Genomic DNA, 144179 nt, shown 5'->3' with positions numbered 1-144179 from the left:
TAAACAGCTTCTACCCAGTTCATTGGTGTTCCATAAAACTTTGAACTTTTGGGCATGGTTTGAAAGTCCCAAAGCAATAAAAGCCCTACAATGTTTGTTCAGGTGAAGCTACCTGCGAGTGAAGTGTAACTGGAAGATCCACAATGGCGAGGTAATATCTGTTACTATATTTTGTCGTTCGATACTGTGTTGGAGGAGTGAACTGGATGCCTGTGTGAGAGTTACGGACTAAAGGATATCTAGAATACTTTTGATTTTAAGATTTGTGTGGGTTCTGGGTTACTGAGACCAGATACCAATTGCCAACACAAACTCACAGGGTGACTGTTCACCTGGATGGGTGTGGAACAGGACTACGGCTCTTGTCCACATTAATGTTTCTGCTTTAACTTTGCAGAGAGCTTTCCAGTCGTACACTGTCAGCTCTTTGTGTGGCTTTATGGGGCGGCACCATAGTGAAGATGTTACCATAACACTATTACTGTGCCAGCGAGACGGGCTCAATTCCCACCACTGTAAGGAGTTTGTACATTCTTCCCATGACCAAATGGGTTTCCTCCAGATGCTCTGGTTTCCTCCTATATTCCAAAGATGTATGAGTTTGCAGGTTATAGAACATAGAACGTAGAACACTACAGCACAGTATAAGCACTTTGGCCCACAATGTTGTGCAAATCTTATAATCCACTTTAAGATCAATCTAACCCTTTCCACCTACATAACCTTCCATTCTTCTTTCATCAATGTGCCTATCTAAGAGTTTCTTAAAATTCCTCAGTGAACCTGCCTCTATCACCATCTCTGGTAAGGTGTTCCATGCACCCAGCACTTCCATGTATAAAAAACTTACCTCCAACATCCCCCCATACTATCCTCCAATCATCTTGTGCCCCATCGTATTAGCCATTTCCACCTTGGAAATAATTGGTCACGTGGTGTAATTGGTCCGCGCAGGCTCATTGGGCAGTGCAGGGTCATTGGGCAGTGCAAAGTCATTGGTCCGCGCGGGGTCATTGGGCAACGTGGGATCATTGGTCAGCACAGGGTCATTGGGCAACGCAGGATCATTGGACAACATGGGGTCATTGGGCAACGCAGGGTCATTGGTCCATGCGGGGTCATTGGGCAACGCAGGGTCATTGGGCAGCACGGGGTCATTGGTCAGCACAGGGTCATTGGTCCATGCGGGGTTATTGGGCAGCATGGGGTCATTGGGCAACGCAGGGTCATTGGTCCATGCGGGGTCATTGGGCAGCACGGGGTCATTGGTCAGCACAGGGTCATTGGTCAGCACAGGGTCATTGGGCAGCACGGGGTCATTGGTCAGCACAGGGTCATTGGGCTGGAAGGACCTGTTGCGGTGCTGTATCCTTAAATAAAATAAGTAATATCACCAAGGTAGCAAACAAGAGAAATCTGGAGATGCTGGAAATCCAAGCGACACACACAAAATCCTGGAGGAACTCAGCAGGTCAAGCAACATCTATGAAAAAGAGTACACTGTTGATGTTTCGGGGAGAAACCCTTCATCACAGCCATGGTAACAGTCTGTGCTGTGTTCTGGGAGAGTTCATGGTGTTCCGTTTGTATGATTGTGTATGATGGAGCTGAGGATGAACCAGCAGGTTTACAAGTAGATGATGGGTGTAACATGAATGTAAAGGAGGACAAGCCAATGATTGGGTACAAATGCAGACAGAGCAAAGAATTAAATTGTACCACAGAGGCAAAATTCAAAAGGGTAAAGAATGCGGGACTGAAGATGCTGTATTTAAATGCATGTAGCATTAGGAACAAGGTGAACAAACTCATGGCACAATTAGAGATTGGTCTGTATGGCATTCTGGGCAGCAGTGAGTCATGGCTGAAAGAAGGCCATAATTGGGAGTTTAATATCAAAGGATATACTTTGTACCAAAAGGACAGGCAGGAAGGCATAGGTGGTGGTGTGACTCTGTTGGTAAGAGATGGAATTACATCTTTAGAAAGAGGTGACATAGGGTCAGAGAATGTTGAATCTTTGTGGTTGGAGTTAAGACCAGACAGACAGACAGACATACTTTATTGATCCCGAGGGAAATTGGGTTTCGTTACAGTCGCACCAACCAAGAATAGTGTAGAAATATAGCAATATAAAACCATAAATAATTAAATAATAAGTAAATAATGCCAGGTGGAAATAAGTCCAGGACCAGCCTATTGGCTCAGGGTGTCTGACACTCCAGGGAGGAGTTGTAAAGTTTGATGGCCACAGGCAGGAATGACTTCCTAAGACGCTCAGTGTTACATCTTGGTGGAATGAGTCTCTCGCTGAATGTACTCCTGTGCCTAACCAGTACATTATGGAGTGGATGGGAGACATTGTCCAAGATGGCATGCAACTTGGACAGCATCCTCTTTTCAGACACCACCGTCAGAGAGTCCAGTTCCACCCCCACAACATCACTGGCCTTATGAATGAGTCTGTTGATTCTGTTGGTGTCTGCTACCCTCAGCCTGCTGCCCCAGCACACAACAGCAAACATGATAGCACTGGCCACAACAGATTCGTAGAACATCCTCAGCATCGTCCGGCAGATGTTAAAGGACCTCAGTCTCCTCAGGAAGTAGAGACGGCTCTGACCCTTCTTGTAGACAGCCTCAGTGTTCTTTGACCAGTCCAGTTTATTGTCAATTCGTATCCCCAGGTATTTGTAATCCTCCACCATGTCCACACTGACCCCTTGGATGGAAACAGGGGTCACCGGTGCCTTAGCCCTCCTCAGGTCCACCACCAGCTCCTTAGTCTTTTTCACATTAAGCTGCAGATGATTCTGCTCACACCATGTGACAAAGTTTCCCACCATAGCCCTGTACTCAGCCTCATCTCCTTTGCTGATGCACCCAACTATGGCAGAGTCATCAGAAAACTTCTGAAGATGGCAAGACTCTGTGCAGTTGAAGTCCGAGGTGTAGATGGTGAAGAGAAAGGGAGACAGGACAGTCCCCTGTGGAGCCCCAGTGCTGCTGACCACTCTGGCTGACACACAGTGTTGCAAGCACACGTACTGTGGTCTGCCAGTTAGGTAGTCAATAATCCATGACACCAGGGAAGCATCCACCTGCATCACTGTCAGCTTCTCACCCAGCAGAGTAGGGTGGATGGTGTTGAACGCACTGGAGAAGTCAAAAAACATGAAACTACAAGGGTAAAAACAAACCATCATGGGAATCATATATAGGCCTCCAAATAGCAGCAAAGATGTGGGGTTGAGATTGCAAAGGGAGCTGGAAAGGGCATGTAATAAGGGTAATGTCACAAATGTAATGGGGGACTTCAATATGTAAGGGGATTGGGAAAATCAGGTTGGTGTTGGATCACAAGAGAGGGAATTTGTTGAATAACAATGAGATGGCCTTTTAGAGCAATTTGTGCTTGAGCCTATTCAGGGAAAGGCTATCTTGGTTTGGGTGTTGTGTAATAACCCAGATCTTATTAGGGAGCTTAACGTAAAGGAACCCTTAGGAGGCAATGATCATATGATTGAGTTCATACTGCAATTTGAGGGAGAAGCATAAATCACATGCTCAGTATCACAAAGGAATAAAGGGAATTACAGAGGCATGAGAGAGGAGCTTGCCCAGGTGGATTGGAGGAGGATATTGTCGGCAGCGTAGTCATCTGGCTGTAGCTCACCATGCTCAGAATAGATTTGTCCCAAAGAAGTTTTCAAATGGCAGGTGTAGGCAACCATGACAGACAAGGGAAGCTAAGGACTGCATAATAGCCAAGGAAAGGGCATATATGGTAGCAAAATTGAGTGGAAATTTGGATGATTGGGAAGCTTTTGCCCAACAAAAGGCAACTGAAAAAGCTATAAGAAAGGAAAAGATGAAATATGAAGGTGAACTAGCCAATAATATAAAGCAGGAATCTAAAATTTGTTAAATAAAAACTAAAAGGGAGATGAGAGTTGATAGTGGACCACTGAAAAATGAAGCTACTGAGGTAGTGATGGGGATAAGGAATTGGCAGATGAACTTAAATGGGTACTTTGCATCTGACTTCACTGTGAAAGACACAAATATTGGGCCAGATGTCCATGAGTGTCAGCAAGCAGGAGTGAGTGCCATTGCTATTACAAAAGAAAAAGTGCTAGGCAAGCTCAAAGGTGTTAAAGTGGATAAGTCACCTGGACCAGATGGACTACATCCCAGAGTCCTGAGAGAGGTTGCTGAAGAGATAATGGATGCATGATCTTTCAAGAATCACTTCATTCTGGCATGGTCCCAGAGGACTGAAAGATTATAAATGTCACTCCACTCTTTAAGAAGGGAGGAAGGCAAAAGAAAGGAGATTATAGGCCGATTAGCCTAACCTCAGTGGTTGGGAAAGTGTTGGAGTCTATTATTAAGGATGAGGTTTTGGGGTATTTGGAGACTAATGATAAAATAAATCAAAGTCAGCATGGTTTCTGTAAAGGGAAATCTTGCCTGACAAATCTGTTAGAGTTCTTTGAGGAAGTAACAAGCAGGGAGGACAAAGGACAGGCAGTGGATGTCACTTACTTGGATTTTCAGAAGGCATTTATTAAAGTGCCACACATTAGGCTGCTTAGCAAGGTAAAACCCATGACATTATAGGAAAGGTACTGGCATGAATAGAGGAATGGCTGACAGGCAAAAGGCAGTGAGTGGGAATAAAGGGGTCTTTTCTGGTTGGCTGCCAGTGATTAGTGGTGTTCCTCAGGGATCAGTATTGGGACCACTACTATTCACATTGTTTGTCAGTGATTTAGATCGTGGAATTGATGGCTTTGTGGCAAAGTTTGCAGCCGATACAAAGATAGGTGGAGGGGTAGGTAGTGCTGAGGAAGCAATGCAATTTCAGCAAGTCAGACAAATTGAAAGAATGGGCTAAAAATGGCAGATGGAATATAGTGTTGGGAAATGTGTGATCATGCATTTTGGTTAAAGGAACAATAGTGCAGATGATTATTTAAATGGGGAGAAGTTTCAACCATCAGAGGAGCAGAGTAACTTAGGGTTCCTCATGCAAGACTCCCAGAAGGTTAATTTAAAGATTTCCTGTGATAAAGAAGGCAAATGCAATGTTAATATATGAAGAGTGTTTGGCAGCTTTGGGCCTGTACTCACTGGAATTTAGAAGAATGTAGGGGGATCTCACTGAAACCTACCGGATGTTGAAAGGACTAAACAGAGTGGAAGTGGAGAGGATGTTTCCTGTGGTGGAGGTATCCAGAGCTAGAGGGCACAGCCTTAAAATTAAGGAGCAATCTTTTAGAACAGAGGTAAGGAGGAATTTTTTTAGCCAGAGGATAGTGAATCTGTGGAATGTTCTGCCACAGACTGCCATGGAGGCCAAGTCCATGCATATATTTAAGTTGATAGTTTCCTGGTTGGTCTGGGCATCAAAGGATATGGTAAGAAGGCAGGTGTATGGGGTTGAGTTGGATCCAAGATCAGCAATGATGGAACGGTGGAGCAGACTTGATGGGCTGAATGGCCTAATTCTGCTCTTATATTTTATGGTCTTATGGTCTTCAGGAAGACCCACGTCCTTCAGCAGATCACATGCAGGAGAAATGTTGACCATTAGATCATAAGACTGTAAGACATAGGGACAGAATTAGGCCATTCGGTCCATGAAGTCTACTCTACGATTCTATCATGGCTGATTTATTATCCCTCTCAATCCAGTTCTCCTGCCTCCCCTCGTAACCTTTGACCCCGTCGACTAATCAAGAACCTATCAACCTCTGGTTTAAATATACCCAATGACTTGGCCTCCACAGCCGACTGTGGCCACAAATTCCACAGACTCACCACTCTTTGGTTTTGAAAATTCCTCCTCATTTCTGTTTTAAAGGTATGTCCCTCTAGTCTGATGCTGTGCCTTCTGGTTCCAGACTCACTCACTATGGAATTCTCTGCCACAGGGAACAGTTGAGGCCGGTTCATTGGCTATATTTAAGAGGAAGTTAGATATGGCCCTTGTGGCTAAAGGGATCAGGGGGTATGGAGAGAAAGCAGGTACAGGGTTCTGAGTTGGATGATCAGCCATGATCATACTGAATGGCGGTGCAGGCTCGAAGGGCCGAATGGCCTACTCCTGCACCTATTTTCTATGTTTCTATGTTTCTATAGAAAGCAACATCCTCACGTCCACTGTATCTAGGCCATTCAATATTTGATACGTTATGGTAATGCCCATCCATAAAACCAATAATTTGTTTTTACAGATAAATGCATTGATTCTACATTTTTTGTTCTATATCAGACACAGTGTTAAGTAACAAGGATGGTCACAGCAGCTGAGTTCATCTCTGGGAAAGAATTTTCTTGTGAAGAGCAGTCGTTGCGGATTTACAGAAGGTCTGATCCCTTCAGGACTAATGAGCTGTCACTGTCATCTATGCAGCCTGTCTATAAAATCATGCTCACTTTTTGCCCGCAGTTGCCCTTTTACACAAATCTGACTAAAGCCATAAAGCTTGCTTGTGTATCATGAAAAGATATGTCCCAAAGCACTTTACAGACAGGAAAACACTCTTTGAAGTGTAGCCGTGTTGTAACGTAGCAACAGCAACCACAATCTCGCTGTGCAAAGGAAGATCCCACAAAACATAACATCACCGGTGAAGTTGATTGAGGGGATAATCTTGTCCCAGCAAACTGAGGGGAATTCTCATCCCCTTCTTTGAATAATGCTTTAGGACCTTTTGCAGGTCAGCTGGGAGAGTGATAGGGCCCCAGTTTAAACTACCGTATAATACCTTTGACAGTACAGCACTCTTTGTCAATGGCTCTGATATGAGTATGTCCACTAAGCCACAGTTAACTCCCAACAAGTCTCTGATTAACGTATATTGTATCTGTACTAGCCGTGGCTTAGTACTTGACATTTGTAAATCTCTTTCTCTACATTGGACTTCACTGACATTCATGCACTGAGTTAAGTTACTTGGAATGGAGCTGAACTAATAGGAGACTTAGAACATAGAACAGTACAGCACAGGAACAGGGCATTCAGCCCATTATCTCTGTGCCAAGCCAAGCACGATGCCATATTTACCTAATCTCATATCCCTTCATTTTCATGTGTCTATCCAAAATCCTCTTAAATGTCACAATCGTGTCTGGTTTCAGTACTGCTTCAGGCAGCACACTGAAGACAGCTACGACTCTCTATGTAAAAATAATTAGCCTCACATATCCCCTGTAAATGTTCCCCCTTTCACCTTAAAGCTATGTCCTCTAGTATTTGACATATTTTATCCTGGTTGAAAAATACAGAGCTCCTTCCTCAATCAGAGCTAATTGAACCCAAATGGGACTCGGGGCATTCCAGAGTTCAGAGTTCAGTTCCAGAGCCAGTACATTCTCCCCATGAACCACATGGGTTTCCTCCAGGTGCTCTGGTCTGCTCCCACAGTCCAAAGTTGTACCAGTCAGTAGGTTAATTGGTTATTGTAAACTTCCTGCTATTTAGGCCAGGGTTAAAAGGTCTGTTACTGGGTGACACAGCTCATTGGGATAGAAGGGCCTATTCTGTGCAGTACCTCGAAATAAAATTTAAAAGTTAAAAATAACGTGGGTGCTCTGGGAGCACTGTGTGGATTTGCTGCATTCTCCAACAAGTAGTGCTGACCTATCAGCTCAAGAGTCACCAGGGTATCCACTGATACATGTGAACAAGTGATCGATACTGACCTTCTGTCGAGGAATGAGGCATCAGTCAAATGCCACCCAGCTTATCATTAACAAACAAAACCACTGTCTTGTGGCTTTGAATTTAATATTACGTGGACCTTAAAAGACATTATGTTAATGCTGACATTAAATTATCTAAACACTTTAGACAAATACCTCCATTAAAATAGAGGGCACAGGAACATAGTGCAAAGTTATTATCTGCCTTTGCTGGTATTAGTAGTGTGTAGGTTCAAGGCATTAAAAATAACAATGAATTTGTGACCCTTTCACTTGCCTCCCAACACTGCACTTTCTCTGTAACTGTAACATGACTGTATATTCTGCATTCTGACTCAGAGACAGATCCAAGATCAATCACTCAGTAGAAACATCACATGAAATAGAAACATCCCCATCAGCAGTAGCTGTTATTGTGACCATCTGCACCACTACTGTTAACAAGAAGGTGTGAGTACTGCAATCTCTGACAGGAAATTAGAACGAATGTTTATGCAGGAAAGGGGAAACGGGCTAGAAATCATACTCTGCTAATTCCACCTGATAAAGATATCACTAAAGATCAGATTTACATTTAACATCGCTGGCATATGTCATAGAATTTATTGTTTTATGGCAGCAGTACAGTGCAATATGTACATAATGATTAATAACTATAAAGTAACAATGCAACGTGAGAAAATATGCAGACGCTGGAAATCTGAGCAACACATACAAAATGTATGATGAACTCAGCAGGCCAAGCAGCATCTATGGAAAAGAGTACAGTCAGTATTTCGAGCCAAGACCCTTCATCAGGGCCGATGAAATAACAATAAGAACAATATATAAAAAATTAAATTATGCAAGTATTGCATAAAGAGAGTGGATAAATAGTGAGGTAGTGATCATGGGTTCAATGTCCATTCACAAATTTGATGGCAGAAGGGAAGAAGCTGTTCCTGAGTGAGTGTGTCTTCAGGCTCCTTGATGTTAGCAATTAATCTACCAGATCAACAAATCTACAGAAAAGTAACACTGCTCTGAAATGGACAGAATAACATTACAGTGTGCAAAGATCTAGAGGTGCTGGAGCATTTGAGAGAGATGCTGCCAGAATGATTGCATCATAACCTCAGAGTACAAACATTGTACATGGGCATTTTGGTGTCATAACTGGTTTGGCCAAGATTGATTCGACCCTGACCCTGGTTTCAAGAGTTCTGTCTCTAGATATAAACTGGAAGCAAGTTTCGTGGACAAGAACTATCCTTAAATTGTTAGAACAGTAACAGCGCTCTTAAAGCAAGTCAAGAAAGGCTCTCTGAAGCCCAAGGTTTTGTGTAAGACACTCTAGTTAGACAAAACCAATTGTGTGGAAAGAATTTAATGCTTATATTACAGATACGGCAGCAGAAGAAATATTTACATTGACTATTTACTCTTGTCCGTAGATGCTGCCTGGCTTACTAAGTTCCTCCAGCACTTTTGTGTGTTGCTTCCATTTATTTAATTTGAAATTGTGGAATGTATTTAACTACCAGCCTTGACTGTGATTCTGTGTGCTGATAGTGTATAGTTATAAATAATATAGATAATATGGAGAGTCCAGAGGAGGTTCACAGGAATAATCCCAGGAATTAAAGGGTTATGTATGAGGACTGATGGCTCAAGGCTTGTATTTGCTGGAGTTTAAAAGGATGAAAGAGGATCTTACTGTAACCTATTGAATATTGAAAGGCCTAGATGGATTGGATGTGAAGAGGATGTTTCCTATAGTGGCTGAGTCTAGGAGCAGAGGGCACAGCTTCAGTATACAAGGACATCCCCTTTGAACAGAGATGAGAAAGAATTTTTTTAGCTGGAGGATGGTGAATCTATGGAACTAATTGCCACAGATGGCTATAGAGGCCAAGGGATTGGGTATATTTAACATGGAGGTTGATAGGTTCTGTTAAGGGACAAGGCAGGGAAATAGGGCTGTGAGGTATTGTGAATGAGGGTTGTAAATCAGCCTCGATGCAGCAGACTTGATGGGCTGAACAGCCTAATTATGCTCCTATGCCTTATGGTCTTATATCACTTCCCTGAGAAACAGCCTTAGTGGCTATGGGAGTGACTCTAGTGAGGAAAATGTGAAAAGCAAATTGATTTAGTTTGAGAGGGTGGAATATTCAAATACTCTTTACTCAACTCTCAGACAAATGACCTTCAAACTCAGAGGTTAACGCAGTGTGAACATCAGTAAAATGGACAGCATCGCCCCTGGCCCTCGGCATCCTGGAACATTGGCCCCCACCTCAGCACTTGACTGTTCCAGGTCCCGGCTGTGCTGCCAGTGTCCTGCACTGGGAGCTGACACTGGCCACTGTGGGGCTGGAGAACAATAAGTAGTCGATGTTTCTGACCGAAATCTTTGTTTATTCCCCTCCATAGATGCTGACCAGCCTGCTGAGTTCCTCCAGCATTTTGGCTTTCCAGCATCTGCAGAATCTTTTGTGTTTTGGGTAAAGCCGCAAATGCTTTGGAAAAACATGCGCTTTTTTCATTTCCTGTGTATCATTTTTTACGTAAGGTTTTTTTGTGATAACAACAAGCCCACTGAGCATTCCCATTGGGTTATATTCACCCGGGATGTGCATTACACGTGTCCTGTTATCAGCTTAGTGGACAAGTCCCCCAGCCTCAACGTTGGGAACTTGGCCTGTTGAAGGGTCTTGCCCAAAACATTGAGTTCCTCAGCATAGATGCTGCCTGACCTGCTGAGTTCCTCCGGCATTGTGTGTGTGTGTTGCTCTGGATCTGCAGAATGTGTTGTGTTTAGTGTGGGGACCCATTAGCTCGGGGCCCAGCGGAGCTGCGAGTCCGCTGGCCAAGCAGTGGAATGCGACTGTAACACCAAGTAGCCGGAGAAGCCGAGACGTTTTTATTCAGATGTGCTTACCCGTCAACATATCCCGTTTGAACTCCCTTTATAAGTGACAAAGGATACAAGTCCAATATTGATCGGGATGTCGCAAAATATCTTTCTAGTCCAGCTTTTATTTTTTAACACAAGATCCTGGATATTTTTATTTACGAGCGCAAAATGAAATTGCTTCATCAGTTTGTCTTGAAAGTATTTAATGACACGCCCAGGGGCATAAATGGATTCACTTTAATTACCGAGAAGCCTTCTCTTCCGTTAGTGAAACCACTCGTCCTCAGCTACAAGTCGGTGTTGTGACGTTCAGATTAATTTTAAATCTTCCATGCGCACCGAGCTGTTTTGTCAAGACAAACAAGGCTATGAACACGAGAAGGAAGCTGTAATTCGCATTCGGATCACACTCTGAGCTGAGAGCTGTGTCCTCACACCACTCTCGCTTTTCATAACAGACCACTGCCATCTAAAATTGGTTGTGAAGCGACAGTACTCATAACTACAGCAAAGATCGTTAATTATAGTCTGCAGACAGAAACAGTAAGGCAGTGCTTTCCATTTTAGCTTGCCTGACGCAGACTGTTTAATGATATCACTGTGATAACAAATACTCCATGCACTCTTCTACATCTTTTGTCCCAATACTTATGAGAGGACTTTAGGGCTTTTCTCTTCGGAGGAAGGAGGATGAGAGGTGACTTGATAGAGGTGTACAAGATCATAAGATATAGGAGCAGAATTAGGCCATTTGTCCAGTCAAGGTGCTCCGCCATTTCATCATGGCTGATCCAATCTCCTTCCTGCCCTGCTCCTGCCATCTCCCCTTACCCCTTCATGTGGTGACAAATCAAGAATCTATCAACCTCTGACTTAAATATACCCAATGATTTGGCCTCTACAGCCACCTGTGACATCAAATTCCACAGATTTATCACTCCGGCTGAAGAAATGTTTCCTCATCTCTGTTCTAAAAGGACATTCCTCAATTTTGAGACTGTGTCCTCTGGTCTTAGACTCCCCCATCATAGGAAACTTTCTCTCCATGTCCTCTCTGTCAAGGCCTTGCAACGTTCAATTAGGGAATCCTGTACAAGGACTCCTAAGTCCCTTTGTACCTCTGATTTTTGAATTTTCTCTCTGTTTAGAAAGTAGTCTATGCTTTCATTTCTTCTACCAAAGTGCATGATCATACACTTCCCAACACTGTATTCCACCTGCCACTTCTTTGCCCATTCTCCTAATCTGTCTGAGTCCTTCTGCCAGCGTCTGTGCTTCCTCAATGTCAACTGCCCCTCCACCTATCTTCATATCGTCCACAAGCTTGGTCAGAAAGCCATCAATTTCATCATCCAATCATTGACACATATTGTAAAAAGAAGCGGTCCCAATATTGACCCCTGTGTAACACCACTAGTCACCAGCAGCCAACCAGAAAGGGCTCCCTGTATTCCAACTTTTTGTCCCCTGGCAAACAGCCATGCTAGAATCTTTCCTGTGGATACCACGGGCCTATAGCTTGTTAACATAGAACATATAGAACATAGAATAGTACAGCACATTACAGGCCCTTCGGCCCACAATGTTGTGCTGACCCTCAAACCCTGCCTCCCATATAACCCCCCACCTTAAATTCCTCCATATACCTGTCTAGTAGTCTCTTAAACTTCACTAGTGTATCTGCCTCCACCACTGACTCAGGCAGTACAATAGAACAGCCTCATGTGCGGCATCTTATCAAAGGCCTTCTGAAAATCCAAGTACACAACATCAACCAATTCTGCTTGATATTTCTTCAAAGAATTCCAACAGGTTTGTCAAGAAGACTTTCCCTTGCGGAAACCATGCTGACTATGGCCTATTTTATCATGTGCCTCCAAGTACCCTGAAACCACATCCTTAACAATTGACTCCAACATCTTCCCAACCACTGAGGTCAGACAAACAGGCCTATAATATCCTTTCTTCTGCCTCTCTCCCTCTTGAAGAATGGAGTGACATTTGCAAATTTCCTGTCGTCCAGAATCATGCCAGAATCTTCTTACTAATGCCTCCACAATCTCTTCACCCAGCTCTTTCAGAACCCTGGGGTGTACACCATCTGGTCCAGGTGACTTATCTACCTTCAGACCTGTCAGTTTCCCACAAACCTTCTCCCTAGTAATGGCAACTTCACACACTTCTGTCCCCTAACACTTTTGAACTTCCGGCATACTGCTAGTGTCTTCCACAGTGAAGACTGATGCAAAATACTTATTCATTTTATCTGCTATTTCCTTGTCCCCTATTACTTCCTCTCCAGCATTGTTTTCCAGCAGTCCAGTATCCACTCTCACCTCTCTTTTACACTTTACGTATCTGAAGAAACTTTTGGTATCTTCTTTAATATTATGGCTAGCTTACTTTTGTATTCCATCTTTTTCCTCTTCATGACTGTTTTAATTGCCTTCTGTTGGTTTTTAAAAGTTTCCCAGTCCTCTAATTTCCCATTAATGTTTGCTCTATTATTTGCCCTCTCTTTGGCTATGATGTTGGCTTTGGCTTCCCTTGTCAACACTCTAGCACCACACTGCCTTTAGAATACTTCCCACAAACAAGAAAATCTGCAGATACTAGAAATCCAAGTAACACACACAGAACACTGGAGGAAATGAGGCTGCTGAAGGGTGTCAGCCAGAAACGTCGATTCTTTACCCTTTTCCATAGATGCTGCCTGGCCTGTTATGTTCCTCCAGCATTTTGTCTGTGTTATTTAAAAAACTTCTTCTTTGGGATGGATTTATCCTGCACCTTCCAAATTGCCCCCAGAAACTCCTATGATAAGAGGTAGAGATAGAATAGACAGCCAGAGATTTTTTCCAAGGGCAGAAATGAATTATACAAGGGGACATAATTTTAACATGATTGGAGGGAAGTGTAAGGGGATGTCAGGGGTAAGTTTTTCACTTAGAGAGTGGTGGGTGCATGGAATGTGCTGCCACAATGGTGGTAGAGGCAATACATTAGGGACATTTAAAATACTTAGATAGGCACATGGATGATAGAAAATTGGTGAGCTATTTCAAAGGGAAAGTTCAGATTGACCTTAGAGCACGTCAGCACAATGTCATGGACCAAAGGGCCTGTAATGATCTAAACCTAAACTGGTGTTGACATCACTGCAAGCCTTAAGAAGCTCTCATTCTGACGGTAACAGGGAGACAGCAATGGGGTTCACTGAGCATATACAGATGCCCCGGGGTGTGATCAGAATTCAGATCAGCAATTTCCTTGTACCTGTTGCTAAGATGAGATAGAGAATCCTAACAGCCTTTCACCCTGTGTTTCAGGTGAGGCCTCACAGCTTGAACTTGCCCTGTGTGTCAGACCCTGACCAGGTGAGATCTCACAGCTCGATACCAGCCCTGTGTGTCAGACCCTGACCAGGTGAGGTATCACAGCTCGATACCAGCCCTGTGTGTCAGACCCTGACCAGGTGAGATCTCACAGCTCGATACCAGCCCTGTGTGTCAGACCCTGACCAGGTGAGGTATCACAGCTCGATACCAGCCCTGTGTGTCAGACCCTGACCAGGTGAGGCATCGCAGCTCGATACCAGCCCTGTGTGTCAGACCCTGACCAGGTGAGGTATCACAGCTCGATACCAGCCCTGTGTGTCAGACCCTGACCAGGTGAGATCTCACAGCTCGATACCAGCCCTGTGTGTCAAACCCTGACCAGGTGAGGCATCGCAGCTCGATACCAGCCCTGTGTGTCAAACCCTGACCAGGTGAGGTATCACAGCTCGATACCAGCCCTGTGTGTCAAACCCTGACCAGGTGAGGTATCACAGCTCGATACCAGCCCTCTGTGTCAAACTCTAACCAGGTGAGGTATCACAGCTCGATCCCAGCTCTTCTCCTGTCTGTCAGACCCTGACCAGGTGAGGCATCGCAGCTCGATACCAGCCCTGTCTGTCAGACCCTGTGCAGGTGAGGTCTCAAAGCTCAGCACCAAATCTTCACCCTGTGTATCTTGATAGTGATAATTAGGTACAATCTGCATCGGGTTAGTAACTGTGAGATAAAAATAAGTAGCTAGCATGAGGAAGCTACGATCTCTCATTGCAGTTCCAATGTAGTTACTGTTCTGGTTTTAATGTATTCTGTTGAATTTTAGGATCTTTATTCCTGTGATTGGATTGGTCTTCCTTCTCCAAGCTGTCAGTGCCTTGCCCGTGGTGAGTAATATTGAAAATAGCAGATTTCTTTAAGGGATTTGCATGCATTTATTCTAATGGAATGAAATATCTTGTATATTTAGAGTTATAGAGTTATTCATCAGGAAAACAGGCCATCAGATAGGCTATCTGATGGGCCCATCCTGTCCATGCCAACCAAGTTGACATAGCCCAACCAACTTGTCCTTGCCGTCCAAATTGTCTACTGAGCTATTCCTGTTTCCCTGCATTGGGTCCATACCCTCTTAATCTTTCACCTGTTCAAGTACCAGTCTAAATGTCCTATACACATTATAATTGTAGAAAGATAGATACTTTATTGATCCAAAGGAAAATTATAGTGGCAGAGTAGCATTCCAAGTGCACAGCTTTACAATAATTAGAAGAGAAGTAAGAAAGAATAAAAATAAGTTACCTTAAAAATAAAATGTACAAGATTTACAAGTTAAAGATTACAAGATCACTTCCCCGGCTGTAGGTTGACTCATTACAGAACCTAATGGCCGAGGGTAAAATGACCTCATATAGCGCTCCTTGGATCAACACTGTTGTCTTAGTCTATTACTAAAATGCTCCTTTGTTCAGCCAAGGTGGCATTCAGAGGGTGAGAAACATTGTCCAGAATTGCCCGGATTTTCTGTAGGGCCTTTTGTTCTACCACAGCCTCCAAAATGTCTAGTTTGACTCCTGTAACAGGGCCAGCCTTTCCAATCAGTTTATTGAGCTTATTCGCATCACCCGTGTTGATGCCATTGCCCCAGCACACCACCACATAGAAGTTTGTACTGACAACAATAGACTGGTAGAAAATGTGAAGGAGAGGCCTGCATACTTCAAAGGTTAAGTCTCCTCAGGAAGTAGAGGTGACTCTGGCCCTTCTTGTACACAGCCTCTGTGTTGATGCTCCACTCAAGTCTGTCGTCCAGGTGTTTCCCCAGGTACTTGTAGGTCCTCACCACATCCTCATCCTCACCATCAATAGTAACAGGGAGCAGTGCAGGCTTAGTCTTCCTAAAGTGCATCATCATCTTCTTTGTTTTACTGATGATGAGCTACAGATGATTCAGCTTGCACCATTCGGCAAAATCTTCCACCAGGGGGCCCTGTATTCATCCTCCTGTCCCACCTTTACCACTTCCTCTTTCACATCCCTTTTTAGAAGACATTCATAGTTTCAGAATCAAATCGGAATCAGGTTTATTATCATTAGTATATCTCGTGGGATCTATTGTTTTGCAGCAAAAGTACTAAATGACAATAAAAGTATATATAGAAAAGAAAATTAAATTAAGTAAGTAGTGCAAAAAGAGAGGAAAAGTAGTGAGGTAGTGTTCATGGGTTCATTATCCATTCATAAATCTGATGGTAGAGGGGAAGAATCTGTTCCTAAATCATTGGTGTGTGTCTTTAAGCTACTGTACCTCCTCCTTGATGGTAGCAATGAGAAGTGGAGCATGTCCTGGGTGATGAAGACCCTTAAAGAAGGATGCCACCTTTTGTGGAATCGCCTTTTGAAGTTTTCCTCGATGATAGGGAGGCTAGTGCCCATGATGGAATGGGTTCTTTACAACTTTCTGCCACTTTTTTTCTGATCCTGTGCAGTGGCCTCTCCATACCAGACAGTGATGCAACCAGTTGGAATGCTCTCTTTCTGCACTATTCTTGGTTGGTGCGACTGTAATGAAACCCAATTTCCCTCAGGATCAATAAAGTATGTCTGTCTGTCTGTCTGTCTGTCAATGTAGAAATCCGTAGAAATTTGTGAGACAATTTGGTGACGTATCAATTCTCCTCAAACTTCTAATGAAATACAGCCACTGTCTTGCCTTCTTTATAATTGCATTGTTATGTTGGGCCCTGGATACATATAGATCTCAGAGACGTTGACACCCAGAAGCTTGAAACTGCTCACACTTTTCACTTCTGATCCCTTAACTTTCCCTTCCAGAAGTCCACAATCAATTCCTTGGTCTTAAGAGCAAGATTGTTGCTGTGACTCCATCAACCAGCTGATCTATCTGGCTTCACATAGTTCTTTACACATTGGTATAAAATAAAAGTGCATAGAATTTGAATTACCATTTTGTGTCAACAAAAACATCAATAAGCACAAACTCAATCAGATACTCCATCACCAGAGCACACCACAGCCCTTCTTGAAACTCAAGCCCAGAGATGAGGTGCAAAGAATTCCTCTTGACCTTGAAGATCGTGAGGCATGAGTCAGTACCCAGAAGCCCTCCAAAAGCTGAACTACTAGGGCACATAAGGGAGTGTTTCCAATACCTAATGCAAGGATAAAGTTGTCTGTGACACTGTGAATGAATTTTGTGAACTTGGACATCACCGGTAAAGCCAGCATTTACCAACCAGTGAGACATCTCCTGGAGTAATGCGTGCAATCTGCCTGTACTTGCCATAGTGAGAGGGCCGAAACAGATATTCCTGAGATGGCAGGTCTGTCATACAAGAAGAGATTGAGTGCACTTCAAGGGGTGTTCTCTGGAGTTTAAAAGAATGGAAGCTGACCACAATGAGACATGTAAAGTAACGTTAGAAAGCTACATAAGAACATGAGAAGAAGGAGCAGGGATAGGCCATCTGGCCTGTTGAGCCTGTCCGGCACTCAGTAAGATCATGGCACCATCTCCACCTACCTGCCTTTTCCCCATAACCTTTCATTCCTCTATGATGCAAGAATTCTGCTACTGTCCAAAATACTGGGGGAAGATGTTTCTCCTTAAGGTCTAGGACAAGCATCAGAGTTTTAATATAAAGGGTAGGCCAAATAGAACTGAAATGGAGTGAAATGTCTTCACTCCGAGAGTGGTGGTTTGTGGAACACTCTAACTCATGGCTTACTCGACGCTCTGTCATTGCACTCAAAACAGAAAGTTGCTAGATTTCCAGATACATGAGGAAGCAAGAGATTTGAGGATGTGGAAGGAAAATGATTCTTGCGGTAGATCAGGCATGATATTTTGTAAGGTCACTTGGCTTTTTTTCTGCTTTGAATGTCTAAGGTTGGGTTTTTGTGTACATGGAAAACGTGATTAAAAAATCCACCATGCTCTACAGCATTTTATTTCATGTTAATGGCCAAGTGTTCATACAACATATCCAGCATCTCCAGCATATTGCAGGACACTTGACTGAAAATCCTCCCAGCAGCAATGTTGCATTCCAGTGACCGCCTGAAGGTGGGTGCAAAGCTGCAGTAGGTTCACGTCAAACTAGAAGGTGAGACCATTGCATGGGCATAAATAGACCTTATTCCAGATCACTGCCCTGAGTGTTCTGAGTTGGAACATAGGATATAGAACACAACAGCACAGCACAGGCCCTTTGGCCCACAATGTTGGACCAATCTTTCAGCTATTCAAATATCAAACTAACCCTTACCTCCATTTTTCTATCTAAGATATAGGGACATTTAAATGTCCCTATTATATCTGCCTCTACCGCCACCCCTTGCAGGGTGTTCCACACACCCAACATTCTCTATGTAAAAGATTTGCTTTTGACATCCCCCCTATACTTTCCTCCAATCACCTTAAAAGTATGCTCCCTCATAGTAGTCATTTCTGCCCTGTGAAAAAGTCTCTGGCTCAGTCTATGCCTCTTATCATCTTGTACCACTCTATTGAGTTACCTCTCATCCTCTTTTGCTCCAAAGAGAAAAGCCCTCGCCCTAGCTCGCTCAACCTATCCTCATAAGGCATGTCCTCCAATCTGGCAGCATCCTGATAAATTAACTGTGCACCCTCTAAGTCTTCCACATCCTTCTTATAATGACCAGGACTGAACACAGTATTCCAAGTGTGGTCTAACTAGGGTTTTATAGAGCTACGTTACCTCACAGTTCCTAATCCCAACGCCAATATGAACGAAGGTCAACACACCACATGCCTTATCAACTTACATGGCAACTCTGAGGGATCTACAGACACGGACTCCAAGGTCCCTCTGATCTTCAACACTGCTAATAACCATGCCACTAACCCTGTATCTGCCTTCAAATTCGTCCTTCCCAAGTGAATTGCCTTATAATTTTCTGGGTTGAATTCTATCTGCCACTTCTCAGTCCAACTCATATCCAATCAATGTTATCCCTGACAACCTTCAACACTATCCACAACACCACCAGAGATCATAGGCACCAACCTTCTAAAATTAACAAGGAAGGTGAGATGCCTGCTTCACTTTCATTTAAATCTGGTAAAGGTCACGGCTGTAGGAACTGGAGTTATCATTAAGTTCCAAGAAGTAAAATTAATTGTTACAACATGCCAAAGAAATGTAAGAACCCTTGTCGATAGCTAGAGAAGTCTGTGACCATCTGCTGAATCATCATTGCTCTAGCTCAGATTTCCTTCTTGGACTGACCGGCACCAAGTCAGTTAAGTGGGATTAAACACAGACATTCCAAAGTCGACAACATCCAAACTTCCTCTTCCTTGCTGTTATTTGTCAATTTACTATTGGAAATATTTTATTATTAATCATATCTGAGTTTTACAGTTATTGGTTCCAGGTATGGGCCTCAAATTGTTTAGTCCCCCTGTGATCTATGTTTTGTTTGACAGTTTGTATATTAATCAGCCATATGATAGCAACAGGGGTGAAATCAGAGCCATTTCCCACATCCCTAGCAAAGTCTGCCATGAATTATTTTATTTAGTACAGAATGGGCTCTTCTGACCCAATGAGCCTACAGCCCAGCAACCCACCTACTGAACCCTAGTCCAATCACAAGACAATTTACAGTGACTAATTAACCAACCTGGTACAGCTTTGGGCAGTGGAGGAAACCAGAAAACCCAGTGAAAACCCACGCTTTTCCACAGGGATCCTGACAGAGGGTGATGAGATTGAACTCCGATACCAACACTCCAACTGCTACACCAGCGCAGCACCCAATTATGACCCGAGAACGTGCCCATTTAAATTAAAGATTAAACCAAGGATACTTATCTTTACTTTTCTACCTCAACCAATCGTAAAGTATGTAGAATTTATAATTCTGATAAGTTAAGGTCAATGTGTGGTAATGCCATCATTAAAATTAAATTTTTGGCTATGTGATGATGACTGTGATTTTTCTGCAATCTCTGTTCCATGTTTTCCTGTTCAGGGTACACTGAGTGCAAATTAGCACCAACAGTCAGTGGCCACTTTATTAGGTACACCTGTGCATAGGGTCATTAATGCAAACATCTAATCAGCCAATCATGTGGCAGCAACAATGCATAAAACATGCAGACATGGTCAAGAAGTTCAGTTGTGGTACAGACCAAACATAAAAATGGGGAAGAAATGTGATCTAATCGAGTTTGTCTGTGGAATGATTGTTGGTGCCAGATGGGGTGGTTTGAGTATCTCAGAAACTGCTGATCTCCTGGAATATTCACCCACAACAGACTCTAGAGTTTACAAATAAGGGTCTGAAAAACTAAAAGAAATCTAATGAGTGGCAGTTCTGTGGGCAAAAATGCCTTTTTAAGGTGAGAGGTCAGAGGAGAATGACCAGACTGGTTCAAACTGACAGAAAAGTGACAGTAACTCAAATAACCACATGTTACAACAGTGGTGTGCAGAAGAACATCTCTGAATGCACAACACATCGAACTTTGAAGTGGATGGGCTACAGGAGCAGAAGACCATGAACATACACTCAGTGGCCACTTAATTAGGTACAGGAGGTAGCTAATAATGTGGCTGCTGAGTGTATAATCTATTGATATTATTCAGCTAATAAAGATAATTATTTTATAAGTGGACAAGGTATTCATGTTTCTATAGTCAATATTTACCTAACTGAATGAAGGTTTATAATCTGGGGAGTAAGTTCATACACTAATTATTAACACTGGATGATCCCATGCCTGTCATGAGCACAAGACCATCTAACCTGCCACAAGGATATTTTACAAACACCTACTCAGAACAGGACAACCTGTTCCATTACTGTGACATTTTAACTTCATGTTGCTTTGTGTCCTTTGGAATACTATTCTGATTTTAACTCCAATCTGTGTCAAGTGTGTTAGAATTAAACTGACTTTGAACCATAAAGTTGGCATTTCCTCAGAATTCCTACAACCTGCAGAGAAATAGGAATGCAATTGTCAGCTGGATATTCAAGATCCATGTTGAGGAATAATGTGCTAGCTCGCAGTGACATCTAGCCCCTCATTTACATTACATTTCCATATCCTTTTGTTCCCATGCTGCAGAAATCCCACTCAGAGGATGTCCCATCTCCCGATCAGTTGAAGGATCAGAACTGGATCTATCCTAGAGTCCCAGATAATCCTCAACACCAACTCCAGCCTGAGGATCTGCGTGAGAGTCCAATGAACGAGCCGGAGGAAGATCGCGATATGATACATCATGGTTCAGATTTTCCTCAACAGGACCTTCTGCTGAGGATGAACCAACTAGCTGAAGCTTTAAGCCTTCAGGAACATCGCTTGCCGGTAGTCTTACCTTATGAGCCAATGAATGAGCCAGAGGAGGATCGGGATATGATCCATCATGGGTTCTGATGGCCCTACCATGCTTTAATAGCCCAAGCTGAAGATCCTGTTCACCTTGGTGACATCTTCACAGAAAGCGATCAGGCAAAACCGTCAGATTGATCTTGTCTAAAACATGAAAAATATGGGTGTAATAATCACAGTTTCTGAATGCTTCAACAATGATCAACAGAGAAATAAATGAACAATTCTTTATTAAATCATCATGTTGTCAACCCAAACTGAAAATATTTTACTTGCAATAGAACTACTCAGAATCAGAATCAGGTTTAAAATCACTGGCATATGCTGTGAAATTTGCTCTGTTATGCGACAGAAGTACATTACAATACATAATAATAAAAAACTGTCGATGACAGTAAGGAGTGTGTGTGTATATATGTATATATATATATATATATATACTGAAAAAGAGAAAAAAAGTAGCAAACACAAGGAAATCTGCAGATACTGGAAATTCAAACAACACACACAAAATGCTGGTGGAACACAGCAGGCCAGGCAGCATCTATAGGGAGAATCTCCCTATAGATGTTGTTTAAAAAAGTAGCGAGTTAGAAGAGATCATGGGTTCAAAGTCCATTCAGAAATTGTATGGCAGAGAGGAAGAAGCTGTTCCTGAATCACTGAGTGTGTGCCTTCGGGCTTCTGTACCTCCTCCCTGATGGTAACAGTGAGAAGAGGGCAGGCCCTGGCGATGGGAGTCCTCAATGATGGACGCGCCTTTCTGAGGCATCACTCTTTGAAGATGTCCTGGATGCTGGGGAGGCTATTACCCATGATGGAGCTGACTGAATTTACAACTTTCTGCAGTTTATTTTGATCCAGTTCCGTGCCCCGCCCCCCACACCAGACGGTGATGCAGCCAGTTAGAATGCCCTCGATGGTACGTCTGTAGAAATCTGGAAGTGTCTTTGGTGACATTCCAAATGTCCTCAAAGTCTGAATGAAATATAGCTGTATTGATAATGAAATTATTTCTGATTTTGCACAATGCACTCAGATATTATCAACTAGATAGCAATATCAGTCAATGCAGAACATCTTCAACATTTAACTCAATGAAGACAACATCTTGGGCTTGAAATTATCCCGTGGGATAACAGTGGAAATTCCCTCAGAGATGCTGAAACTGCACAGGAGGGAAACCATTGGATCACAGCTAGGAGCATGAATTCCCAGCAGTTTCTGCTTTCATTATAGGAAGGGCCCTTTGAGTACAGCCTGTCGCTCCATATGATCAGGTCTGAGGCTCTTCAACAAAGCATTTCAAAGAAGGATTTTACACAGGGTGTGATGGGTGTATGAAACACACTGCCTGGGAGGGTGGTGGAAACATATATATTAATGACTTTGAAGAGATGTTTAGATAGGCACATAAATGTGACGGAAATAGGATATGGGCATGGTGTCAGCAGAGGGTATTAATTCAATTGATGCAACACAATTTTGTGGGCTGAAGGGCCTATTCCTGTGCTGTACTCTTCTATGAGAAGGGGGAAAGGAAGGTGGCCAAGGCTGCAGAGAAGTGAACAATCTCTCTTTCAATCTTTTTATTAATATTTAGAATATTATGAATGAGATACAATTCAAATAATGGTAAGGGATTACAAATATATAGACTCCCATTATACATAAAGTAATACATAAACAATGAATAGAGCATAAGTAAGTTTCCCAAAACATAAACCATATAGTATATATATGAACAAGGTAAGTTTAGATATTTCATAATATATAGTGTAAAAAAGAGAAAAAAAAATCTATCTAAGAAAGTTAGCTAATCTACTAATCTAGTATCAAGAAAAAGGAAAAAAAACAAAGAAGAAAAAAAAAATAAAAAAAACTTTTAAAAAGAGAAAAAAAAAAGGGCTGTTCATAGTATCTCACGAGTATACATAAACATCAATGACGTCAACTCCGATCCTCTCAACATACATACGATTAAAGCTGAAAAAAAAACAATAAGCCCGGCACAGGGCCATTACATCATATGAAAATATTGAATAAATGGTCTCCATATCTTTTCAAATTTAATAGAAGTATCAAATACAGCACTTCTAATTTTTTCTAAATTTAGACATAACATAGTTTGAGAAAGCCAATGAAATACCATGGGAGGATTAATTTCCTTCCAATTCAACAAAATAGATCTTCTAGCCATCAAAGTGAGAAAAGCAATCATTCGACAGGCGGAAGGAGATAAGTGAAGTAAGTCCATCATCGGTAAACCAAAAATTGCGGTAATAGGATGGGGTTGTAAATCAATGTTCAATACTGCCGAAATAATATCAAAAATATCTTTCCAATATTTTCTCAAAAGTGGACATGACCAAAACATATGAGTTAAAGAAGCGATTTCTAAATGACATCTGTCAAGAAGTGAACAATCTGCTGTGACATTCTACGGGTTAAGCAGCATCGGTGGGGGAGAAGGAATTGTCAAACTTCTGTATTCATACCCTGCATTATGACTGACAAGACAAATTAAAGGAGAAGAGAGAGATGGCAGGTCCAGATACAAACAAAAACACAGATAAACTATCTAAACAACAACACACACAAAATGCTGGTAGAACACAGCAGGCTAGGCAGCATCTATAGGGAGAAGCGATGTCGACGTTTCGGGCCGAGACCCTTCGTCAGGACTATCTAAACTATCTAAAGATAGTGGGTTCACTATCGATTACTACAGTCTACAATGCCCCCAGATAAAAGTTGGGGACTTGTTCCATGAGCTTGAGTTGACCTTGTTGCAGCAATGATAGAGGCGACACACACAGAGGGTCGGAGTGGGAGTAGAACAGAGAATTAGATTGGAACGGGACTAGAACTCAGGGTCACGCTTATGGGCTGAGTGCAGGTGCTCTTTTCAAAGTGATCACCAAGTTTCAAAGTTCGAAGTAAATTTATTGTCAAAATTCATATGTGCCACCACATACTGCCTTGAGATTTATTTCCTTGTGAGCATTTGCAGGAAAATGAAGAAATTCAATAGAATTGATGGAAAACCACACATAGACAAAGATTGACAAGCAACCAATGTGCAAAAGGAGAAAAATTGTGTAAAAATAGATAGATAGATTAGCTATACAGACAGACAAATAATACTGACATCATGAGTTGTAGGGACGTGAAAGTGAGCCTGTAGTTTCAGATAAGTGAAGTTATCCAGGCCAGTTCAGGAGCCTGGTGGGAGTAATTGTTCCTGAACCTGGTGGCGTTGGACCAATGGTTCTTGTACCTCCTTCCCGATGGCAGCAGCGAGAAGAGAGCATGGCCTGGATGGTGGGGGTCCTTGATGATTGTTGCAATGCTCCATATAGATGTGTTCAATAATGGGGAGGGCTTTCCTGTGATGGACTGGGTTGTATCCAGCAATTTATGAATACTCCTCCATTCCTGGGTATTGGTATTTCCATACCAGTCAGGATACTCTCCAGTGTGCATCTGTAGAGGTCTGACAAAGATTAAGTTGACTTATTTTTAGCCTGTTGCCAAGTTTGCAGGTGATATGAAGATTGGCGGAGGGGCAGGTAGTTTTGAAGAAACAGGTAGGATGTGGCAGGACTTAGACAGATTAGGAGAATGGGCAAGAGAGTGGCAAATTAAATACAATGTTGGAAAATGCACGTTCGTGCACTTCGGTAGTAGAAATAAATGTGTAGACTATTTTCTAAATGGGGAGAAAATCCAAAAATCTGAGATGCAGAGGGACTTGGGAGTCCTTGTGCAGGCACCCTAAATGTTGAGTGGGCAGGTAGAGTCAGTGGTGAGGAAGGCAAATGCAATGTTAGCATTCACTTCAAGAGGTCTTGAATACAAGAGCAGGAATGTGATGCTGAGGCTTTATAAGGCACTGGTGAGGCCTCAGCTTGAGTATTGTGAACAGTTTTGGGCTCCTCATCTAAGAAAAGATGTGCTGGCATTGGAGAGGGTCCAGAGGAGGTTCACTAGGATGATTCCAAGAATGAAGGGGTTAACATACGAGGAACATTTGATGGCTCTGGGTCTGTACTCGCTGAAATTTAGAAGGGTGCTGGGGGATCTCATTGAAACCTTTCGAATGATGAAAGGCACAGACAGAGTAGATGTAGAAAGGATGTTTCCCATGGTGGGGGAGTCTAGGACAAGAGGGCACAACCACAGGAAAGAGGGGTGTCCATTTAAAACAGAGAATTTCTTTAGCCATAAGGTGATGAATCTGTGGAATTTCTTTCGGCAGGCAGCTGAGGAGGCCAAGTCATTGGGTGTATTTATAGCTTGATAGGTTCTTGATTGGACATGGCATCAAAGGTTACAGGGAGAAAGCCAGGGATTGGAGCTGAGGAGGAGAAAAAAAAGATCAGCCATGATTGAATGGTGGAGCAGACTTGATGGGCCAAATGGCCTAATTCTGCTCCTGTGTCTTATGGAAATACTGAATCTGCATAGATTATGAACGCAAAGGCCTGTGTCATGCCTTCTTTGTGAATCTGGGTTTGCGTGAGCACTGAATACAGTTGGGCTGTAGGTCCCGTTTCTGTTCTGTATGGCTCTCTATCTCTACGTTGTGTGAGAGGGAGAACAGTACACTGTACTGGGAACCGTACACTGCTGAAGAGCATTGCTAATCTCACATCACACTGGCTGTTCAAACCCTGCAATTAACAATTCTGGATATGAGCAACTTTTTTTAGCATGCATTTCCTCTCTTTTAAAATATTAAAGTGTTAATATTTTACAACAAAGTGGGTGACTGCAACAATTGCCCTGAGATTTAATGACTTGCCCATATTTGCATTTTATATGACATGTTTGGGGTTTGAATTTAATCTAATTTTGATTGAGGGGGCAATCCCCAATGCCAATGCAGGATGCGGAATCACTGGAGTTCAGTGGATGAAGTTGGCCACTGTCTCCCTGGTCCCAGTCAGTCAGGGTCAAACCCACAGACGGTTGGGAAATGTTTACCATAGACCAACTCTCTGTGCCGTTTGCTGCCATTCTCTGCAAGCCTTGGCCAATTGTGCATTTGAATGTAATTTTGGATGACCTTTCTAAGCATATTTTGAAATACCTATGCGCATATTTTTGGTTTAATATACATGTGGCATGGTAACATAGTGGCTAGCATAATGCTTAACAGCACCAGTGATCTGGGTTCAATTGCTGCTGCAGTCTGTAAGGAGTTGTATATTCCCCCTGGGTGAGTTCTGTGCTTCCCCCACATCCAAAGGATGTACAGGTTAGGGTTAGTGAGTTGCGGGCGTGCTGGTGCTGGGAGCATGGTGACAGTGGCAGGCTGCCCCCCAGCACATCTTCGGAACGCGATGGTCTTTTGACACATTTCACAAAACGTTGTGATGTTTCAAGGCACAAGTGACAAATAAAGCTAATCTTTATCATTAAAAAATTAATTCTGTCATACATTTTAAACGCAAAAGATTTTGCAGATGTTGGAAATCCAGAGCAACACACACAAAATGCTGGAGGAACTCAGCAAGTCAGGCAGTATCTATGGAGAGGAATAAACAGTCGACATTTCAGACTGAGACCCTTCATCGGGACTCTGTTGTACATTTTGCTCTGTTAGGTCCATCTGGGCTCAATACATTGCAGCTCAGAGTAATGTATCCTGCAGAATAATTCTTTGCTGATTCAGATGTGACTGATCTGTATGCTAGCTTTGAAATATTACCTTTCAAATTGCATATCCCTAATCTGGTTGTATGATTTGAAAAGGAAATGCAGAGTGAAATCAATAGGCAGCTGGGTGTCATTCCCAAAACCAAAAGATTAAGACCAGATTGAGTAGATAGCCAACACCCACAACAAGGCATTGCTGGTCCTCAAAGACAAGATGAGTGAACAAAGCTGCAATTGATGGTCAGAATCTTGCTGTCCCTGGTCTTAATTACCTCTTCAACAATAATTACCATCTGAAACTCAGCCACATCTCTAACATTTCGTTCAAATTCCAATTACTTGTCCACGACTGGGGAGAGCACCATCAATTTGGCTGTCATTCGGAACCTTACAGTTTGGACAAGGGACCCATTTACCTAGTGGTATTTAGCAATGTAACCTGGTACCAGCACTGGTTAGTGTGGTGTATGGTACACTCAGTGGTTTCAGAGGGAGCTCTCCTGATTGCAGACTACTTCAGCTGAACGGCAGGGATGGTGAGCGCGATGAAGAGTCATGCAAAGACTTGGAAAAGGGAAATGTGCTGCGTCATTTTTAACAAAACCTGCTGACAGCGTAGATTTTGACTCTTATGTGTAAGGGTCGTGATGCACTGTCAATAACTCCAAAAGACTGGAAGTAGAGTAAATACTGAAAGGCTTTTATTAGCAGTAAAATGGAGCACATCCATGCTGGACGACTGTGGGAGGAGCAGAGACACAATCACCTTTATCCAGGGGTCTGTGGGAGGAGCCACAGGAGCAGTCAGCAGAGGGGCGTGTCCAGACAGATATACATGGTTTACCACATTCACCCCTCCTTTTTAAAAAGAGAATTCCACGGGGTGAAGTGACTGACAATATTTAAAACAAGTATATTTACAGGTCAAGTCTATCAGGCGGTCGAGTCCATCGCTACGATCTACGTAGCACCGGTGGTGATTGCACCAGCGACAGTGGTTGTGCTGGCTCCAGCCTGACTTGAGGTGCCAGCCCATTAGACGTCAGTAATCCCTCGTGCGTGTGCGTCACGCCCGGTATGGGATTGTCGTGAGGTGTCCATGTAGGGCTTGGAGTGCGCAGCATCTCGTGGGTATATATATTGGTGGGTACGGGGTTCATAGTCACCATGGAGTGTTCAGGGTAGGGGTCGGGTGCTCCTGCAGGCGCCAGACCACGGACGGAGACCGTGTCCTCCCACCCATCAGGTAAGACCACGTAGGCATACTGGGGGTTCGCATGAAGTAGGTGAACCCTCTCGACCATCGGGGAGTATTTATTGCTCCTCGCATGTTTCCGGAGCCGCACTGGCCCTGGGGACGTCAGCCAAGCCGGTAGGGAGGTCCCAGTGACAGACTTCCTGGGAAAAGAAAAGAGTCGCTCATGAGGGGTGGCATTGGTGGACGTGCATAACGGAGCGGATGGAGTGGAGTGCCTCGGGGAGGACCTCCTGCCAGCGAGAGACCGGCAATCCCTTTGACTTAAGGGCTAAGAATGTGGCCTTCCACTCAGTGGCATTCTCCCTCTCCACCTGTCCATTCCCCTGGGGATTATAGCTCGTGGTCCTACCAGTTGCAATACCCCTAGCCAACAGGTACTGGCGCAGCTCGTCACTCATAAAGGAGGACCCTCTATCACTGTGGATATAGCAGGGATATCCGAACAGAGTGAAGAGCTGGCGCAGGGCCTTTATGACTGACGTGGCAGTGGTATCGGGGCAGGTGATGGCAAAGGGGAACTGCGAGTACTCGTCAATTACGTTAAGAAAGTACACATTGCGGTCGGTGGAGGGACGGGGGCCCTTAAAGTCGACACTCAGTTGCTCAAAAGGGGCGGGTGGCCTTGATTAGTTGTGCCTTTTTGGGTCTGTAGAAATGCGGTTTGCACTCTGCGCAGACTTGACAGTCCCTGGTCATCGCCCGGATCTCCTCAAGGGAGTAAGGCAGGTTCCAGGCTTTCATGAAGTTGAAAAGCCAGGTTACCCCCAGGTGGCAAAGATTTGCATGTAGGGCGTATAGCTGGTTGAGCTGCGCGCTGGCATATGCTCCCCGGGATAGGGCATCAGGGGGCTCATTGAGCCTTCCAGGCCGGTACAGGATATCATAGTTGTAGGTGGAGAGTTCAATTCTCCACCTCAAAATTTTATCATTTTTGATTTTGCCCCGCTGTTGGTTGCTAAACATGAATGCAACTGAGCGTTGGTCGGTCAGCAAGGTGAACCTTTTGCCGGCGAGATGGTGCCTCCAGTGCCTAATAGCTTCCACTATGGCCTGGGCTCCTTTCTCCACCGTGGAGTGCCGAATTTCAGGGCTTGAAGGGTATGAGAGAAGAATGCTACCGGCCTTCCTGCCTGATTGAGGGTAGCAGCCAGCGCGAAGTCGGAGGCGTCACTCTCTACTTGGAAGGGAATGGTCTCATCCACCACATGCATTGCTGCTTTGGCAATGACCCCTTTAATGCGGCTGAAGGCCACATGGGCCTCGGGTGAGAGGTGAAATGTTGTGGACTTGACTAGGGGGCGGGCTTTGTCTGCGTAGTTAGGGACCCATTGGGCGTAATAGGAAAAGAAGCTCAGGCACTGTTTGAGGGCTCTGAGGGTGGTGGGAAAAGGGAGTTCCAACAGGGGGCGCATACGGTCGGGGTCAGGGCCAATGACTCCGTTCTCCACGACACACCCAAGGATAGCAAGTCGGGTGGTTCTGAACACATACTTGTCCCTGTTAAAGGTAAGATTAAAAGCTTTGGCCGCTTGGAAAAATTTTTGGAGTTTGTTGTCGTGATCCTGCCGGTCGTGACCGCAGATGGTGATGTTATCCAGATATGGGAACGTGGCCTTCAGTTGGCACTGGTCCACCAACCGGTCCATTTCCCTCTGGAAGACAGATACACCATTCGTGACACCAAAGGGGTTGCGCAGGAAGTGATAAAGCCTGCTGTCCACCTCGAAGGCGGTGTAGGGGCAGTCCTCTGGTGGATGGGAAGCTGATGGTAAGCGGATTTTAGGTCTATGATCGAGTATACCTTGTACTGAACTATCTGATTGACCATACCTGCGACGCAGGGTAGGGGTTACGCGTCAAGCTGTGTGAACCTATTGATGGTCTGGCTATAGTCCACGACCATCCTATTTTTCTCCCCGTTCTGAACAACGACCACCTGGGCCCTCCAAGGACTTGTGCTTGGCTCAATGAACCCCTCCCTGAGTAGCCGCTGCACCTCCGACTTAATGAAGGCCCTGTCCCCCACGCTGTGCCTCCTGCTTTTAGTTGCCACAGGTTTACAGTCAGGGTCAGGTTGGCAAACAGAGGTGGGGGAGGGATCTTGACGGTGGAGAGGCCGCAAGTGGTGTCCGTAGTGCGGCTGTTGGCATGGTGTCGGGTGGGACGTGCGGGTCGGTGTGTGTGTATGGTCAGTAGTGGGGTATGTGATGAATTCCCACAGAACTGGGGATTTCTGACAGCGATTGGTGGGAGGGGCCCGTCATACTCCATTGTCATGCTTTTCAGGTGGCTCTGGAAGTCGAGCCCCAATAGCACAGGAGCACACAGTTGAGGCATGACCAGTAATGTAAAGTCTCGATATTCTGTGCCCTGCACCACTAGTGTCACTACACAGCCCCCCCCCCACCCGGATGTCTGTGGAATGCGACCCAGAAGCCATGGCGACCCTATGGCTTACCGGCCGTGTGACAAGTCCGCAACGCTGCACCATGCCCGGGTGGATAAAACTCTCCATGCTGCCCATATCAAACAGGCAGCTTGTCCTGCACCCCTCCACCAGGATGTCCATCATTGACCTTGCGGGGAGCGCTTTGATCGAGGGGCATGGAGGCCAGAGTTGAATCACTGTCTTGGTCCGGCGTGGTGGGGTGCCCGGTAAGCACCCGTGGGTCATAGGCAGTGCGAGGAGGTGCCGACCAAGATGACCACCCCCATGCCTCGCACGCAGCGGGCAGGCATGATGGCGACGACCAAGATAGCCACCCCCATGTCTCGCACGCAGCGGGCAGACATGATGGCGACGACCAAGATGGCCACCCCCATGTCTCGCACGCAGTGGGCAGGCATGATGGCGACGATCAAGATGGCCACCCCCATGTCTCGCACGCAGCGGGCAGACATGATGGCGACGACCAAGATGGCCACCCCCATGCCTCGCACGCAGCGGGCAGGCATGATGGCGACGACCAAGATGGCCACCCCCATGCCTCGCACGCAGCGGGCAGGCATGATGGCGACGACCAAGATGGCCACCCCCATGCCTCGCATGTGGCGCTGCTCGATCCCGCTCGCAGTTTGGACTTACAGGCCTTGGTGAAGTGGCCCTTCTTTCTGCAGCTGGAGCAGGTAGCTTCTCGGGCCAGGAGGTGTTTTCGGGGGTGCTTCTCGAGTCCGCAGAAGTAACACTTCATGGACTCGCAACTGGCAGCAGCCGTGGTCAATTTGCCAATGGGTTGCGGGGTCTGCGGCGTCCATGAGGCTGTCGGGAGATCGTGTGCCTGGAGAGAGTCAGAGTTGTGCAGAGCGGTCTCCAACGTGTCGGCCAGCTCAATCGCCGAATGTAAGGTAAGATCAGCATGTTCCAGCAGCCGCTGGCGCACCTACACTGACCTGATCCCAGTGACGAAGGCGTCTCTTACTAGCAGCTTCGCATGCTGTTGCATCGTCAGCCCGCCGCAATCGCAGGCCCGCACGAGTGTCTGTAGGGCCCGGACAAACTCGGCGCTCGACTCTCCAGGCCGCTGCTGCCGTGTCGCTAAGCGATGTCTTGCATAGACAGTATTTCCCGGCTGCAGGTATTGTCTTCTGAGGGCACTCATCGCGCTGTCGTAACTCAAATGGTCTCTAATCATCGCATAGACCCGTGGACTGACCCTGGAGAGGAGAACTCTGCGCTTTGCGGCAGACTCGGTCACTTCAATCTCCTCCAGGTATGATTCGAAGCAGGCTAGCCAGAGTTCGAAAGCATTGCCAGCCTCAGGTGTTTGCGGGTTGATGTCCAATTTGTGGGGTCTCAAAACGTGTTCCATGCTTTAAAATTACTGCTAATAAAATTGATGGACTATCAATAACTCCAAAAGACTGGAAGTAGAGTAAATACTGAAAGGCTTTTATTAGCAGTAAAACGGAGCACATCCATGCTGGATGACTGTGGGAGGAGCAGAGACACAATCACGTTTATCCAGGGGTCTGTGGGAGGAGCCACAGGAGCAGTCAGCAGAAGGGCGTGTCCCGACAGATATACATGGTTTACCACAGGTCGTTACGACACGCACCCATCCGTGCCAGCCTCCGGGGCTGAGACGCTCTAACTCCCCGGAGTAGGGCTAGCTGGCGCAGTCTCTTTAAAGATTCAGGACAGTCCCACTAATTCGCTATCATGTTTCAGGCACCAAGAATTCAGCACTTAAGGAGCACCTGAATTGAGGTTCACTGCTCGATCATTAGCCTACTCGTGATTTCATCTAGTGTTTGTTTTGTGTTCCGAGTCTCGATCTTTGCCTCGGATACTTCAGCATTTGGATCCAAGACATCCTCGTTAAAGACGCTCGTCACAACAGTTTTCGCACATTAAGGTTTACGTCTGTGAAGTAAACTTAATAGGAAACTCTTCCTTTTGGACTGCCAAGGTCAAAGAAAATGTTTTATCAGGACACGTATCTGTTACCCATATTCATTTTCTTGCAGGAATGCACGGGGAAAATAAAGAAATACAATACAAAGTATTTTTTTTTAAACTATAAACGACAAAGACTGACAAGCAACCAATGTGGAAAGACAAATTGAGCAAATAATTTAAAAAATAAATAACCCTGATGTGAGTTGTAAAAAGTCCTTGAAAGTGAGTCAATAGGTTGTGGAACTAGTTGAGGTGAGTAAAGTTATACACGCTGATTCAGGAGCCTGATGGTTGAGCGGTAATAACTGTTCCTGAACCTGGTGATGTGGGTCCTGAGGCTTCTGCCCAGGTAGAGTAGCAAGGAGAGAGCATGACCCGGTTGGTGGGAGTACTCCACTACTGCTGCAAAAAACCAAATCAAATATCACTCCACTATTTGGGTATTGAGACCAGAATGTGTGATGTAACAGAGTGGATAGCTGCAAATCTCCTAGCAGCAGAGTTCACTCACGTGCTCCAAGTAATCACATCCCTTCTTCCATAGATGCTGCCTGGCCTGCTAATTTCTGCCAACACTTTGTATGTATTGCATTTTATCCAACACTCAGCCTGGTTTACCACTCCAAATACCCCTCTTTGGTTTACCCTGCCACATACCTCTCCCCAGTTTACCCCTCTATATACCCCTCCCCAGGGAAATTTATCATGGCCAAAGCACCTACCAGTCATCATTGCTGGTAATACGATATCTCAGTGGACACGGAAGATTCTGTAGATGCTGGAAATCCAGGGTAATACACACAAAATGCTGGAGCAACTCAGTAGGTCAGGCAGCATCTATTCAGGGGAATAAATCCTGATGAAGGACATCAACTGTTTATTCCTCTCTGTAGATGCTGCCTGAACTGCTGGGTTCCTCCAGCATTTTGAATGATGTTCCAATATATGTTTTTAAGTTTTAAGAATTCTGTTTGTCCTCCATAAGTTGTATAATTCTGAGTTGCCTGGGACTAGATGACTAGATGAAGACATTTTTGACAGTGAGTTAAGTCATTAAATCATACACAGTTGTTGCAGTTTATATTCCTAGCACATCCACACTCTATTGAGGTAGAGAATTCTGGAAGATGAATGACACTTTGAATGTAGAAATTTCTCCTCATCTCATTTCCAAATAGATGACCACTAGGCCTGTAAGAAAGTCCTCTAGCTCCAGCCACACAAACCAGAAGAACCTCACTGCATCTACCTTCATTGACAAAGAAATGGCAGATGAACTTAATGGGTACTTTGCATCTGTCTTCATTGTAGAAGGCACTAGCAGTGTGCCAGAGATCCGTAAGCAGGAGTAAGTGCCATTACTATTACAAAGGAAAAAGTGCTAAGCAAACTCAAAGGTATTAAGGTGGATAAGTCAAGCGGACCAGATGGACTACATGCCAGAGTCCTGAGAGTGGATGCTGAAGAGATAATGGATGCATTTGTCATGAACTTTCAAGAATCACTTGATTCTGGCATGGTTCCAGAGGACTGGAGGATTGCAAATGTCTCTCCGCTTTTTAAGAAGGAAGGCAAAAGATAGGAAATTATAGGCCAGCTAACTTAACCTGAGTGGTTGGGAAAGTCCAGAGGACTTTCACAAGAATGATCCCAGGCAGAGTATAGAGCATAGAACATAGAACAGTACAGCATAGGAACAGGCCCTTCAACCCACGTTGTTGTGCCAAACCAATTAAATTAAATTCCAGCGTTTCTTGAATCACTGTCATAACACTTGCAGTTCTCAGCAAATCTTCCTTATTTATAAGACTTTTAAGATATCACCAGAAATCCTTTTCTTTTTGAAGTGTCAAGGTGAATTATATTTTAAACAAATGTCTTTGATACATTTCATTCACAACCTAGTGATTTACTCACTGCTACAGATTGGATAACTGAGTCCACAAGTTCTCCAAGGACTGAATAACGAGGATTGACATAAAAAATGCTTTTAAAATCTCTGCCATTTCCCGACTCTTGGTTTTATTTCAACCCACCATCTTCTTTGAAGAACTCACTGTTAAAATAGTTGGGAGATATTAGTGGGAGATTTCAAATTTCTCAACATCATCTGGGCTACCCAGAGTGCAAAAGAACGACATGGAAAAGATTTTATGTGGTATGTCCAATATTGTTTCCTCACACAACATATAAACCTTAAGACCTTAAGATATAGGACTAGAACTAAGAAATTCATCCCATTGAGTCTGCACAGCCATCCCATCATGGTTGAATTATTATCCTTTGCAATCCCATTCTCCTGCCTTCTTCCCATGAGCTTTGACACCCTGACTAATCAATAACCTCTCAACCTCTGCTTTAAATATACCCAATGAATTGGCTTCCATAGCTGCCTGTGGCAATGAAACTAACAGATTCACCACCCTCTGGCTAAGAAATTCCTCCTCAATTCTGTTCTAAATGGATGTCCTGCTGAGGCTGTGCCCTCTGGTCCTAGACTCCCCACACTACTGGAAACATCCTCTCCATGTCAACTCTACCTTGGCCTTTCAATATTCAGTAGGTTTCAATAACATCCACCCTCATTCTTCTAAACTTCAGTGAATATAGGCCCAGAGTCATCAAACACACCTCACACGTCAACCCTTTTGTTCATCCTTGTAAACTTCCTCTAGTCCCTCTCCAATGCCAGCACATCTTTTTGTAGATAATAGGCCCAAAACTGCTCACAATATTCCAAGTGTGGTCTGACCAATGCCATATTAAGCCTCAGCATTACATCCTTGCTCTTACATTTAAGTCCTCTGGAAATGAATGCTAATATTGTATTGCCTTCCTTACCACCAACACAACCTGCAAATGAGCTTTTAGGGAATCCTGCACAAGGACTCCCAGGTCCCTCTGAACCTCCGAATTCTGAATTTGTTCCCCTGTTAGAAAATAGTCTCTGCCTTTATTCCTTCTACCAAAGTGCATGACAATACACTTCCCTTCACTGTATTCTATTTGCCACTTCTTTGTCCATTCTCCTAAACTACCCAAATCTTTCTGCACGCTCCCTGCTTCTTGCCACTATCTTTATATCATCCACAAAACTGGGCACAAAGCCATTATTTCTGTCATCCAGATTATTGACATATAACATGAAGAGTAACAGACTCAAAAATGGCCCCTTCAGAACATCACTGGCCATTGGCAGTCAACCAGAAAAGGCCCACTATTTTCCCACCCAACATATCGATGCAGTTACAAAGAAAACACAACAGCAATTATATTTCATTAGGAATTTCAGGAGGTTTGGTATGTCACCAAAACACTCAAAAATTTCTGTAGATGTATCATGGAGAACATTCTAAATGGCTGCTTCACCACTGTTATGGGGGAAAGTGGGTGGGCAGCTTCTCCACAGGATTGAAATCAGCTGCAGAAAGTTGTAAGCTTAGTCATCTCCATCATGGGCACCAACCTCTGTAGTACCCAGGACATCTTCAAGGAGTGACGCCTCAAAATGACAGCATCCATTACTAAGAACCCCCGTCACCCAGGTCATGCCCTGTTCTCATTGCTACCATCAGGGAGGAGGTACAGAAGCCTGAAGGCACACACTCAACAATTCACAAAGAATTTCTTCCCCTCTGCCATCCGCTTCTGAATGGGCATTGAACCCATAAACATTACCTCACTACTTTTTATTTCTATTTTTGCATTACTTAATTAATTTAATTATATATATATATATACACACAAACACATAGCCCCTCACTGGGCTCATATATAAACTTGGTTTGTTAGTAAGCTCTGCTAACAACCACGGGACCTAGCGGTGAGAAGGTCACCTTTCGTAAACAATAGGCATCCAGGGTCGGTATGATTTGGGGTTCAACCAAACAGGAATGTCCTGATGTTCTGATTAATAAAACCTCAATTTGAGTTAATGCTGTGTAAACACTGCCCATACACAATTGTTGGTTGGCAAGAAATAACAGATAGTACACCTCATAAAATTATAAAGAAAATATATTTACAAATTTCAGCTTTATTGCGCAGTTTGTAGGAAAAAAGAAAAGAAAAGACCCATTAGAGTTAACCCAGTCCAAATGTGCACATAAGGTTGGACCACACTTTGGTGTTGTCCTTTTATTTACCCTCTGGACTCACGGTCTGCATGAAAGCACACACCACATTCCGAAACGTTGCTCAACATCCATCTCAAACAAATCAGCACTCTTTCGGGAATATTGGCCCTTCCTCCTTGGAGCCATTCAACTGCACAAAGCACTCCATGCAAAGGGGACACTCCTTCCCACAGCATCCACAGCTATTTTTCCTCTTGTCCTCTCCACAGCTACCGCCGTAAAGACCCATGCACCACACCATCCATCAAAATCTCAGTCCACCCAGCTCTCTCTGGAACCTTCTCCCAATTCCACCATCCTGATTGGCTGACACAACATTCCTAAGTTGAACATCGTAGCCCCTTATCTTGAGCTGAAACCAAACCATTCTCCCACAGAACACACGGCTTTTAAGGGATTACCTACAGCACAGCAGTAAAAATCTTAACCAGGGCATTACACACACACACACACACACACACACACACACACACACACACACACACACACACTGTAATTCACAGTTTTTTTCTATTATTATGTATTGCAATGTACTGCTGCTGCAAAGACAACAGATTTCATGACACATGCCGGTGATATTAAACCTGATCCTGATTCTGACTCCTCTCTGATGCTTCTGTAGTTCCCTTTACTCAACTATAATACTGATAATCCAACTTTAGCTTCTTCCTTTCAAACTGGGGGCTGAATACTATCATATTAAAGTCACTGTGTCTTATGGGTTTCTTTTCCTTAAGCTCTTTAATCAAATCTGGTTCACTACACAACACCCAATCCAGAATTACCTTTCCCTTAGTGTTCTCAATTACAAGCTGGTCTAAAAGGCCATTTTGTGGGCATTCTACAAATTCCTTCTCTTGGGATCCAACACCAACCTGATTTTCCCAATTTACCTGTACACTGAGATCTCACATGACTATTGTATCATTGCCCTTTTACATGATTTATCCATCTGTTATTTTTATTTGTACTCCACATCCTGGCTACTGTTCAGAAGCCTGTATATAATTCCCATCAGGGACTCATTAATTTTGAACTGGAGCAGGGCCAGCTTTGAGGGCAATAAGCAGAACCTAGCTGGGGTGGACTAGATGACACTATTTAAACACAAAGGAACAGCTGGCAAGTGGGAGGCTTTAAAAAAGGGTTGTATCAAGAATCTAGGGAAGTATGTTCCTGGCAAGGAACCCAGGCTGATGAGAAATATCGAGGTTCTAGTCAGTATAAAGAAGGACATTTACATCACATTTAGGCAGCTGGGTACATACAAATCCCTCAACAAATATGAAAAGTTTAAAACCAAATTTATTGGGGATGTAAGCAGGACAGAAATTGAGTATGAGATGAGATGCATTTAGCAGGCAGAGTTAAAGATAATCCCAAGAGATTCTTCAGTTATATTAACAGTAAAAGAGTGAATAAGGAGAGATTAGGTCCTCTGAAAAACCATCAGGGTCTTTGACGTGTGGAGATGCAGGAGAGGACCAAGATTCTTAATGTTTATTTCTCCTTTGTAATGAGCTCCTTGGGCCTGTGTGGGGTACCGGAGACCAGTGCTGAGGTTTTTAGAGCACATGAATTGGTTCATTGTTGTTTAACGAAAGTTATTGATAGTTTAGATTTCCTTGTGCTCTTTTCGAATGACTCACTCTTTGTAATGCGGATTCCAGGTGCCTTCTGTTTAAGCATGTTAGCTTTATTCTGATAGACTCGAGGATTCAGTGTTACTTGTATTATTTAAGCGGATGCCTGATTAGCTCTAATCACAGGGTCTTAGTTTTGAGAATGTTACTTCTCGCAGTGTCACTGGGCTGAGTCACCAATGTTCATTCTGAATAAACTCTTGTAGCCATCGCTATATCAGAGTCTGCCTTTACTCTGCACTTGGGTTCCAATATTGCCAGCACACATTGTGACAACCTTGGTGTTTATTAAGGAGAATATCATGGATGTCAAACAAAGAAATGATGGTAATATGTAGTGAGGGTTTGGAACATGGGCATATTAAGAGGAAGGAGGTATTTCCAGCACATTAAGGTGGGAAAATCCCCAGGGTCTGACCAAGTGTACCCCCAGACCTTATTTGAGGCCAGGAAAGAAATTGCAGAGGCCTTGTAGAGATATTTGCTTCATCCTTAGTTGTAATAGTATGAGATGAAGAACTGCTGTGTGCTTTTCTTGCAGAAAACATGACTCCAGGTCAACATCCCATACACCATCAATCTACAGGCCATGACAATCAGGGACTTGAGCTATATTATTATTATTATTATTGTTGTTGTTGTTGCTATTATTGTATTTTTAGTTTTTCTCAGCTCAAGCTGGTAAAACCTGATGTACGGGCGTGGCCAAGCACATTCATTTCTCAATTGCTAACAAGTTTCAGACTATTCCAATGCTGTTTAGTATTGTGGCTTTCTGAAGATTTACTTAAATATTGCTGTATAGACCTAACTGTTTAATGCTATTGTGTAGGGACTTTGGGATGATACCAATTGCAGATATTACTATTAGGACATTTTCATGTTCCATAGTCTTACAATTTCCTCTTTTAATTCAGCATATTTCTGGTAGTTTTTGCTTATTGATTTCTGAATTTACTTACTGATTTCTTGAAGAAGGGTCTCGGCCCAAAACATCAACTGTTTATCTATTTCCATAGATGCTGCCCGACCTGCTGAGTTCCTCCAGCATTTTGTATGTGTTCTGTATGTTATGTGTCTTTGGAATAGCTCTATCTATTAAGTCAGTTGGTCTTGCTCGTTTATCCTGTAATATTATATGCAGACAATTATTCCAGATTACCCTGTCTGTAATAACAGATCAGTCATAATATAATTTGTGGGACTCTAACTCTAAAGTTGAACAGGTTTGTATTTATAGTAAGGTATGGTGTCTTTTATGAGTTTATATTTTAAAGCAAGATTTTGGTGAATGATGTTTGCCACTTGATTGTGCCTGTGTAAGTAATCAGATTGAGTTAAACTGCTGCAGGATCCTGTAATGTGTTGGATTGTTTCTGGTTTCTCCTGTCATTTTCTGCATTTATCTTCTTGAATTTATTGATCTTTTATTATGTATTTTTGATCATTTTTTGTGTTAACCACCTGGTTCTGTATTGCTACAAGGAACCCTTCAGTTTCTGCAATGAGGCGCTCAACACTTCCTTGTCGACATCTGCTCAGATCATGGGGACTTCCACTGGTTAACTTTTACTTCTACAGTAAAAATGTCTTCTTTTTTCTGGGTTGTGCTCTCATTCAAATTTAGAGGTGAGTACATTTTATCAGAATTGCATATGCCTGCATGGAGTGCTGAATCCTGTTTTTGTCAATGAAAATATATCTTTATAAGTTTTATCTGACTTATGTAAATATCTTATGCCTGTTGTTCCTCTTCCTCCTTCTGTCCTAGGAAGTGTTAATCTAAGTGTGTTAATCATGGCATGCACCTCAAATAGTCTCTGACAACCAAGTCCAACTCCTGGCCTTCCGGCGGAACTGTTTCTACTGACAGGAGAAAGGGCGAGGGTGGGTCCTAGTGCCTTAAAACCAGTGCTTCGGGTAGATGGAGCTTGTCAGCCTGGGAAGGCAGTCCACCTAAGAGAGGGAAAACTCTGATTTCAAACCTCCTTTGCCTTGCGGCCATACCCACTCATGGGAAAGGCTTTGGGAGTAAACCCTGAGGACAAATCCGGAGCTGGAGTCCCTAAGGCAGTCCGACATTGTCTTCAACCTCGTTCTGGCAACTCCTGCGACGTCACTGGTGCCAAGCTGTATCGGCCCTTGCCCTTCCCTTGGGCAACATTGGTGGTGTGGAGAGGGCAGACTTGCTGCATGGGCAACTACTGGTCTCCCATACAACCCTGCCCAGGCCTGTGTCCTGGAAACCTTCCAGGCGCAGATCCATGGTCTCGCGAGACTAACGGATGCCACCATGCAGGTTAATCAAAACTGTACAGAGCAGAGTGCTTAAATGGGGCCTGACCAAGATTCAATACTGCTTTGCTAATTGGTAATTAATTAGTAATTCATTTATTTCTGTGTACGTGCATGGTCAACAACCATGACAGGATGCTGTTCATCGACTATAGCTCAGTGTTTAATACCATCATTCCCACAATCATGATCGATAAACTCCAGAACCTGGGCCTCTGTACCTCCCTCTGCAATTGGATCTTCAACTTCCTACAATCTGTGCTGATTGGTAATAGTATCTCCTCCTCACTGATGATTAACACTGGTGCACCTTGGGTGTGTGCTTAGCCCACTGCTCTACTCACTCTGTACCCATGACTGCATAGCTAAGTAAAGCTCAAATGCTATTTATACTGTAAATTTGCTGATGATACAACATTGTTGGCAGAATCTCAGATGTGGACGAGAGGACATACAGGAGTAAGATATGCCAGCTATTTGAGTGGTGTCACAGCAACAACCTTGCACTCAACGTCAGCAAGACCAAAAAGCTGACTGTGGACTTCAGAAAGGGTAAGACGAGGGAACATGAACCAACTCTCAGTGAGGGATCAGAAGTGGAGCGAGTGAGCAATTTCAAATTCCTAGGTGTCAAAATCTCTGAGGATCTAACCTGATCCCAACATATTGGTGCAGCTATAATGAAGGCAAGACAGAGGATATATTTCATTGAGAGCTTGAGGAGATTTGGTTTGTCACCTAAAACACAGAAAAACTTCTACAGATGCCCGTGGAGAGTGTTCTGACAGGCTGCATCACCGTCTGGTGGGGAGACGGGCTACTGCACAGGATCGAAAAAAGCTGCAAAAAGGTGTAAAATTAGTCAGCTCCATCTTGGTACTAGCCTCCGTAATATCCAAGATATCTACAAGGAGCAGTGCTTCAGAAAAGTGGCATCCATTATTAAGGACCTCCAGCACCCAGGGCATGCCCTTTCTCACTGTTACCATCAGGTAGGATGTACAGAAGCCTGAAGGCACACACTCAGCGATTCAGGAACAGCTTCTTCCCCTCTTCCATCCGATTCCTATATGGACATCGACCTCACTTTTTTATTATTTCTGTTTTTGAACTGCTGCCGCTAAGTTAATAAATTTCATGACAGATGCCAGTGATATTAAACCTGATTCTGGTTGGGAGGAGGAATGGGGCTTGTTTTGTTGTTGTTGCTTTGTCACTTGTTCTGTTCTGTGTTTGGTTGGCATGCTATGTTGGCGCCGGAATGTGTGGCAACACTCAGGTACATGTGACTTATAAACTTGAATCGTGTCACATGTACTGAGGTACAGTGAAAAACTTCTGTTAGTCCAAACAGGTCATTTCACAAATGTATACATCACAGACGTACAAAAGGAAAGCAGAATGTGTTACAGTTGCAGAGAAAGTGCAGAGCAGGCAGACAAGTAAATTGCAAGGGCCACATTGGGGTAGACTGAGAGATCAGGAGTGACTCTTTGTCATATCAGATTCATATTACAACAGGGTAGATGCTGCCTGGAGCACAGTGGTACATGTTCATAAGCTTTTGTGTCTTCTCCTCAGGGGCAGGGGATTTGGGTTCATTTATCAGGCGTACATGGGAACACACAGTGAAATGCGTCATTTGTGTTAACAACCAGCACATCTAAGGATGTGCAGGGGAAGCCCAGAAGGGTCACCACACATTCTGGTGCCAACATAGCATGTCCACAATGTGGAGACAAGAGAGGGTGGGAGAGGTCCTTGGTTATGTTGACTACTTTCCTGAGGCAGTGGGAAGTGTCAGTTAGGGTCCATAGTGAAGGGAAGACTACAGATATTGGAATCTGAGGAGCAAAGGAGCTGGAAGAACTCAGTGGGTTAAGCAGCATCTGTGGGAGAGAAAGAATTGTCTATGTTGGGGGTTGAACCCTGCTTCAGGACTGAAAGTGGAGAGGTGAGATGGCCAATATAAGGTTATCTCACCTCTCCATTCCCCTTCTCTTTGTGATTCCAATTCACAGCTTCGATGAAAACCAGAAGATGAAATGCAATTGGAATCCCAGCAACACTTTGAGGGAATAGTAGCCCGAAAATTGAAAACTGAACATTGGGAATACCAGTTCATAGCCAAGATTTCTACAAATACTTCTGTGGTAAGAATCTCCATAAACCTCTGAAGCTGATTTTGGAGACACAAGAAGATTCTTAGTTTATGAATGATAGAAAAATGGAAGGCTTTGTGGGGGGAAGGGCTAGATTGATCATGGAGTAGGTTAATGGTTGGCACAATGTTGTGGGCCAAAGGGATATACTGCTCTGTGATGATCTATGTTCCCATCCATCAGTGGAGCTGCTTAGATTAGATTATAAGGCCCACTCTGGAAGGAGGCCACCAGTGGGAAGGTTTTTCAATAAATCTGCACAAGTGACGAAATTATAATAAACCCAGTGTAAAACCGAACAGCTTGTTCTGTAAGGAGTCTCTGTTTATCATCCCTGTGGGTTTTGGCCACTTTCTTCCCACAGTCCAAAGACACACCAGGTAGCTTAAAGGTCATTGTAAATTGTCCTGTGATTAGGTTAGGGTTAAATCGGGATTGTTGTGCCGCTGGGCAGTGTGTCTTGAAGGGCTGGAATGGCCCGTCCCTCGTTGCTTTGCTAAATAAATAAAATAATGAATAACTTACATTTGAAGTATCTTCACTTCACAACTTTATCTGCTGGACTTGTAAGTAATTGGAGGTGGGAATGAGAATTTCCTGAGTTGCAGTAAAGAAATGCAGTCGAGCTCTATCTTTAGTCCCATCAATGTTCGTCATTCCTACCTCCAAATTATTCACTCTGCATCACTAACTGAGAAATCTAAGGATAGAGAACAACTCACTTCCACAGCATTCAGCTCAGGGCCTGTGCTCATGGGAATGAAAGAGTTAACATATGGGGAGAGTTTGATGGCTCCAAGCCTGTTCTCACATGAGCTTAGAAGCATGGGGATGGGGGAATCCTCACTGAAACCTATCAAATATTGAAAGCCCTAGATAAGAGTGGATGTCTTTCTTACAGTGGGAGAGTCTAGGTCCAGAGGGCACAGCATCAGAATAGAACAGGGTTCCCAACTCAGGTTCACAGATCCCTTGCTTAATCGTATTGGTCCATGGCATAAAAAAGATTGGAACTCCTGGAACAGAGGTGAGGAGGAATTTTTATAGCCAGAGGGTGATGAATCTGTGGAATTCATTGCCACAGGCAGCTGTGGAGCCCAGTAAAAAATCTCCTTAATAACCAACTGCCAACAGCCCCCACACATAAGACAAGTGAAGATCCTATCAGAAGAACTGCAGAGATCCAACAGCACAGTGCTCAGAGTACGGAGCAGTGACGTGTGAATCACACCACTTCCTCCTGATAACCAGGTCCGTACTACACTGCTGCATTGCAATCGCTTCCTGCATTATAAATGGGTTTAGTTCATTACTAGCATAGAGGTCAACACAGTACTTTGCAATGTCTGCATTCAGGGTTCAATTCCCACCACTGTCTGTAAGGAGTTTGTATATTCTCCCATGACCATGTGGATTTCCTCCGGTTGCTCCGGTTTTCTCTCACATTCCAAAGATGTACAGGTTAAGGTTTGTAAATTGTGGACATGCTATGTTGGTGCTGGGGGCATGGTGGCATTTGCAGAGGGCCTCCAGCACATCCTCAGGCTGATCGTTGATTCAAGCACTGTGTTTCACTGTAGATTTTAATGTTTTGATGTACAAGTGACAAATAAACCTAATCTTTCTTTCTTTTCTTCTTGGCAAAGGTACGCTTGGTCTATGAACAATTAAGTTTAACTTTGTTGTGTCCAAGGACTTCAAAATCTGCCTGCTTTCCAAAATCCCAACACAACCTCACAACTGTAGGCGAGCCACAGCAGGGATCTCAGACCCACACCTCCAGCCAAGCATTTCCATTGCCTGCCAGAAAGCTGAAGACACTGAGGTAGCTGATCTGCCTGGAGTGGGAGGAGAAAGCCACTGGGAACTTGGAACAAGTCAAACTTGGAACAAACCCAGTCTAAATCTGCAAAGTTACAAATCACCAGCACACGAATCTACTTCACAGTCAAATGGGAATAAGTATCACATTTGAAAGACCGTAGGACCATAAGATAGAGGAGCAGAATTAGGTCATTTGCCCCATCAAGTCTGCTCTGCCATTTCATCATGGCTGATCCTCTCAGCCCCAATCTCCTGCCTTCTCCCTGTATCCCTTCATGCCCTGACCAATCAAGAATCTAGCAACCTCTGCCTTAAATATACATAATGACTTGGCCTCCACCGCTGCCTGTGGGAAAGAATCCCACAGATTCCCCACCCTAGGGCTAAAGAAATTGCTCCTCAGCTCCATTCTAAAGGGACGTCCCTCTATTCTGAGGCTGTGTCCTCTGGTTAGATTCTCCTACCATAAGAAACATCTACTCAATCAAGGCCTTTCACCATTCGATGAGGTCACCCTCATTCTTCTGAATTCAGGCCCAGAGCTATCAGACACTCTTCATATGCCAAGCCATTCAATCCTTGAATCATTTTCATGAACCTTCTTTGAACCCTCTCCAGTTTCAGCACATCCAAGATAAGAGATCCAAACATGCTCACAGTACTCCATCACCAGTACTTTATAAAGTTTCAATATTACAGCCTTGAAAGCTAAAAGGCTTGTTGAAACAACGGTTTTTTTAACAGGAAGATGAAAATGTAATTAATACATAAATGAATACAAATCCCTCAACATAAGTGGATAAAGTGACAGAGACATACAAATCAGAATCAGGTTTAATATCACTGGCATACGTTGTGGAATTTGTTGTTTTGCAGCAGCAGTACAGTGCAATACATAATAATAACTATTATAAATTACAATAAATATATGTAAGAAAAAGAAAATAAAATGTAATTAGTAGTCAAAAAGAGAGGGAAAAATACTGAGGAAGGACTCATGGGTTCATTGTCCACTCAGGTATTTGATGGTGGAGGGAAGAAGCTGTTCCTGAGACATTGAGTGTGTGTCTTCAGGCTCCTGTACCTCCTCCTTGATGGTGGCAATGAAAAGAGGGCATGTCCTGGGTGATGGGGGCATCGAAACATTGTATGACATGCTTGTCTTCAACAGTTGGGGCACTGAGTATAAGCTGCGGGAAGTCACGTTGCAGCTGTATCAACCCTTGGCTGGCCACATTTGGAGTATCCTGGGCAGATTTGCTCACAATACTAAAGGAAGGTTGGGGTGGGAATTTGGAGAGGGTGCAGAACAGATTCACCGGATACCTGGATGGAGTGCATTAACTAAGGGAGGTTTGACAAACTTGATTGTAATCTCTTGTGCATTGTAAGCTGAGGGGGTGACCTGATAAGGGCATTTAAAATTATGGATAAGAGTGTACCCCAGGGTGGAAGTGTCAGTTACCACAGGGCACAGTTTGAAGGTGACAGAAGATAAGAGACTTATGTGGCATGTAGTTTTACACAGATTTCTACCATCGGAGGCGGTAGAAACAACTGCAAAAGTAATGTTTAAGCACGAAAGATTCTGCAGATGCTGAAAATCCGGAGCAACACACACAAAATGCTGGAGAAACTTGGCAGGTCAGTCAGCATCTATGAGAATTAATAATCTGTCAATGTTTCAGGCCGAGACCCCTCATCGGGTTTTAGGAAGCATTTAGACATGAAGAGACAGGACCAGAGGAATATGGACCATGTGAAGGCAGATGGGAACAGTTTTGGTTGGCATCATGGTGGACCAAATGGCCTATTCCTGTGCTGTACTGTTCACTGTTTGGAGTACTACAGAAGAGTTAACACACGCAAAGTGCTGGAGGAACTCAGCAGATTAGGCAGCATCTATGGAAATTAATAAATAGTCGATGTTTTGGGCTGAGTCCCTTCTCCAGGACTGGAAAGGAAGCAGGAAGACACCTGAACAGTTTGAAATTTTTCTACCGCCTGTTCTCTTCTGGGGTTACATTTCTAAATTAGAAAAATTATTTGCACCTTCATCTCCTACGATGATTTAAAACTAAAGAATTATTATTCTTGGGATTGCAATATTGGTGTTAATATGAAAACCAATCAGCAACATAGGGTGCTGAATGACCTAATGAGGATACAATAGTAAAGTTGTTAGAAGGACATCGTGCATTGAGCAGCAACTTGCTTGGATAAAAAGTGCCACCGGATCATTAATTTCTACTTGATAAAAAGAGGACTTAAGATTATCTTCACTCTGCCCACTGCAAAGGGCAGGAGCCCCTGGTGGCTATCCGTTATCATTTCACTTACCATTCCTATTTTGACATGCCACAACGCATTGAAGCAGCATTAGGCCATTCAGCCTATCGAGTCTACTCCAACCTTCCATCATGGCTGAACCTGCATCCCACTCAAACCCATACACCTGCCCTCTCACCATATCCCTTAATGCCCTGACCTATCTGGAACCTATCAACTTCCGCTTTAAATATACCCATGGACTTGGCCTCCACGATGTGTGTGACAGAGCATTTCACAGATTCACCACTCTTTGGCTAAAAAAATTCCTTTTTACTTCTGTTCTAAAAGGTTGCCCCTCAATTTTGAGGCTGTGACCTCTAGTTCTGGATACCCCCACCAGAGGAAACATCCTCTCCATATCCACCCTATCTAGTCCTTTCAACATTAGGTAGGTTTCAATGAGATCCCCCCCTTATCCATCTAAATTCCAGTGAGTACAGGTCCAAAGCTGCCAAACGCTCCTCGTATGTTAACCCCTTCATTCCCAGAATCATCCTCATGAACCTCCTCTGGACTCTTTCCAATGACAACACATCCTTTCTGAGATAAGGGGCCCAAAACTGTTGACAATACTCCAAGTGCGACCTGACTGGTGTTTTATAAAGGCTCAGCATTATCTCCTTGCTTTTATATTCTATTCCCCTTGAAATAAATGCCAACATTGCATTTGCCTTCTTTACCACAGACTCATCCTGTAAATTAACCTTCTGGGAACCTTGCACAAAGATTCCTAAGTCCCTCTGCACCTCTGATGTTTGAACCTTCTCCCCATTTAGGTAATAGTCTGCACTATTATTCATTTTACCAAAACACATTACCATACATTTCCCAACGTTGTATTCCATCTGCCATTTTTTCCCATTCTTCCAATTTGCCTAGGTCCTGCTGCAATCGCATTGCTTCCTCAGCACTACCTACCCCTCCACCTATCTTCATATCATCTGCAAACTTTGCCACAAAGCCATCAATTCCATTATGTGAATCATTGACAAGCAATGTGAAAAGTTATGGACCCAATACTGACCCATGGGGAACACCACTAGTCACTGGCAGCCAAACAGAAAAGGCCCCTATATTCCCACTCGCTGCCTCCTGCCTGTCATCTATTCCTCTATCCACGCCAGTGTCTTTCCTGTAATACCACTGGGTTTTATCTTGTTAAGCAGCCTCACATGAGGCACCTTATCAAATGCCTTCTGAAAATCCAAGTTAATGACATCCACTGTCTCTCCTTTGTCCACCCTGTTTGTTACTTCCTCAAAGAACTCTAACAGATTTGTCAGGCAAGGTTTCCCTTTTCAGAACTTTGACTTATTTTATCATTAGTCTCCAAGTACCCTGAAACCTCATCCTTAATAAAGGACTCCAACACTTTCCCGACCACTGAGTGAGGCTAACTGGCCTATCATTTCCTCTCTTTTGTCTTCCTCCCTTCTAAAAGAGTGGAGTGACATTTGCAATTTTCCAGTCCTCTGAGACCGTAAGACCATAAGACACAGGAGTAGAATCAGGCCCACTCAACCCCCTGCTCCTGCCTTCTCGCCATATCCTCCGATGCCCTGACCAATCAGGAAACTACCCACTTCTGCCTTAAGTATGCCCACAGACTTGGCCTCCACCACAATCTGTCGCAGAGCATTCCACAGATTCACTAATGAGACCAAGCCAGAATTAAGTGATACTTGGAAGATCATAACCAATGTATCTGTTATCTCTTCAGCAACCTCTCTCAGGACTCTGGGATGTAATCCATTTGGTCCAGGTGACTTATCCACCTCAAGACCTTTAGTCTGCTTTGCACATTTTCCTTTGTTATAGCAATGGCACTCACTCCTGCTTCCTGACACTCATGGACTTCTGGCACACAGCTTGAGTCTTCCACAGTGAAAGACTGAAGCAAAGTAATTATAAAGTTCATCTGCCATTTCTTCGTCCCCATCACTACTTCACCAGTATAATTTTCCAGTGGTCCAATATCAACTCTCACCCCCCTTTCATTCTTTATATAACTGAAAAAATATTTATATCCTGCTTTATATTATTGGCTAGTTTGCCCTCATATTTCATCTTTTCCCTTCTTATAGCTTTTTTAGTTATCTTTTGTTGGATTTTAAAAGCTTCCCAATCACCCAACTTCCCACTCATATTTGTTATCTTAAATGCCCTTTCCTTGGCTTTTATACAGTCCTTAACTTCCTTTGTCAGCCACGGTTGCCTGCCCCTCCCATTTGAGAATTTTTTCTTCTGTGAGACATATCTATCCAGCACCTTGTGAACTATTCCCAGAAACTTCAGTCATCTCTGCTGTGTCGTCATCCCCGCCAGTATCCTCCTCCAATCCACCTGGGCAAGCTCCTCTCTCCTGCCTCTGTAATTCCCACTATTCCACTGTGGTATTGATACATGCGAGTTTTGCTTCTCTCTCTCAAATTCCAGTATGAATTCAATCATATTATGATCACTGCCTCCTAAGAGTTCCTTTATGTTAAGATGACTAGTAAAATCTGGATTGTTGCACAACACTCAATCTAAGATAGCCTTTCCTCGAGTAGGCTGAAGCACAAGCTACTCTAAAAAGCCATCTCATAGGCATTCAAGAAATTCCCTCTCTTGCAATCCAAAACCAACCTGATCTTCCCAATCCCCTTGCATATTGAAGTCCCCTGTTACTATTGTGACATTACCCTTATTACATGCCCTTTCCAGCTCCCTTTACAATTTCAATCCCACACCTTGGCTGCTATTTGAAGTCTTATATATGATTCCCATAATGTTTTTTCATTCTTGCACTTTCTAAACTCCAACCACAAAGTTTCAACATTCTCAGATCCTATGTTACCTCTTTCTAAAGATGTAATTCCATTTCTTACCAACAGAGCCACACTACAGCCTATGCCTTCCTGCCTGTCCTTTTGATACAAAGTACCGTTATATCCTTTAATGTTAAGCTCTCAACTATGGTCTTTTAGCCATGACTCATTGATGCCAACAATGTCATATTGACCAATCTGTGACTGCGCCATGAGTTCGTCCACCTTATTCCGAATGCTACGTGTATTTAAATACAGCACCTTCAGTCTTACATTCTTCGCCCTTATGAATTTTGCCTCAGTGGTACAACTTGCTCTGACTGTAGTGGTATCCAATCATTGTCTTGTCCTTCCTTACATTCATATTACACATTCTATCATCTACTTGTAAACCTGGCGACTCATCCTCAGCTCTATCATCCTGGTTCCCATCCTCCTGCCATATTAGTTTAAACCACTTCCAACATCTCTAGCAAACCTGACCACTAGGATATTGGCTTCCCTCAGATTCAAGTGCAACCCGTCCTTTTTGTACAGGTCACACCTGCCCCAGAAGAAGTCCCTGTGATCCAGAAATCTGAATCCCTGCCTCCTGCTCCAATTCTTCAGCCACACATTTATCATGTCTGTCTGTAAACTCTCCTGCTGTCATTATGAAACCAGACTCATATTCCTGCCTGCTAACTGATGGCCTAAACATCAATTTCTTTAATTTCCAGTAATCCCCCTCCCCATCCCAAGAGATCCCTTTAATCCCTCTGAATGTCAGATTGATTTGGATAATGTGTTAATCTCAACTCACTGATTGAGGAGAGAATGAGCAAATATTATATCAAACATTTCTTTGAATAAATATATCTTTTGGACTTGATGGTTCCAATACCTTTAACTTGAAGAGATGGAGTGAATTGTGGCTTGAAATATCTTGCTTAATCAAGAGCCTGTTGCAGGACTTGCTTTGAGTGAACTGATTTACACAAACTAAGAACACTGCTGAGCATGGTGGACATGCTACGTTGGCACTGCAGTGTGGAGTGGCACATATGGGCTGCCCTCAGCACATCCTAGGTGTGTTGGTTGTTAACGCAAATGATGCATTTCACTGTATGACTGTCTATAAGTGATAAGTAAATCTGAATCTGAATTTGACTGAGTCAATGAATCTGCCTCTGACCCTGACCCTGATCTTGACCCTGACTCTGAATCAATGAATCTGCCTCTGACCCTGACCCTGATCTTGACTCTGACCCTGATATTGACCCTGACTCTGTCCTTGACCCTGAACCTGAACCTGACTCTGATTTCTATGTTTTCTCATTATAACAGTGATCAAACTGGAAATGAATTATTCACTCTACCAGACTCACTGGGACATCTTGAGACTGTGAAAGGTGCCATATAAATACATTCCTTGCTTCTTCTCCCTTCACTTTCCATCATGTTTCTGGTTTTGGCTCATGCAAGGGTTAGTTGTTCTGATTTATCACTTAAAGCGATGATTCATCTCTTCAGCTCGGCTAAACTGAAGTTTACCCCTTTCACAGGACATTCACTCCTCCTCCGTTCGTCATAAACAACTGCTGCCAATCCCTAGGGTTAAGTGTCAACGAGCTACCTTCAGAAATAATCACCTGCCGTATACATAACTGAACAAGTCAGGCATATGTTTGCGTGAATGTGGCTTGGCTGCTCTCTTGGGGTCTCTGAAAGAAGTTAATACCCACTATAATTGTGCTGGTTTAAGCTAAAGACCAGGATTTTCAGTGACTTAATACTCCTTCTGTGCAGTTAATAAACAAAATGAAAGATGAAAATACTTCATTTTTTGTAGCAATTCACGTTGTGCATCATTTATCAAACAGCATTCTAACTGTTGCTTTTAAAGCAATCTTCAGATGTCCTCTGTGAAAATAAATAATTTGTCTATGATTGTGCCTCTAGTCACTGATCTTTTTAAGCATCTGTTTATTTTCAGCCAGTTCAGATGATTATAACTCAGCGGTGTGCATTGTGCGTGTTCCAGCTCTCAGTGTAAAGGTCAAGAAGTTCTGTGAATTATACGGCCCGAGCTTTGGCTAATAACTGTCCTTTCTCCAAGACCCAGGCAGCAATTGTACAAAATAACACATGACTGGAATCTGCAACAACGTCTTTGCAATTCATTTCAATAGTGCAGCAGTTTGATAGGGTCTCCATAAGTAAGCCTTCTTTGTACGGCTGGCTTTGAAAAGAAGAAAAAGGATTTCCATTTGTGCTGAGCCTTTGAGGGCCTCGGGACGCCAGGATGTCCCAGAGTATTTGACAGTCAGTTAAGTGCTTTCTTTGGAAGTGTAGTCATTATTGTAGTGTAAGAAAAAATAGCAGCCAATTTGTGCACAGCAAGCTCCCGCAAGAGTTGAGTGATAACGAGTAAATAATTCATTAGCTTTAACACCACACCATAGGAGATTCACTTCAGGGGTAACGGAGACTGTTTCTTTCATTAAAGTCACTCACTGCTTCTGGTCACTGAATGTTTCAGGAGTTATCCAAACATTCCTTTAACAAATCTACAAAAGGCTGATCAGCCGGTACATTATGTACAGTCTATGTCACCATCTACTACCTGGAGATTCATTTTCTTGCAGGCATTTACAGGGAAATAAACAAATACAATCAAATTTACAAAACAACTATAAGTAATAAAGACTGACAAACAACAAATGTGCAAAAGAAGACAGGTTATGTAAATAATTAAAGAACAGTAAATAAATAATACTGAGAACGTGAGTTATAGAGTCCTTGAGGAGAATTAGTTCGGTGTTGGGGTGAGTGAAGTTATCCATGACAGTTCAAGAGCCTGATGGTTGACAGATAATAATTGTTCTTGAAGCCGGTGGTGTGGGTCCTAAGGCTCCTGAACCTCCTTCCCAACAACAGCGAGAAGAGAGCCTGTTCTGGATGGTGGGGTCGTTGAAGGTGGTTGCTGCTTTCTTATAGCAGTGCTCCTTGCAGATATAGTCAGTGGTGGGGAGGGATTAGACCATGAGGCCATAAGACATAGGAGCAGAATTAGGCCTGCTGGCCTATCGAGTCTGCTCCGTCATTCAATCATGGCTGATCCTTTCTTTTTATCTCCTCCTCAACCCCAATTCCCAGCCTTCTCCCCGTAACTTTTGATGCTGTGTCCAATCAAGAACTGATCAATCTCTGCCTTAAATACATGCAATGACCTGGCCTCCACAGCTGCATATGGCAACAAATTCCACAAATTCACAACCCTTTTGCGAAAGAAATTTCTCCACATCTCTGTTTTGAAAGGATGCCCCTCTATCCTGATGCTGTGCCCTCTTGTCCTAAACTCTCCCACCATGGGAAACATCCTTTCCACAGTTACTCTGTCTAGGCCTTTCAACATTCGAAAGGTTTCAATTAGATTCCTCCCTCATCCTTCTGAACTCCAGTGAGTACAGACTCAGAACCATCAAACATTCCTCGTATGATAACCCTTTCATTCCTGGAATCATCCTTGTGAACCTCCTCTGGACTCCTTCCAATGCCAGCATATCTTTTCTAAGATGAGGGGCCCAAAACTATTCAGAATACTCAAGGTGAGGCCTCACCAGTGCCTTATAAAGTCTCAGCATCACATCCTTGCTCTTGTATTCTAGACCTCTCGAAATGAATGCTAACATTGCATTTGCCTTCCTCACCACCGACTCAACCTGCAAGTTAATCTTCAGGGTGTTCTGCACAAGGACTTCCAAGTCCCTCTGTATTTCAGATTCCTGGATTTTCTCCCCGTTTAGAAAATAGTCCGCACATTTATTTCTACAACCAAAGTGCATGACCATGCATTTTCCAACGTTATATTTCATTTGCCACTTTCTTGCCCATTCTCTTTCTGTATCCTATCCGTTTCCTCAATACTACCTGCCCCCCACTAATCTTCGTATCATCTGCAAACTTGGCAACAAAGCCATCTATTCCATCATCTAAATCATTGATATACAACATAAAAAGAAGTGGTCCCAACACCGATCCCTGTGGAACACCACTAGTCACTGGCAGCCAACCCAAAAAGGATTCTTTTATTTCCACTCACTACCTTCTTCCAATCAGCCGATACTCTAACCATGTTAGTAAATTTCTTGTAATGGGCTCTTAACTTGGTAAGCAGCCTCATGTGTGGCACCTTGTCAAAGGCCTTCTGAAAATCCAGATATACAACACCCGCTGCATCCCCTTTATCTATCCTACTTGTAATCTCCTCAAAGAATTCCAACGGGTCCGTCAGGCAGAATTTTCTCTGACTTTGTATGATCTTGACCTGTGTCACCAAGTACTCCATCACCTCATCCTTAACAATTGACTCCAACATCTTCCCAACCAATGAGGTCAGACCAACTGGTCTATAATTTCCTTTCTGCTGCCTTCCTCTTTTCTTAAAGAGTGGAGTAACATTTGCAATTTTCCAGTCCTCTGGCACCATGCCAGAGTCCAATGATTTTTGAAAGATCATCGTGAATGCCTCCATAATCTCTAACACTACCTCTTTCAGAACCCTAGGGTGCAGTTCCTCTGGTCCGGGTGACTTATGTACCTTTAGGTCTTTCAGCTTTTTGAGTAACTGCACCCACTTCTCTTCCTTCACACACAACATCAGGCATACTGTTAGTGTCTTCCACAGTGAAGACTGATGCAAAATACACATTTAATTCATTAGCTATTTACTTGTCTTCCATATAACAATTACAGCACGGAAACAGGCCAGCTCGGCCCTTCTAGTCCATGCTGAACGTTTACTCTCACCTAGTCCCACCTACCTGCTTTCAGCCCATAACCTTCCATTTCTTTCCTGTCCATATACCTATCCAATTTTTTTTTTAATGACAAAATCGAACCTGCCTCTACCACTTCTGCTGGAAGCTCGTTCCACACAGCTACCACTCTCTGAGTAAGGAAGTTCCCCCTCATGTTACCCCTAAACTTTTGCCCCTTAACTCTCAACTCATGTCCTCTTGTTTGAATCTCCCCTACTCTCAATGGAAAATGCCTATCCATGTCAACTCTATCTATCCCCCCATAATTTTAAATACCTCTATCAAGTCCCCCCTCAACCTTCTACGCTCCAAAGAATAAAGACCTAACTTGTACAACCTTTCTCTGTAACTTAGGTGCTGAAACCCAGGTAACATTCTAGTAAATCTCCTCTGTACTCTCTCTATTTTGTTGACAACTTTCCTATAATTCAATGACCAGAACTGTACACAATACTCCAAATTTGGGCTCACCAATGCCTTGTACAATTTTAACATTACATCCCAACTCCTATACTCAAGCTCTGATTTATAAAGGCCAGCATACCAAAAGCTTTCTTCACCACCCTATCCACATGAGATTCCACCTTCAGGGAACTGTGCACCATTATTCCTAGATCACTCTGTTCTACTGCGTTCCTCAATGCCCTACCATTTACCATGTATCCCGCCTCATTTTCTGGCAGTCCTATATCCACTCTCATCTCTCTTTTTTTTTTAGCATATTTGGAAAAACTTTTACTGTCCACTTTGATATTTGACATTACAGGTTTTGCCTGTATCCACTAGTTTTTATAGAAGCTTCTATTCCTAGGCACTGGTGTTCCCATACCAAGCCGTGCTCATCCCAATTCATCGGTGCTGACCATGTTATATCTGCCCACATTATAGCCCTAAATTTCCACTTCTTGCCCATCCCAAAGGAACTGCCCAAACACTGTCATTACATCAGTAAAAGATCAGATTCCACTGTTTGTGCAACATGAGATTTCTGTGTGGATTTTGCAGACTGTAAACGTTTTTGCTTTTAGCTTCACACCGCAGAGACGTTCAGTCAGTGGAAGGAACAAATTTGTTCTATTAACTCTTCTGACATTTTTATTAATTTGCCCATTATACACAATTCACACAAACACTGTTCCTTCACTTAGAAGCAGATAAGAGCACACACTGGCATCTTGACTCAATGTATTCCCCTTGGAGGTGTCCCTTCCAACCTGAAGACAGCATCATGCAGAGGCAAAGACCACAAGCTCAACTGTTCTCCCCTGCTGTACATCATGAAACACCATGGTAGATGTTAGTGTTGGTGATGGGCCACAAATTCCTCAGCATCATAAGAGTCATAGAAAAGTACAGCACAGAAAGACCCTTCAGCCCATCTAGTCCTTGCCAAACCATTTAAACTGCCTACTCCCATCAACCTGCACCAGGACTATATCCCTCCATACCCCTACTATCCACGTACCTATCAAAATTTATCTTAAAACGTTGAAATCAAGCTCGCGTGCACCACGTGTGCTGGCAGCTCATTCCACACTCTCACAACCCTCTGTGTGAAGAAGTGTCTCCTTATGTTCCTTAACCAACTCCATGATGGTGGTTGGCTAAAAACTTTCATCAAAATACCAGGTTTAGCATCCCGACACTGAACCTCACTGACATGTGCAGTTTAAGCTCCACAAAGCCTCAGGGAATCTGTAATCTCTAACAAGTATTATTGAGAGTGAATTATTTATCTAAAGGGTCCAGGGCCACTCACACTGAATGAGCCTGTCCAAAAAAGCAAAGGAATTTGTTTTGAAAGAACATTTTCCTAAAATGTAATTATTACTCATTTTGACAAGAAGTAGATAAGCAGAACTGACTAAAGCGTCACCTCTTATCATTTTCTGCATGCAACCAATATACAACCCTGAAACTCATTTTCTTGCAGGCATTCAGAGTAAATACAAAGGAACGCAACAGAATCAATGAAAGACCACCCACAACCAATGCGCAAAAGACAACAAACTGTGCAAATTTCTGTGCAGATATGACATCAGAGTGCACAGCACAAAGGGCCACAGGCACCAGCCTCTTCTGGAATCCACCTCTTTCTGATGAAATGGAAATGCATAATTTCTAAATCTATCACTTCTGAACAGCTGTTAAAATCAGAATTCCTCTGCCTTACGGATCTGTGGCTAGGCCAGCCTCCTTTGAATGCTTTCCTCATTCCTGTGAGTGGTGCACATTCAGTGAGTAAAACATTCCACTGGTTATTGGGTCCTCTGTACGCAATCCCACAGCGGCTGAGCCATGTACTCCACCTCCAAAATTCAACTCCCATACGATCTGACTTCTCACAGAGAAACTAATTATGTTGAAGCAAATTCCATTTTGTGTTGGCACACAGATATGCTGGTGCGTTTTGGTGGTTGTTAATAGACAGCTCTGTGCTTAGTGGGAGTGAGTCATGAGAAGTGTTCCCTTACACCCCAGACACCATTATGGAGTTGTGGACTCAGCGGGAAGTGCCTGTAACTGCAAGGTAGGTGTCTGTGATCTCCGTTGGGAATCTTGTGATTAGCATCTGCATCTTCAATAGAAGATCAGAGAAACCCCAGAGAGATGAGATCATCTCCAGTTCCTGTGCTGACATTATCATAGGAAATGGAACGAGTTTCACAGAAAGTCATTGATGAAGTATGCAGTGTGAATCCATGAGGCTACTCACAGACCAAAGAGCCTGTGCTGGGCTTGGACAACTGTGTCTGTGGGTGGGTGGGAGTGACCGAGGAACAGGGTTGGTTTTGCTTTGTCATCTTCTAGGTTCTGTGTTGTTCTATCAAGCATTATGGGCATGCTGTGTTGGTGTTGGAATGTGGGCTGTTCCCAGCATCCTTGGGTGTGTTGGTTGTTAACACAAATGACACATTTCACTGTGCATTTTGATGTACACCTGATAAGTAAATCTGACTTGGAATTGGAACCTGAATCTGAGTATGAAGTACAGTGGAACAGTACAGCAGAGGAAGGGGCCTCTCATGCTGTTACCAATCTAAGCTCATCCCACCTGCCTGCACATGGTCCCTATCCTTCCATCACACCTCTGTGCATCAGTGGTGCCTTGGACCCTTTACACTTACTGTAGACTTTCCCCTTGCAGTGTTTCAGCTCACACACTCCAGCAGTCCTGGATTTCCAGCTGATTCATACCCTGCTCTGGTAAAGCTTGGTGACAACTTGCTGGTAAACAATCACTGCAACTTCCCTGTAGGAGCTGAGCTTTTGAACAGCCTGTACTATCTGGCATTTTTGTGGTGTGAACTGAAGTCTCAGAGGAGCAGGACGGTTGTGCCATGTCCGGACCGGAAAGCGGGGAATGAGTCAATGTGTGGCCACCGCTGGAGTGGACTTGGAGGCAATTCAATGAGGCAGAACTGAGGCGAGGTAGAGTCAAGGTGGAGTCTGGGCCCAAGAGCGAGGAAAGACCTGATGTTTGATCAATTTAAGCACTGAGCCGAATTGGAACAATTATCAGCCAAATCCAGGCTGCAGGGCCTAGGCTGGGAGTGTATCAAAGCGGCAGGGCCCAGGTCCAAAAGCAAGGAATGACCCAAGGTTTGGGCGATTTAAGCGCTGGGCTAGATTGAAACGGTCAGGGTGTTGTGGCTGGAGGCGAGAGATGGCCAGTTCAGCTCACTGTTCCTCAAGGTTTATTCACCTTTGTGCTGAGCTGAGGCTGTGACCTGCAACTAATGGACTTCTGAATCAGCTACAGTGATGCCGGGTTTCGTGAACTTCAGCTGTGAATGCTATTTGCTTATTTTTATTGTTCACATGATTTTTTAAATTTTTTTCCCTGCACATTGGGTGTTTGATAGTCTTCTTTTGTTTTAAAGGTTCCTTAAACTTTGAACTTGGCTGTATCCTTTGGCAATCTTCCTCACTAGCCACAGCTCTGCCAATTTTCATGTCATCTTCAATCTTCATTTCAAACACAAGAGATTCTGCAGATGCTGGAAATCCAAAGCAACACACACAAAATGCTGGAGGAATGCCAAGACCCTCAAAAGGTCGACTGTTTACTCTTTTCCATAGACGCTGCCCAGCCTGCTGAGTTCCTCCAGCATTTTGTGTGTGTAGCCTTCAATCTTCGCCTACCATCTTATTAATCAGACCACCAAGATTTTGTTCAAATCATTTATGAAATGTTATGAAAAAGATATCCCCAACACTGATCCTTGCAGAACACCATTGGACACCAGTCAGAAAAACATTCCTCCACCTCTACCTTCTTTCTTCTATGGCAAAGCCAATCTTAGACCCAGCTTACCAAGTCATCATTGATCCCATGTGATTAAGTCTTCTAGACCGTCCCATCATCATGGATCTTCACTAAAGTCCATGTAACCAACATTAACTGCCCTACCCTCATCAATCATCTTCATCCCTTCCTCAAAAATCTGAATCAAATAGACAATGAAGCCTATCTCTAGTGTTGGAATAAAGTTGGTAACATTGTTAAGGGTTCCAGTGGAGCCTGTTCTGACCCTGGCATTAGATTTGTACTCCAAAGCACTCCCAACCACACACTAGCGTCAAGGCTACAGAGAATTAAAGCTCAATTAATGAGCCATCAAGCATCTAAAACTAGACCCACTTCAGGCTCTGCATAATCTAAAAAAATTGCCTTTGAAAATTGTTTTTTTAGGTCCATTGTCAAGATGAATAGCCAAGGTAAACATCAACACACACAGAACAGTTAAAAGCTCACAGATCCATTCACCAGTGACATGTCAAAACCAGTTTGCACTAAAATGGGTTTCATATTTTTGTTCTAATTGTGTTTTCTTGTAAAAATCTGTGTATAATTTATCTTTAATTTATGTTTTCCTTGTGAATGCTGGTTATCTGATGCAATGTGACCGTGATTATGCTACAAGTCAGTTTTTCATTCAGGATTTGATTCAGGTTTAATATCACTGACATATGTTGTGAAATTTGTTGTTATGTGAAAGCAGTATTATTATGCAATACATCATAATAAAAAAATATAAATTACAATAGGAAGGATATATTTTAAATTAAATTAAATAAGTAGTGCAAAAAGAGAGAAGATATACTGAAGTACTGTTCATCGGTTAATTGTCATAAAGTCATAGTAAACTGCAGCACAGAAAAACAGGCCCTTTGGCCCATCTGGTCCATGCTGAGCCATATAAACTGCCTTCTCCCTTCGACCTGCACTTGGATCATAGCCCTCCATACCCTTACCATCCACGTACCTACCCAAACTTCTCTTAAACATTGAAATCTAAATTGCATCCACCACTTCCACTGGCAGCTCACTCCTCACCCTCACCACCCTCTGAGTGATGAAGTTTCCCCTCATGTTCCCTTAAACATTTCAACTTTCACCCTTAATCCATGATCTCTGTTGTAGTCCCACCCAACCTCAGTGAGAAAAGCCTGCTTGTATTTACCTTATCTATACCCCTCAGTACTGTTCACTCTAGGAAATAAAGTCCTAACCTGTTTAATCTTTCCTTATAACTCAGGTACTCCAGTCTCAGCAACATTCTTGTAGACTTCCTCTGCACTATTTCAATCAATTTTTCCTGTAGGTAGGCGCTCAGTACACTATACTCCAATTGAGGACTCATAGTTCTCTTATACAACTTCAACATAACATCCCATCTTCTGTACTCAATACATTGATCTATGAAGGGCCAATGTGCCAAAAGCTTTCTTTACTACCCTATATATCTATCATACCATTTTCAATGAATTATGGATCTGTATTTCGAGATTCTTTTGTTCTACCACACTCCTCAGTGCCCTGGTGCTCACTATGTAAGACCTACCCTGTTTGATCCTCCCAAAATGCAACACTTCATCCTTGTCTGCAGTAAATTCCATCTTCTATTTTCCAGCTTATCCAGATCCTGCTGCAAGCTTTGATAGACTTTCTAGCTGTCTACTACACTTCCAGACTTTGTGTCATCCTCAACTTTGCTGATCCAGTTAGGCGCATTATCATCCAGATCATTAACATAGATGACAAACAAAAACAGACCCAGCACCGGTCCCTGCGGCACTCCACTAGTCACAGGCCTCCAGACTGCTACCACTCTCTGGCTTCTCCCACAAAGCCGATGTCTAATCCAGTTTACTACCTCAACTTGACAGCTGAGCGACTGAACTTTCTTGACCAGCCTCCCGTGCAGGATCTTGTCATGTGCCTTCTGAAGTCCATGTAGACAACATCCACTGCCTACTGTCGATTCAGAAATCTGAACATACAAATTCAACTTGAACTTAGACTTTAACTCGGCCTAACTGGCAACGTATTCTTCACAAATGCAGCATCTGCAGAATTTGATCCTTAGATATTTAAGATTCAAGACAGTTTCATGTCATTTCCTGTACGCAAGTGTAAAAGAGAATAAAATAATTCTTACTCCAGATCTGATACAGCACGTTAAAACACAAAAGATGAAGAACATAATAATAATAATAATAAACTCAATAACTATAAATACATGAAATAGTTTATACACTTTGATTGATTGTATGTGCATAAAGTCACGCTAGGCTGTACATAAGGTGACTGACAGGAAATAGTAATGTAGAGGTGGAGTTAGTGGGTGGAGGTGTTCCTCAGTCTACTTACAATGGACAGAAACTTCCAGAAGTTTTGGGCTGAATGTGATCCAGCTTGTGGCAATCCCATTGGGAAGTCCATCTGCAGAATCTGGGCAAGGTCTGCAATCTTGCTTCCCTCAGTCAAGGGAAAGCGGTGGAAAGGAGGGTGAGGAACTGGGAAAGGAGGGTAAGGAGCTGGGGAAAGGAGGGTAAGGAGCTGGGGAAAGGAGGTGAGGAACTGGGAAAGGAGGGTAAGGAGCTGGGAAAGGAGGGTAAGGAGCTGGGGAAAGGAGGGTAAGGAGCTGGGGAAAGGAGGTGAGGAACTGGGAAAGGAGGGTAAGGAGCTGGGGAAAGGAGGTGAGGAACTGGGAAAGGAGGGTAAGGAGCTGGGAAAGGAGGGTAAGGAGCTGGGGAAAGGAGGGTAAGGAGCTGGGGAAAGGAGGGTGGGGAGCTGGGAAAGGAGGGTAAGGAGCTGGGAAAGGAGGGTAAGGAGCTGGGGAAAGGAGGGTAAGGAACTGGGAAAGGAGGTGAGGAGCTGGGGAAAGGAGGGTAAGGAGCTGGGGAAAGGAGGGTAAGGAGCTGGGGAAAGGAGGGTGGGGAGCTGGGAAAGGAGGGTAAGGAGCTGGGAAAGAAGGGTGATGAGCTGAGAAAAGAGGGTGAGGAACTGGGAAAGGGAAGGTGAGGAGCTGGGAAAGGAGGGTGGGGAACTGGGAAAGGGAGGGTGAGGAGCTGAGGAAAGGAGGGTGGGGAGCTGGGAAAAGAGGGTGAGGAACTGGGAAAGGAGGGTGACGAGCTGGGAAAAGAGGGTGAGGAGCTGGGGAAAAGAGGGTGGGGAGCTGGGAAAAGAGGGTGAGGAACTGGGAAAGGAGGGTGACGAGCTGGGAAAAGATGGTGAGGAACTGGGAAAGGAGGGTGACGAGCTGGGAAAATGAGAAAATCAGATTTATTTTCAGTAATGGAGTAGATCAGAAACAAAATTAGAATCAGAAACACTTTATTACCAGTATATGAAACAGACCAGGATTAACTGGTACAGTGCCAAGCATAAAACACAGGACAATACCATAACAGACAACACAATAGCAACCAACAATGTACAAGACAATAGTGCACACAGCCACGAGGAATCAACAATTAGCAGAATGGTCACATGAGCAAACTTCAATAATTAAACTTAAATAAATATGAACAGACCCAATAATCATGACAGAACACGGAGAACAGGAAAGACCATTTCACAGATGTTGTGCAGGGACAGTCAGGGTATCACACCTGCGTGAGGTTTGTTGAGAAGCTGGATAGCTACAGGAAAGAAACTTCGGAGATGACGTGTAGTCCTGCTGGTGATGGATTTGTCTCCTGATGGCAATTTGGTGACTGGGTGGGTGGAGTCAGCAGTAATGTTTTCAGCTCTTTTCTTTGCTCTGGTGATAAATGTCAGTAGCTGACAGCCAGCGTTTTTCTTCGCTGAGCGGACCACTCACTGCTACCTGGACCTGGAGGGAGAGGAGGCAGCAGGAAATCAAACAGTGACAGAGGTGGTCACAACACTCTCAATAATTGATGAATAGCAACTCAACAGGACACATACTGGCATGTTAAGTTTCCCAAGCCGGTGTAGGAAGAACAATGTCTGCTGGGCTTTCCAGGTGATGAGTGTAATATACTTGTCCCGCTTCATGGTGTTCCCCAGGAACTTGAATGACTTGACCATGGACACAGGCTGACCATTCATGGTCTGGGGGGGTGGGGGTAGGGGGTTGTTACAGAAGTCAATCCTCATTTCCACTGACTTGAAGCTCCAAGTTATTATGAGCACACCAGGCTGCAAAATGGTCTACCTCTCTTTGGTAACAAGTCACATCATTATTAGTGATGGGACCAACTGCAGCTGTGTCATCCATTTCCTTCAGGGTTTTAATGGAGGTGCAGTCATTTGTATAAAGTGAGAACGGGTGGGGTGATAGGACACAGCCCTGGGAGAGCCTGTGCTTATAGACATTGGATCAGCCCAGCAAAATAAACTGCTTCCTTCAAAACGATAATCCACTGAAAACATTGCAGGATACAGTGCAAACACGAGGAAATCTGCAGATGCTGGAAATTCAAACAACACACACAAAATGCTGGTGAAATGCAGCAGGCCAGGCAGCATCTATGGGGAGAAGCGCTGTCGACGTTTCGGGCCGAGACCCTTCGTCCTGATGTCCTGACGAAGGGTCTCAGCCTGAAACGTTGACAGCGCAGGATACAGTGGCTGGGTTCGCTTGCTGTGGGGCAACTCGGGACAGAGGTGGATAGCATAGTATCTCCAACACAGTGAGACCACTGGGTTAATGCAGTAGTTCCTGGCTACAAACACATCGTGTTTCTTTGTCTGTTGTATAGCAACACCATGAGATGTGCCCAGCAAGCCAGAATATACCAATATACAAATATCTGAAACAACTTGAGGACATGTGGAAAGAGCCAGAGCTGGGGCAAACAGACACCACTCTGGTCACCCCATTACTGAAGCACGTGGAAGCTTTGGAAAAGAGTCACACTGTTTCTTCAGGCCAGAACCTGATGAAGGGTATCGGACCAAAATGTCGACGGTATAATGAGATGTTGGACGAACTTGAGTTGTTTTCTCTGGAACAGTGAAGGCTGAGGAGAGAGCTCATAGAAGTTCATAAGATTATGAGAGGCTTAGATAGAGTAGACAGTCAGGGTAGAAATGACAAATACATGTATTTAGAAAGTGGTGGGTGCCTGGAACAGGCTGCCAGAGGTGGTGGTTGAGGCAGACACTAAAGTGGAGTTTAGCAGACACATTAACAGGGAGAGAGTGGGGGGATACGGATCATGCAGGAGCAGGAGAGATTTAGTCTGATTTGTCATTGTGGTCAGCATGGATATTGTGGGCTGAAGGGCCTGTTCCTGTGCTGTACTGTTCAATGGTCTATGTTGTTAACCTAGGGTCAGAAAATTGATTCTGGAAGGCTGCAGCACGCTGGACGGAAGATGGGATGCTGTTCCTCATGGTTTCTTTTGACCTCAGTAGCAGAGGCCACAGACAGAGGTCACAGAAGGTGTTGTATGAGGAATTAATGTGGCAAACAATGGGAGTCTCAGGGTTACAGTGACATGACACACCACTGACAGCAAGCTCTGGCTTGATGTGATTATCACTGCACCAGCCTGATGATCAAACAGAGACCGCGCTCCAGACAACCCAAGCTAAATGTGTCAGACAGCTTCCTAACACCAGCCAAGAAAGACAACCGCTCAGGGAGCCATCCACGCTCATCATGTGTGTTATTTTTAGAAAGAAGTCATTACCGAAAAGAGAAACAAAAATCCATTTTATGTTCCTCACTGCTGGGAGAAAATGGCTGACTTTTAACTCTTTAGACCATTTGTCCTACTGAGTCTGCTCCACCATTCCACCATGGGTGATTTATTATCCCTCTTAATCCCATTCATCTGCCTTCTCCACATAAGTTCCTGACTGGTCAAGAACCTATCAATCTCCACCCAACCAGCTGGCCTCCACAGCTGCATGAGGTAACAAATTCCACAGATTCACCATCCTCCGGCTAAAGAATTTCCTCATCTCTGTTCTAAAAGGATGCCCCTCTGTTCTGAGGCTGTGCCCTCTGGTCCTAGACTCACCCACTATAGGAAGCATCCTCTCCATATCCATTCTATCTAGTCCTTTCAATATTTCATAGGTTTCAATGAGATCCTATTTCATTCTTTTAAACTCCAGTGAGTGCAAGCCCAGAACAATCAAATGCTCCTCATATGTTAACATTCCCAGGATCATTCTCATGAACCTCCTCTGGATCCTTACCAATCCCAGCACACTTTTTCTTAGATAAGGAGCCCAAAACTGCTCACGATACTCCAAGTGCAGTCTGACCAATGCCTTACAAAACCTCAGCATTACATCCTTGCTTTTATATTCTAGTAAATGAACGCTAACATTGCATTTGCCTTCCTTAGCACTGACTGACCTTTAGGGAATTCTGTGCGGGTCATTGAGTCATAGAGAAGTACAGCATAGAAACAGGCCCTTCAGCCCATCTAATCCATACCAAAACAAGGACACTCAAGTACTTTTGCACTTCTGATTTTTGAATTTTCTCCCCGTTTAGTCCATACCTTTTTTTCCTTTTACCGAATTGCATGACCATACACTTCCCTACACTATAATCCATCTGCCACTTCTTTGCACATTCTCCCAGTCTATCTAAGTCCTTCTGTAGACAACACTACCTGCCCCTCCATCTACTTTCATATCATCCGCAAACTTGGCCACAAAGCCAACGATTTTATCGAAGTTTTGGAAACAAGGTTAGTGAACATGTGGCACAGATCAGTTCCAAGGCATATGATTTAGTGGCCATTACAGAAACCTGGTTGCAAGGTGGAGATGACTGGGAATTAAATATCCAAGGGTATCAGGTATTACGGAAAGATAGGCAGGAAGGCAAAGGAGGTAGGGAGTTGCTCTTATTTAAGGATAAGATCAGGGCAATTGTGAGAGATGATATAAGATCTACGGAGCAGAATGTTGAGTCCATCTGGGTAGAAATTAAGAATAGTAAAGGGAAAAAAAAATCACTGGTGGGAGTTGTCTATAGGCCACCTAATAAAAATATTGCAGTGGCAGAGGTGATTAACCAAGAAATAACTGAGGCTTGTAAGAACAGAACGACAGTTGTCATAGGGGATTTTAACTTCCTCATAGATTGGGTGAATCAGATTGGCCAAGAAAGTCTTGAGGAGCACTTAATAGAATGCATCCATGATGGCTTTCTTGAGCAGCATGTTAGTGAACCTACAAGGAAAATGCTATCTTAGATCTAGTCCTGTGCAATGAGACAGGTAAGATTAACGATCTTGTAGTCAGGGATCCTCTTGGAAAGAGTGATCATAGTATGATTGAATTTCACATACAGATGGAGGATGAAATAGTTAGATCTAAAACTAGTGTATTATGCTCGAGCAAGGGAGACTACAACGGGATGAGGGAGGAGTTGGCTAATGTGGATTGGGAGCACAGGCTATTTGGAAGGACAATTGAGGAACAGTGGAATACTTTCAAAGAGGTTTTTCACAGTGCTCAACAAAAGTATATTCCAGTCAAAATTAAGGACAGTAAGTGTGGGGAGAGCCAGCCTTGGATAACTAAGGAAATAAAAGATAGTATCAAATTAAAAGCTCGTGTGCAAAGTCACAAAGAGTAGTGGGAGACTGGAGGAATGCGAAAACTTTAAAAAGCAACAAAGAACAACTAAACAAGAAATAAGGGAAGGGAAGATAGGGTATGAAAGTAAATAAGCACAATATAAAAAACAGATAGCAAAAGTTTTTATAAACATATAAAGTGGAAGAGGATGGCTAAAGTCAACATAGGTCCCTTGGAAGATGAGAAAGGGAAATTGATATTGGGTGATAAGGAAATGGCTGAGGCATTGAACAACTATTTTGTGTCGGTCTTCATGGTGGAGGACACGTCTAATATGCCAAAGAATGATGTTATGGACAAAATGGGAGGTGAGGACCTCGATAAAATCACTGTCACTAAAGAGATAGTGATGAGCAAACTAGAGGGCCTGAAGGTAGATAATCCCCTGGTCCTGATGGGATGCATCCCAGGGTGCTGAGGTGATGGTAGAGGTGTTGGTAATCATTTACCAAAATTCTCTAGACTCTGGACAAGTCCCAGCAGTTTGGAAGACAGCAAATGTCACGCCACTTTTTAAAAAAGGATGTAGGCAAAAGATGGGCAACTATAGGCCAGTTAGCTTTGTAGTCAGGAAAATGCTTGAAGCTGTCATTAAGGAAGAAATAGCAAAACATTTAGAAAGGAGTGGTTCCATTAGACAGACGCAGCATGGATTCAGAAAGGGCAGGTTCTGTTTGACAAACTTACTGGAGTTATTTGAGGACATAATCAGTGCAGTGGATAGAGGGGAACAGGTGGATGTTGTATACTTGGATTAACAAAAGGTTTTCAATAAGGTGCTGCACAAGAGACTTATAAATAAGATACAAATGCATGGAGGAAGTGTATTGGCATGGATAATGGATTGGTTAACCAATAGAAGGCAGAGAGTTGGTATAAATGGGTGTTTCTCTGGTTGGCAGTCAGTGGTGAGTGGGGTGCTGCAGGGGTCGGTGCTGGGCCAGCAGCTGTTTACTGTTTACATTGATGAATTGGAAGAGGAGACTGAGTGTAGTGTAGCAAAATTTGCTGATGACACTAAACTGAGTGGAAAAGCAAATTGTACAGAGGATGTGGAAAGTCTGCAGAGGAATATAGATAGGTTAAGTGAGTGGGCCAAGGTCTGGCAGATGGAATACAATGTTGGTAAATGCAAGATCATCCACTTTAGAAGGAATAATAAAAGAACAGATTATTATTTAAATGGTGAGAGGTTGCAGCATGCTGTTGTACAGAGGGACTTGGGAGTGCTTGTGCATGAATCACAAAAAGTTGGCTTGCAAATACAACAGGTTATTAAGAAGGCAAACAGAATGCTGGCCTTTATTGCTAGAGGGATTGAATTCAAGAGCAGGGAGGTCATGCTGCAACTATACAGGATACTGGTGAGGCCGCACCTGGAGTACTGTGTGCAGTTCTGGTCTCCATACGTGAGGAAGGATATACTGGCTTTGGAGGTTGATTCTAGGGATGAAGGGGGTTAGACTATGGGGAGAGATTGAGTTGCCTGGAACTACACTCTTTGGAATTCAGAAGAATGAGAGGGGATCTTATAGAAACATACAAAATTTTGAGAAGGATAGATAAGATAGAAGTAGGAATGTTGTTTCCATTGGTAGGTGAGACTAGAACTAGGGGACATTGCCTCAAGATTCAGGGGAGAAGATTTAGGACGGAGATGAAGAGAAACTGTTTTTCTCAGAGAGTGATGAATCTGTGGAATTCTCTGCCCAGGGAAGCAGTTGAGGCTTCTTCACTAAATTTATTTAAGAAACAGTTCGATAGATTTTTACATAGTAAGGGAATTAAGGGTTGTGGGGAAAAGGCAGGTAGATGGAGTTGAGTTTATGGACAGGTCAGCCATGATCTTATTGAATGGTGGAGCAGGCTCAATGGGCCGGATGGCCTACTCCTGCTCCTATTTCTTATGTTCTTATGTTCTTTCATCCAAATCATTGACATGCAACTTGGAGAGAAGTGGTCCCAGTGCAGCACACCAGTAGTCACCGATAGCCAACCAGCAAAGGCTCCCTTTATTCCCACTGTTCGCCTCATACCAGTCAGTCAATGCTCCATCCGTGCTAGTAACGTCCCTGTAATACCATGAGCTGTTACCTTGTTAAGCAACCTCAAGTGTGGCATCTTGTCAAAGGCCTTCAAAAAATCTAAGCAAAAAACATCTGCTGTATCTCCTTCATCTATCCTGCCTGATCAGCCTCATCAGAGCACTGAATAATTACACCAGAGGGCACAGGCTCAAAATAGAGGACATCCCTTTAGAACAGAGATGAGGAGGAATTTCTTTAGCCAGAGGGTGGTGAATCTGTGAGGAGGCCATATCATTGGGAACAGTTAAAGTGGAGTTTGACATTGTTTTATTAGTAAGGGCATGACAGATTACAGGGACAAGGCAGGAGAATGGGGTTGAAAGGGAAAAAATCAGCCATGATGGAATGGCAGAGCAGACTCGATGAACTGAATGGTCTAATTCTGTTCCTATGTCTTATGATCTAATCATGCTTCCTGTTTATACCCACCACTATGTATTGGCTGATAGTTCAGTGTCCATCAGCCTCTTTCCTACCTGCTGTGCCATGTTAGTTATGAAGTAAATCAGTCAGGGTCCGCAAAGGAACGTCTTCCAGCTGAGTGAGAACACTGGTGGAAGCTGACTAGGTTACATAAGTAATAGTTATAGACATACATGGCCAATTGACTTCTTCAGGTCTTTAATTTTGAAGATTGTGAGCAGAAGAGGTAATGAGTAAATGGATTATATTGCCTCCTACAAGATCTCAGGAGTACGATGATGTAAGTCTACTTCAGTGTGGTATTAGTGTCCTGCCCATCAGGGTAATGTTGTATCAAATCCAAATGAGCAGGCGAACATTAAAACTCTTCCTCTGCTCATCGTGAGAAGCTGCCAATGCTAATATGACTCACAAACAGAATGTCAGCTCTGTGAATCACCGAGTCTGTGGCTGCCCAACTATTTTAATAGAAAGATTTGAGCTGAGGTATTGCACAGATAAATTTACTAGCTGGAACACATGAAACATGTTCCTGTCCACCAGGACAACACATTGTGGGATGATCATTGTGTAACAATAGGAACAATTCTTCAGTTGTACGTGCCCCAAAGCCACCATCAGTAGGGGTGGGATGTCCTGAACTCCACTTCTGGCTCCTGAACCAGCATGGATAACTTCACCTGCCTCAACACTGAACTAATCCCACAACCTATGCACTCAATATTTATTATTTATTTGTATTTGCATAATATGCTGTCCTTTGCACAGTGGCTGTTTGTCTGTTTTGTGTGCAAATTTCATTGAGTCTGTTGTGTTTCTTGCATTTACTGTTAATGCCCACAAGAAAACAAATCCCAGGGTGGTATATGGCGACATATATGTACCTGAATAATAAAGTTATTTTGAACTTTGACCTTCCAATATTCATTACCACTAAAGTCAACCAACCCAATCTTCAGAAGCAGCTTACAATACCCAGGCTCTACTACATTCAAAGACCAAAGACAAAAATTCAAAGATAAAAATTATTATTCCAGAACATGTAACTCACCTCACACAATGCTGGGATTGATCTTCCTGTGGACATTCACAGTAAGTGAAAGAAACACAGTAGAATCAATGGAAGACTACACCCACAGAACGGACAAACAACCAGTCTGCAAAAGACAAAAAGAAAGAAAAAACAAGCAAACAAACAAATAAATAAATACTGTACGCAAATAGACGAGGGTGAGGCTGAGAGACAACAGGACAGGGTGAAGGTGAGGGTGAGGGTGAGGGAGACAGGACAGGGTGAAGGTGAGGGTGAGGGAGACAGGACAGGGTGAAGGTGAGGGTGAGGGTGAGGGAGACAGGACAGGGTGAAGATGAGGGTGAGGGTGAGGGATACAGGACAGGGTGAAGGTGAGGGTGAGGGTGAGGGACACAGGACAGGGTGAAGATGAAGATGAGGGTGAGGGACACAGGACAGGGTGAAGGTGAGGGTGAGGGTGAGGGACACAGGACAGGGTGAAGATGAAGATGAGGGTGAGGGACACAGGACAGGGTGAAGGTGAGGGTGAGGGACACAGGTTTGAGACACACTGAGGCAGAGGAAAACACAGGCTGGATGTGAGCAAACAGGACACCGGAAGGACTGGGGAACATACTGAGGGAGAGGGACACATACGGAGGGTGAGGGACACACAAAGTGGAATGAGTGAGCAAGGGCACACACTGTGTCTCGGTCACGTTACACACTCCAAGGTGAAAGTCCTGAGAGCTGAGTGTTCCTCGGGTGATCAGAATGAGTAGGTATATGGAAACTCGGATCCTCCGTCACCGAACATTCTCCCTTCATCCTGACCTCACGCTGACTCCAACTTCATTCTCACCCACTCTCCCCTGTGATCAATGCCCCATCTAAACTGCAAATCGTCAGGGACTAGACAGACACGATTACGGAGAGGTAATCGTTGAGAACACCAGTCTAATGCTGGCGTGATGTGGCTCAGGCAGCATCAGTGGGGAGAAGCGGACAGTTCGTGTTTCAGGTCAAAGCTATCCATCTGGTCCAGAGTCCCAGTAGTTACACTCCTGGACAGTCGTCACCACAGCAACCTACAGACCACTGTCAAGAAACACATTAAACCATCGGCACCAAACAGACTGGACCATGGAGTAACCCGGCAGAACAGCTAGCATCATTTTCTCACGAGCATACTCAATAAATCCATATTAGAATAATAACCATATCAGAATCAATGAAAGACCACATCAATTGGGCATTCAACCAGTGTGCAAAAGACAACAAACAGTGCAAAATTAAAGAAATAATAATAATAAATAAATAAGCAATGAAGACCATAAGGCCATAAGATATAGCAGTGGAATTAGGCCATTTGGCCCATCGCATCTGCTCCGCAGTTCAGTCATGACTGATCCTTTCCCCCCTCCCCAGCCCCACTCTAATCACCATTGTATCCACCATTACAATGTGAAAGAATTGTCTTTTAAATATAAACCTTTAAAATGAAGGTAATACAACACCGAAACAATTTCTTTCCTTCCACAGATGCTGCTTGATCTGCTGAGTTCCTCCAGCAAATTGTTTCCAGTATCAGCAATGTACGTGTGTCCACCTATACATTATAAGATTCAAAATTCAACATTCAGGAATGTTTAATGTCACTTCCAGTACACATGCACAACTCCAGATCCGATGCAGCACAAAAAGAACACATTAAGATAAAGGACACTGCAATAATAATAAAAAACTCACAATAAATATGGGATAGCTTATATACATCAATTGATTGTACATCCATAAAGTGTCACTAAGCTATATGTGAAGTGACTGATGGGAAATACTGAAGTAGTGGTGGAGTTAGTGGGTGGAGGTGCTGATCAGCCTTACCGCTTAGGGAAAGTGACCGTTTTTGAGTCAGGTAGTCCTGGCAAAGATAAGACCATAAAATATAGGAGGAGAAGTAGGTTATTTGGCCCATTGAGTCTTCTCCGCCATTTCAGTAGCAGACACCAACAGAATACATTGAAAATACAGAATCAGAATACATTGAAACCCTGCAGGGGGACATAGATAGGCTGAGTGATTGGGCAGACATTTGGCAGATGAAATATAATACTGACAAGTGTGAGGTCTTGCACTTTGGCAGGAAAAATAATAGAGCAAGTTATTATCTAAATGGAGAGAAACTGGAAAGTGCTTCTGTGCAAAGGGATCTGGGGGTCCTGGTGCAGGAAACACAAAAAGTTAGTATGCAAGTGCAGCAGGTGGTCAAGAAGGCCAACGGAATGCTGGCTTTTATTGCTAGGGGGATGGAGTATAAGAACAGGGAGGTCTTACTGCAGTTGTACCGGGTATTGGTGAGACCACACCTGGAGTACTATGTGCAGTTCTGGTGTCCATATTTAAGAAAGGACATACTGGCTCTCGAGGCAGTGCAGAGAAGGTTCACTAGGTTAATTCTGGGGATGGGTGGGTTGATGTATGATGAGAGGTTGAGTAGATTGGGACTCTACTCATTGGAGTTCCGAAGAATGAGAGGCGATCTTATTGAAACATATAAGATTGTGAAAGGGCTTGATCGGGTGGATGCGGGGAGAATGTTCCCAATGATGGGTGAAACTAGGACTAGGGGGCATAACCTTAAAATAAGGGGATGCCGTTCTAGGACTGAAATGCGGAGAAATTCCTTCACTCAGAGGGTAGTGGGGCTGTGGAATTTACTGCCCCAGAGAGCTGTGGAAGCTACTACACTCAATAAATTCAAAACGGAGATAGACATTTTCCTGGATAAAAATGGCATTAGGAGATACGGTGAGCGAGCAGGTAAGTGGACATGAGGCTAGGTTTAGATCAGCCATGTGATCTCCTGGACCAGTTTTCGATAGCCTGGATGGGTCAGAGAGGAATTTTCCAGATTTTTTCTCCTCAATTGGCAACTCGTTTTTTTTTCCCCGGGTGATCACATGGGTTTGGGCGGGATGAATAATAAAATAAAATGGGCAGCATGGTGCCCTGTTGGTTGGTACTGTTGCCTTGTGGGATTCGGTGAAAACTAGAGTTAAGATTGGATCAGCCATGATCTTGTTGAATGGCGGAGCGGGCTTGAGGGGCCGATTGGCCTACTCCTGCTCCTATCTCTTATGTTCTTATGTTCTTATGTTCTTATGTTAATCAACAAACTCATTCGTAAGGCCAGTGATGTTGTGGGGGTGGAACTGGACTCTCTGACGGTGGTGTCTGAAAAGAGGATGCTGTCCAAGTTGCATGTCATCTTGGACAATGTCTCCCATCCACTCCATAATGTACTGGTTAGACACAGGAGTACATTCAGTCAGAGACTCATTCCACCGAGATGCAACATTGAGCGTCATAGGAAGTCATTCCTGCCTGTGGCCATCAAACTTTACAACTCCTCCCTCGGAGTGTCAGACACCCTGAGCCAATAGGCTGGTCCTGGACTTATTTCCACTTGGCATTATTTACTTATTATTTAATTATTGATGGTTTTATATTGCTATATTTCTACACTATTCTTGGTTGGTGCGACTGTAACGAAACCCAATTTCCCTCGGGATCAATAAAGTATGTCTGTCTGTCTGTCTGTTCTTAACTCCACCCACAAAGATTCAACATTCTCTGACCCTATGTCACCTCTTTCTAAAGATGTAATTCCATCTCTTACCAACAGAGTCACACCACCACCTATGCCTTCCTGCCTGTCCTTTTGGTACAAAGTATATCCTTTGATATTAAACTCCCAATTATGGCCTTCTTTCAGCCATGACTCACTGCTGCCCAGAATGCCATACAGACCAATCTCTAATTGTGCCATGAGTTTGTTCACCTTGTTATCGCAGCACGTGGGAGCTTCTGGTCACCCAGAAGAAGGTTCTATGGTCTGATGAAACCAGAATTGAGTTTTTTGACCATCAGACTAAATGCTATGTTTGGTGTAAGCGAACCACTGCACGTAATCAAAAACGCACCATCCCTACCGTGAAGCATGGTGGTGGCTGCATCATGCTGTGGGGATGCTTCACTACAGCTGGCCCTGGAAGTCTAGTGAAGGTAGAGGGTAAAACGAATACAGCAAAGCACAGGGAAATCCTGGAGAAAAACCTGATGCAGTCTTCAAGAGATCTGTGGCTTGGAAGAAGATTTGTTTTCCAGCAAGACAATGACCCTAAGTATAAAGCCAAAGCTACACAGGAGTGGCTTAAAAACAACAAAGTTAATGTCCTGAAGTGGCCAAATCAGAGTCCAGATCTTAATCAAATTGAGAATTTGTGGCTGGACTTGAAAAAGGCTGTTCAGTCACAATCCCCATGCAATCTGATAGAGCTTGAGAAGTTTTGTAAGAAGGATAGGGAAGAATTAATACCTTACTTTCCCTTTTCTATTTTTTTTATTTATAATTTATAATTTTAGTTTTTATTATATTTACTATTGATTTGTACTCCAGGGAGCACGAAGCGCAGAAACAAATATCACTGTGATGATTCTACGCTCTAGTATCAATTGTTTGGTGACAATAAAGTAATAAAGTAAATTGTCAGGTCCAGCTGTGCAGAGCTGATGGAGACCGATCCACATAGACTCAAGGCTGTAATTGGTGCTAAAGGTGCATCTACTAAATACTGACTTGAAGGGGGTGAATAGTTATGCAATCAAGTATTTTGTGTTTAATAATTGTAATAAATTTAGACAAATTTGTTTTCACTTTGACACGATAGAGTCTTGTCTGTTGATCAGTGTCAAAAAAGCCAAATTAAATCCACTGTGACTCAATGTTGTAAAACAATAAAACATGAACATTTCCGGGTGGGGGGTGGGGGTTCGTCGAATACTCTTTATAAGTCCTTCAGTCCACCACGTCTTCGCTAATCCCAAGTGGCTGCATATGGACTGTATTCTTCTATACCTTCCTATTTAAGTATCCATTTAAATATTTCTGATTCTACCAGCTCCTCTAGCAGCACATTTCAGATTTCAACCCCTCAGTGTTTAAAAGAGTTCCCCTCACCTTACAATCATGTTGCCATTTTTTTCAAAACCCTGCAAAGGAGAAAAAGGTTTTTGACTTCATACTGTTCACCTCTATACCAGCTTCTGATCACCAAACCAAACCAATTTTGGATTCAATTAGCCAGTTCACCTTGGATCCCATGTACCTTAACCTTCTGGATCAGCTTGCCATTCCAGACCTTGTCAAATGGCTTCTGGAAAGGTGTGAAGTGATTCACTTTGGAAGGCCAAACTTGAAGGCAGGAAACAGGGTTAATGTCAGGATTTTCTAACGGTGTGGAGAAATAGAGGGATGTTAGGATTCATACCCACTGATCCCTCAGAGTTGCAGCACATTGATATAGTTGTTAAGAGGGCACCTGGTGTGCTGGCCTTCATTTATTGAGGCATTGAGTTCAAAACCTGTGAGGTAACATTACATAGAAGCATAGAAAACCTACAGCACAATACAGACCCTTCAGCCCACAAAGCTGTGCCGAACATGTCCTTACCTTAGAACTACCTAGGCTTACCCATAGTCCCCTATTTTTCTAAGCTCCGTGTACCCATCCAGGAGTCTCTTAAAAGACCCTATCGTTTCTGCCTCCACAGCTGCCGCTTGGCAGCCCATTCCACGCACTCACCACTCTCTGTGTAAAAAACTTAACCCTGACATCTCCTCTGTACCTTCTTCCAAGCACCTTAAAACTATGTCCTTTTGTGTTAGCCATTCCAGCCCTGAGAAAAAGCCACTAACTATCCATACGATCAATGTTCCTCACTATCTTGTACACATCTATCAGGTCACCTCTCATCCTCCGTTGCTCCAAGGAGAAAAGGCTGAGTTCACTCAACCTATTCTCATAAGGCATGCCCCCCAATCCAGGCAACATCCTTGTAAATCTCCCCTGCACCCTTTCTATGGTTTCCACATCCTTCCTGTAGTGAGGTGACCAGAATTGAGCACAGTACTCCAAGTGGGGTCTGACCAGGGTCCTACTACACTGTGTCTTCAACCTGACCCTGAGTCTCCAGAGGGTTCCTGTGCTGTGGAAGACGTCCTGCCTCGTCCCTGTACCGAAGACGCTGTGTCCCAGTGGCTCCAATGACTACAGACCAGTGGCATTGAACTCCCACATCATGAAGACCCTGGAGAGACTTGTTCTAGAGCAGCTCCAGCCTATGGTTAGGCCACACTTAGACCCCCTCCAGTTCACCTATCAGCCCCGACTAGGAGTGGAGGATGCCATCGTCTACCTGCTGAACAGTGTCTACGCCCACCTGGACAAGCCGGCGAGCACTGTGAGGGTCATGTTTTTTGACTTCTCCAGTGCGTTCAACACCATCTGCCCTGCTCTGCTGGGTGAGAAGCTGACAGTGATGCAGGTGGATGCTTCCCTGGTGTCATGGATTATTGATTATCTGACTGGCAGACCACAGTACGTGCGCTTGCAACACTGTGTGTCAGACAGAGTCGTCAGCAGCACTGGGGCTCCACAGGGGACTGTCCTGTCTCCCTTTCTCTTCACCATCTACACCTCGGACTTCAACTACTGCACAGAGTCTTGCCATCTTCAGAAGTTTTCTGATGACTCTGCCATAGTTGGATGCATCAGCAAGGGAGATGAGGCTGAGTACAGGGCTATGGTGGGAAACTTTGTCACATGGTGTGAGCAGAATCATCTGCAGCTTAATGTGAAAAAGACTAAGGAGCTGGTGGTGGACCTGAGGAGGGCTAAGGCATCGGTGACCCCTGTTTCCATCCAAAGGGTCAGTGTGGACATGGTGGAGGATTACAAATACCTGGGGATATGAATTGACAATAAACTGGACTAGTCAAAGAACACTGAGGCTGTCTACAAGAAGGGTCAGAGCCATCTCTACTTCCTGAGGAGACTGAAGTCCTTTAACATCTGCCGGACGATGCTGAGGATGTTTTACGAATCTGTGGTGGCCAGTGCTATCATGTTTGCTGTTGTGTGCTGGGGCAGCAGGTTGAGGGTAGCAGACACCAACAGAATCAACAGACTCATTCATAAGGCCGGTGATGTTGTGGGGGTGGAACTGGACTCTCTGACGGTGGTGTCTGAAAAGAGGATGCTGTCCAAGTTGCATGCCATCTTGGACAATGTCTCCCATCCACTCCATAATGTACTGGTTAGGCACAGGAGTACGTTCAGTCAGAGACTCATTCCACCGAGATGCAACACTGAGCGTCATAGGAAGTCATTCCTGCCTGTGGCCATCAAACTTTACAACTCCTCCCTCGGAGTGTCAGACACCCTGAGCCAATAGGCTGGTCCTGGACTTATTTCCACTTGGCATGATTAATTTATTTTTATTTAATTATTTATGGTTTTATATTGCTATATTTCTTCACAATTCTTGGTTGGTGCGGCTGTAACAAAACCCAATTTCCCTCGGGATCAATAAAGTATGTCTGTCTGTCTGTTCATCATGCTGGTCCATTTCCCTCTCAGCCCCAATAGAAATCTACAGCACATTACAGGCCCTTCGGCCCACAATGTGCCAACCATGTAACCTATTCTAGAAACTGCCTAGAATTCGCCTACTGCATAGCCCTCTATTTTTCTAAGCTCCATGTACCTAGCTAAGAGTCTCTTAAAAGACCCTATTGTATCAGTCTCTACCACCCTCAATGGCAGTGCATTCCACACATCCATCACTCTCTGTGTGAAAAACTTATCTCTGACATCCACCTTGTACCTACTTCCAAGCACCTTAAAATTATGCCTCCTCAAGTTTGCCATTTCAGCCCCAGGAAAAAGCCTCTGGCTATCCACACAGTCCATGCCCCTCATCTCCTGCCTTCCCCCAGTATCCTTTCATGCCTTGATCATCAAGAATCTATCAACTTTTGCTTTAATATACCCAATGTTTGGGCCTCCACAACCATCTGTGGCAATGAATTCCATAGATTTACCACCCTCTGGCTAAAGAAATTCCACCTCATCTCTGTTCTAAGTAGACGCCCCGCTATTCTGAGGCTGTGTCCTCTGTTCTTAGACTCCCCCACCATAGGAACCATCCTCTCCACATCCACTCTATCTAGGTCTTTCAACATTCAGTAGACTTCTTCTCATGCTCCCACTCACTGATTGGGCACAGTCCTACTCTGAAAACTACCACAAAGCACTGCCTTTTTTAATCTTCATAGCCTCCTGTCTGATGGGAGTGGGACAAACAGTCTATGAGCAGGTTGGGTGGGATCCTTCAAGATGTTACTGGTCCCTTTCCAGCTCCCTTCTGCACACATTGTGGTTACCTACATGACATCATTGCACTTTACATTAAACTGATCTCAGCAGAATTACACTAAAATTAACTTTTATTTCCTGAAATTTACACTTCTCAAGTACTTTATGTTCACGGTGTCATTCCTGAAAAGTTAATTAATTTCTGATGTTCACTGAAAATGCCGAAACTCTGGAGAACTGCAGGCTTCGTTCTCCCCGTTCTCCACCCACCTGCCTTCGTCATGTTTGTCATGTCTCTCAACCCATCGTTCTTCTTTCTCAATCTACCCACACCTTCCTCTGCCTTCAAATATCCCCTAACAGTCTGAAAATCCTTTTAACTGGTTCCCGAGGAACATACGCTAGACATTATGTGGAAGATGGAAATGATTTGAGTGTTGGTGAAATGGTCCTTCTCAGCCAACCTATTGGTATGTGCCAATCTCTCAATAAATCTATCTGATTAGCATCTATAAAACAAAATGACAGTTGTTACATAATCTGCCTCTGCAGGAAATAAAAAACATCTTTGCCTATATTTCAGCCAAGGACTTTATAGTTTAATAATCACAGTTGCTGCGGGAAAGCTTTTAGCTGTGTATATAATCCCGTGCTTGCAATTTTATTCTACTGAAGTGTTGCTTGAGTGAATAGAGTTAATAATGGTGACATGTGCCAAGCCCTTCTTGCTGTCGGTATTAATTACAACATGAGGAAAGCTGCTCCTTCCTCATTTATAATGCTGTTTTCTTTGCTAAGATCAGTCAGCGTGAAGACTGCTAAATAGGTTGAGGTGTTGTGTCACAGTTGCTGGTTCATCCAGGTATGTGGTTACTGCTTGTATTCACAGAGTGCCACTTCACCAAAAACAACAAGATACCCAGCTCCTGGGACACACCCTCTTCTCATTACTGCATCAGGGAGGAAGTATTGTTTATTGTCAATACGCAAGTGTAACGGAATGATTGTTACTCCGGATTCGATGCAGCATAAAAAACACAATAAACATTCATATTTTAGGAACGGCTTCTTCCTCTCTGCTACCAAATTTCTGAACTATCCATGAACCCATGAACACTACCTCACTATCTTTAAACTCTTTTTGCATTACTTAATTTTATATATATTTCTTGCTATAAATTACAGAATGTTTTATGTACTACTGCTGTAACACAACAAATTTCACAACATATGCCAGTGAGGATGAGGGGGAATCTCACTGAAATGTATCAAATATAGAAAAGTCTGGATAGATGGGATACGAAGAGGATGTTTCCTATAGTGAGGTGGGTGGGGGGGGGGGGGGGGGGCTAGGACCAGATGGCACAGCCTTAGAAGAGAAAGGCGTCCATTTAGAATGGAGATGAGGAGAAACTTCTTTAGCCAGAGGGTGGAGAATCTGTGCAATTCGTTGCCACAGACAATTATGGAGGCCAAGTCACTGGGTATATTTAAATCAGAGACTGATGAATTCTAGGTTGATGATTAGTCAGGGTGTCAAAGGTTACGGGAAGAGACAGGAAAATGGGGTTGAGAGGGATAATAAATCAGCCATGATGGAATAGCAGATCAGACTCGATGGGCCAAATGGCCTAATTCTGCTCCTGCTTTATGATCTTATAATAAACCTGATTCTGATTCTGGCCATCTTTTCTACACTGTCTTTGCTCAATCAGAAGGCTATTTTTGTCATTCTTAGATCCATTTCATATTTGTCGATGTTCAGCCTCCTAGAACAGTGCTTTTCATACTGTGTTCATAATGCAGAGATGACTTTTAATTAGATTCTATAAATTCAGATCTTACCATACAGTTGGTGAGTTTGAATTTGGTTAATTAAATGCATTTGGAATAAAAAAGGCTAATAGTGGAAATGGTAAGCATGAAATTATTATCTTGTTGTACCCTATCGGGTTCACTGATATAACCTGCTGCCCTTACCTGGACTGCCTCACAGACTCAACAATGACGTTGGCTTACAACTATCCTGCCAAGCACAAAATAGAAGGCTGAAGCATTTGCAAAAACAGCTAACCTGGAGTTTGGGTCATAAAGCTAGAGGTCAGAGGTGAAATATTTAAGCAGAACCTAAGGGAGCTTCTTCACTCAGAGGGTAGTGAGTGTAGGACGAGCTGCCAGTGGAAGCGGCAGATGTGGAGTCAATTGTAACATGTAAGAGAAGTTTGGATGGGTACGAGGATGAGAGGAATGGAGGGCTACAGTCCAGCTGCAGGTCAATGGGATTAGGCAAAAAAACCAGGCTGTCACAGACTACATGAGCCAGACAACCTGATCCTGTGGTGTAGTGCTCTGAATCAAAGCCCTGAGCGGTGCTACATCTCTGCTCAGAATCAGAACCAGATTCAGGTTTAATATCCCGGGCAGATGTCGTGAAATTTGTTGTTTTTGCAGCTGCAGTACATGCAATACATAGTAATAAAAACTGTAAGTTACAGTAAAAAAAATACATAATTAAAAATTAAATTAACTAAATAGAGCAAAAAGAGAAAATAAAGTAGTGAGGCAGTGCTCATGGGTTCAATCTCCATTGCAGAGGGATGAAGCTGTTCCTGAATCGTTCACTGTCAATTCTCAGGCTCCTGTACCTTCTCCCTGATGGTGGCAATGAGAGAAGAGCATGTCCTGGGTTATGGGCATCCTTAATGATGGATCACACCTTTTTGAGGCATTGCTCCTTGAAGGTGTCCTGGATGCTGGGGAGGCCAGTGCCTATGATGGTGCTAACTGAGTTTACAACTTTCTGCAAACACGAGGAAATCTGCAGATGCTAGAAATTCAAGCAACACACACAAAATGCTGGTGGAACACAGCAGGCCAGGCAGCATCTACAGGGAGAAGCAATGTCGACGTTTTGGGCCGAGACCCTTCGTCAGGACTAACTGAAAGGAAAGAGCAGTTTCCGTTTCTGAAAGACTAACTTTCAGTTAGTCCTGACTAAGGGTCTCAGCCTGAAACGTCGACATTGCTTCTCCCTATAGATGCTGCCTGGCCTAGTGCGTTCCACCAGCATTTTGTGTGTGTTGCTTACAACTTTCTGCAACTTATTTCAATCCTGTGCAGTAGCCCCCTCCCCCATACACACACCAGACGTGATGCAGCCAGTTAGAATGCTCTCAATGGTACATCTGTAGAAATTTGCGAGTGTCTTCAGTGACATTCCAAATATCCTCAAACTGCTAATGAAATATAGCAGTTGTCGTGCTTTCTTTATAGCTACATCGATACTGACACCCAGGAGCTTGAAATTACTCACTCTTTCCACTTCTGATCCTTCTATGAGGACTGGTATATGTTCTCTCAACTTACCCTTCCTGAAGTCCACAATCAATTCCTCGGTCTTACTGACGTTGAGTGCAAGGTTGTTACTGTAACACCACTCAACCAGCTGGTGTATCTCACTCCTGTACACCCTCTCATCACCACCTGAAATTCAGTCAGCAGATTTATGGATGATATTTGGACTGTGCATAGCCACACTGTCATGGGTGTGGAGAGAATAGAGCAGTGGGCTAAGTACACATCCTTCAGGTGTGATTATCAGTGAGGTGGAGATGTTATCACCACTCTGCACGGATTGGTGAGGAAGTCAAGGATCCAACTGCAGACGGAGGTACAAAGGACCAGGTTTTGGAGCTTTTTGATCAAAACAGTAGGAATGATTGTGTTAAACACCGAGCTGTAGTCAAGAAACAGCAGTCTGACATGGGTCCAGGTGATCCAAGGCTGAGTGAAGAGCCATTGAGATTGTGTCTACTGTAGACCTATTGTGGTGATAGTCAAACTGCAATGGGCCCAGGTCCTTGCTGAGGCAGGAGTTGATTCCAGTCATAACCAATCTCTCAAAGCACTTCATCAGTGAAGGTCACCATAAGAGTGTAGAGGCTCCTCCTGAAGCCTTCCCCACTGCTGGGCAGAGCAACACAGGAAACAACAAGCAATAAAACAACGACAGAACACTCCCACTCACACACAGAGTCCTCCAGCCCCAGGACAAGCTGCTTCTGGCCTCCAGCCTTTAGTGGACTTGGGCTCATAGTTATTGGGCCTTCTTCTTCCCCAGTAGACTCACAGAGATTTGCAGACATGGGGATCCGGTTATTGGGCCTTGGCTTCCAGTCTTCCGATCTGCCTTCTGGCTTCAATCTCTGGTATTGACCCCAAGATGAGGATCTTGGATTAGGATCCTAAACATTAGTCTTCGAACGCAAGTCTCACCAATAACGGGACTGCAAACACTGGATTGCAAATGCTGGGCTCACTGATGATGATGAATGAAGACCTGTATGAGCTTCTCAAACACTAGACCTTGAGCACCAGACTTGCCAATGACAGGGGCCTGAACACTAGGCCCTGAGGCATCAGACTCACCAATGACGGGGCCTGACCGCTAGTCCTTCAGCATCAGATTTGCTGATGACAGGGCTTGAATACTAGGCCCTGAGCACCAGACTCGCTGATGACAGGGACCTGAACACTGGGCCTTGAACATCAGACTTGTCGATGACAGGGGCCTGAACACTAGGCCTCAAGTGCCAGACTCACTGATGATGGAACCTCGAACAATAGGTCTTAAATGCCAACGCTACAGAATACAGGGGCCTGACACCAGTCCTTAAGCATCAGACTCACCAATGATGGGACCCTGAACATTAGGCCTCAAACTCCATTACCTCTGTTACTAGAGAAGAAGTTAAACATTGTGCTGCCATCTGCCCTACATCCATGGCTTAATGCTGCCTCATGAATAAATCCCCATAATATTGACCTTCCAACCAATCGCTGAGAGCAGACCATCATACCAAGCATATACATTTGGATTCCAAATTCAATTCAGATAAATGAATCGAGATAGCTCTAAGACTAATCTAAGTTGCAGATTTAATTAATTTTCCTGTTTAACGCCGGTATCTTTGATAATGATTTCAGTCTGCCTTGTAAACCTGATGAAGATCAGTCATGACATTATTTCAGTGAGAGGACAAGTTGTCCTTTCTGTAAATAACTTAATTTAGACAGGCAAAGCGTATCCTGCCTCTTGCAATACAGGCTCTGTCTGATCGTACCTCCACACTTTATACTGGCAATGACAATAGTTGACACAAAACACCAACAACACCAGATTAAAACACTGGGCAATGTGTGGGCCCACATTCAGGGTTCCAGCCCATCAGTTCAGCCCCCTTGTTCCCTCCCTGTATGTGCCCCAGAAGGACGTTTGAAAACGTTTCCCATAACCTCATCCATCACTGTACTTGAGCTAGGGTGAAATACCAACTTGTTGCAGGTCCAATATGTGCATTCAAATTCGAGTATGAAGGATATGGCCTGGTTGAAGGCTCAAGTACTGTGTATCTGCGTGGGTGAGAGGGAGGAAAGGGGCTTGTTTCGCTGTTGTTGTATTGTTCCTGTTGTGTTCTGTGTTGCTCTGCCAGGCATTGTGGATATGCCATGTCGGCACGGAATGTGTGGCGAATGTACCCCCAGCACATCCTTGGGTTATATCGGTAGTGAACACAAACAAAACATATCACCATATGTTCTGATATACTCGTGACAAGCAAATTGGAGTCTGCAATCTTGAATGTTGTTAAAGCAGACATAACCATAAACAAAGTCAGAGTAATACGACACAACGAGTGGCCAGCTTGCATTTCCGTTTCTGTCTACTTTCTTTATATTTAACAATGTTCCTCTATTCCCACACATTTAATCAGGACCCTCAAAACCACCATCACAGCAATACACCCCATTCCCTTGGAACCCTGTCACTGAATCAGCCCACACCACCAGTAACCCTGTCACTGTATCAGAACACACCCCTAGTAACCGTGTCACTGAATCAGAACACACCCCTAGTAACACTGTCACTGAATCACTCTACAACCCTAGTAACCCTGTCACTGAATCACTCTACAACCCTAGTAACCCTGTCACTGAATCAAAACACACCACCAGTAACCCTGTCACTGTATCAGAACACACCCCTAGTAACCGTGTCACTGAATCAGAACACACCCCTAGTAACCGTGTCACTGAATCAGAACACACCCCTAGTAACCCTGTCACTGAATCAGAACACACCCCTAGTAACCGTGTCACTGAATCAGAACACAGCCCTAGTAAGCCACTGAATCAGAACACACCCCTAGTAACCCTGTCACTGAATCAGAATACACCCCTAGTAACTGTGTCACTGAATCAGAACACACCCCTAGTAACCGTGTCACTGAATCAGAACACACCCCTAGTAACCCTGTCACTGAATCAGATACACCCCTAGTAACCCAGTCACTGAATCAGACCACACCCCTAGTAACCCTGTCACTGAATCAGAACACACCCCTAGTAACCCTGTCACTGAATCAGAATACACCCCTAGTAACCCTGTCACTGAATCAGAATACACTGCTAGTAACCCTGTCACTGAATCAGAACACAGCCCTAGTAACCCTGTCACTGAATCAGTCTACACCCCTAGTAACCGTGTCACTGAATCAGAACACACCCCTAGTAACCCTGTCACTGAATCAGAACACACCCCTAGTAACCCTGTCACTGAATCACTCTACAACCCTAGTAACCCTGTCACTGAATCAGCCCACACCACCAGTAACCCTGTCACTGAATCAGAATACACCCCTAGTAACCCTGTCACTGAATCAGAATACACTGCTAGTAACCCTGTCACTGAATCAGAATACACCCCTAGTAACCCTGTCACTGAATCAGTCTACACCCCTAGTAACCGTGTCACTGAATCAGAACACACCCCTAGTAACCCTGTCACTGAATCAGAACACACCCCTAGTAACCCTGTCACTGAATCAGTCTACACCCCTAGTAACCGTGTCACTGAATCAGAATACACCCCTAGTAACCCAGTCACTGAATCAGTCTACACCCCTAGTAACACTGTCACTGAATCAGAACACACCCCTAGTAACCCTGTCACTGAATCAGTCTACACCCCTAGTAACCCTGTCACTGAATCAGAATACACCCCTAGTAACACTGTCACTGAATCAGAACACACCCCTAGTAACCCTGTCACTGAATCAGAACACACCCCTAGTAACCCAGTCACTGAATCAGAATACACCCCTAGTAACCGTGTCACTGAATCAGTCTACACCCCTAGTAACCGTGTCACTGAATCAGAATACACCCCTAGTAACCCTGTCACTGAATCAGAACACACCCCTAGTAACCCTGTCACTGAATCAGAACACACCCCTAGTAACCGTGTCACTGAATCAGAACACAGCCCTAGTAAGCCACTGAATCAGAACACACCCCTAGTAACCCTGTCACTGAATCAGAACAGAGCCCTAGTAACCCTAACCCTATCACAGGGCTTTGGAGAGACCCTCTGACCCACTGATTGGTCCCAAACAGTCATCATTTTGGATCGAGGTCCTTCTTCAGGACTCAACCTCTCAGCCAGTAACATTGACTGTTTTTTCCATCGATACTGCCTGACTTGCTGAGTTCCTCCAGCATTTTGTGTGTGACTCTTCCTTCTTATTTCCTGCCTCATATTCTCTCAGATACTCATGCCCGTTAACTCCCCTTTGATTCTTGTTTCTGTTTGCCTACACTAGAGACCACTTGACCGACGTCATTCGGATGTGGAAGAAGCTGAATTACCCAAGGTCAATCCACACAGTCCCATCCCAACATGACAGAGACGACTCCTGGCATCAGGAACATCTCGATGTCCCAGTATCCAGGAGGCGGCAGCACTGACTGTGACAACACTATCCGTCTATGCACTGACTTCTTCCCTTACTTCTTACTTTTTCCTGTGATAACCATTGGGGATTTTAACACGAAAGTGGATTGGAATTACAGGGAAGTTACTAGCATTGGCTGGTTGGCAGAAAACAGAGAGTGAGAATAAAGGGATCCTATTCTGGCTGGCTGCCAGTTACCAGTGGAGTTCCACAGGGGTCGGTGTTGGGACCGCTGTTTTTTATGATGTATGTCAATGATTTGGACTATGGGATTAATGGATTTGTGGCTAGATTTGTCGATGATACAAAGATAGGTGGAGGAGTGGGTAGTGTTGAGGAAACAGAGAGCCTGCAGAGAGACTTAGATAGTTTAGAGGAATGGGCAAAGAAGTGGCAAATGAAATACAATGTTTGAAAGTGTATGGTCATGCACATTTTTGGAAAAAATTAACGAGCAGACTATTATTTAGATGGGGAGAGAATTCAAACTGCAGAGATGCAAATGGACTTGGGAGTCCTTGTGCAGGATACCCTAAAGGTTAACCTCCAGGTTGAGTCAGTTGTGAAGAAGGCAAATGCAATGTTGACAATCATTTCTAGAGGCATAGAATATAAGAACAGGGATGTGATGTTGAGGCTCTATAAGGCACTCGTGAGACCACACAGAGTATCGTGTGCAATTTTGGGCTCCTTATCTTAGAAAGGATATACTGATCAATTGGAGAGGGTCCAGAGAAGATTCACGAGAATTATTCCAGGAATGAAAGGGTTACCTTATGAGAAACTTCTGGCAGCTCTTGGGCTGTATTCCCTGGAGTTCAGGAGAATGGGGTGGGGATCTCATAGAAACATTCCGAATGTTAAAAGGCCTGAACAGATTAGAAATGGCAAAGTTATTTCCCATGGTAGGGGATTCTAGGACAAGAGGGCACGACTTCAGGATTGAAGGATGTCCTTTTAGAACTGAGATGTGGAGAAATTACTTTAGTCAGAGGCTGGTAAATCTGTAGAATTTGTTGCCGGGAGTGACTGTGGAGGCCAAGTCACTGGATGCATTAAGACAGAGATAGATAGGTTCTTGATTAGCCAGGGTGTCAAAGGGTATAGGGAGAAGGCAAAGGAGTGGGGATGACTGGAAGAATTGGATCAGCCCATGATTAAATGGCGGAGCAGACTCCATGAGCCAAATGGCCTACTTCTGCTCCTATATCCTATGGTCTTGTGGTCTTACTGATGATAATGTGCTAAATTGGATCGGCAAATCTAGGGATGATGCCATGATTGGAGTTGTAGTGGACAATGAGAAAGGCTATCAAAGGTTGCAGCAGGATCTGGACGAGGTGGTTTGAGGAACAGCAGATGATATTTATTGCAGACAGGTGTGAGTTGCTGCACTCTGGCAGGACAACCCAGGGTAAGACATCGACTCTGAGCAGTAGGTGCTGAGTATTGTTCCACAGGTCGGTGTTGGAAACATTTCTTCCCATATTACTGTATATATCAATGAGTTGGATGATGGAATTGAAGGCATTGTGGCCATGTTTGTGGATGATACAAAGATAGGTGGAGGAAGCAGGGTGTCTGTAGAAGGACTTAAAAAGACTGGGAGAATGTGCAAAGAAGAGGCAGATGGAATATAGTGTAAGAAAGTGTATGGTCATGCATATTCCATAAAGGTTAACTTGCAGGTTGACTCTATGTTGAGGAAGGCAAATGCAGTGTTGGTATTCATTTTGAGAGGATGAGAATATAAATTAATGTATAAAAAACATTAAAACATACAGTATAACACAAATGCCCTTAATGGAAAATTCTTCAAAAAGTAGTGGACTCAGCTCAGTCCATCACAGATAAAGCTCTTCCCACCATTGAGCACATCTACACAGAGTGCTGTCACAGGAAAGCAGCATCCATCATCAGGGACCCCCACCACCCAGGTCGTGCTCTGTTCTCGGTGTTGCCATCAGTGAGAAGGTACAGGAGCCTAAGGAACCACACCACCAGGTTCATGAACAGTTATTACCTTTCAAACATCAGGATCTTGAAGCAAGGGGAATAACTTCACACAATTTCACTGAAATAGAGTCATAGAGTCATAGAAATGTTCCCACAAACTGTGGACACACTTTCAAAGACATTTTATCTCATGTTCTCAATACTTCGTTGTCTTTGGATTTTCAGAAGGCCTTTGTCAAGATGCCATACATGAGGCTGTTTAACAAACTGCAAGCTCCTGGTATTACAGGGAAGATTCTAGCATGGATAAAGTAGTGGCTGATTGGCAGGAGGTAAAGACTGGGAATAAAGGGAGTCTTTTCTTGCTGGCTGCCAGTAACTATTGGTGTTTCACAGGGGTCTGTGTTGGGACCAATTCTTTTTATGTTATATGTTAATGATTTAGGTGATGGAATTGATGGTTTTGTTGTAAAGTTTGCTGACAATACAAAGATAGGTGGAGGGGCAGGCAGTTTTGAGTAAGTAAAGAGGCTACTGAAGAACTTTGACAGATTAGGAGAATGGTCAAATAAATGTGAGATGGAATACAGTGTCAAGAAGTTAATGGTCATGTACTTTGGTACAAGAAATGAAAGGGTTGACTATTTTCTAAATGCAGAGAAAATACAAAAACTGAGTTGGAAAGGGACTTGGGAGTCCTTGTGCAGGATTCCCTAAAGGTTAATTTGCAGGTTGAGTCTGCTGTGAGGAAGGCAAATGTAACGTTTACATTCATTCAAGAGGACTAGAATATAAAAGACAGGATGTAATATTGAAACTTTATAAAACAATGGAGAGGCCTCACTTGAGCCCTTTTGGGCCCCTTATCTTAGAAAGGATGTGCTGAAACTGGAGAAGGTTCAAAGGAGATTATTTCAGGATTGAATGGCTTGCCAAATGAACAGTATCTGATGGCTCTGGACCTCTATTCACTGGAATTCAGAAGAATGTGGGGTGACCTCACTGAAACCTATCAAATGGACAAAAGCCTTGATAGAGAAGATGTGGAGAGGATGTTTCCTCTGGTGGGAGTGCCTAAGACCAGAAGAATAGAGGGGCGTCCTTTTACAACTGAGATGAGGAGGAATTTCTTTAGACAGAATGTGGTGAATCTATGGAACTCATTGCCACAGATGGCTGTGGAGGCCAAGTATTGATGGATATTTAAGGCAGAAGTTGATAGATTCTTGACTGGTCAGGGCATGAACGAATATGGAGGGAAGGCAGGAGACAGGGGCTGAGAGAGAAACTGGATCACCCATGATGAAATGGCGGAGCAGATTCGATGGGTCAAAAGGCCTAATTATGCTCTTATATCTTAATGGTTTTAATTGCTTATTCATTGATTGTTATTATTTCTTTATTTTTGCAGCTTGTTGTCTTTAGCACACTGGTTGAATGCCCAATTGATGCGGTCTTTCATTGATTCTGTGATGGTTATTATTCTAAAATGGATTTATTGAATATGCCCAGGAGAAAATGAACCTCGGGGTTGTATATGGTGCCATACGTGTACTTCAATAATAAATTTACTTTGAACTTTGAAAAACGAGGGTGTAATGCTGAAGCTTTATAAGGCATTGGTCAGACCACACTGGGAATATTGAGAGCAGGTTAGCCCCTGAGCTGAGAAAAGATGTGTTGGCTTTGGAGAGGATCCAGAAGACCTTCATGGGAATGATCCTGGGAATAAAAGGGTTAGCATAGGAGGAACATATATGGCTAAACTTACTGAAGGTTGGAACAATGAGGGTGGAACCTCATTGAATCCTACTGAATATTGAAAGGCCTAGCTCAGGGGTTCCCAACCTGGGGTCCACAGATCTCTTGGTTAATGGTAAAGGTCCATGGCATAAAAATGGTTGGAAAGCCCTGATGGAGAGGATGTTTCCTGTAGTGGAGGAGTCTAGGACCTCGGGGCACTGCCTCAAAATGGAAGGACATCCTTTTAGAAGAGAGATGAGGACATTTGTTAGCCAGAGGATGGTGAATCTGTGGAAGTCAATACTACAGATGCCTATAGAGGATAAGTTATTTGGTATATTTAAATCAGATGTTGATATATTCATGATTAATCAGGGTGTCAAAGATTATGGGGAGAAGGCAGAATGGGACTGAGAGGGATAATAAATCAGCCATGATGGAATGGTGGAGCAGACCATTCTGGATGGGCTGAATGGCCTAATTCTACTCCTATGTCTCATGGTGTTTTGCTTTGTCAAGTTTGTCCTGCATTGATATTTAGGACATGGTGTCCTCAGCTCACTCTGCTTAACCATCTGCACCTAATTATCAAGATTCAATCTAAATCAAGGTAAATGGAACACGGGAAAGTGGGTTACCGTGCCTGTACTCAGATGATGAGCTCACACTCTGGGTGGAGGGACTGGGCAACAGCCACAAAGCAATCTCAAGAACAGCATCTATTCTTCCAGAAGACACACAGACAGAGCTGGACTCACTTTCACCCTCTGGGATGACAGGAAGAACTGCTTAGTCGGGGTGCCCTTTGTTTATTTATTTCTGTTTATTCAGAGTTACAGCACAGAGTAGACCTTTCCGGCCCTCCCAGGCACACCGTTCAACAAACCCTAACAATACTGATGACGTGGGCATCACTGAGTTGTAGCTGAAAGAGGGCCATAGTTGGGAGTTTAACATCAAAGGATATTCTTTGTATCTAAAGGACAGGCAGGAAGACATAGGCAGCGGTGTGGCTCTGTTGGTAAGAGATGGAATAACACATTTAGAAAGAAATGACACAGGGTCAGAGAATGTTGAATTTTTGTGGGTGGAGTTAAGAAGCTGCAAGGGTGAAAAAAACATTAAGGAAATCATATATAGGCCCCCAAATAGTAGCCGAGATGTGGGGTTGAGATCATAAAGGGAGCTGGAAAGGGCATGTAATAAGGGTAATGACACAGTTGTGATGGGGGACTTCAATATGCAGGGGGATTGGGAAAATCAGGTTGGTGTCACATCGCAGGAAAGGGAATTTGTTGAATGCCTACGAGATGGCTTTTTAGAGCATCTTGAGCTTGAGTTTTATAAGAGATTAGTCAAGCCGCACTTGAAGTATTGTCAACAGTTTTGGGCACCTTATCTCAGAAAGGATGTATTATCATTGGAGAGAGTCCAGTGGAGGTTCACAAGGATGATTCCAGGAATGAAGAGGTTAACATATGAGGAGCATTTGGCAACTTTGGGCCTATACTCATTGGAATTTAAAAGAATGTGGGGAGACCTCATTAAAACCTACTGAATGTTGAGAGGACTAGATAAGGTGGATGTGGAGAGGATGTCTCCTATGGTGGGGGTATCTAGTACTAAAGGACACAGCCTCAAAATTGAGGGGCAGCTTTTTAGAACAGGAGTAAGGAAGAATTTTTTTAGCCAAAGAGCGGCGAATCTGTGGAATGCTATGCCACAAACTGCTATGGAGGCCAGGTCCATGGGTATAATTAAAGCAGAAGTTGATAGATTCCAAATTGGTCAGGGTATCAAGGGAGATAGTGAGAGAGCAGGTGTATGGGGTTGAATGGGACCCAGGATCAGCCATGATGAAATGGCGGAGTGAACTCGACCGGCTGAATGACCTAATTCTGCTCCTGTGACTAATGGTCTAACCCCCAATTTAACCCTAACCTAACCACAGGACAATTCACAATGACCAATAGCCCTTCCAGCCCTTTGAGCTGCCCTGTCCAACAAACCCCAAGAACCCCCGACTTAACCCTAACTCACAATGATCGATTGACCTACTAACCAGTATGTCTGTGGACTGTGGGAGGAAACCGGAGCACCTGGAGGAAACCCACATAGTCACAGGGAGAACATACAAACTCCTTATAGACAGCACCAGAACTGAACTCGAAACTCGGACGTCTCGAGTTGTAACTGCATTGTGTTAACTGCTAGGAGAATGGGGTTAAGAGGGCTACTGGCCAGCCAGTAGTGTAGTGGCATCAGCACTGGCCTTGGAGGCAGATGGTCCTGAGTTCGAATTGGGCCTGGTGCCACCATGGGTCCACAGGGTCACCATGAGTCGGCAATGACTCAATGCCACTCAACCACAACAACCGCTATGCTACCACGGCTCCCAGCTTCTCCACGCTGTTCACCCTCTGACTTCTCTCTGCACTAGAGTTTGAGAATCTGTTACTCACTACAAATCACATTATTTACATTTAAATAAAGGAATTAGAAATGGTTACGTTTTCACTTCTGTGATCTGGGATGAACCTAGTGTGATGGAACACATAGTTCCTCTATCTGTTGCCTAAGAGCTTCCAACAAGAAATGAATTGGCAGCCTCTTCATTCCTGGAAGACATTGGCAGAGAGCCCAGAATTGGCCTTATTCAGCTGTAACTGAAAATCAAACACAGGAAGCCTGCAATATCACCGGCTGCCATGCAGTCACGTTTCAGAAACTAGGGCATCTCCATGCACAGTCCATCAGCATCCAACACCAACACTGGCCTGGGTTGAAAGGCTATTGGTTCTCAAGAGATAGATTGCAATTAGATACTTGCAAAGATGTTATTTCCAACAGGCTGCGGTCATACAGGATTACATGTCATTGATATTAATCCGCACTTGACCATTCTACCTCTCAACGTTATAATCCATAAGGACTTGCAGCGAAGACCATTTTGCAGTCTGATCTCTGGAATGTGCCTTAAACCACCACAATAGCAATACACATGAAATTAAGCTTGCAAAATGTTTTTATGAATAGTAATGTAATTCCAAATTAAAATCACAAACAGCACCACAGTTGGTTAAATATTGACAAAGGTTCATGGCTGTGATATCAGTCCCATGGTGAAATAGCCACCCTCGTCATGCCAAGGAAGAGTTTAATTTTCCGTGGATCAGATTGGAAGAGCATCTCTTGTTTAAATGAGCTGCCAATTGACAATGAGTTTGTCCAACACAACCCAGTGAGGACCAACTTCATAGCCTTCCCTTCCTGTTAATTATGTTACATCTTTCACTCAGTCTTGGAACTGGAATTGATTTATTATAGTCACATGTACCGAAACACAGTGAAAACTTGTCTTGTAAACTGTCCATACAGATCAATTAATTTAACAGTGTAATGAGGTAAGTGTCATAGAGCACTACAGCACAGAAATTGGGCTGTTTGGCCCATCTAGCCCATGCCAATCTGTTAACCTGCACAGGACCATAGTCCTCCATACCCCTCCCACCCGTGTACCTATCCAAACTTCTCTTTGCATAAGATCATACAAGATAAAGCAATTAGAATGCAGAATAAAGTGTAGCAGTTACAGAGAAAGTGTAATGCAGGTAGACATTAAGATGAAAGGTCATAATGAGATAGATTGTGAAGTCAAAAATCAGGTCCTTAAGCAAGTAGGTCTACGCTGACCATTGTCACAAATTTCTGCACAAGCATGAGAACCTTGAGGCAGCAAAAATGTTGGTTTTCAAGCAACAATATATCACTTTCTACCAATGACCCTGTGCAGGTCCTGTCTTCTGGAAAATCTTGCCAACTGCTCCAGTACAAAATGCATTAAAATCTTAGACAAATGTTTTCTGTCAATCAAAATCCACACAATGTTCCTCCTTCTTCCAGCTCAATGCAACTTTACATGATAATATTCCAAGCATAGCACCTGCAAGTCCACCATAAATGTTTTTCATTCTTCATCACTCTTGTTGCCTGCCAATACCTAGGAAAGGAGAAGTCTACAGAAATTGGTGGATACAGCCCAGTCCAAAAGCCCTCTCCTCAATTGAGCACATTTACCAAGAGTGCTACCACAAGAAAGGACCCCCACCATCCAGGACATGTTCTCTTCTCAATGGAACAGTGGAGCAGACTCAATGGGCCAGGTGGTCTAATGATGGTCTTGTGGTCTTATGGTCTACTACCATCGGGCAGGAGGTACAGAAGCCTTAGGCCCAACACCACCAGGTTCAGAAACCCCTCAGCCATCAGACTCCTAAACCAGGGTGGATAACTTCACTCATCATAACTGAGAACTAATTCTACAACCTCCAGACTCACTTTCCAGGACTCTACTGAACATCTCATGTTCTCAGTATTATTTATTTATTTACAGTATTTGCACAATTTGTCTTACCTTGCACATTGGTTCTTTGTCAGTCTCTGTTCATGTATGGTCTCCCACAAATTCTATTGTATGTATTTCTTTATTTTCTTGTAAATACCTGTACGGAAATGAATCTCAAGGTGGTACATGCTAACATGTATGTACATATTTTGATAATAAATTTACTTTTAACTTTGACTCTGTTATCATTATTTAAGTACGTTAACTCAAAGTTCAAAGTAAAGTTATTATCAAAGTACACAGATGTCACCATATACAACCCTGAGATTCATTTTCTTGCAGGCATTCACAGTAGAACAAAGAATTACAATGGAGTCAATGAAAAACTAAACAAAAACTGGCAAGTAACCAACATACAAAAGAGGGCAAACAATGTAAATGCAAAAAAACCAATAATGATTATTATAAGAAGAAATAAATAAATAAATAAATAATATTGAGAACATGAGTTGTAAAGTTCTTGAAAGTGAGTCCATAGGTTGTGGATTGGGGTGAGTGAAGTTATCCCCTCTGATTCAATAGCCTGATGGTTGTGGGGTAATAACTGTTCCTGAACCTGGTGGTGTGGATCCTAGGGCTCCTGACCTCCTCCCCAATGGCAGTAGTGAGAAGTGAGCATGGCCTGGGTGATGGGGTCACTAACAATGGATGCTGCTTTCTTGTGGCAGCGCTCCTTGTAGATACGCTCGATGGTGAGCAGGGCTCTGCCTTTGATCGACTGGGCAGCGTCCATCACTCTTTACTGGTTTTTCTGTTCTTGGGCATCAAGCTCAAGCAAGCCTATTAGAGCTTCCAAGCTTTCTTTAATCTGTGGAGTGGGTGTTAGCCGACATGGTAGTCTGTGGCACACCAACTACGTCTTCAAATTGTTTCTTTCATGAGCTTGCTAATTCCAGAATTTGTTTAATTTCCTCTCTTTTTAATGGCAATACTCAGATGAGAATTTCCCCAAAGTGAGAGATATCAGTGATGCTGAAAAGGAAATTATTGCAGAAGTAGCCAAGCTTGGGGAGTGAGAAATGAACAGTCAATGTTCTGGATCAAGACCCCTCATCTCAGCCTGAAATGTGGACTGTGAAAGGAAACCAGAGCACCCGGAGGAAACCCATGCAGTCAGGTGGAGAACATACAAACTCCTTACTGAGGACGCGAGGATTGAGCTCCAAACTCTGACATCCAAGCTGTAACGGTGTTCCGCTAACCACTACGATACTGTGGGGAATAAGAAGCAACTCCATCCTATTAGCTTGAGTTTCTTTAATAAAATAGCACAGAACATGCCTCAGAGAAGTAGCTCTGTGTGTGGAGACGAACGATCCAGTGGTTTCTGCAGACTGACACCACAGGTATCTGTTCAAAGGGATTCCAGTAGCAGTGATGGCATCAAATAGGCTGAGCAGCCAGTCACGCACAAGCATCTGTCTGTCAGCAAAGCTGGAAGCAATCTTTAATTATCTATTTAAGCACCTTATACAAGACTGATCATTGTCATTCTTCATTACATGGGTGTAAAGGAGAATAAAATGATTGTTACTCTGGATCCAACGCAGCAAAAAAAAAACACAATAAGCACAAAGAACACAATATATATAAATATAAAAACAGTCCTGTAAAACACTCTGTACAAGTAACTGTTACGCACATAGACTGATTGTAGGTACATAAAAGTGACCCTAGGTGAATGTAGTGGTGGTGGTGAGGGGGGGTGATAGGGTGGGCTACTGAATGGAGGTGTTGATCAGTCTTACTGTTTTGGGTAAGTAACAGTTTTTGAGTCTGGTGGTCCTGGCATAGTAGCTACAAGGCTTCCTCCCTGATGGGAGTGGGACAAACAGTCCACGAGCAGAGTGGGTGGGGTTCTTCATGATGTTACTGGCCCTTTTCAAGCACTTTTCTGTATATAAGTCTTTGATGGAGGGTAGGCTGGTGCTGATGATGCGTTGGGCATTTTCAACTACTCATTGTCAAGCCTTCCTGTCGGCCACAGTGCAGTTTCTACACCGCGCAGTGATGCACGTTAATAGGATGTTCTCTACAGCACATCTGCAGAAGGATGTGAGTATTGATGTTCCTGTTCAGCATGCTCAGAAAGCAGAGCGGTTGTTGAGGTTTCCTGAAAGAGTGGAATGTGTTCTGGGACCATGTGAGGTTGTGCAGTTCCAGGACTTTGAAACAGCTCACAGTTTCCACTGCAGTGCTGTCTTTAGGGCTGTGAGTGGTGTGAGTTCTCCTGAAGTTAGGGAGTGTTAAATAAAATTCTGAAGTTATCATTATAAGAAGGTATAAACATTTTAAAGACAAAATATTTCACTGAAACATCCCCAAATTTTGTTTTGTTTGCTTCCTCGGGTAAATGCAAGAACTTCGTTTGGCATCAGTTTCAATCACAAGATTCGTGCTTAGAGTTCCATACTGTTCCCACTTTATTCAGTTCACAGTTCTTCAGTCTCCATGGGTTTTCCATGACAATAGGTACTTTATCCCCTGAAGAAAAACCTTCTCCTTATTTTCATTATCTGTAGGCATCTGATCCCAAGAGCATAGAAACCCTCTTACTTCAGCGGTGTAAAGGATACCTGATGTTTCTCTTCATTCAGACACAAAGAAATCCTTTAGAATACTTCCTGCTCCTCACCCACTCTACACAATATCCTTATTGGAGATCTTCACATTGTGTATTTCCATTGATCCTGATTTTAATCTCCTATGGAAGTATGTTGTTATCCTGGCATTTCTCTGCCACAGCCTCGACATCACTACACCAACACAAAATGCTGGAGGCCAGTCAGCATCTATGGAAAAGATTAAATAGTCAATGATTTTCTTGTCTCTATATCATTGGCTCCTTTCAGATGTTAATCACAAGAAATTCTGCAGATGCCGGAAATCCAGAGTAAACAAACACACAAATCTCTTTAGAATTCTCACCTCAAATGTGAATGCTAAACCTTGTCATCTTTCCAGTTAGCAATGTGAAACTCCTCACCACCATCTATCACTGAGCCCATTAACTCTCTGTACAGGTTTACCCCAATTTCACAATGCATTAACAGTTCAGCATGGACTAGATGGGCCAAAGGGCCTCTTTCAGTGCTATAATGCTCTATGACTTAATAGGTTCTATGATGTTTTTCACTGCTTCTATCAAACATGGATACATACTACATTAAACATAAAACGCTACAGGCCTTACAAACCACAATGTTGTGCCAACTTTATAACTACCCTAAAATCAATCTGACCCCTCCCACAATGCCATCCATTTTTCTATTATATATGCATCTACGTAAGAATTTTAAAACCAGACCAGGGTATTCCATGCACCCACCACTCTCTGCGTAAAAAATCTTCCAACATCCCCTGATACTTTCCTCCAATCACCTTAAAAATATGCCCTCTCATATTAACCATATCTTCCTGACTCTTGCATGTCCGTGAAATAGGAGGGGAGAGTAAGATTAAGCTTATTGGAGGTTATTGGTTATCATAAGGGGCATTGATTGGGAAAGGGACAGGGGAGGTGAATCAAGAATTAGAGGGCTTAGGTTAGAGAGGGAATGGATTTAATTGGAACTGCGGGGCAATTTATTTTACAGAGTTTGGTGCTTACACTCAGTGGCCATTTTATTAGGTACACCTGTTCGTAACTACAAATGTCTAATGAGCCAATCATGTGGCAGCATCTCAATGCATAAAAGTATGCAGATATGGTTAAGAGGTTCAGTTGTTGTTCGGATCAAACCATCAATATAGATAACAGACAACAATGGACCCAGCACCAATCCCTGCAGCACTCCGCTAGTCACAGGCCTCCAGTCAGAGAGGCAACCCTCTGCTACCACTCTCTGGCTTCTCCCACAAAGCCAACGCCTAATTCAATTTGCTATGTTATCCTGTATGCCAACTGACTGAACCTTCTTGACCAACCTTCCACAAAGGACCTCATCAAAGGCCTTGCTAAAGTCCACGTAGGCAACATCCACTGCCTTGCCTTCGTCAAATTTCCTGCTTAACCTCAGAAAAGCTCTGCACGACCTACCACAAAGTCATGTTGACTGTCCCTAATCAGCTCACGTTTATCCAAATACTTATATATCCGTTACCGCAGAATACCTTCCAATAACTTTCCCACTGGTTTTCACCATTCCGTTTCTCTTTCAGAGATCCAACATCTGTTTTTTTTTTCTTTGCAATATTTTCGTGGGAGGAAGCGATGGGATGATGGGGTCAGGAGATAAGGGCCCGAGTAGAGTGGTTAGTTGAAGTTGGAGAAATCATTGTTCACAATCACAGGTCTTGTGTAGAAGGGCTCCACCTGGTGGCTGATCATAGCATACATACCGATTTCAATGTTAATGTTGAGAAGCGAGTCTTTCGACAGATTGCAGCCTCAGCATGTCCAACATCAGAAACCCCACCACAGACCGTCTGATCTGAGCTTTTTCACCACGTGGACAAAGGATGCCTTCAAAGCCTTAAAGAAATGTGCAGCTTCTTCCTTGCTTGCTAGAGTTCCACGGGAACGTAGCAGTTAACACGTGGCTACTACAGCTAAGGCCATCGGAGTCCGGAGTTCATTCCCGATATCCTCTATAAGGAGTCTGTAATTTCTCCTCATGACTCCATGGGTTTGCTCCAGGTGCTCTGGTTTCCTCCCAGTATGTCTCTGGACATACTTGTTCATGCTCATTGATTAGGCCTGGGTGATTAATCTCCGGGTCCTGACAGGATATTCCCCAGGACCTTGAGGGAAGTTTGTGTAGAGATAGCAGGAGCTCTGACGGAGATCTTTCAGATGTCATTAGAAACGGGGATTGTGCCGGAGGATTGGCGCATTGCTCATGTGGTTCCATTGTTTAAAAAGGGTTCTAGAAGTAAGCCTGGCAATTATAGACCTGTCAGTTTGACATCAGTGGTGGGTAAATTAATGGAAAGTATTCTTAGAGATAGTATTTATAATTATCTGGATAGACAGGATCTGATTAGGAGTAGCCAGCATGGATTTGTGCGTGGAATGTCATGTTTGACAAACCTTATTGAATTTTTTGAAGTAGTTACGAGGAATGTTGACGAGGGTAAGGCAGTGGATGTAGTCTATATGGAGTTCAGCAAGGCCTTTGACAAAGTTCCACATGGAAGGTTAGTTAAGAAGGTTCAGTCATTAGGTATTAATGCTGGAGTAATAAAATGGATTCAACAGTGGCTAGATGGGAGATGCCAGAGAGTAGTGGTGGATAATTGTTTATCGGGATGGAGGCCGGTGACTAGCGGGGTGCCTCAGGGATCTGTTTTGGGCCCAATGTTGTTTGTAATATATATAAATGATCTGGATGATGGGGTGGTAAATTGGATTAGTAAGTATGCCGATGATACTAAGGTAGGAGGTGTTGTGGATAATGAGGTGGGTTTTCAAAGCTTGCAGGGAGATTTATGCCGGTTAGAAGAATGGGCTGAACGTTGGCAGATGGAGTTTAATGCTGAGAAGTGTGAGGTTCTACATTTTGGCAGGAATAATCCAAATAGAACATACAGGGTAAATGGTAGGGCATTGAGGAATGCAGTGGAACAGAGAGATCTAGGAATAACAGTGCATAGTTCCCTGAAGGTGGAGTCTCATGTAGATAGGGTGGTGAAGAAGGCTTTTGGAACGCTGGCCTTTATAAATCAGAGCATTGAGTACAGAAGTTGGGATGTAATGTTAAAATTGTACAAGGCATTGGTAAGGCCAAATTTGGAATATTGTGTACAGTTCTGGTCACCGAATTATAGGAAAGATATCAATAAATTAGAGAGAGTGCAGAGACGATTTACTAGGATGTTACCTGGGTTTCAGCACTTAAGTTACAGAGAAAGGTTGAACAAGTTAGGTCTCTATTCATTGGAGCGTAGAAGGTTGAGGGGGGATTTGATCGAGGTATTTAAAATTTTGAGAGGGATAGATAGAGTTGACGTGAATAGGCTGTTTCCATTGAGAGTAGGGGAGATTCAAACGAGAGGACATGATTTGAGAGTTAGGGGGCAAAAGTTTAAGGGAAACACGAGGGGGTATTTCTTTACTCAGAGAGTGATAGCTGTGTGGAATGAGCTTCCTGTAGAAGTAGTAGAGGCCAGTTCAGTTGTGTCATTTAAGGTAAAATTGGATAGGTATATGGACAGGAAAGGAGTGGAGGGTTATGGGCTGAGTGCGGGTAGGTGGGACTAGGTGAGATTAAGAGTTCGGCACGGACTAGGAGGGCCAGAATGGCCTGTTTCCGTGCTGTGATTGTTATATGGTTATATATGGTTATATGTTGGTCCATTGGTGAAATGGCCACACTAAACCAGCCCCAGCATGTAGGTGATGGGTAGGATGGGAGCGGAGAACAAAGAAAAATAAAATTAATGGAAGATAAGTTTAAAGAGTTGATATCAGCATGAACTGGATGGGCTAAATGGCCTGTTTCCCTGCTGCATCTCTCCGTGACTCACTACGACCTCCTGTCCCTACTATGGTGAGGTCTGTGCATCTCGTGCTCGGTCACATCAGAAGCCTAGGACGGAATCAATGGACCAGCTCAGATAAGGAGAGACTGATTTAAATTGGCTCCTTTGATGCCCTTGAGAATCTAGAGTGGATGAGTTTTCACATTCTTAAACCAAATTGGTTTCAATCTAATCACAAAGACAAAAAACACAGCTGTCAAAACTCTGAAAGGAAAACAATGAATGGTGAAAGTTGTCAGCAGGTCAGGCAGTGTTTGTAGAAGAGAAATAGAATTATTTTAGTACATTTAAAGATATAGAACAGTAATAAGCCCTCCTGGCCCAACGAACCCACATCACCCAATTACACTCATTCACCAATTAACCTACTAACCCGTACATCTTTGGGATGTGGGAGGGATACCAGAGCACTCAGAAGCACTTTGGAATGTGGGAGGAAACCGGAGCACTATGAAACACTTTGGAATGTGGGAAAACCGGAACACTTGGAAACACTTTGGGATTATGGAGGAAACCAGAGCACTTGGAAACACGTTGGAATGTGGGAGGAAACCGGAGCACTATGAAACACTTTGGAATGTGGTAGGAAACCGGAGCACTATGAAACACTTTGGAATGTGGGAGGAAACCAGAGCACTTGGAAACACTTTGGAATGTGGGAGGAACACCAGAGCACTATGAAACACTTTGGAATGTGGGAGGAAACCAGAGCACTATGAAACACTTTGGAATGTGGGAGGAAACCGGAGAACTATGAAACACTTTGGAATGTGGGAGGAAACCAGAGCACTGTGAAACACTTTGGAATGTGGGAGGAAACCAGAGCACTATGAAACACTTTGGAATGTGGGAGGAAACCAGAGCACTATGAAACACTTTGGAATGTGGGAGGAAACCGGAGCACTATGAAACACTTTGGAATGTGGGAGGAAACCGGAGCACTATGAAACACTTTGGAATGTGGGAGGAAACCGGAGCACTATGAAACACTTTGGAATGTGGGAGGAAACCAGAGCACTATGAAACACTTTGGAATGTGGGAGGAAACCGGAGCACTATGAAACACTTTGGAATGTGGGAGGAAACCAGAGCACTTGGAAACACTTTGGAATGTGGGAGGAAACCAGAGCACTATGAAACACTTTGGAATGTGGGAGGAAACCAGAGCACTATGAAACACTTTGGAATGTGGGAGGAAACCGGAGCACTATGAAACACTTTGGAATGTGGGAGGAAACCAGAGCACTATGAAACACTTTGGAATGTGGGAGGAAACCGGAGCACTATGAAACACTTTGGAATGTGGGAGGAAACCGGAGCACTATGAAACACTTTGGAATGTGGGAGGAAACCAGAGCACTATGAAACACTTTGGAATGTGGGAGGAAACCAGAGCACTATGAAACACTTTGGAATGTGGGAGGAAACCAGAGCACTATGAAACACTTTGGAATGTGGGAGGAAACCGGAGCACCATGAAACATTTTGGAATGTGGGAGGAAACCAGAGCACCATGAAACACTTTGGAATGTGGGAGGAAACCGGAGCACTATGAAACACTTTGGAATGTGGGAAAACCGGAACACTTGGAAACACTTTGGGATTATGGAGGAAACCAGAGCACTTGGAAACACGTTGGAATGTGGGAGGAAACCGGAGCACTATGAAACACTTTGGAATGTGGTAGGAAAGCGGAGCACTATGAAACACTTTGGAATGTGGGAGGAAACCAGAGCACTTGGAAACACTTTGGAATGTGGGAGGAACACCAGAGCACTATGAAACACTTTGGAATGTGGGAGGAAACCAGAGCACTATGAAACACTTTGGAATGTGGGAGGAAACCGGAGAACTATGAAACACTTTGGAATGTGGGAGGAAACCAGAGCACTGTGAAACACTTTGGAATGTGGGAGGAAACCAGAGCACTATGAAACACTTTGGAATGTGGGAGGAAACCAGAGCACTATGAAACACTTTGGAATGTGGGAGGAAACCGGAGCACTATGAAACACTTTGGAATGTGGGAGGAAACCGGAGCACTATGAAACACTTTGGAATGTGGGAGGAAACCGGAGCACTATGAAACACTTTGGAATGTGGGAGGAAACCAGAGCACTATGAAACACTTTGGAATGTGGGAGGAAACCAGAGCACTATGAAACACTTTGGAATGTGGGAGGAAACCGGAGCACTATGAAACACTTTGGAATGTGGGAGGAAACCGGAGCACTATGAAACACTTTGGAATGTGGGAGGAAACCGGAGCACTATGAAACACTTTGGAATGTGGGAGGAAACCGGAGCACTATGAAACACTTTGGAATGTGGGAGGAAACCAGAGCACTATGAAACACTTTGGAATGTGGGAGGAAACCGGAGCACTATGAAACACTTTGGAATGTGGGAGGAAACCGGAGCACTATGAAACACTTTGGAATGTGGGAGGAAACCAGAGCACTATGAAACACTTTGGAATGTGGGAGGAAACCAGAGCACTATGAAACACTTTGGAATGTGGGAGGAAACCAGAGCACTATGAAACACTTTGGAATGTGGGAGGAAACCGGAGCACCATGAAACATTTTGGAATGTGGGAGGAAACCAGAGCACCATGAAACACTTTGGAATGTGGGAGGAAACCGGAGCACTATGAAACACTTTGGAATGTGGGAAAACCGGAACACTTGGAAACACTTTGGGATTATGGAGGAAACCAGAGCACTTGGAAACACGTTGGAATGTGGGAGGAAACCGGAGCACTATGAAACACTTTGGAATGTGGTAGGAAAGCGGAGCACTATGAAACACTTTGGAATGTGGGAGGAAACCAGAGCACTTGGAAACACTTTGGAATGTGGGAGGAACACCAGAGCACTATGAAACACTTTGGAATGTGGGAGGAAACCAGAGCACTATGAAACACTTTGGAATGTGGGAGGAAACCGGAGAACTATGAAACACTTTGGAATGTGGGAGGAAACCAGAGCACTGTGAAACACTTTGGAATGTGGGAGGAAACCAGAGCACTATGAAACACTTTGGAATGTGGGAGGAAACCGGAGCACTATGAAACACTTTGGAATGTGGGAGGAAACCAGAGCACTTGGAAACACGTTGGAATGTGGGAGGAAACCGGAGCACTATGAAACACTTTGGAATGTGGGAGGAAACCGGAGCACTATGAAACACTTTGGAATGTGGTAGGAAACCGGAGCACTATGAAACACTTTGGAATGTGGGAGGAAACCAGAGCACTTGGAAACACTTTGGAATGTGGGAGGAACACCAGAGCACTATGAAACACTTTGGAATGTGGGAGGAAACCAGAGCACTATGAAACACTTTGGAATGTGGGAGGAAACCGGAGAACTATGAAACACTTTGGAATGTGGGAGGAAACCAGAGCACTGTGAAACACTTTGGAATGTGGGAGGAAACCAGAGCACTATGAAACACTTTGGAATGTGGGAGGAAACCAGAGCACTATGAAACACTTCGGAATGTGGGAGGAAACCGGAGCACTATGAAACACTTTGGAATGTGGGAGGAAACCGGAGCACTATGAAACACTTTGGAATGTGGGAGGAAACCGGAGCACTATGAAACACTTTGGAATGTGGGAGGAAACCAGAGCACTATGAAACACTTTGGAATGTGGGAGGAAACCGGAGCACTATGAAACACTTTGGAATGTGGGAGGAAACCAGAGCACTTGGAAACACTTTGGAATGTGGGAGGAAACCAGAGCACTATGAAACACTTTGGAATGTGGGAGGAAACCAGAGCACTATGAAACACTTTGGAATGTGGGAGGAAACCGGAGCACTATGAAACACTTTGGAATGTGGGAGGAAACCAGAGCACTATGAAACACTTTGGAATGTGGGAGGAAACCGGAGCACTATGAAACACTTTGGAATGTGGGAGGAAACCGGAGCACTATGAAACACTTTGGAATGTGGGAGGAAACCAGAGCACTATGAAACACTTTGGAATGTGGGAGGAAACCAGAGCACTATGAAACACTTTGGAATGTGGGAGGAAACCAGAGCACTATGAAACACTTTGGAATGTGGGAGGAAACCGGAGCACCATGAAACATTTTGGAATGTGGGAGGAAACCAGAGCACCATGAAACACTTTGGAATGTGGGAGGAAACCGGAGCACTATGAAACACTTTGGAATGTGGGAAAACCGGAACACTTGGAAACACTTTGGGATTATGGAGGAAACCAGAGCACTTGGAAACACGTTGGAATGTGGGAGGAAACCGGAGCACTATGAAACACTTTGGAATGTGGTAGGAAAGCGGAGCACTATGAAACACTTTGGAATGTGGGAGGAAACCAGAGCACTTGGAAACACTTTGGAATGTGGGAGGAACACCAGAGCACTATGAAACACTTTGGAATGTGGGAGGAAACCAGAGCACTATGAAACACTTTGGAATGTGGGAGGAAACCGGAGAACTATGAAACACTTTGGAATGTGGGAGGAAACCAGAGCACTGTGAAACACTTTGGAATGTGGGAGGAAACCAGAGCACTATGAAACACTTTGGAATGTGGGAGGAAACCAGAGCACTATGAAACACTTTGGAATGTGGGAGGAAACCGGAGCACTATGAAACACTTTGGAATGTGGGAGGAAACCGGAGCACTATGAAACACTTTGGAATGTGGGAGGAAACCGGAGCACTATGAAACACTTTGGAATGTGGGAGGAAACCAGAGCACTATGAAACACTTTGGAATGTGGGAGGAAACCGGAGCACTATGAAACACTTTGGAATGTGGGAGGAAACCAGAGCACTTGGAAACACTTTGGAATGTGGGAGGAAACCAGAGCACTATGAAACACTTTGGAATGTGGGAGGAAACCAGAGCACTATGAAACACTTTGGAATGTGGGAGGAAACCGGAGCACTATGAAACACTTTGGAATGTGGGAGGAAACCAGAGCACTATGAAACACTTTGGAATGTGGGAGGAAACCGGAGCACTATGAAACACTTTGGAATGTGGGAGGAAACCGGAGCACTATGAAACACTTTGGAATGTGGGAGGAAACCAGAGCACTATGAAACACTTTGGAATGTGGGAGGAAACCAGAGCACTATGAAACACTTTGGAATGTGGGAGGAAACCAGAGCACTATGAAACACTTTGGAATGTGGGAGGAAACCGGAGCACCATGAAACATTTTGGAATGTGGGAGGAAACCAGAGCACCATGAAACACTTTGGAATGTGGGAGGAAACCGGAGCACTATGAAACACTTTGGAATGTGGGAAAACCGGAACACTTGGAAACACTTTGGGATTATGGAGGAAACCAGAGCACTTGGAAACACGTTGGAATGTGGGAGGAAACCGGAGCACTATGAAACACTTTGGAATGTGGTAGGAAAGCGGAGCACTATGAAACACTTTGGAATGTGGGAGGAAACCAGAGCACTTGGAAACACTTTGGAATGTGGGAGGAACACCAGAGCACTATGAAACACTTTGGAATGTGGGAGGAAACCAGAGCACTATGAAACACTTTGGAATGTGGGAGGAAACCGGAGAACTATGAAACACTTTGGAATGTGGGAGGAAACCAGAGCACTGTGAAACACTTTGGAATGTGGGAGGAAACCAGAGCACTATGAAACACTTTGGAATGTGGGAGGAAACCAGAGCACTATGAAACACTTTGGAATGTGGGAGGAAACCGGAGCACTATGAAACACTTTGGAATGTGGGAGGAAACCGGAGCACTATGAAACACTTTGGAATGTGGGAGGAAACCAGAGCACTATGAAACACTTTGGAATGTGGGAGGAAACCAGAGCACTATGAAACACTTTGGAATGTGGGAGGAAACCGGAGCACTATGAAACACTTTGGAATGTGGGAGGAAACCGGAGCACTATGAAACACTTTGGAATGTGGGAGGAAAACAGAGCACTATGAAACACTTTGGAATGTGGGAGGAAACCGGAGCACTATGAAACACTTTGGAATGTGGGAGGAAACCAGAGCACTTGGAAACACTTTGGAATGTGGGAGGAAACCAGAGCACTATGAAACACTTTGGAATGTGGGAGGAAACCAGAGCACTATGAAACACTTTGGAATGTGGGAGGAAACCGGAGCACTATGAAACACTTTGGAATGTGGGAGGAAACCAGAGCACTATGAAACACTTTGGAATGTGGGAGGAAACCGGAGCACTATGAAACACTTTGGAATGTGGGAGGAAACCGGAGCACTATGAAACACTTTGGAATGTGGGAGGAAACCAGAGCACTATGAAACACTTTGGAATGTGGGAGGAAACCAGAGCACTATGAAACACTTTGGAATGTGGGAGGAAACCAGAGCACTATGAAACACTTTGGAATGTGGGAGGAAACCGGAGCACCATGAAACATTTTGGAATGTGGGAGGAAACCAGAGCACCATGAAACACTTTGGAATGTGGGAGGAAACCGGAGCACTATGAAACACTTTGGAATGTGGGAGGAAACTGGAGCACTATGAAACACTTTGGAATGTGGGAAGAAACCAGAGCACTATGAAACACTTTGGAATGTGGGAGGAAACCAGAGCACTATGAAACACTTTGGAATGTGGGAGGAAACCGGAGCACTAGGAAACACTTTGGAATGTGGGAGGAAACCAGAGCACTATGAAACACTTTGGAATGTGGGAGGAAACCGGAGCACTATGAAACACTTTGGAATGTGGGAGGAAACCAGAGCACTATGAAACACTTTGGAATGTGGGAGGAAACCAGAGCACTATGAAACACTTTGGAATGTGGGAGGAAACCGGAGCACTAGGAAACACTTTGGAATGTGGGAGGAAACCAGAGCACTAGGAAACACTTTGGAATGTGGGAGGAAACCAGAGCACTATGAAACACTTTGGAATGTGGGAGGAAACCGGAGCACTTGGAAACACTTTGGAATGTGGGAGGAAACTGGAGCACAATGAAACACTTTGGAATGTGGGAGGAAACCGGAGCACTATGAAACACTTTGGAATGTGGGAGGAAACCAGAGCACTATGAAACACTTTGGAATGTGGGAGGAAACCGGAGCACTATGAAACACTTTGGAATGTGGGAGGAAACCAGAGCACTATGAAACACTTTGGAATGTGGGAGGAAACCGGAGCACTCGGAAACACTTTGGAATGTGGGAGGAAACCAGAGCACTCGGAAACACTTTGGAATGTGGGAGGAAACCGGAGCACTATGAAACATTTTGGAATGTGGGAGGAAACCAGAGCACTATGAAACACTTTGGAATGTGGGAGGAAACCAGAGCACTATGAAACACTTCGGAATGTGGGAGGAAACCAGAGCACTATGAAACACTTTGGAATGTGGGAGGAAACCGGAGCACTATGAAACACTTTGGAATGTGGGAGGAAACCAGAGCACTATGAAACACTTTGGAATGTGGGAGGAAACCGGAGCACTATGAAACACTTTGGAATGTGGGAGGAAACCAGAGCACTTGGAAACACTTTGGAATGTGGGAGGAAACCAGAGCACTATGAAACACTTTGGAATGTGGGAGGAAACCAGAGCACTTGGAAACACTTTGGAATGTGGGAGGAAACCGGAGCACTCGGAAACACTTTGGAATGTGGGAGGAAACCAGAGCACTTGGAAACACTTTGGAATGTGGGAGGAAACCAGAGCACTATGAAACACTTTGGAATGTGGGAGGAAACCAGAGCACTTGGAAACACTTTGGAATGTGGGAGGAAACCAGAGCAATATGAAACACTTTGGAATGTGGGAGGAAACCAGAGCACTATGAAACACTTTGGAATGTGGGAGGAAACCGGAGCACACGGAAACACTTTGGAATGTGGGAGGAAACCAGAGCACTATGAAACACTTTGGAATGTGGGAGGAAACCAGAGCACTTGGAAACACTTTGGAATGTGGGAGGAAACCAGAGCACTATGAAACACTTTGGAATGTGGGAGGAAACCAGAGCACTATGAAACACTTTGGAATGTGGGAGGAAACCGGAGCACTATGAAACACTTTGGAATGTGGGAGGAAACCAGAGCACTTGGAAACACTTTAGAATGTGGGAGGAAACCGGAGCACTCGGAAACACTTTGGAATGTGGGAGGAAACCGGAGCACTATGAAACACTTTGGAATGTGGGAGGAAACCGGAGCACTATGAAACACTTTGGAATGTGGTAGGAAACCGGAGCACTATGAAACACTTTGGAATGTGGGAGGAAACCAGAGCACTATGAAACACTTTGGAATGTGGGAGGAAACCGGAGCACTATGAAACACTTTGGAATGTGGGAGGAAACCAGAGCACTTGGAAACACTTTGGAATGTGGGAGGAAACCGGAGCACTCGGAAACACTTTGGAATGTGGGAGGAAACCGGAGCACTATGAAACACTTTGGAATGTGGGAGGAAACCGGAGCACTATGAAACACTTTGGAATGTGGTAGGAAACCGGAGCACTATGAAACACTTTGGAATGTGGGAGGAAACCAGAGCACTTGGAAACACTTTGGAATGTGGGAGGAAACCAGAGCACTATGAAACACTTTGGAATGTGGGAGGAAACCGGAGCACTATGAAACACTTTGGAATGTGGGAGGAAACCGGAGCACTCAGAAACACTTTGGAATGTGGGAGGAAACCGGAGCACTATGAAACACTTTGGAATGTGGGAGGAAACCGGAGCACTCGGAAACACTTTGGAATGTGGGAGGAAACCAGAGCACTATGAAACACTTTGTAATGTGGGAGGAAACCGGAGCACTCGGAAACACTTTGGAATGTGGGAGGAAACCGGAGCACTATGAAACACTTTGGAATGTGGGAGGAAACCGGAGCACTCGGAAACACTTTGGAATGTGGGAGGAAACCGGAGCACTATGAAACACTTTGGAATGTGGGAGGAAACCGGAGCACTCGGAAACACTTTGGAATGTGGGAGGAAACCGGAGCACTATGAAACACTTTGGAATGTGAGAGGAAACCGGAGCACTATGAAACACTTTGGAATGTGAGAGGAAACCGGAGCACTTGGAAACACTTTGGAATGTGGGAGGAAACCAGAGCACTATGAAACACTTTGGAATGTGGGAGGAAACCGGAGCACTATGAAACACTTTGGAATGTGGGAGGAAACCGGAGCACTATGAAACACTTTGGAATGTGGGAGGAAACCGGAGCACTCGGAAACACTTTGGAATGTGGGAGGAAACCGGAGCACTATGAAACACTTTGGAATGTGGGAGGAAACCAGAGCACTTGGAAACACTTTGGAATGTGGGAGGAAACCGGAGCACTATGAAACACTTTGGAATGTGGGAGGAAACCGGAGCACTTGGAAACACTTTGGAATGTGGGAGGAAACCGGAGCACTCGGAAACACTTTGGAATGTGGGAGGAAACCGGAGCACTATGAAACACTTTGGAATGTGGGAGGAAACCAGAGCACTTGGAAACACTTTGGAATGTGGGAGGAAACCGGAGCACTATGAAACACTTTGGAATGTGGGAGGAAACCAGAGCACTTGGAAACACTTTGGAATGTGGGAGGAAACCGGAGCACTATGAAACACTTTGGAATGTGGGAGGAAACCGGAGCACTCGGAAACACTTTGGAATGTGGGAGGAAACCAGAGCACTTGGAAACACTTTGGAATGTGGGAGGAAACCGGAGCACTATGAAACACTTTGGAATGTGGGAGGAAACCGGAGCACTATGAAACACTTTGGAATGTGGGAGGAAACCGGAGCACTCGGAAACACTTTGGAATGTGGGAGGAAACCAGAGCACTTGGAAACACTTTGGAATGTGGGAGGAAACCGGAGCACTCGGAAACACTTTGGAATGTGGGAGGAAACCAGAGCACTTGGAAACACTTTGGAATGTGGGAGGAAACCAGAGCACTATGAAACACTTTGGAATGTGGGAGGAAACCGGAGCACTATGAAACACTTTGGAATGTGGGAGGAAACCGGAGCACTCGGAAACACTTTGGAATGTGGGAGGAAACCAGAGCACTTGGAAACACTTTGGAATGTGGGAGGAAACCAGAGCACTTGGAAACACTTTGGAATGTGGGAGGAAACCGGAGCACTCGGAAACACTTTGGAATGTGGGAGGAAACCAGAGCACTTGGAAACACTTTGGAATGTGGGAGGAAACCAGAGCACTATGAAACACTTTGGAATGTGGGAGGAAACCGGAGCACTATGAAACACTTTGGAATGTGGGAGGAAACCAGAGCACTTGGAAACACTTTGGAATGTGGGAGGAAACCGGAGCACTATGAAACACTTTGGAATGTGGGAGGAAACCAGAGCACTTGGAAACACTTTGGAATGTGGGAGGAAACCGGAGCACTATGAAACACTTTGGAATGTGGGAGGAAACCAGAGCACTCGGAAACACTTTGGAATGTGGGAGGAAACCGGAGCACTATGAAACACTTTGGAATGTGGGAGGAAACCAGAGCACTATGAAACACTTTGGAATGTGGGAGGAAACCGGAGCACTATGAAACATTTTGGAATGTGGGAGGAAACCAGAGCACTATGAAACACTTTGGAATGTGGGAGGAAACCAGAGCACTATGAAACACTTTGGAATGTGGGAGGAAACCGGAGCACTATGAAACACTTTGGAATGTGGGAGGAAACCAGAGCACTATGAAACACTTTGGAATGTGGGAGGAAACCGGAGCACTATGAAACACTTTGGAATGTGGGAGGAAACCAGAGCACTATGAAACACTTTGGAATGTGGGAGGAAACCGGAGCACTATGAAACACTTTGGAATGTGGGAGGAAACCAGAGCACTATGAAACACTTTGGAATGTGGGAGGAAACCAGAGCACTATGAAACATTTTGGAATGTGGGAGGAAACCAGAGCACTATGAAACACTTTGGAATGTGGGAGGAAACCGGAGCACTCGGAAACACTTTGGAATGTGGGAGGAAACCGGAGCACTATGAAACACTTTGGAATGTGGGAGGAAACCAGAGCACTATGAAACACTTTGGAATGTGGGAGGAAACCGGAGCACTATGAAACACTTTGGAATGTGGGAGGAAACCAGAGCACTATGAAACACTTTGGAATGTGGGAGGAAACCAGAGCACTATGAAACACTTTGGAATGTGGGAGGAAACCGGAGCACTATGAAACACTTTGGAATGTGGGAGGAAACCGGAGCACTATGAAACACTTTGGAATGTGGGAGGAAACCAGAGCACTATGAAACACTTTGGAATGTGGGAGGAAACCGGAGCACTATGAAACACTTTGGAATGTGGGAGGAAACCGGAGCACCATGAAACATTTTGGAATGTGGGAGGAAACCAGAGCACCATGAAACACTTTGGAATGTGGGAGGAAACCGGAGCACTATGAAACACTTTGGAATGTGGGAGGAAACTGGAGCACTATGAAACACTTTGGAATGTGGGAAGAAACCAGAGCACTATGAAACACTTTGGAATGTGGGAGGAAACCAGAGCACTATGAAACACTTTGGAATGTGGGAGGAAACCGGAGCACTAGGAAACACTTTGGAATGTGGGAGGAAACCAGAGCACTATGAAACACTTTGGAATGTGGGAGGAAACCGGAGCACTATGAAACACTTTGGAATGTGGGAGGAAACCAGAGCACTATGAAACACTTTGGAATGTGGGAGGAAACCAGAGCACTATGAAACACTTTGGAATGTGGGAGGAAACCGGAGCACTAGGAAACACTTTGGAATGTGGGAGGAAACCAGAGCACTAGGAAACACTTTGGAATGTGGGAGGAAACCAGAGCACTATGAAACACTTTGGAATGTGGGAGGAAACCGGAGCACTATGAAACACTTTGGAATGTGGGAGGAAACCGGAGCACTATGAAACACTTTGGAATGTGGGAGGAAACCAGAGCACTATGAAACACTTTGGAATGTGGGAGGAAACCGGAGCACTATGAAACACTTTGGAATGTGGGAGGAAACCGGAGCACTATGAAACACTTTGGAATGTGGGAGGAAACCGGAGCACTATGAAACACTTTGGAATGTGGGAGGAAACCAGAGCACTATGAAACACTTTGGAATGTGGGAGGAAACCGGAGCACTATGAAACACTTTGGAATGTGGGAGGAAACCAGAGCACTTGGAAACACTTTGGAATGTGGGAGGAAACCAGAGCACTATGAAACACTTTGGAATGTGGGAGGAAACCAGAGCACTATGAAACACTTTGGAATGTGGGTGGAAACCGGAGCACTATGAAACACTTTGGAATGTGGGAGGAAACCGGAGCACTATGAAACACTTTGGAATGTGGGAGGAAACCGGAGCACTATGAAACACTTTGGAATGTGGGAGGAAACCAGAGCACTATGAAACACTTTGGAATGTGGGAGGAAACCAGAGCACTATGAAACACTTTGGAAGGTGGGAGGAAACCAGAGCACTATGAAACACTTTGGAATGTGGGAGGAAACCGGAGCACCATGAAACATTTTGGAATGTGGGAGGAAACCAGAGCACCATGAAACACTTTGGAATGTGGGAGGAAACCGGAGCACTATGAAACACTTTGGAATGTGGGAGGAAACTGGAGCACTATGAAACACTTTGGAATGTGGGAAGAAACCAGAGCACTATGAAACACTTTGGAATGTGGGAGGAAACCAGAGCACTATGAAACACTTTGGAATGTGGGAGGAAACCGGAGCACTAGGAAACACTTTGGAATGTGGGAGGAAACCAGAGCACTATGAAACACTTTGGAATGTGGGAGGAAACCGGAGCACTATGAAACACTTTGGAATGTGGGAGGAAACCAGAGCACTATGAAACACTTTGGAATGTGGGAGGAAACCAGAGCACTATGAAACACTTTGGAATGTGGGAGGAAACCGGAGCACTAGGAAACACTTTGGAATGTGGGAGGAAACCAGAGCACTAGGAAACACTTTGGAATGTGGGAGGAAACCAGAGCACTATGAAACACTTTGGAATGTGGGAGGAAACCGGAGCACTTGGAAACACTTTGGAATGTGGGAGGAAACTGGAGCACCATGAAACATTTTGGAATGTGGGAGGAAACCAGAGCACTATGAAACACTTTGGAATGTGGGAGGAAACCGGAGCACTATGAAACACTTTGGAATGTGGGAGGAAACCAGAGCACTATGAAACACTTTGGAATGTGGGAGGAAACCGGAGCACTCGGAAACACTTTGGAATGTGGGAGGAAACCAGAGCACTCGGAAACACTTTGGAATGTGGGAGGAAACCGGAGCACTATGAAACATTTTGGAATGTGGGAGGAAACCAGAGCACTATGAAACACTTTGGAATGTGGGAGGAAACCAGAGCACTATGAAACACTTCGGAATGTGGGAGGAAACCAGAGCACTATGAAACACTTTGGAATGTGGGAGGAAACCGGAGCACTATGAAACACTTTGGAATGTGGGAGGAAACCAGAGCACTATGAAACACTTTGGAATGTGGGAGGAAACCGGAGCACTATGAAACACTTTGGAATGTGGGAGGAAACCAGAGCACTTGGAAACACTTTGGAATGTGGGAGGAAACCAGAGCACTATGAAACACTTTGGAATGTGGGAGGAAACCAGAGCACTTGGAAACACTTTGGAATGTGGGAGGAAACCGGAGCACTCGGAAACACTTTGGAATGTGGGAGGAAACCAGAGCACTTGGAAACACTTTGGAATGTGGGAGGAAACCAGAGCACTATGAAACACTTTGGAATGTGGGAGGAAACCAGAGCACTTGGAAACACTTTGGAATGTGGGAGGAAACCAGAGCACTATGAAACACTTTGGAATGTGGGAGGAAACCGGAGCACCATGAAACACTTTGGAATGTGGGAGGAAACCGGAGCACTATGAAACACTTTGGAATGTGGGAGGAAACCCGAGCACTATGAAACACTTTGGAATGTGGGAGGAAACCAGAGCACTATGAAACACTTTGGAATGTGGGAGGAAACCGGAGCACCATGAAACACTTTGGAATGTGGGAGGAAACCGGAGCACTATGAAACACTTTGGAATGTGGGAGGAAACTGGAGCACTATGAAACACTTTGGAATGTGGGAGGAAACCAGAGCACTCGGAAACACTTTGGAATGTGGGAGGAAACCAGAGCACTATGAAACACTTTGGAATGTGGGAGGAAACCAGAGCACTTGGAAACACTTTGGAATGTGGGAGGAAACCAGAGCACTATGAAACACTTTGGAATGTGGGAGGAAATCAGAGCACTATGAAACACTTTGGAATGTGGGAGGAAACCGGAGCACTATGAAACACTTTGGAATGTGGGAGGAAACCAGAGCACTTGGAAACACTTTGGAATGTGGGAGGAAACCGGAGCACTCGGAAACACTTTGGAATGTGGGAGGAAACCGGAGCACTATGAAACACTTTGGAATGTGGGAGGAAACCGGAGCACTATGAAACACTTTGGAATGTGGTAGGAAACCGGAGCACTATGAAACACTTTGGAATGTGGGAGGAAACCAGAGCACTATGAAACACTTTGGAATGTGGGAGGAAACCGGAGCACTATGAAACACTTTGGAATGTGGGAGGAAACCAGAGCACTTGGAAACACTTTGGAATGTGGGAGGAAACCGGAGCACTCGGAAACACTTTGGAATGTGGGAGGAAACCGGAGCACTATGAAACACTTTGGAATGTGGGAGGAAACCGGAGCACTATGAAACACTTTGGAATGTGGTAGGAAACCGGAGCACTATGAAACACTTTGGAATGTGGGAGGAAACCAGAGCACTTGGAAACACTTTGGAATGTGGGAGGAAACCAGAGCACTATGAAACACTTTGGAATGTGGGAGGAAACCGGAGCACTATGAAACACTTTGGAATGTGGGAGGAAACCGGAGCACTTGGAAACACTTTGGAATGTGGGAGGAAACCGGAGCACTATGAAACACTTTGGAATGTGGGAGGAAACCGGAGCACTTGGAAACACTTTGGAATGTGGGAGGAAACCAGAGCACTATGAAACACTTTGGAATGTGGGAGGAAACCGGAGCACTATGAAACACTTTGGAATGTGGGAGGAAACCGGAGCACTCGGAAACACTTTGGAATGTGGGAGGAAACCGGAGCACTATGAAACACTTTGGAATGTGGGAGGAAACCGGAGCACTCGGAAACACTTTGGAATGTGGGAGGAAACCAGAGCACTATGAAACACTTTGGAATGTGGGAGGAAACCGGAGCACTCGGAAACACTTTGGAATGTGGGAGGAAACCGGAGCACTATGAAACACTTTGGAATGTGGGAGGAAACCGGAGCACTCGGAAACACTTTGGAATGTGGGAGGAAACCGGAGCACTATGAAACACTTTGGAATGTGGGAGGAAACCGGAGCACTCGGAAACACTTTGGAATGTGGGAGGAAACCGGAGCACTATGAAACACTTTGGAATGTGGGAGGAAACCGGAGCACTATGAAACACTTTGGAATGTGAGAGGAAACCGGAGCACTATGAAACACTTTGGAATGTGAGAGGAAACCGGAGCACTTGGAAACACTTTGGAATGTGGGAGGAAACCGGAGCACTATGAAACACTTTGGAATGTGGGAGGAAACCGGAGCACTATGAAACACTTTGGAATGTGGGAGGAAACCGGAGCACTCGGAAACACTTTGGAATGTGGGAGGAAACCGGAGCACTATGAAACACTTTGGAATGTGGGAGGAAACCAGAGCACTATGAAACACTTTGGAATGTGGGAGGAAACCGGAGCACTATGAAACACTTTGGAATGTGGGAGGAAACCAGAGCACTTGGAAACACTTTGGAATGTGGGAGGAAACCGGAGCACTATGAAACACTTTGGAATGTGGGAGGAAACCGGAGCACTCAGAAACACTTTGGAATGTGGGAGGAAACCAGAGCACTCGGAAACACTTTGGAATGTGGGAGGAAACCGGAGCACTATGAAACACTTTGGAATGTGGGAGGAAACCGGAGCACTCGGAAACACTTTGGAATGTGGGAGGAAACCGGAGCACTATGAAACACTTTGGAATGTGGGAGGAAACCAGAGCACTTGGAAACACTTTGGAATGTGGGAGGAAACCGGAGCACTATGAAACACTTTGGAATGTGGGAGGAAACCAGAGCACTTGGAAACACTTTGGAATGTGGGAGGAAACCGGAGCACTCGGAAACACTTTGGAATGTGGGAGGAAACCGGAGCACTATGAAACACTTTGGAATGTGGGAGGAAACCAGAGCACTTGGAAACACTTTGGAATGTGGGAGGAAACCGGAGCACTATGAAACACTTTGGAATGTGGGAGGAAACCAGAGCACTTGGAAACACTTTGGAATGTGGGAGGAAACCGGAGCACTATGAAACACTTTGGAATGTGGGAGGAAACCGGAGCACTCGGAAACACTTTGGAATGTGGGAGGAAACCAGAGCACTTGGAAACACTTTGGAATGTGGGAGGAAACCGGAGCACTATGAAACACTTTGGAATGTGGGAGGAAACCGGAGCACTATGAAACACTTTGGAATGTGGGAGGAAACCGGAGCACTCGGAAACACTTTGGAATGTGGGAGGAAACCAGAGCACTTGGAAACACTTTGGAATGTGGGAGGAAACCGGAGCACTCGGAAACACTTTGGAATGTGGGAGGAAACCAGAGCACTTGGAAACACTTTGGAATGTGGGAGGAAACCAGAGCACTATGAAACACTTTGGAATGTGGGAGGAAACCGGAGCACTATGAAACACTTTGGAATGTGGGAGGAAACCGGAGCACTCGGAAACACTTTGGAATGTGGGAGGAAACCAGAGCACTTGGAAACACTTTGGAATGTGGGAGGAAACCAGAGCACTTGGAAACACTTTGGAATGTGGGAGGAAACCGGAGCACTCGGAAACACTTTGGAATGTGGGAGGAAACCAGAGCACTTGGAAACACTTTGGAATGTGGGAGGAAACCAGAGCACTATGAAACACTTTGGAATGTGGGAGGAAACCGGAGCACTATGAAACACTTTGGAATGTGGGAGGAAACCAGAGCACTTGGAAACACTTTGGAATGTGGGAGGAAACCGGAGCACTATGAAACACTTTGGAATGTGGGAGGAAACCAGAGCACTTGGAAACACTTTGGAATGTGGGAGGAAACCGGAGCACTATGAAACACTTTGGAATGTGGGAGGAAACCAGAGCACTCGGAAACACTTTGGTATGTGGGAGGAAACCGGAGCACTATGAAACACTTTGGAATGTGGGAGGAAACCAGAGCACTCGGAAACACTTTGGAATGTGGGAGGAAACCGGAGCACTATGAAACATTTTGGGATGTGGGAGGAAACCAGAGCACTATGAAACACTTTGGAATGTGGGAGGAAACCAGAGCACTATGAAACACTTTGGAATGTGGGAGGAAACCGGAGCACTATGAAACACTTTGGAATGTGGGAGGAAACCAGAGCACTATGAAACACTTTGGAATGTGGGAGGAAACCGGAGCACTATGAAACACTTTGGAATGTGGGAGGAAACCAGAGCACTATGAAACACTTTGGAATGTGGGAGGAAACCGGAGCACTCGGAAACACTTTGGAATGTGGGAGGAAACCGGAGCACTATGAAACACTTTGGAATGTGGGAGGAAACCGGAGCACTCGGAAACACTTTGGAATGTGGGAGGAAACCGGAGCACTATGAAACACTTTGGAATGTGAGAGGAAACCGGAGCACTATGAAACACTTTGGAATGTGAGAGGAAACCGGAGCACTTGGAAACACTTTGGAATGTGGGAGGAAACCAGAGCACTATGAAACACTTTGGAATGTGGGAGGAAACCGGAGCACTATGAAACACTTTGGAATGTGGGAGGAAACCGGAGCACTATGAAACACTTTGGAATGTGGGAGGAAACCGGAGCACTCGGAAACACTTTGGAATGTGGGAGGAAACCGGAGCACTATGAAACACTTTGGAATGTGGGAGGAAACCAGAGCACTTGGAAACACTTTGGAATGTGGGAGGAAACCGGAGCACTATGAAACACTTTGGAATGTGGGAGGAAACCGGAGCACTTGGAAACACTTTGGAATGTGGGAGGAAACCGGAGCACTCGGAAACACTTTGGAATGTGGGAGGAAACCGGAGCACTATGAAACACTTTGGAATGTGGGAGGAAACCAGAGCACTTGGAAACACTTTGGAATGTGGGAGGAAACCGGAGCACTATGAAACACTTTGGAATGTGGGAGGAAACCAGAGCACTTGGAAACACTTTGGAATGTGGGAGGAAACCGGAGCACTATGAAACACTTTGGAATGTGGGAGGAAACCGGACCACTCGGAAACACTTTGGAATGTGGGAGGAAACCAGAGCACTTGGAAACACTTTGGAATGTGGGAGGAAACCGGAGCACTATGAAACACTTTGGAATGTGGGAGGAAACCGGAGCACTATGAAACACTTTGGAATGTGGGAGGAAACCGGAGCACTCGGAAACACTTTGGAATGTGGGAGGAAACCAGAGCACTTGGAAACACTTTGGAATGTGGGAGGAAACCGGAGCACTCGGAAACACTTTGGAATGTGGGAGGAAACCAGAGCACTTGGAAACACTTTGGAATGTGGGAGGAAACCAGAGCACTATGAAACACTTTGGAATGTGGGAGGAAACCGGAGCACTATGAAACACTTTGGAATGTGGGAGGAAACCGGAGCACTCGGAAACACTTTGGAATGTGGGAGGAAACCAGAGCACTTGGAAACACTTTGGAATGTGGGAGGAAACCAGAGCACTATGAAACACTTTGGAATGTGGGAGGAAACCGGAGCACTATGAAACACTTTGGAATGTGGGAGGAAACCAGAGCACTATGAAACACTTTGGAATGTGGGAGGAAACCGGAGCACTCGGAAACACTTTGGAATGTGGGAGGAAACCGGAGCACTATGAAACACTTTGGAATGTGGGAGGAAACCGGAGCACTCGGAAACACTTTGGAATGTGGGAGGAAACCGGAGCACTATGAAACACTTTGGAATGTGAGAGGAAACCGGAGCACTATGAAACACTTTGGAATGTGAGAGGAAACCGGAGCACTTGGAAACACTTTGGAATGTGGGAGGAAACCAGAGCACTATGAAACACTTTGGAATGTGGGAGGAAACCGGAGCACTATGAAACACTTTGGAATGTGGGAGGAAACCGGAGCACTATGAAACACTTTGGAATGTGGGAGGAAACCGGAGCACTCGGAAACACTTTGGAATGTGGGAGGAAACCGGAGCACTATGAAACACTTTGGAATGTGGGAGGAAACCAGAGCACTTGGAAACACTTTGGAATGTGGGAGGAAACCGGAGCACTCGGAAACACTTTGGAATGTGGGAGGAAACCGGAGCACTATGAAACACTTTGGAATGTGGGAGGAAACCAGAGCACTTGGAAACACTTTGGAATGTGGGAGGAAACCGGAGCACTATGAAACACTTTGGAATGTGGGAGGAAACCAGAGCACTTGGAAACACTTTGGAATGTGGGAGGAAACCGGAGCACTATGAAACACTTTGGAATGTGGGAGGAAACCGGACCACTCGGAAACACTTTGGAATGTGGGAGGAAACCGGAGCACTATGAAACACTTTGGAATGTGGGAGGAAACCAGAGCACTATGAAACACTTTGGAATGTGGGAGGAAACCGGAGCACTCGGAAACACTTTGGAATGTGGGAGGAAACCGGAGCACTATGAAACACTTTGGAATGTGGGAGGAAACCGGAGCACTCGGAAACACTTTGGAATGTGGGAGGAAACCGGAGCACTATGAAACACTTTGGAATGTGAGAGGAAACCGGAGCACTATGAAACACTTTGGAATGTGAGAGGAAACCGGAGCACTTGGAAACACTTTGGAATGTGGGAGGAAACCAGAGCACTATGAAACACTTTGGAATGTGGGAGGAAACCGGAGCACTATGAAACACTTTGGAATGTGGGAGGAAACCAGAGCACTATGAAACACTTTGGAATGTGGGAGGAAACCGGAGCACTATGAAACATTTTGGAATGTGGGAGGAAACCAGAGCACTATGAAACACTTTGGAATGTGGGAGGAAACCAGAGCACTATGAAACACTTTGGAATGTGGGAGGAAACCGGAGCACTATGAAACACTTTGGAATGTGGGAGGAAACCAGAGCACTATGAAACACTTTGGAATGTGGGAGGAAACCGGAGCACTATGAAACACTTTGGAATGTGGGAGGAAACCGGAGCACTCGGAAACACTTTGGAATGTGGGAGGAAACCGGAGCACTATGAAACACTTTGGAATGTGAGAGGAAACCGGAGCACTATGAAACACTTTGGAATGTGAGAGGAAACCGGAGCACTTGGAAACACTTTGGAATGTGGGAGGAAACCAGAGCACTATGAAACACTTTGGAATGTGGGAGGAAACCGGAGCACTATGAAACACTTTGGAATGTGGGAGGAAACCGGAGCACTATGAAACACTTTGGAATGTGGGAGGAAACCGGAGCACTCGGAAACACTTTGGAATGTGGGAGGAAACCGGAGCACTATGAAACACTTTGGAATGTGGGAGGAAACCAGAGCACTTGGAAACACTTTGGAATGTGGGAGGAAACCGGAGCACTATGAAACACTTTGGAATGTGGGAGGAAACCGGAGCACTTGGAAACACTTTGGAATGTGGGAGGAAACCGGAGCACTCGGAAACACTTTGGAATGTGGGAGGAAACCGGAGCACTATGAAACACTTTGGAATGTGGGAGGAAACCAGAGCACTTGGAAACACTTTGGAATGTGGGAGGAAACCGGAGCACTATGAAACACTTTGGAATGTGGGAGGAAACCAGAGCACTTGGAAACACTTTGGAATGTGGGAGGAAACCGGAGCACTATGAAACACTTTGGAATGTGGGAGGAAACCGGACCACTCGGAAACACTTTGGAATGTGGGAGGAAACCAGAGCACTTGGAAACACTTTGGAATGTGGGAGGAAACCGGAGCACTATGAAACACTTTGGAATGTGGGAGGAAACCGGAGCACTATGAAACACTTTGGAATGTGGGAGGAAACCGGAGCACTCGGAAACACTTTGGAATGTGGGAGGAAACCAGAGCACTTGCAAACACTTTGGAATGTGGGAGGAAACCGGAGCACTCGGAAACACTTTGGAATGTGGGAGGAAACCAGAGCACTTGGAAACACTTTGGAATGTGGGAGGAAACCAGAGCACTATGAAACACTTTGGAATGTGGGAGGAAACCGGAGCACTATGAAACACTTTGGAATGTGGGAGGAAACCGGAGCACTCGGAAACACTTTGGAATGTGGGAGGAAACCAGAGCACTTGGAAACACTTTGGAATGTGGGAGGAAACCAGAGCACTTGGAAACACTTTGGAATGTGGGAGGAAACCGGAGCACTCGGAAACACTTTGGAATGTGGGAGGAAACCAGAGCACTTGGAAACACTTTGGAATGTGGGAGGAAACCAGAGCACTATGAAACACTTTGGAATGTGGGAGGAAACCGGAGCACTATGAAACACTTTGGAATGTGGGAGGAAACCAGAGCACTTGGAAACACTTTGGAATGTGGGAGGAAACCGGAGCACTATGAAACACTTTGGAATGTGGGAGGAAACCAGAGCACTTGGAAACACTTTGGAATGTGGGAGGAAACCGGAGCACTATGAAACACTTTGGAATGTGGGAGGAAACCAGAGCACTCGGAAACACTTTGGAATGTGGGAGGAAACCGGAGCACTATGAAACACTTTGGAATGTGGGAGGAAACCAGAGCACTATGAAACACTTTGGAATGTGGGAGGAAACCGGAGCACTATGAAACATTTTGGAATGTGGGAGGAAACCAGAGCACTATGAAACACTTTGGAATGTGGGAGGAAACCAGAGCACTATGAAACACTTTGGAATGTGGGAGGAAACCGGAGCACTATGAAACACTTTGGAATGTGGGAGGAAACCAGAGCACTATGAAACACTTTGGAATGTGGGAGGAAACCGGAGCACTATGAAACACTTTGGAATGTGGGAGGAAACCAGAGCACTATGAAACACTTTGGAATGTGGGAGGAAACCGGAGCACTATGAAACACTTTGGAATGTGGGAGGAAACCAGAGCACTATGAAACACTTTGGAATGTGGGAGGAAACCAGAGCACTATGAAACATTTTGGAATGTGGGAGGAAACCAGAGCACTATGAAACACTTTGGAATGTGGGAGGAAACTGGAGCACTCGGAAACACTTTGGAATGTGGGAGGAAACCGGAGCACTATGAAACACTTTGGAATGTGGGAGGAAACCAGAGCACTATGAAACACTTTGGAATGTGGGAGGAAACCGGAGCACTATGAAACACTTTGGAATGTGGGAGGAAACCAGAGCACTATGAAACACTTTGGAATGTGGGAGGAAACCGGAGCACTATGAAACACTTTGGAATGTGGGAGGAAACCGGAGCACTATGAAACACTTTGGAATGTGGGAGGAAACCAGAGCACTATGAAACACTTTGGAATGTGGGAGGAAACCGGAGCACTATGAAACACTTTGGAATGTGGGAGGAAACCGGAGCACCATGAAACATTTTGGAATGTGGGAGGAAACCAGAGCACCATGAAACACTTTGGAATGTGGGAGGAAACCGGAGCACTATGAAACACTTTGGAATGTGGGAGGAAACTGGAGCACTATGAAACACTTTGGAATGTGGGAAGAAACCAGAGCACTATGAAACACTTTGGAATGTGGGAGGAAACCAGAGCACTATGAAACACTTTGGAATGTGGGAGGAAACCGGAGCACTAGGAAACACTTTGGAATGTGGGAGGAAACCAGAGCACTATGAAACACTTTGGAATGTGGGAGGAAACCGGAGCACTATGAAACACTTTGGAATGTGGGAGGAAACCAGAGCACTATGAAACACTTTGGAATGTGGGAGGAAACCAGAGCACTATGAAACACTTTGGAATGTGGGAGGAAACCGGAGCACTAGGAAACACTTTGGAATGTGGGAGGAAACCAGAGCACTAGGAAACACTTTGGAATGTGGGAGGAAACCAGAGCACTATGAAACACTTTGGAATGTGGGAGGAAACCGGAGCACTATGAAACACTTTGGAATGTGGGAGGAAACCGGAGCACTATGAAACACTTTGGAATGTGGGAGGAAACCAGAGCACTATGAAACACTTTGGAATGTGGGAGGAAACCGGAGCACTATGAAACACTTTGGAATGTGGGAGGAAACCGGAGCACTATGAAACACTTTGGAATGTGGGAGGAAACCGGAGCACTATGAAACACTTTGGAATGTGGGAGGAAACCAGAGCACTATGAAACACTTTGGAATGTGGGAGGAAACCGGAGCACTATGAAACACTTTGGAATGTGGGAGGAAACCAGAGCACTTGGAAACACTTTGGAATGTGGGAGGAAACCAGAGCACTATGAAACACTTTGGAATGTGGGAGGAAACCAGAGCACTATGAAACACTTTGGAATGTGGGAGGAAACCGGAGCACTATGAAACACTTTGGAATGTGGGAGGAAACCGGAGCACTATGAAACACTTTGGAATGTGGGAGGAAACCGGAGCACTATGAAACACTTTGGAATGTGGGAGGAAACCAGAGCACTATGAAACACTTTGGAATGTGGGAGGAAACCAGAGCACTATGAAACACTTTGGAATGTGGGAGGAAACCGGAGCACTATGAAACACTTTGGAATGTGGGAGGAAACCGGAGCACTATGAAACACTTTGGAATGTGGGAGGAAACCAGAGCACTATGAAACACTTTGGAATGTGGGAGGAAACCAGAGCACTATGAAACACTTTGGAAGGTGGGAGGAAACCAGAGCACTATGAAACACTTTGGAATGTGGGAGGAAACCGGAGCACCATGAAACATTTTGGAATGTGGGAGGAAACCAGAGCACCATGAAACACTTTGGAATGTGGGAGGAAACCGGAGCACTATGAAACACTTTGGAATGTGGGAGGAAACCAGAGCACCATGAAACACTTTGGAATGTGGGAGGAAACCAGAGCACTATGAAACACTTTGGAATGTGGGAGGAAACCGGAGCACTAGGAAACACTTTGGAATGTGGGAGGAAACCAGAGCACTATGAAACACTTTGGAATGTGGGAGGAAACCGGAGCACTATGAAACACTTTGGAATGTGGGAGGAAACCAGAGCACTATGAAACACTTTGGAATGTGGGAGGAAACCAGAGCACTATGAAACACTTTGGAATGTGGGAGGAAACCGGAGCACTAGGAAACACTTTGGAATGTGGGAGGAAACCAGAGCACTAGGAAACACTTTGGAATGTGGGAGGAAACCAGAGCACTATGAAACACTTTGGAATGTGGGAGGAAACCGGAGCACTTGGAAACACTTTGGAATGTGGGAGGAAACTGGAGCACCATGAAACATTTTGGAATGTGGGAGGAAACCAGAGCACTATGAAACACTTTGGAATGTGGGAGGAAACCGGAGCACTATGAAACACTTTGGAATGTGGGAGGAAACCAGAGCACTATGAAACACTTTGGAATGTGGGAGGAAACCGGAGCACTCGGAAACACTTTGGAATGTGGGAGGAAACCAGAGCACTCGGAAACACTTTGGAATGTGGGAGGAAACCGGAGCACTATGAAACATTTTGGAATGTGGGAGGAAACCAGAGCACTATGAAACACTTTGGAATGTGGGAGGAAACCAGAGCACTATGAAACACTTCGGAATGTGGGAGGAAACCAGAGCACTATGAAACACTTTGGAATGTGGGAGGAAACCGGAGCACTATGAAACACTTTGGAATGTGGGAGGAAACCAGAGCACTATGAAACACTTTGGAATGTGGGAGGAAACCGGAGCACTATGAAACACTTTGGAATGTGGGAGGAAACCAGAGCACTTGGAAACACTTTGGAATGTGGGAGGAAACCAGAGCACTATGAAACACTTTGGAATGTGGGAGGAAACCAGAGCACTTGGAAACACTTTGGAATGTGGGAGGAAACCGGAGCACTCGGAAACACTTTGGAATGTGGGAGGAAACCAGAGCACTTGGAAACACTTTGGAATGTGGGAGGAAACCAGAGCACTATGAAACACTTTGGAATGTGGGAGGAAACCAGAGCACTTGGAAACACTTTGGAATGTGGGAGGAAACCAGAGCACTATGAAACACTTTGGAATGTGGGAGGAAACCGGAGCACCATGAAACACTTTGGAATGTGGGAGGAAACCGGAGCACTATGAAACACTTTGGAATGTGGGAGGAAACCCGAGCACTATGAAACACTTTGGAATGTGGGAGGAAACCAGAGCACTATGAAACACTTTGGAATGTGGGAGGAAACCGGAGCACCATGAAACACTTTGGAATGTGGGAGGAAACCGGAGCACTATGAAACACTTTGGAATGTGGGAGGAAACTGGAGCACTATGAAACACTTTGGAATGTGGGAGGAAACCAGAGCACTCGGAAACACTTTGGAATGTGGGAGGAAACCAGAGCACTATGAAACACTTTGGAATGTGGGAGGAAACCAGAGCACTTGGAAACACTTTGGAATGTGGGAGGAAACCAGAGCACTATGAAACACTTTGGAATGTGGGAGGAAATCAGAGCACTATGAAACACTTTGTAATGTGGGAGGAAACCGGAGCACTATGAAACACTTTGGAATGTGGGAGGAAACCAGAGCACTTGGAAACACTTTGGAATGTGGGAGGAAACCGGAGCACTCGGAAACACTTTGGAATGTGGGAGGAAACCGGAGCACTATGAAACACTTTGGAATGTGGGAGGAAACCGGAGCACTATGAAACACTTTGGTATGTGGTAGGAAACCGGAGCACTATGAAACACTTTGGAATGTGGGAGGAAACCAGAGCACTATGAAACACTTTGGAATGTGGGAGGAAACCGGAGCACTATGAAACACTTTGGAATGTGGGAGGAAACCAGAGCACTTGGAAACACTTTGGAATGTGGGAGGAAACCGGAGCACTCGGAAACACTTTGGAATGTGGGAGGAAACCGGAGCACTATGAAACACTTTGGAATGTGGGAGGAAACCGGAGCACTATGAAACACTTTGGAATGTGGTAGGAAACCGGAGCACTATGAAACACTTTGGAATGTGGGAGGAAACCAGAGCACTTGGAAACACTTTGGAATGTGGGAGGAAACCAGAGCACTATGAAACACTTTGGAATGTGGGAGGAAACCGGAGCACTATGAAACACTTTGGAATGTGGGAGGAAACCGGAGCACTTGGAAACACTTTGGAATGTGGGAGGAAACCGGAGCACTATGAAACACTTTGGAATGTGGGAGGAAACCGGAGCACTTGGAAACACTTTGGAATGTGGGAGGAAACCAGAGCACTATGAAACACTTTGGAATGTGGGAGGAAACCGGAGCACTATGAAACACTTTGGAATGTGGGAGGAAACCGGAGCACTCAGAAACACTTTGGAATGTGGGAGGAAACCGGAGCACTATGAAACACTTTGGAATGTGGGAGGAAACCGGAGCACTCGGAAACACTTTGGAATGTGGGAGGAAACCAGAGCACTATGAAACACTTTGGAATGTGGGAGGAAACCGGAGCACTCGGAAACACTTTGGAATGTGGGAGGAAACCGGAGCACTATGAAACACTTTGGAATGTGGGAGGAAACCGGAGCACTCGGAAACACTTTGGAATGTGGGAGGAAACCGGAGCACTATGAAACACTTTGGAATGTGGGAGGAAACCGGAGCACTCGGAAACACTTTGGAATGTGGGAGGAAACCGGAGCACTATGAAACACTTTGGAATGTGGGAGGAAACCGGAGCACTATGAAACACTTTGGAATGTGAGAGGAAACCGGAGCACTATGAAACACTTTGGAATGTGAGAGGAAACCGGAGCACTTGGAAACACTTTGGAATGTGGGAGGAAACCGGAGCACTATGAAACACTTTGGAATGTGGGAGGAAACCGGAGCACTATGAAACACTTTGGAATGTGGGAGGAAACCGGAGCACTCGGAAACACTTTGGAATGTGGGAGGAAACCGGAGCACTATGAAACACTTTGGAATGTGGGAGGAAACCGGAGCACTATGAAACACTTTGGAATGTGGGAGGAAACCAGAGCACTATGAAACACTTTGGAATGTGGGAGGAAACCGGAGCACTCGGAAACACTTTGGAATGTGGGAGGAAACCAGAGCACTTGGAAACACTTTGGAATGTGGGAGGAAACCGGAGCACTCGGAAACACTTTGGAATGTGGGAGGAAACCAGAGCACTTGGAAACACTTTGGAATGTGGGAGGAAACCAGAGCACTATGAAACACTTTGGAATGTGGGAGGAAACCGGAGCACTATGAAACACTTTGGAATGTGGGAGGAAACCGGAGCACTCGGAAACACTTTGGAATGTGGGAGGAAACCAGAGCACTTGGAAACACTTTGGAATGTGGGAGGAAACCAGAGCACTTGGAAACACTTTGGAATGTGGGAGGAAACCGGAGCACTCGGAAACACTTTGGAATGTGGGAGGAAACCAGAGCACTTGGAAACACTTTGGAATGTGGGAGGAAACCAGAGCACTATGAAACACTTTGGAATGTGGGAGGAAACCGGAGCACTATGAAACACTTTGGAATGTGGGAGGAAACCAGAGCACTTGGAAACACTTTGGAATGTGGGAGGAAACCGGAGCACTATGAAACACTTTGGAATGTGGGAGGAAACCAGAGCACTTGGAAACACTTTGGAATGTGGGAGGAAACCGGAGCACTATGAAACACTTTGGAATGTGGGAGGAAACCAGAGCACTCGGAAACACTTTGGAATGTGGGAGGAAACCGGAGCACTATGAAACATTTTGGAATGTGGGAGGAAACCAGAGCACTATGAAACACTTTGGAATGTGGGAGGAAACCAGAGCACTATGAAACACTTTGGAATGTGGGAGGAAACCGGAGCACTATGAAACACTTTGGAATGTGGGAGGAAACCAGAGCACTATGAAACACTTTGGAATGTGGGAGGAAACCAGAGCACTTGGAAACACTTTGGAATGTGGGAGGAAACCGGAGCACTATGAAACACTTTGGAATGTGGGAGGAAACCAGAGCACTTGGAAACACTTTGGAATGTGGGAGGAAACCGGAGCACTCGGAAACACTTTGGAATGTGGGAGGAAACCGGAGCACTATGAAACACTTTGGAATGTGGGAGGAAACCAGAGCACTTGGAAACACTTTGGAATGTGGGAGGAAACCGGAGCACTATGAAACACTTTGGAATGTGGGAGGAAACCAGAGCACTTGGAAACACTTTGGAATGTGGGAGGAAACCGGAGCACTATGAAACACTTTGGAATGTGGGAGGAAACCGGAGCACTCGGAAACACTTTGGAATGTGGGAGGAAACCAGAGCACTTGGAAACACTTTGGAATGTGGGAGGAAACCGGAGCACTATGAAACACTTTGGAATGTGGGAGGAAACCGGAGCACTATGAAACACTTTGGAATGTGGGAGGAAACCGGAGCACTCGGAAACACTTTGGAATGTGGGAGGAAACCAGAGCACTTGGAAACACTTTGGAATGTGGGAGGAAACCGGAGCACTCGGAAACACTTTGGAATGTGGGAGGAAACCAGAGCACTTGGAAACACTTTGGAATGTGGGAGGAAACCAGAGCACTATGAAACACTTTGGAATGTGGGAGGAAACCGGAGCACTATGAAACACTTTGGAATGTGGGAGGAAACCGGAGCACTCGGAAACACTTTGGAATGTGGGAGGAAACCAGAGCACTTGGAAACACTTTGGAATGTGGGAGGAAACCAGAGCACTTGGAAACACTTTGGAATGTGGGAGGAAACCGGAGCACTCGGAAACACTTTGGAATGTGGGAGGAAACCAGAGCACTTGGAAACACTTTGGAATGTGGGAGGAAACCAGAGCACTATGAAACACTTTGGAATGTGGGAGGAAACCGGAGCACTATGAAACACTTTGGAATGTGGGAGGAAACCAGAGCACTTGGAAACACTTTGGAATGTGGGAGGAAACCGGAGCACTATGAAACACTTTGGAATGTGGGAGGAAACCAGAGCACTTGGAAACACTTTGGAATGTGGGAGGAAACCGGAGCACTATGAAACACTTTGGAATGTGGGAGGAAACCAGAGCACTCGGAAACACTTTGGAATGTGGGAGGAAACCGGAGCACTATGAAACATTTTGGAATGTGGGAGGAAACCAGAGCACTATGAAACACTTTGGAATGTGGGAGGAAACCAGAGCACTATGAAACACTTTGGAATGTGGGAGGAAACCGGAGCACTATGAAACACTTTGGAATGTGGGAGGAAACCAGAGCACTATGAAACACTTTGGAATGTGGGAGGAAACCGGAGCACTATGAAACACTTTGGAATGTGGGAGGAAACCAGAGCACTATGAAACACTTTGGAATGTGGGAGGAAACCGGAGCACTATGAAACACTTTGGAATGTGGGAGGAAACCAGAGCACTATGAAACACTTTGGAATGTGGGAGGAAACCAGAGCACTATGAAACATTTTGGAATGTGGGAGGAAACCAGAGCACTATGAAACACTTTGGAATGTGGGAGGAAACCGGAGCACTCGGAAACACTTTGGAATGTGGGAGGAAACCGGAGCACTATGAAACACTTTGGAATGTGGGAGGAAACCAGAGCACTATGAAACACTTTGGAATGTGGGAGGAAACCGGAGCACTATGAAACACTTTGGAATGTGGGAGGAAACCAGAGCACTATGAAACACTTTGGAATGTGGGAGGAAACCAGAGCACTATGAAACACTTTGGAATGTGGGAGGAAACCGGAGCACTATGAAACACTTTGGAATGTGGGAGGAAACCGGAGCACTATGAAACACTTTGGAATGTGGGAGGAAACCAGAGCACTATGAAACACTTTGGAATGTGGGAGGAAACCGGAGCACTATGAAACACTTTGGAATGTGGGAGGAAACCGGAGCACCATGAAACATTTTGGAATGTGGGAGGAAACCAGAGCACCATGAAACACTTTGGAATGTGGGAGGAAACCGGAGCACTATGAAACACTTTGGAATGTGGGAGGAAACTGGAGCACTATGAAACACTTTGGAATGTGGGAAGAAACCAGAGCACTATGAAACACTTTGGAATGTGGGAGGAAACCAGAGCACTATGAAACACTTTGGAATGTGGGAGGAAACCGGAGCACTAGGAAACACTTTGGAATGTGGGAGGAAACCAGAGCACTATGAAACACTTTGGAATGTGGGAGGAAACCGGAGCACTATGAAACACTTTGGAATGTGGGAGGAAACCAGAGCACTATGAAACACTTTGGAATGTGGGAGGAAACCAGAGCACTATGAAACACTTTGGAATGTGGGAGGAAACCGGAGCACTAGGAAACACTTTGGAATGTGGGAGGAAACCAGAGCACTAGGAAACACTTTGGAATGTGGGAGGAAACCAGAGCACTATGAAACACTTTGGAATGTGGGAGGAAACCGGAGCACTATGAAACACTTTGGAATGTGGGAGGAAACCGGAGCACTATGAAACACTTTGGAATGTGGGAGGAAACCAGAGCACTATGAAACACTTTGGAATGTGGGAGGAAACCGGAGCACTATGAAACACTTTGGAATGTGGGAGGAAACCGGAGCACTATGAAACACTTTGGAATGTGGGAGGAAACCGGAGCACTATGAAACACTTTGGAATGTGGGAGGAAACCAGAGCACTATGAAACACTTTGGAATGTGGGAGGAAACCGGAGCACTATGAAACACTTTGGAATGTGGGAGGAAACCAGAGCCCTTGGAAACACTTTGGAATGTGGGAGGAAACCAGAGCACTATGAAACACTTTGGAATGTGGGAGGAAACCAGAGCACTATGAAACACTTTGGAATGTGGGAGGAAACCGGAGCACTATGAAACACTTTGGAATGTGGGAGGATACCGGAGCACTATGAAACACTTTGGAATGTGGGAGGAAACCGGAGCACTATGAAACACTTTGGAATGTGGGAGGAAACCAGAGCACTATGAAACACTTTGGAATGTGGGAGGAAACCAGAGCACTATGAAACACTTTGGAATGTGGGAGGAAACCGGAGCACTATGAAACACTTTGGAATGTGGGAGGAAACCGGAGCACTATGAAACACTTTGGAATGTGGGAGGAAACCAGAGCACTATGAAACACTTTGGAATGTGGGAGGAAACCAGAGCACTATGAAACACTTTGGAAGGTGGGAGGAAACCAGAGCACTATGAAACACTTTGGAATGTGGGAGGAAACCGGAGCACCATGAAACATTTTGGAATGTGGGAGGAAACCAGAGCACCATGAAACACTTTGGAATGTGGGAGGAAACCGGAGCACTATGAAACACTTTGGAATGTGGGAGGAAACTGGAGCACTATGAAACACTTTGGAATGTGGGAAGAAACCAGAGCACTATGAAACACTTTGGAATGTGGGAGGAAACCAGAGCACTATGAAACACTTTGGAATGTGGGAGGAAACCGGAGCACTAGGAAACACTTTGGAATGTGGGAGGAAACCAGAGCACTATGAAACACTTTGGAATGTGGGAGGAAACCGGAGCACTATGAAACACTTTGGAATGTGGGAGGAAACCAGAGCACTATGAAACACTTTGGAATGTGGGAGGAAACCAGAGCACTATGAAACACTTTGGAATGTGGGAGGAAACCGGAGCACTAGGAAACACTTTGGAATGTGGGAGGAAACCAGAGCACTAGGAAACACTTTGGAATGTGGGAGGAAACCAGAGCACTATGAAACACTTTGGAATGTGGGAGGAAACCGGAGCACTTGGAAACACTTTGGAATGTGGGAGGAAACTGGAGCACCATGAAACATTTTGGAATGTGGGAGGAAACCAGAGCACTATGAAACACTTTGGAATGTGGGAGGAAACCGGAGCACTATGAAACACTTTGGAATGTGGGAGGAAACCAGAGCACTATGAAACACTTTGGAATGTGGGAGGAAACCGGAGCACTCGGAAACACTTTGGAATGTGGGAGGAAACCAGAGCACTCGGAAACACTTTGGAATGTGGGAGGAAACCGGAGCACTATGAAACATTTTGGAATGTGGGAGGAAACCAGAGCACTATGAAACACTTTGGAATGTGGGAGGAAACCAGAGCACTATGAAACACTTCGGAATGTGGGAGGAAACCAGAGCACTATGAAACACTTTGGAATGTGGGAGGAAACCGGAGCACTATGAAACACTTTGGAATGTGGGAGGAAACCAGAGCACTATGAAACACTTTGGAATGTGGGAGGAAACCGGAGCACTATGAAACACTTTGGAATGTGGGAGGAAACCAGAGCACTTGGAAACACTTTGGAATGTGGGAGGAAACCAGAGCACTATGAAACACTTTGGAATGTGGGAGGAAACCAGAGCACTTGGAAACACTTTGGAATGTGGGAGGAAACCGGAGCACTCGGAAACACTTTGGAATGTGGGAGGAAACCAGAGCACTTGGAAACACTTTGGAATGTGGGAGGAAACCAGAGCACTATGAAACACTTTGGAATGTGGGAGGAAACCAGAGCACTTGGAAACACTTTGGAATGTGGGAGGAAACCAGAGCACTATGAAACACTTTGGAATGTGGGAGGAAACCGGAGCACCATGAAACACTTTGGAATGTGGGAGGAAACCGGAGCACTATGAAACACTTTGGAATGTGGGAGGAAACCCGAGCACTATGAAACACTTTGGAATGTGGGAGGAAACCAGAGCACTATGAAACACTTTGGAATGTGGGAGGAAACCGGAGCACCATGAAACACTTTGGAATGTGGGAGGAAACCGGAGCACTATGAAACACTTTGGAATGTGGGAGGAAACTGGAGCACTATGAAACACTTTGGAATGTGGGAGGAAACCAGAGCACTCGGAAACACTTTGGAATGTGGGAGGAAACCAGAGCACTATGAAACACTTTGGAATGTGGGAGGAAACCAGAGCACTTGGAAACACTTTGGAATGTGGGAGGAAACCAGAGCACTATGAAACACTTTGGAATGTGGGAGGAAATCAGAGCACTATGAAACACTTTGGAATGTGGGAGGAAACCGGAGCACTATGAAACACTTTGGAATGTGGGAGGAAACCAGAGCACTTGGAAACACTTTGGAATGTGGGAGGAAACCGGAGCACTCGGAAACACTTTGGAATGTGGGAGGAAACCGGAGCACTATGAAACACTTTGGAATGTGGGAGGAAACCGGAGCACTATGAAACACTTTGGAATGTGGTAGGAAACCGGAGCACTATGAAACACTTTGGAATGTGGGAGGAAACCAGAGCACTATGAAACACTTTGGAATGTGGGAGGAAACCGGAGCACTATGAAACACTTTGGAATGTGGGAGGAAACCAGAGCACTTGGAAACACTTTGGAATGTGGGAGGAAACCGGAGCACTCGGAAACACTTTGGAATGTGGGAGGAAACCGGAGCACTATGAAACACTTTGGAATGTGGGAGGAAACCGGAGCACTATGAAACACTTTGGAATGTGGTAGGAAACCGGAGCACTATGAAACACTTTGGAATGTGGGAGGAAACCAGAGCACTTGGAAACACTTTGGAATGTGGGAGGAAACCAGAGCACTATGAAACACTTTGGAATGTGGGAGGAAACCGGAGCACTATGAAACACTTTGGAATGTGGGAGGAAACCGGAGCACTTGGAAACACTTTGGAATGTGGGAGGAAACCGGAGCACTATGAAACACTTTGGAATGTGGGAGGAAACCGGAGCACTTGGAAACACTTTGGAATGTGGGAGGAAACCAGAGCACTATGAAACACTTTGGAATGTGGGAGGAAACCGGAGCACTATGAAACACTTTGGAATGTGGGAGGAAACCGGAGCACTCAGAAACACTTTGGAATGTGGGAGGAAACCGGAGCACTATGAAACACTTTGGAATGTGGGAGGAAACCGGAGCACTATGAAACACTTCGGAATGTGGGAGGAAACCAGAGCACTATGAAACACTTTGGAATGTGGGAGGAAACCGGAGCACTCGGAAACACTTTGGAATGTGGGAGGAAACCGGAGCACTATGAAACACTTTGGAATGTGGGAGGAAACCGGAGCACTCGGAAACACTTTGGAATGTGGGAGGAAACCGGAGCACTATGAAACACTTTGGAATGTGGGAGGAAACCGGAGCACTCGGAAACACTTTGGAATGTGGGAGGAAACCGGAGCACTATGAAACACTTTGGAATGTGGGAGGAAACCGGAGCACTATGAAACACTTTGGAATGTGAGAGGAAACCGGAGCACTATGAAACACTTTGGAATGTGAGAGGAAACCGGAGCACTTGGAAACACTTTGGAATGTGGGAGGAAACCGGAGCACTATGAAACACTTTGGAATGTGGGAGGAAACCGGAGCACTATGAAACACTTTGGAATGTGGGAGGAAACCGGAGCACTCGGAAACACTTTGGAATGTGGGAGGAAACCGGAGCACTATGAAACACTTTGGAATGTGGGAGGAAACCAGAGCACTATGAAACCCTTTGGAATGTGGGAGGAAACCGGAGCACTATGAAACACTTTGGAATGTGGGAGGAAACCAGAGCACTTGGAAACACTTTGGAATGTGGGAGGAAACCGGAGCACTATGAAACACTTTGGAATGTGGGAGGAAACCGGAGCACTCAGAAACACTTTGGAATGTGGGAGGAAACCAGAGCACTCGGAAACACTTTGGAATGTGGGAGGAAACCGGAGCACTATGAAACACTTTGGAATGTGGGATGAAACCGGAGCACTCGGAAACACTTTGGAATGTGGGAGGAAACCGGAGCACTATGAAACACTTTGGAATGTGGGAGGAAACCAGAGCACTTGGAAACACTTTGGAATGTGGGAGGAAACCGGAGCACTATGAAACACTTTGGAATGTGGGAGGAAACCAGAGCACTTGGAAACACTTTGGAATGTGGGAGGAAACCGGAGCACTCGGAAACACTTTGGAATGTGGGAGGAAACCGGAGCACTATGAAACACTTTGGAATGTGGGAGGAAACCAGAGCACTTGGAAACACTTTGGAATGTGGGAGGAAACCGGAGCACTATGAAACACTTTGGAATGTGGGAGGAAACCAGAGCACTTGGAAACACTTTGGAATGTGGGAGGAAACCGGAGCACTATGAAACACTTTGGAATGTGGGAGGAAACCGGAGCACTCGGAAACACTTTGGAATGTGGGAGGAAACCAGAGCACTTGGAAACACTTTGGAATGTGGGAGGAAACCGGAGCACTATGAAACACTTTGGAATGTGGGAGGAAACCGGAGCACTATGAAACACTTTGGAATGTGGGAGGAAACCGGAGCACTCGGAAACACTTTGGAATGTGGGAGGAAACCAGAGCACTTGGAAACACTTTGGAATGTGGGAGGAAACCGGAGCACTCGGAAACACTTTGGAATGTGGGAGGAAACCAGAGCACTTGGAAACACTTTGGAATGTGGGAGGAAACCAGAGCACTATGAAACACTTTGGAATGTGGGAGGAAACCGGAGCACTATGAAACACTTTGGAATGTGGGAGGAAACCGGAGCACTCGGAAACACTTTGGAATGTGGGAGGAAACCAGAGCACTTGGAAACACTTTGGAATGTGGGAGGAAACCAGAGCACTTGGAAACACTTTGGAATGTGGGAGGAAACCGGAGCACTCGGAAACACTTTGGAATGTGGGAGGAAACCAGAGCACTTGGAAACACTTTGGAATGTGGGAGGAAACCAGAGCACTATGAAACACTTTGGAATGTGGGAGGAAACCGGAGCACTATGAAACACTTTGGAATGTGGGAGGAAACCAGAGCACTTGGAAACACTTTGGAATGTGGGAGGAAACCGGAGCACTATGAAACACTTTGGAATGTGGGAGGAAACCAGAGCACTTGGAAACACTTTGGAATGTGGGAGGAAACCGGAGCACTATGAAACACTTTGGAATGTGGGAGGAAACCAGAGCACTCGGAAACACTTTGGAATGTGGGAGGAAACCGGAGCACTATGAAACACTTTGGAATGTGGGAGGAAACCAGAGCACTCGGAAACACTTTGGAATGTGGGAGGAAACCGGAGCACTATGAAACATTTTGGGATGTGGGAGGAAACCAGAGCACTATGAAACACTTTGGAATGTGGGAGGAAACCAGAGCACTATGAAACACTTTGGAATGTGGGAGGAAACCGGAGCACTATGAAACACTTTGGAATGTGGGAGGAAACCAGAGCACTATGAAACACTTTGGAATGTGGGAGGAAACCGGAGCACTATGAAACACTTTGGAATGTGGGAGGAAACCAGAGCACTATGAAACACTTTGGAATGTGGGAGGAAACCGGAGCACTATGAAACACTTTGGAATGTGGGAGGAAACCAGAGCACTATGAAACACTTTGGAATGTGGGAGGAAACCAGAGCACTATGAAACATTTTGGAATGTGGGAGGAAACCAGAGCACTATGAAACACTTTGGAATGTGGGAGGAAACCGGAGCACTCGGAAACACTTTGGAATGTGGGAGGAAACCGGAGCACTATGAAACCCTTTGGAATGTGGGAGGAAACCGGAGCACTATGAAACACTTTGGAATGTGGGAGGAAACCGGAGCACTCGGAAACACTTTGGAATGTGGGAGGAAACCAGAGCACTATGAAACACTTTGGAATGTGGGAGGAAACCGGAGCACTATGAAACACTTTGGAATGTGGGAGGAAACCGGAGCACTTGGAAACACTTTGGAATGTGGGAGGAAACCGGAGCACTATGAAACACTTTGGAATGTGGGAGGAAACCAGAGCACTATGAAACACTTTGGAATGTGGGAGGAAACCGGAGCACTGTGAAACACTTTGGAATGTGGGAGGAAACCGGAGCACTATGAAACACTTTGGAATGTGGGAGGAAACCGGAGCACTATGAAACACTTTGGAATGTGGGAGGAAACCAGAGCACTATGAAACACTTTGGAATGTGGGAAGAAACCGGAGCACTATGAAACACTTTGGAATGTGGGAGGAAACCGGAGCACTATGAAACACTTTGGAATGTGGGAGGAAACCGGAGCACTTGGAAACACTTTGGAATGTGGGAGGAAACCAGAGCACTATGAAACACTTTGGAATTATGGAGGAAACCAGAGCACTATGAAACACTTTGGAATTATGGAGGAAACCAGAGCACTATGAGACACTTTGGAATGTGGGAGGAAACCAGAGCACTATGAAACACTTTGGAATGTGAGAGGAAACCGGAGCACTCGGAAACACTTTGGAATGTGGGAGGAAACCAGAGCACTATGAAACACTTTGGAATGTGAGAGGAAACCAGAGCACTCGGAAACACTTTGGAATGTGAGAGGAAACCGGAGCACTTGGAAACACTTTGGAATGTGGGAGGAAACCAGAGCACTATGAAACACTTTGGAATGTGAGAGGAAACCAGAGCACTATGAAACACTTTGGAATGTGGGAGGAAACCGGAGCACTATGAAACACTTTGGAATGTGAGATGAAACCGGAGCACTCGGAAACACTTTGGAATGTGGGAGGAAACCAGAGCACTATGAAACACTTTGGAATGTGGGAGGAAACCGGAGCACTATGAAACACTTTGGAATGTGGGAGGAAACCGGAGCACTCGGAAACACTTTGGAATGTGGGAGGAAACCGGAGCACTATGAAACACTTTGGAATGTGGGAGGAAACCGGAGCACTATGAAACACTTTGGAATGTGGGAGGAAACCGGAGCACTATGAAACACTTTGGAATGTGGGAGGAAACCGGAGCACTATGAAACACTTTGGAATGTGGGAGGAAACCGGAGCACTATGAAACACTTTGGAATGTGGGAGGAAACCGGAGCACTATGAAACACTTTGGAATGTGGGAGGAAACCGGAGCACTATGAAACACTTTGGAATGTGGGAGGAAACCGGAGCACTCGGAAACACTTTGGAATGTGGGAGGAAACCGGAGCACTATGAAACACTTTGGAATGTGGGAGGAAACCGGAGCACTCGGAAACACTTTGGAATGTGGGAGGAAACCAGAGCACTATGAAACACTTTGGAATGTGGGAGGAAACCAGAGCACTATGAAACACTTTGGAATGTGGGAGGAAACCGGAGCACTATGAAACACTTTGGAATGTGGGAGGAAACCAGAGCACTCGGAAACACTTTGGAATGTGGGAGGAAACCAGAGCACTATGAAACACTTTGGAATGTGGGAGGAAACCGGAGCACTCGGAAACACTTTGGAATGTGGGAGGAAACCAGAGCACTATGAAACACTTTGGAATGTGGGAGGAAACCGGAGCACTTGGAAACACTTTGGGATTATGGAGGAAACCAGAGCACTCGGAAGTGCTTTGGAATTTGGGGAAACTGGAGCACTCGGATGAAAGCCATGTGGTTGTAGGAAGAACATACAAACTTCTTGCAGCCAGAAGCAGGAACTGAACCCAGGGTGCTGGCTCTATAATAACATTATGCCAGCATCTGAAATTATAATTCCAAGTTGGCAACCATTCCTTTCAACAGAAATACACTGAGGAATCTTACAAATGATCTCAAGATATAGAATGCATCCTACACAATCAGGAAAGCTCACCAATGCCTCATCTTTCTGAAGAGGCTGAAGAGAGTTAGACTATGTGTATCTATACTCATATCATTCTATAGATGTGCAGTACAAAGACAGGTGTGTAAAAAGGGCCTGAAGGATCACTGGGGACCCCAGTCACCCCAATCACTAACTGTTCCAGCTGCTACCATCAAGGAAATGGTACCGCAGCATAAAAGCCAGGACCAACAGGCTCCAGGACAACTTCTTCCACCAGGCCATCAAACTGACTAATTCATACTGACACTACTGTATTTCTATGTTCTATTAACTGTCCAGTTGTACATACTATTTATTATAAATTACTATGAATTGCACATTGCACATTTAGACAAAGACATAATGTTAAAGACTTTTACTCCTCACGTATGTGAAGGATGTAAGTAATAAAGTCAATTCCATTCAATAGAGAGCACCTTAACAAACTGCATCACTGCATGGTATGGAAACTGCACAGCGGTGGACGATCATAACTTTGTTCTTTGTCTTTCCACCTTTGTTTTTTGTTATTGTAAGACTCAATATGTAGCCAGAACCGCCAAGCTTTAAGCCTCATTCCTCACTTCTGAAGAAACTCCGGATCAATATCACCAGATCCAACGTTGACAATACTCTAGGACCCGGACACTGGGAAAGCAAATGCAGTGAAGTCTATTACCACATGTTCAAAACTCACAGATAGGTCAATGCGGTGATTGCCAACAGCTCTCACTTGAGTCAGACAGTGCGACACATGGAGAAGGTTAGGCAATTAGCATCAGCCCGCAATGAAGGATAGCACACTGGGGATGAGTGATGAGTCTCCCTGGTAAAATACTTCACATAAATCCCAACATAGATACGGTGCTGGGAAATAACTCTGGCAGTAAATAGAGATGTCAACGTGTGGCTGATGATTCGACCATTTCTTTGCCAGCTGCCAAAACTGAAATATAGTTTTTTCAAGAAACACAAGGTCAAAAGGTTTTTCTAGGGTAGAGTAGCCAAAGCATTCTCAGCTGTGAGCACCAATTTTGAGAAGCAATAATGAACTTTTAACTCCACCTGGCTGTGAAAGGACGATGGTTGGGGATGAGGTTAGCAACACCATACTGTAAAAACCCAGAGCTACAGAAATGGCAACAGAAGCTCCAAAGACCTCATCCCTGAGAGAAGAAGGATCTTCAGCTAAGATGCGATACACATGGGACAACTTGAAGAACTGGCTTAGGACAGAGGGCTTTGGTGAGCAGCTGGTGGCAATTAATGTCCCAGTAGGGGTGATGGACTTACCTAGTAATGACAGTTTCAGAGCCGTTTCATTCAGAAATGCAATCTGCAGCTTGCATTTTTGCAAATGATGCAAAAATCTCACATAAAAGTCAGTGGGTGAAACAAAAGTAATTTTACATTTAGTGCTCAGTGTTTGACTTGAATCTTCTTTGGTCAGGATCTGCACTGCATTGAGAATCAATCCTAAATCTGACCGTTTTTGTAGAAGTCCACCAAATAACTAGACAAAGTAATTATAATTACCTTACCTTCTCTCACTGTCACCCCTGGTTTGTGGAGAGTCTTCCTGCATTGGTCTTCTTTGCTCTTTGATCTTGGATCACGTCTTGTTTCCAGAGAGACACTTTTCAATAGATGGTTAAGAAAGAAACTGCTGTTTTCCACTCCTGTTCTGAGCCAGAGAAAATACACATTCAGTTTGTTTGTTTGCTTGTTTGTTTGTTAAGTGCCATATTGTATGACATAAGTGATCGTGGTTTTTCCATGACCATGATTGTTCTTGGCAAATTTTTTCTGCAGAAGTCATTTGCCATTGCCTTCTACTGGGCAGTGTCTTTAGAAGACAGGTGACCTCAGCGATTATCAATACTCTTCAGAGTGTCTGTCTGGCGTCAGTGGTTGCATAGCCAGGACTTGTGATATGCACCAGCTGCTTATACAACCATCTGCCACCTGCTCCTATGCCTTCACATGATTCTGATCAAGGGTCTAAGCAAGTGCTACAGCTTGTCCAAGGGTGACCTGTAGGTTAGCGGAGGGAAAGAGCATCTTACACCTCCATTGGTAGACACATATCTCCACCCTGTCACCTAGTACATCTAGTAGCCACTTTATTAGGTACATCTCTCTAATACTGACCAGGTCTTCTGTTGCTGTAACCCATCTGCTTCAAGGTTTGATGTTTTGTACATTTGGAGATGCTCTCATGCCCGCCATTGTTGTAACACATGATTATTTGAGTTATTGTCGCCTTCCTGTCAGCTTGAACCAGTCTGGTCATTCTCCTTTGACCTCCCTCATTAACAAGACATCTTCAATCAGAAAACTGCCACTCACTGGATTTCTGTTTGTTTGTGTTTTTCAGACCATTCTCTGTAAATTCTGGAGACTGTTGTGTGTGAAAATCCCAAGAGATCAGAAATTCCTCATACTCAATCCAACTCATCTGACACCAACAATGTCAGAACAACAAGTGAACCTCTTGACCATGTCTGCATGATTTATGCATTGAGTAGCTGCCACATGATTGGCTGAGTAGATATTTGTATTAATGTACAGGTGTACCTAATAAAGTGGCCATGAGTGTACATCAGGCAGTGGTACAACTGCTCCCCAGGCATAATAATTCAGCTAAGGTGAGGAACAAAAATGATCAACTACAGAGTCCTTTGCACTGGTTATTACTGTTCAAAGAAGTTCCATTTCCCAGAAGACGATACTTCGCTTCAGCTGCCATTAAGTTCAACCAAAGGCATATAGGGAACAATTACATCTACAGGTTGATATAATCAACAAACTGAACAAACCAGCCAATTTATTACTGATTGTTTAGCAATACACCATGGTAACAAGCTCTTCTAGCCCAATGAGCACATGCCAACCAATTACACCCATGTGATCAGTTAATCTGTTAACCCACACATCTTGGAGAGTGGGTGGTCATGTGGAAAATGTGTCAGCTTCCTACAGGCAGAGCTGGGAACCAAACCCACATCGGTCACCACAGTGCTGTAAAGTGATTGTGCTGACCAACATGTTACTGCACCACCCATAACTGCAGGAGACGGATGATAGTTTGGGTAAGCAGTTCACCCATTCAGCCCCACATCAATCAAACCAGAATGTATCACAAGTCAGCTGAACGAACATATAACAGCATGACAGGACAACCTGGTTCCTATGCATTTGTTACCAGGGAATGTGTGGAGAAGGTGGCATGTTAGCGTATCAGTTAGCATAACGGTTTACAGTGCAGAGACCTGCTATAATTCCCATCAGGAGTTTGTATATTCCTTTCACGACCACCTGAGTTTCCTCCGGGTGCTCTGCTACCTTCCCACATTCCAAAGATTGTCGGAGGGTCAGGGTTAGGGTTAGGTTTGTAAGTTGGGGGCATGCTACGTTGGCACCCTGAGGCATGGTGACACAATCCTGGGCCGTGTTGGTATGGTAAACTATGTATACCTGTCTGGACACGCCCCTCTGCTGACTGCTCCTGTGGCTCCTCCCACAGACTCCTGTATAAAGGCGATTGGAGGCACTGCTCCCCCCGCCCCTCAGTCTCCGAGATGCCGTGCTCCCTTTTGTTGCTAATAAAAGCCTATCGTTCACCTCCCATCTCCGAGAGTTATTGATGGTGCATCAGTTGGTCATTGACACGAACAACACATTTCACTGTATGTAACAAATAAAACTAACCTTAGAAATCTCAAAAATCTTAATGGTGAATGTTGGTGTGATGTCAGTGCTACTCTAGGTGCCTGTACTGGAATGATCTGCTCGCGTGAATGAGACATTCATTGTGCTTTCATTATTTTGTGTTCAAGGACTGTTCCACTTGTGGAGTATTGTGCTCAGTATTGGTCTGTATTAGAAAATGTGCTGTTTGATGGTCAAATCAGGGAGATCTTCCATCAGGAGAGAGTTGGTGGAAATGGGATTGGAATTGGTTTATTATTGTTACATGTACTAGATACAGTGGAAAGCTTGTCTTGCATACTGATCATTACACAGAGCATTGAGCTAGAATAAGGGAAAACAATAACAGAATGCAGAATGAAGTGTAACAGCTACAGAGAAAGGTCTAGTTCAAGTTTATTGTCATTCAACTGCCGCTAAATGAAATAACACTCCTCCAAACCAAGGTGCACAACACAATACATACAACTTACAAACAACATCACCACAAAAAGATTAACAAATAATACTGCAAGATCATAGTGAGGCAGATTGTGAGGTTAAGAGTCCATCTTATCATTCTAGGATCAAGGATCAACATTATTTGCCATAACCAATTGAACATATTAGGAATTTGCCGTGGTGAGTTGGTCAGGGTGCGACATGCAACAAAAACGACAAGTCAATAATTATACAGAATAGAATTAGAAAAAAAAAGTTAGAATAGAGATATGGAGTAAATTGTGCATAAATAGCACCATGCAAATAGCACTAGGGAACTATTTTTTTAAAATTCAATTAAACGTAAATTATGCACAAGTTTTAGATAAGCAAACACAATTAGAATAAAAGTTTTCTCTCTCTCTCTACTCTCTATTGTTTTCTTTTCCTCAATGTCTTTTCCTTTACAAAAGGTTTATTCGT

The 144179-nt window shown here is 44.5% G+C and overlaps 2 long non-coding RNA genes across 2 annotated transcripts; both read right to left on the bottom strand.

The window, feature by feature from the left end:
* Nucleotides 1-62371: 62371 nt before the first annotated feature.
* Nucleotides 62372-141239, bottom strand: LOC140714501 (uncharacterized). Its single transcript, XR_012095889.1, has 3 exons — nt 141107-141239; nt 70089-70194; nt 62372-62784 (listed from the first exon to the last, which is right to left on the bottom strand). It is a non-coding gene; the product is annotated as an uncharacterized lncRNA (long non-coding RNA).
* Nucleotides 95862-140117, bottom strand: LOC140714500 (uncharacterized). The gene is made up of 3 exons (XR_012095888.1): nt 140003-140117; nt 98279-98487; nt 95862-96957 (listed from the first exon to the last, which is right to left on the bottom strand). It is a non-coding gene; the product is annotated as an uncharacterized lncRNA (long non-coding RNA).
* Nucleotides 141240-144179: the final 2940 nt, after the last annotated feature.

This window comes from Hemitrygon akajei, chromosome 21 (genome assembly GCF_048418815.1).
Source record: "Hemitrygon akajei chromosome 21, sHemAka1.3, whole genome shotgun sequence".
Lineage (NCBI taxonomy): Eukaryota > Metazoa > Chordata > Chondrichthyes > Myliobatiformes > Dasyatidae > Hemitrygon > Hemitrygon akajei.
This window is presented reverse-complemented; position numbering and strand designations above follow the sequence as displayed.